The 144,179-nt window shown below is 40.9% G+C and overlaps 3 protein-coding genes and 1 pseudogene across 4 annotated transcripts in view; 1 reads left to right on the forward strand and 3 right to left on the reverse strand.

Annotated features, from left to right (window-relative positions):
• Positions 1-16,087: 16,087 nt before the first annotated feature.
• Iqub (IQ motif and ubiquitin domain containing) lies at positions 16,088-90,280 on the reverse strand. The gene is made up of 12 exons (XM_041675378.1): positions 89,875-90,280; positions 87,950-88,084; positions 84,314-84,475; positions 84,050-84,222; positions 83,233-83,388; positions 66,433-66,643; positions 49,454-49,629; positions 41,442-41,612; positions 34,556-34,732; positions 21,337-21,585; positions 20,613-20,798; positions 16,088-16,270 (listed from the first exon to the last, which is right to left on the reverse strand). The coding sequence occupies exons 1-12, from the start codon at positions 90,278-90,280 to the stop codon at positions 16,088-16,090; spliced, it is 2,385 nt and encodes a 794-aa protein (XP_041531312.1).
• LOC121463241 lies at positions 23,750-33,499 on the reverse strand (annotated as a pseudogene).
• A 10,172-nt stretch (positions 90,281-100,452) lies between the features above and the next one.
• On the reverse strand, positions 100,453-108,524 carry Ndufa5 (NADH:ubiquinone oxidoreductase subunit A5). Its single transcript, XM_041675506.1, has 5 exons — positions 108,413-108,524; positions 108,117-108,161; positions 104,313-104,429; positions 100,984-101,049; positions 100,453-100,615 (listed from the first exon to the last, which is right to left on the reverse strand). The coding sequence occupies exons 1-5, from the start codon at positions 108,434-108,436 to the stop codon at positions 100,514-100,516; spliced, it is 354 nt and encodes a 117-aa protein (XP_041531440.1). The 5' UTR covers positions 108,437-108,524; the 3' UTR covers positions 100,453-100,513.
• The window catches only part of Asb15 (ankyrin repeat and SOCS box containing 15), a 48,520-nt gene continuing 12,477 nt past the window's right edge, over positions 108,137-144,179 (forward strand). The window contains exons 1-5 of one of the 2 annotated variants that reach the window (XM_041675503.1): positions 108,137-108,221; positions 138,710-138,818; positions 140,532-140,584; positions 140,673-140,804; positions 142,397-142,555. In XM_041675503.1, the coding sequence (XP_041531437.1) occupies positions 138,712-138,818; positions 140,532-140,584; positions 140,673-140,804; positions 142,397-142,555 (451 nt within the window). In that variant the 5' untranslated portion in view covers positions 108,137-108,221; positions 138,710-138,711. Of the gene's footprint in view, positions 108,222-125,642; positions 125,672-138,709; positions 138,819-140,531; positions 140,585-140,672; positions 140,805-142,396; positions 142,556-144,179 lie in introns of those variants that run through there. The other variant, XM_041675504.1, reaches the window with a different exon arrangement.

The following is a 144,179-nucleotide window of genomic DNA, read 5'->3' on the forward strand; positions in this document are numbered from 1 at the left end:
ACCTCTTCTTTCCACAGTACTGACCCATCCTTCTGTCATCTGTCACTCAAGGTCACTTGAAGGCGAAGGCATAAGTCAAAAACAATCCCACACCAGTTTAGAATTATGATTAATAAAATGGTTATTTATTTAAAGGGGAAAAAACTTACAGATCACCTTCCCAGACAACAGCCCTCTGCACAATCAGGAAGAGAGTCTAGTCGCCGGAAGCGAGCAGGAAGTAAGAAAGAGCGAGAAGGGAAGTGGCCGCTTTTTTAAAGGGAGAGAGACCACGCCCCTATGGGCTGGTATCTCAGCGGCTATTGGCTGGAGGAGCAGAAGGACCTCCAGCAACAGTCACTGTCACTGCTCTCAAGTGTGTATACATTTGCTTCCTCTTCTAAGTAAAACATTTGTTGTCCTGCTGGGCCAGTCCATAAATTCCATTATTATTGAGACTAAGAACCTGGACAGACTTGCTCAGGCAAACTTCCTGTGTTAGTCAGGGTTCTACAGAGTAACAGAACTGATAGAATGAATCGTGTTCTCCCTCTCTCTCACTCCATATATATATGTATATACATATACAGGATTTATTAGAATAACTTACAGACTGTGGTGTATCTAATCCAACAATGCCTGGCTATGGACAGTAAGTCCAAGAGTCCAGTAGTTGCTCAGCTCACAAGGCTGAATGTCTCAGCTGGCCTGCAGTATACACTTGCATCCCAAAGAAGTAGGCTAAATGCCAATGATGGGTTGGATTTGCTAGCAAGGCAAGACTAGGCAGGCAAAGAACAAAAGCTTCATTCTTCTATGTCTGTATATAGGCTTCTAGTTAGAAGGTGTGTCCCAGATTAGAGGTGGGTTTTCCCAGGTCAAATGATCTGCATTAAAGGCATGTCTTCCTATCTCAAAGATTCAAATTAGAAGTGGATATTCCTACTTCAAATTAAGCAAAAATCCCTCACAGATGTGCCCTCCATTGGGGGTTTTAGTGAATTCCAGATGTTGTCAAACTGACAACCAAGAACATCCATTATACTTTTCTACAACAAACCTATGATTGAAGCCTGTTCAGCCTTCCAAGTAATGATGACACTGGTTCAATGCTGATTTTCCTAACCCTCTGAGATAGTGGTCTGTGCTTGGTGTTTCTGTTCCTACTGATGGCCCCTTCATGCCCATCTTTTACAAAACCCTCCCAGCTTTTACACATCAGCCTGTTCCAAAGCCACTTCCACACCTTTATTTCTCACAATAGATTTCCCACTCTTGGTACCAAACTCTGTATTAATCAAGGTTTTTCCAGAGAAATAAAATCAAAACATATCTCCCCATATAATTATAACTGTACAGAAGAGGGGAGAAGAGAATGTCAAACAGAAGCCATAGTTAAAACAAGTATTTGCAAATAATAAATCTCCAAGAGTTCATACTGGCATGGGGAGATAGAAAGATTAACATCAAACATGCTAACCAGTGCCCCTTCTCGGCGTGACTGAGATGGGGCTGCATTTACTTTCCCGAGGAATACTAGAAAGTAGAAATCCAGACCTCTCACAGTTTATAACTTTGTTTCTGGCTGGAATTGCCTTCTCATGGAGAGAACTGATCTTTCCAATAGGTCTGAACTTTATTGAGGCGTGTTTAGCCTCTCCCACAATGCAATATAAGAACAAGCAGAGAACCAGAGAGAACAGGAAGTGAGAAGGGAAATGACAATGGTCTGGAACATACTGATATGATTTTGAAACATTCCTCAAATAGATTTATAGTTGATTAAACTTCTAAAATAAATCTACTTTGAGTTAACATTTTTATTTGAGTAGTTTTAAAATCTAATAAATTCAGCCAATGATACACATAAATTATTTCAGAGGAAGTCATTTTATGCCAAAAATTAAATTATGCATTACACATATAATTGCATATGAATAAAAATCTGCCTCAAATTTTCCTTTCCAGAAATATGCCTTTAATTCATATTTGAATCTGAGGACCATAATGTGCACAGAGCATATCTAAGGACTCAACTCAAACAATTAAATATGTGTAATTAATCATTTTTTTTATTTTTGAGTTGCTGTACCATTCACCCTGGAAATTTCACATATTTATGCCATTACACTTTATCCTTTTTTCCTAGTTCCCTCTGCCATCACCTCTTGCTAGCCTACTTCCTCTTTCCAACAGAATCGCCACACCTGCCCAGTCACATATAAGTCCCATACAGCATAACTTCTATCTCTTTCCTTTAAGAACTCCTCCCTCTCACAGATTAATGCACCCGCTCACATACACACACTAAAATATACACTTATACAGGTATACACACAAATAAACACACTCATGACACACATTCACATACACACATGCACACACACATACATACATATATACTCACATAAAGACAGTCTCACACACACGTATTCACACACTAAAACATACATGCATACAGAAAAATACACTCACACTCATATTCAGATACACACACATACATACACATTCTCACACATACTCACACACACAAATACATATACTCATACACACACTCACAAGAGGATAGTCTCACACACACTAAAACATACTCAGACACAAAAACATTCACACATACTCAGACATACACATATACACACATTCTCACACATACACAAATACACACATGAACACACACACATACATACACACACATATACACAGAAAAACACATATATATTTACACACATGAACACACACACATACATACACACATATACACAGAAATACACATATATTTACACACATACACAAAGACATATATATACATGCTTACACACATATATACACAGAAATACACACACATCTATACTCACATATACATTCACACATATGCTCACACAGAAAGACACACATCAAGTCTGCTTTATTTCACTTAACATAAAGCTCTCTGATCTGCATCCTTTTCCTTCAAGTTGACATAACTTCACATTTATTATTCATAGTTTATATACTATGTTAGAATTGTTTAAAGCAAGTGTTTTTATAATGTGTCAGACACTTAAAGCTGCTTTCTCTTTCTCCATCCTCGGGTACCTGCTGAAGAAAGTCTGCCAGCCTGGAATTTTAGCTTACTTAATGAATGCTTTTCCTAATAATCACTTAGGACTAAAATACAAAGGATGGTTAGGAAGGCGAATCAAAGGGATTTGAAAGGTGACTCAGAGGGTGAGAGTCTTGCTCTGCAATAACCAGTGCCTGCTTTTCAGTCCTCATCACCCACAGGGGGAAAAAAGCAAAAAAGAAACAAAATGAAAAATCCCATCAGAGTTGATGGTGTCTCTAAGGCAGCATTACAGGGTGGAGGCAGTCAGATCCCAAGAGCTTGCTGGACGGCTTCAGGTTTAGGAGGACCTGAGTCTCAAGGCAGCACTTAGAAAATGGGATCCTGTTCTAGCCTCCTCGTGCAAGCACATGGCATATGCAGCCACGTGCTCATCTGCAGGTACCAGGTGAGCAGGTGCTTACACACGTGCACCCCTACAAAAGCAAATCTAGAGGAAATGGGCGAAATGATGTAGCCGAAACGACGAAAAAGATAACAGACATTAGACTTACTGGAGAGATTGTTAGTATCTCTAGAATTCTCTCCATTAAAGATAACTGCAACACTGTATTGTTAATATAAAATGAATAAAATTTTCTTTAGCAAACAGGAATTCTATATTCTTTATTCAAGGCAAACTATAACAGGTGTTTCTCAACTTACAAATCCATTCCTCGGTATTTATTTGTGCATAATAGAAAGTAAACAGTTTTAGTCAGGTGGTGGTGGCTCATGTCATTATTCCCAGCACTTAGGAGACAGAGGTAGGTGGATCTCTAAGTTCAAGGCCAGCCCAGTCTACAGAGTGAGTTCCAGGACAGCCAAGGCTGCACAGAGAAACCCTGTCTCGAAAACAAAACAAAGCAAAAAAAGAAAAGAAAACAAAAAAGATAAAAAGTAAAGAGTTTCATACAGGGCTGGAGAGATGGCCCAGTGGTTAAGAGCATTGCCTGCTCTTCCAAAGGTCCTGAGTTCAATACCCAGCAACCACATGGTGGCTCACAACCATCTGTAATGAGGTCTGGTGCCCTCTTCTGGCCTGCAGACATACAAACAGACAGAACATTGTATACATAATAAATAAATAAATAAATAAATAAATAAATAAATAAATAAATAAGAGTTTCATACAATAATGAGACAGCTCTAATGGACGAATTCTGTTCATCTTAGAAACAGTCACATAAAAATGGAACTGTATATAATTTTTATTTTGATCACTGATATTTTTAGAATCTATACCTTGCTACAGAATATTTGTGAAATAGTAAAGACTAAGAAAGTTTAAGACTATAGCTCTTTGTTTTGAAAAGAAATCAGTCCCCTGAAGTTTGAAAGAATCACTGGCTTCGCAAATGAGCTAAGAGTGATTAGTGAGTTGTCTCTTAAAATTACCCAGCTGCCTATAATTAGGAAACAATAAATGCAGGTTAGGAAGACCCTTGGGGACTGCCAAATGGATGCATTAGCGGGGAGTCGTGCTGAGGGGGAGGAGAGACCCAACAATCCATTTGGAGATAAAGTTCTGAAGAAGCTGAGGAAGTTTTGACTGGGGAAATGGCATAGAGAGTTCGTAAAAAAAACATGTTAGTGTGTGTAACTATCCTAGCTGCAGAAGATGGGCAGCTGCTCATAGGTAGCTGTTCACCTGGAAACTTCACTTCTACAGAGCATCGTACCGTCTCTTTTCAGCAGTACAAGGAAATAATAAGGACAAGGGAAGACACTTGGGTGGAGTAGGACACAGGGGCTTTGGAGGAAAGTTCCACCATACCATGGTGTTTGTCTGCTGCAGGCAACCACACACACCACTAACTAGGTCACAAACCACTGGAAGAATGAACCAAACATTTCACTTGAGTCTGTAACCCACATGCTGTATATTAAACAATGAAAATAATGTCTGGTGGTGGTTATGTGTGCCTTTAATCCACTCAGGAGGCAGAGACAGTCAGATCTCTTGAGAGTTTGAGGCCAGCCTTGTCTACGGGGTGTGTTCCAGAGCAGTTGCACAAAGAAATCCTGTCTCAAAGCAAACAAAAACAAAAAACAAGAAAACAAAACAATGAGAATTCATATGACACGCATATACTCATTCATTTAACACACATATATGGCCCATGTCCCATATAAATTATGTGTGTGTGTGTGTGTGTGTGTGTGTGTGTGTGTGTGTGTGAATGCTGTAGAAAATCTTACAGCTTGTGGTTACTCGCCTACTGGGGCATGGCCTCTTATACTATATAAGCTGATGCAGAGCCTGCGTCTGCCCTTTCTTCCCCGGCTACTCTTCCAGATTGCTGGATTCAGTCTCTGTTCTCCATTCAAGCAGAGAATTCTGATTTGTGAGTTTACCCCTTAATAAATAAACATCTATTTCTCAATTCTGAGCTAGTGTGGGATTTTTAGAAATATATATATGTATATATGTATATATTTGTGTATATATATATATATGTATATATTTGAAAAAATTTCTGCCTCCTCCCCGCTTCCCATTTCCCTCCCCCCACTCCTCTCCCCCTCCTCCCACTCCTCTCTCCTCCCCCCTCCCCCCTCCTTTCCACATGTGTCTGTGTATGTATACACATGTATGCGTGCATATATGTATTGTGTGTGTATGTTCTCTAACTTTTTAACAATCCTGCTGCTAAAGTATAACCAACCTCATATCACAGATAAGAAAGTATGAAAAGAATGCAAGAGTTTATGTGCTACAGTCTATGTCGTTTTCTTTATCATATGGATAATAGATTACTAGACCTCACAGCCAAGGTATAATTACTATTCCATACTACACATATATAATGTATGTACACTGTAGTTGGTCTATCCTTGACAAACCTATAGGACTAGAATGAGCAGAAGCAAAAGAACATATATCCCAGAACGCTGGATTCATCTTATTGCATCTTGTTATGCTGCGTTATGCTGTGATATTCCTGGGAGGTTTGCTCTTTGTTAAGGGGAAACAGAAAATGAGTGGATCTGGGGAAAAGGGGAAGTAGGGAAGTGGCAGGAGGGGAGGTAGGATAGGGAAAGAGAGAGGAGGCTGTGGTTATGATGTAGTGTATTAGAAAAGAAAAGATGTTTAAAATATAAATAAATAATAAAACAACAACAAAAGGCAATCCCAGAATGCCTCTGATAGCAATGCTATTAGCAGGAACCTCCAACACCAATCTCTTCTCATTAGGTGGGATTGTGTGTAAATCAATTCACAGTCAAACAGTGACATGCAATACGAAATTCCAGCAAACTGTTTCATGCAGAGCCTGGAAAATAGATACTACTGAGCATGAGACTTTCCAGCAGTGCTTGTCTGGTGTTTCTGCATCCCTCATACTCTGGTTCACACCAAGTCAGTCAAGCCATCAATGACTAAACATTTCTGAATTCAGTTTTGATACACTGTTAATTGGTTTTGATATGGTATAGGCATGTCCGCTCTCTAGAATCTTAGAGCATCAATGTTACCATGTGCATGCTAGGATTGTATCGTACTTCTGCTCTGTACATGGGAGTGAGGAAACTCACATTCAACCTTTGTTTCATAAATATTCTAGAACAGTTATTCCCATGCCATGGAAGAGGCTGATCCTGTCACTGTAGTGAACTCTTCCTATCTGAAAGACTTGGCTCACAGTTGAATTTGTGTTTTCCTTTCCTGATTACAAAAATGCATAGTGCTTACAAAAAATTTCCTTCTAATTCATTAAGACTAAAACTTGAGTATCCATATATAATGCTGTCATTAACTGATAATATTTTAGTGTCTTACTTATATGCACATAACATAACAAGTTACTTTTTGTATCTTCAGTGAATTATATTTAGTTGGTAAAAAAAAATATTGTCAAAACTTTCTCTAAGCCAAGATCATTCCATATACTATTTCCTTGGTTGAACTCTTTTTTAACATCTCCTTCTGCAAAAGTAACATATTTGAATATATGTTACTGTTCTGCAAACTATAATATTTTGAAGTCTAAAATGATGGTTTAACATGCCTGTGATATACTGCTGCTTTATTTCCCCTGTACGCTGCTCTTGGAACCAGGGAAGCAGCATACTCTGTTGCCCATAGCACACCATGTAAGTTACCATTTTGCTTTCCCATGAACTCTGATTTATAAAATGATGAGAATAAAATAAGCTGCAGCAAAAAAAAATGAAAACATGTTCTTTTTTCAACCAGATATTAGAAAGTGTCAACCTGTGGAAAATGAAAATTATCACCTACTCTTAGAAAATAGTTGTTACTTAACCAAGTCTCTGAAGAATTATGTGGGGTCTCAAATTCTAATTCAATGAGAATATTGTTGTGTGTGTGTGTGTGTGTGTGTTTAAAGGAAGTTCTGCCCTGAACATTAATACTTTCCAGAGTAGCTAATTCCAAGGTTGATGGGCTGGGCAATGGTAATTCTTCACATGGGATATGTGGCATAATATAGAAAGAGGCCAATCTCAGCTTGAGTCTAACTCCAAGTAATACTGGCTAATCTATCAGGAGATGAGTTTCTGGGCTTGTCTGATAAGGGTTATTTTGATTGAGTTGAAATGGGAAGGCCTACATTTTGGGTGGCACCATTCCCTGGGCTGAGATACTGGACTGAGAGCTAAGGAGAGAGAGAGAGAGAGAGAGAGAGAGAGAGAGAGAGAGAGAGAGAGAGAGATTGGCAATGAGCTACAGGCATTTATCTGCCCCTTGACAGAGGACACAAAGTGACCAAGGGCCTTAAGCTCTTGCTGCTTTGGCTTCCCAACAGCCATGGGACAGAAGTTCCAACTGAGCTGAAAACAAATCCCTTTCCCTTATGTGGTGATTTGAAAGAAAATAGCAGCCCCCAAAGGGAGCAGCACTAATGGGAGATGTGGTCTTGTTGAGGTAGATGTGATGTTTTGCGAGGAAGTGTGTCTCTGTGCAGGTAGGCTTTGAGGTCTCACATATGCTCAAGCCACGCCCAGTGAGTCAGAACACTTCCTGTTGCCTGCAAGTCAAGATGTATTAACTCTCAGTTCCTCCTCCAGCACCATGTCTGCCTGCACATTGCCATGTCCCACCATGACAATAATGAACTGAACCTCTAAACTGTAAGGGAGCCACCACAATTGTTTTCCTTTATAAGAGCTACTGTGATCATGGTGTCTCTTAATGGCAATAGAAACCCTAATTAAGACACCTTATCTTACTTTTGTCAGGGTTTCCTTTTTTATTGCAGCAATAGGCAAAGTAAACAAAGCACATATCTGTGTATTCTGAAGACAGGCTAGAAAACAAGAAGTGGAGAAGCTTTGCCCATTGTGCACTATGTACTGACCCATGGTTGCAGCCATACACGGCCTCCAATGTAAGACTGAACTCCATTGTTGGAATGTTGACAACTAGGTAGAGTGCCATAATTGGGTTTTTATTGGACTATTTTGCTTCATTTGTCAAGACACTTCTGAGAGTAAAATCAGTAATTCTGTGGAAAAAGATATTAGCTAGCAGGTGTGAAGACCCAACCCTAAAGCAGACCTTCTCTTGAAGTATACATACAGGGTATACAGATATTCTGTAAAAACAGCTCATTTTCAAAATGTCACCAAAGGGCTATTGGAAGGCATAACTATTAGTTGAGAAATAAATGGAAACTACAGAAAAAGTATAGTATGCCAAGAGATTCTGAACTACTTTCTTTACACAATTTATCTATCTTTCTGAACTAACAGGGCATCAGTAAATCTATATCTATTTTATACTATCTAATGCATCATCTATCTATCTACGATATACCTGCCAATCAACAATTTACAGATGATACAGAATGGTTTACTAAGTATACTCAGCATGATGATTAGATAACCTGACAACAGTCTCTTATGTTCGTGATGAGTAGTGATGACCAGAGTAATAAGAATGTTTGTTGGCAGCAGAAAGCAAGGGGTGACTCCTATACTCTTGAATCCCATTGTCCTGAATAGAATTTGTCAGAAGCTTCACATAGCCCCTTTCTCTTCTATACAAACACGGCCAATACTATTTCATCTGTTCTGCCAGGTGTCCCAAGTAGTAAGAAAGATTGCATAGCTACAATGCCTTTTCTTTGCTCAAGTGCTGGCCTTAGCTGAGTATGATAGAGCATGCCTAACTGATATCTATGATGTCTTCGTTCCTTAGATTGTTCCTTATTTTCTTTGCCCCCAGCCATCCACAACAGTCAAAATTCTTTACCTGATAGTAGAAATAAAAAGATCTTCATTTCTGAAGAATTGGGTTCCCAATGATCTTGCTTTATTTGGCAACTGCAATTTTCAACTTACTTTTGCCTTGGGATGAGAAGTATTACTCTGCTCATCATACCTCACTCTGAAACAGATACGTAATTTCTACCTAGAAATTGATTTTAATCACTCCAGCCTGTGTGTTGAGCTACTGAACTCCCATGGTTATCTCCCACACTTTGGCATCCTACATTTTACTAAGACTTGAAGGTTCTTTGCTGTTTCAGGATTACTAAAGCCAATATAGCATGTAATATAATAGATCAGCATGATATTTGTGGGATATGAAGGCAATCAAAGTCTCTTTGGTTTAACAGAAGAAATGGTGGAGTTGAAAGAAACCCAAGGTAATGTAATAAAAACTGGCTATATCTCTGCCTCATTGAGGCTAAATGTTTATGATACATTTTTTTTCCTATTGAAAATTGAAAACATTCACTGTTGGAAGATATATGGCAAATAGTGGAGATATTGTGGACTTGTAACTGCAATTTTGTAGTTGACACCATAGCCTGATTGCAGCTATGATACTCTAACTTTCTCTTGAGACCTGAGTAGCATTTACATCTATGTAAAGCCTAGGTTGTAATGAGTCTTTCTCTGTCCTTCCAGCCAGCTGTAAAATAATGACATGGAGACTTATTATTAATGTGAAAGCTTGGCCTTAGCTTAAGCTGTCCTACAATCTCCTATAAGTTAAATTAACCCTATTTATTTTAATCTATATTCTATCACATGGCTCATTGCCCCATCTCTCTGAATTACTCAAATTCTGCTTCTTCAGCATTTGGCTGGTAACTTTGTCTTCTTCTTCCCAGAGTACTCTATATGCCCAGAAGTCCTGCCTATACCTGCTGCCTAGCTATTGACTGTTCAGCTTTTTATTACACCAGTCACAGCAATTCATTTTCACACAGTGTACAAATATTCCACAACATTTCCCTCTTCTTGTCTAAATAAAAAGAAAAGGTTTTAACTCTAACATAGTAAAACTGCATACAATAGGAACGATTATCAAGTAAGAATTACATTCACAATGTTTAGTTCATATGTATTGGGCAACTTCAGAGAAAGGACTGTATTGACTTTCCTATGTTAGTGAGTCCAAAGTTTTACTCCTAAATCATTTTTATCATAACATGTATTACCATCCTAAAAAAGTATCTTTTTAGACTGAAAAACATCTTCTTAGATAAATAATGTAAGCTTTTATATTTCTATATGTCTTATTATATTTTTTTCCTGAATTTGGTAACAAGGAAAATCATACTATCTAGTCTTCATTCCCCATCAAAGACCCAAGAAGAATATAATATTACCTGAGTAAACAGAAAGTGCAAAGCAAGGAGCTCCCAAAATTGTAGAAATGACAGAAACATTTGACTGCCTGGACAGTCACCCAAGTGTCCTCTTGGATGTAGGAGTATCCATCTTCAACCTACAGACCTAGATTTCCTGGGAGATTTTTCTGTAAAGCAGGAAATTTTGAAGCACTGTCCTACCTTGTCTTAGCAAAGGTCAGCAGTCACCTTTTTGTGTCCTACTTGTCCAATTTGGGCAGCATACTGTCAACAGTTGAGGCAAGGACAACTTCTTGCCCAGTGGCTGGCTTTGCCACAATGAAAACAAACTCTATATGGAGGTTCTTTGATAGTTATCTCCATTTTTTGAAGCAAATTTGTGCTGCCAGGAGCAGAGATGTCTTACTGTCATGAAAAGCATTAGGTTCTTTTTTTTTTTTTTTTTTTTTTTTGGTTTTTCGAGACAGGGTTTCTCTGTGGTTTTGGAGCCTGTCCTGGAACTAGCTCTTGTAGACCAGGCTGGTCTCGAACTCACAGAGATCCGCCTGCCTCTGCCTCCCAAGTGCTGGGATTAAAGGCATGCGCCACCACCGCCCAGCTAAGCATTAGGTTCTTAAAACATCTTAAATGACATACACTGTAGGTTTCTAAAGTGTTTAAAGTGTCTGGATATCTAAAATATATCTGTTTGACCTTGAAAACATGCCTAACATTGCCACAATATTGTTAGATGACTACTAATCTGTATTTCTTAATTATTCTAAATAGTTCGTAATAATAACTTCCAAAGACTAGAAATTTACATTACCTTGTTAAATGAGTTGCATAGGTTAAACAAAGGTAGAAACATACACACATACATATGTGTGTATATAACAAAATAATCCTAAATTTATATCAATATAAAATATCTTAAACAAGAATAGAAACTTATGTAGAGTATTTCCTAACAAAAATAATTTTAAATTTTATTTTATCAATATGCAAAAATCCAGACCACTGTAAATATTTGAGACTAGTGGCTGTTTTAAAGTAGACTCAACAATCCACCCTTTTATTCCATCATTTATGTCACCCCTTTGTTACCTTTTTTTCAAAAGGGATTCCTGAACACAACTTTTGCTTAGTTTTCTCCCTGACCATGACTAGTAATAATTTGCAACCAATCCCCCCAAACAATGATAATCTACCAAGTTATCAAAAGTCACCCACCCTACCTCTTTGGAATGTGGCATTATGTTCTCTAGACTGCTTCCTGTTGTCTGTGGGTGACAGCATCTGTAGAACCTGAGGAAACTGAGATAATGGTTAAGTCCTGGGGGATCTAGCTATATTATTTTTGTTTAATCTCTGAATGCTGTGAAAGTGTAGAGCTTATCTGAAACCTTGGTTGGAATAGTTTGTGAGGCTGGATCATCTCAGCCAGTAGCTTTAAAGTTGTTCTAGATGTAGATTTTTGCGGAAACTGTAACAGAGACACCTGGGATTTTTTTGTTTGGTTGGTTTTTGTCTTCATTGGTGTCTGGTCCTTTTGTTCTGAAAACACACAAACTTATAAAGATAACATATGTATCGTCATTGACACAAGTATAGATTGTGCAATGTACAAAAGTTAGCTAAGGATTTCCTGTTTTCTGTTTGAACAGATAAAATGCATCTGTCGACTTTATAAGTCCATTTGGACTGTATAACAAAACCTCTATCCATGGCATGTGAAAGGATGGCGTGTAAGAATAAGTCATGAGGACTCTGTACCCAACAAGATTTATCATGTCGATGAGATTGGATGACAGTCTCAAGGCTGTTCCTATATAGAAGGAACAGTATACATGCCACCTGTCTTATAATGTTTCTTGGTTTCTTTTTTATGTCTGTAGCCAAGATTTTCATGAGATATACCCCCAATCAAATGTGATTTTCATTAATTTTGAAGAGGACCATAACTTTTGAATCCTATGGAAACAAAGGCATAACCTCTCCCCCAATGCAAAATATTATCTGACTTCCATTTCAAAATTAAGACATTTTTAAAAATATATAGGTTGATTTAATTTAGCAACTTCCATAATCCAATGCCTCTGAACAGCTATTATTTTTTGTACATTACCATTTAAAAAATTCAAAGTCAGCAAAGTACCATACAGGATCCAGGCGCCATGTTTGTTTACCATCCTTATGAGGCTTATTTTCATTTTTAAAAATTATTTTATACTTTCTTTAAAGACTTCATTTGATCATTTTAAGTCATTTTTTCTATGACCATTTGTATTTATTTTCTTTCCATTCTTTGGTGTCTAAGCACATTTTTAAACACATATTGTACCTATTTAGAGGTATTTCGTATCTGGGCCTGACTTTATTAATTACCTAAAGCATCCTCTGACCACATGAGACAAATCTTAAACTACCATGTCTGCTGCTATGCTGCTCAGCTTAGCATATGGCACTGGCACATGGCACTGGTGGGTCATATCTCTGTACATCACCAAGCACTACCCTGGCAGAGAGACTATAGGACTAGAAATCCACATCCTCTTGTCCAGAACTTTCCTTAGCTTTCTCTAACCCTATTTTTGGTATTCGAGCATCCACATTGAATGCCATATGTAATGAACCTTTATCCTACCAACCAGCTTCCAAATAATGACACAGACAGAGACTTATTATTAATTAAGAAAACTTGGCCTTAGCTTAGGCTTGTCCGGCTAGCTCTTATAACTTATTAATCTATTTACTTTAATCTATGTTCTGTCAAGTGGTTTGTTACCTCATATTGCCATATTGCTTATGTTGCCTCCATCATGTCAGCTGCTGACTCTATCTTCTTTTCCCCAGAGTTTTTTTTTTTTCTCTGCACAGAAGTACTGCCTATAACCCCTGCCTAGCTATTGGTTGTTCCGGTTTTTGTTACACCAATCACAGCAGTACATTTTCACTCAGTATACAAACATCCAACAACAACCTATGTAATTAGCCACCATATGCTCACAGGGAGTGGCATTATTAGGAGGTGTGGTTTTGTTGGAGTTGGTATGACCTTGGTAGAGGAAATGTATCAATGGAGGGGGTTGGACGTTGAGGTCTCAGATATGCTCAAGCCACACCCTGTGTCTCAGTTTACTTTCTGTTGTTGTTGGGTCAAGATGTAGGACTCTCAGCTCCAGCACCATGTCTGCCTCCAGGCCTTCATAGTCACAGCTGCTTTGCTTCCCACTGTGATGAGGATGGACTGATAAACCTCTAAAATTGTAAGTTACTCCAATGAAACGTTTTCCTTTATGAGCTTCTGTGGTCGTGGTGTCTATTCACAGCAATAGGAACCCTAAAACACACATAGAGATCCACTCCATTCCAACCATTATGGGTAGAGGCCATATTTAGTATAGGGTTCAGTTAAGTACATCTGGTAATATTCATAGCGTCAATACAACACATTAAATCCTGTATCCAAGGCAAGAACGTAAATTGAGCTTGACTTATCTTTCACTTCATATTTTACAGTTATATAATCCTTATAAAATGTACTCTTAAGCATGCTCTTCTCATACTGATAAAAAAAAAAAGGACATGATCTGCAGCTCCTCCAGTGTACAGGCTGATTCATAACAGGTTGCACCTTGATTTTCCTACAAGACCCTTACCTTAGTATCAGCTCTAACATGCCTTCACATTTAATCATCATACTGCTATATAAACTTTACAGAAAGCAACAAGCTGATCTGGGGAAATGAATATCCAAACCTTTAGTTACCAGGCTCTGGGCATTTACTTCCTTCTCTGTTTACTCCTTGTCTTCCATTCCTAGGAGCCAATGTTCTAGCCAATGGCTTCACCTGGGAGTCAAGAAAGCTCATAAAAATCCTTCATTTGACCCTACCTGGCTATTTCAGCCTCCCCACCTTCTCTGTTCTCCTCAGAGATGACAAATTCTCCTGAGCTATGTTGAAAAAATCTGGTTATTCATATTTCTGTGTAAACCTGCCTGTGTCCATGATTGTTGTTCCCATTATATCAATGATTAGCCTTGTTCTAGTCTGGTCTCAACTGGAATTTTTTGTTTAAAAAAATTCTCAGGTTGTCTGGACTATTAATAAAAAGTACTACAAATTAATAAAAAGTATTAACAAAAAGTACTACAGAATTTTCTTCTAAGTGTTTGTTTCCTTAACGGCAATTGACAGGGGCCATGCTCTTGCTGTGTAAGGAAAAGTTGTAGATATGATAGATATCTGTTGCTAAAATAGCAAATGTTTATATGGAACAAACATTTATAATGAATTTATTAATCTCCATACTTGAAAGAACAACATCATTTAGAAAAGATTAGAATACATGTTTTTCTATAATTCTGTGACATAAGAATAAAAAATTATTTTTATCCCCATTTTCAGTTGTTTTCTTCCCCAATGTTTTCTATTTAGTCCCCCATATCTGTTTCACCATTATCTATCCTGTTCTTTACTCTAAAGCCACGTAAACTTTGGTTCTTTGCTTCTTTCGAGATTTTCCCATTGAAGAAGGCAACAGGAGCAAAGCGGAAGTGTGAAACTGAGGGTTTCTTTTCTGGCTCTTGAAGTCATCTTGGAATGATTTCGGTCCTGTCAGTGATTGACTTATCTCCTTTCCGCTCTGTCCAGGCTCCCTAGCTTCTCTCCCCCTCCAAGCACATGGAAGGCTGTAGGATGAATGCAATGTGTGTGGCTCTAGCCCTGGACCTCCATGCTGTTCCTTCTGTTTCTCTGCAGCATGCATGTCTTAGAACAGGTCCTTTGGTCAATAAACCCTTCTTGAACCATGCTATTGGGAGTGTGCTGTCTCTGGATGCATTGCTATTCATCGCACACTCCAGACAGATATGAGTCAAAGTGATTATTGAGTTTATTGAGAAGCGGGCTGACAGTTGATGTGACCAAGTCCATCAAGTTGATACTTCTTACAGAATCCCAACATTTCCAACAAAAAGTCTCCTCCATAACAAACATTTCCACTGTTTTCCTTGCTTCATGGCATGCAATGCAGATTTGGGTTTGTTTACAGTGTTTTCTTGGATTATGCAATTAAAAGGCAAGAGTAGACAATAAAAGTAAAAATAATTCAAATACTTATAGCAAAATACATGTATGTACAGAGAATAATTACATTCATAAAGTATATGTTAAATAAATTATTTTCATTGAAAGTTAAGCCAAGGTTTTGTTTGGCTGTTGTATTTTGACTATAAAGCATTTAGGCTTTTTTTGATTTAACATGAAAATAGATTAAAATATTCTATTTAACTATTAATCTGAAATAAATTACAGATTAATTTAATAAAACCATCCAACAAAGGTTTGTGTGCACAGAACAAAACAAATACTAATGGAATCATAAAAGTGGTTTCCATATTACATGACCTCTGTATTACTCTCTTAAGAGAGAACAAAATGCTCATTACCATTGGTATTCCTGAAACCCCCTAAAGTACAGTCCCTCGGGCTTCTATAACTTTAGGTGGCTTGTCTGTGCAGTATTTACTTCTGATATCTTCTACTTCACTATCTTCAATGATAAGTGAAGCCAACACTGGAATCTGTGAGAAATAGTTTTTAGCCAGGATGTGTTTGTGCTTGATCTTGTGGATAAAAAAGCGTCCATATTCCTGCAAATAAAAGAAAATAAAATTCTATGGAAAGCCATACATCTATATTTTGCCAGATGAATCATGGCCATGTCTTAGAATGGCTTTATTTATTTATTTACTTACTTACTATTTTAGTAGAGCTACATTTATCAGTATATTCAATCTAGAATACCTTTTCTTCTCACTATGTCTCTTTTCTTTCAGAGATTAGTTCTTGTGATGATTCAGTGTAAAGTCTACCAGGGAACTCTCTCTCTTCTCTCTCTCTCTCTCTCTCTCTCTCTCTCTCTCTCTCTCTCTCCCCCTTAGGCCCAGTTAATACTGTTATTAATTCTATACTCTTCCCCCTTCCCCCCTTCCATCTGTATGTATAGTAGTTACCTGATGTAGGGTAGGATGTTTTCAGGTGTCTATGTTTTAGTCCAGTGGCATGTAACAAGTGACAAATTTATATATGTTTACACATGCATACATTTGGACAAATCTGACTTAAAAAAAAGGCATGTTAAGGTGATTTCTTAGAAGGACTCATGTATCAAGCCACCCGATGCTTTTGCCATGCCTGGGCAGGCAGCTATGGCACTGATGAAGCTACCATCGTTCACTGTGACCCCATATGCATGAGGGAGAAAGCCAGAGGGCAGAGGTCACTGAGGGAAAGGCTGGAGGCTGAGTTTCTGAAAACATTTTGGAGACGCCACCCTAGCTGAGAACTGCCACTCCTGGCCTCGTTATGTAAGACAAATTCTGGTTTGATTATACCATGATATATTTTCTCACTGTCTTATTATAGTTGAACCTAAATGCAACTGAAACTATGAAAACTTATGCTCATTCCATTTCTTTGTCTTTCTTTTTCTACTTAGTACTTTACACGATATTTGACACGTGGTAGCATGAGTAATAAACTCAGAGAAAGATATTGGGGTTCAATCTGAAGAGCAGAAAAGCAAAGCAGCCAGCCACTGGCTCTTACCTTGACCTCAGTCTGAAAATGGCGATCCTGCCTCCAGGAAACCTCAGAATGAGACTGACTGAGAGCTGTCTCCTCCCATTTTTAATCCTCTCTAGTTCTGGGATTAAGGACATGTACCACTACCTCCTGGTTTCTATGGCAAACTAATGTGGCTACTGGGATTAAAGGTGTGTGTCATTGCTGCCTGGTCTGTAAGGCTGGCCAGTGTGGCTGTTTTACTTTTCTGATCTTCCGACAAGATTTATTTACTAAAATACAAATGAAATGCCACCAAAGCAATCCAAAGTAAGTTCTGCCTAAATTAATAAGCATCAGCTATTCTTTTCAATGCTCTCAATCAGATGTCTGTTCACGCACTCACAATGCTACCTGTGTCTCCTTTAAATTTATTTTCTGAGAGTAAGGCATTCTGCACTGTAGAACCTTTATAAGGCCAACCAGGAAAGTCAAAGAAAACTCTAAGAACGTGCAGTGGGAATTGCCTGGCTCCCAGTACTTTCAGAGACAGAGTTATTACCCAACATAGCCAATGCCAGACACTAAGTGGAGATCACTAGTGTCTATTCATTTAAAAAAAAAAAAAACTTCACTACAGTGAGACAGCATCATCTCCTTGCTATAGATAAGAAAATGAAAGCATTAAAGCATTAACAGATATGTCCAATCCTACTTCATGAGGTCAGTGTAACTTTTATTCTTTTTGCTAACTCCACATTTTTAAAATTTCACAATGCAGAGAGAGTTAAGTCTTCATGTGCATAGCTTAACAGTGAAGTGACAGAGGAAAGAATCTGGGACATGGTAGATGGCTTTTAGGGAGTCACTGGCCTAACTTCATCCAGTTTGCCAGCTATGAGAGAGTTCCTCACTCAGAAGTCCTTCTTCTCTCTCACTGCAAGGAATGGAGATCACCTTATACTCGGGGGTGGGGGGTTGGGGAGCATTTCTTATGGTGGGGATTGCTGTTGCTGTTTTGTGGTTGCCTTTGTTCGTTTCTTTGCTCTGTTGTTGCTTTGGGGGAAACAGGTATATATATCTTATAAAAGGGATTCTGGAAATGCTTTGATTCGCTGCAGGAACGCTAACTATTCAAAACAAAATGGAGAGGACGGCACAGCCTGGAGGCTGTTGAGAGAGGCAAAGGCTTGACACGAGCACGAGAGCCTCTGCTCCACTTGCAGAATTCAGAATGACTAGCATCCTGAGATTAGAAACACTCCTGAATGGAACATTTAATTTGAGACTTCGGTGATTTGATTAGGTACACAAAGGAGCTGTGTGGATTAATTGAAGAAGAACCGAAATATCAGCTTTGGGAATGAATTTCAGTTTCATCGCGGGGCCCTAGATGAAATGATATTGCTAGTGTTGGCTGTGCTTCTAGTGATTAAATATTTATGAAACAGCTCAGTTTACTAAATATAACATTTAACACAGCTTCAATTTCTTTCTGCCCTTTCTTTCCATCCCTAGAGTGAATTTTTTTTTCACAGCCTGGCTTCTTAGAACCCGAAAATTATTGGAAAAGGCAAAAATTAAAAGAAATTTCCTCTCTTTATGTAATTTCCTCAACTTTCCTTTAAAAAACAAACAGACAAACAAACAGCAGTGAGCGTCTTGGGACAGCACTGTTCAGAATGGCTGCATTTGATATCATCGCTTTATTCTCCTTTAGCTGCATCTTGTGTGTGGCGTTAAAGATACAACAATAAATCGAGAGAGAACTGGGCCAGCTCTTGGAATTGCACTTGCTGAGTGTCAGTGAAGCCCTCCAGGAATGCTTCAAGGGCCCCTAAAGTTTATTCATCAGAACGTGTTACAGATTTCATCTTGTAACTTGCTGAAATTAAGTAGCAGTTAAGTTTGGCAGTCTGTTTTCCACTCCTAGTTCGATGCAAGCAAACGGAGGATGGAATCTCATCAGTATGGCTGCTATTTAGATCACAAAGTCTGAATAGAATTTATTTGACAACTGAATACTTTTTTAGGCAGACTCCTACCGATAAATCAAAGAACAAACTCTAGGTTCCATAATATTTATATATTGATAATAAACATTATTCATTATACAGATACTTACTTATTTGGGGGCTTATGTAGAGTATGATTGGTAAAAACTCAGATACTGGGATTCAACCTGAAGGTCAGAAAAATGAAACATCCAGCCACTGGCTCTTACCTCTCCCTCAGTCTGAATTGGTGATCCTGCCTCCAAGAATCTAAGAACGAGACTGTGTCTGAGAGCTGTCTCCTCCCATTTTATATTCCTCTCTAGGCTGGGATTAAAGGCATGCACTGCCCATTTTCTATGGCAACTAGTGTGACTACTGGGATTAAATAAAGGTGTGTGTCAACACTGCCTAGTCAGTAAGGCTGACCGGTGGAGCTATTTCACTCTCTGGCAAGCTTTATTTATTAAAATACAAATGAAATATCAATACACTTATGTTTTTAAGTTAATGTACAAACCAGTAAGTTTCATCCTGGTATCTTCAGACAAGAATGCCTTACACTTGGCTACTGCTCATCCCACCTCTTTTCTTCTCTTCTTCTCCAGGCACTGCTGAATCCTCCTCTCCCCAAATAGTCCCTCTTCTACTTTTATGTGGTTTTTATTTTCAAATTTTAGCTTTCATATGTAGAAGAAAGCAGATGCTATTTGTCTTTTCACGTCTGACTTACTTTAACACTATGATCTGAATAAAACTCTAATTCACAACACAAGCATATGTATGTCCATTCATCAGTTGGTTGGACCTAGGTTAATTCCATATCTTGTCTGTGGTGAACAGTGCCACAGAAAACTTGTGCACAGGTCTCTCTGTGGTATTCAGTCTTGGATTCCATTAGGCATATACTCAGAAGTATCATAGCTGCATCGTATGGTAGTTCCATTACTAGGATGTAGAGGAATTCCATACCAATTTCCATAGTGGATGCACCAGATAACATTCCACCAGCTGTACTACACAAACACACACACACATAAAATTAAATATTATTTGACAAATATTTATCAAACTTCTGGTCTTCTACAGTCATTAATATAGGTACTAAATGTATAGATACACATAAAAGAACCAAGTCCTTTACAGAATTTGCTGTGAAATGGATATGCTTAAACTTGTTAGACGAAAGCAATATGATGTTAGATACTTACATGTCTAAATCTCTCATCTTTACACACCATATACTTATCATCCTTCTAATTTTCACACCTGAGAAACAAACACACCATCCACATATTTTGCTATTGTCACCCCACATATGAGTCTCTTGATTCAACAGAAACTCTTTAGACTGTCATGGGTATATTAAAGGGCACTCAAAATGCCGGCTATAACCCTATTGGCTGAGTTAAGTTTTCAGAGGGCAGCATCTTACCTGCTCAATATTCTCTAGCTTGAGATGAGCGGCCCCTTCATCCTTGGTGAGAAGAATGCAATTCCAGGGAGACCACTCCACGTTCTTGTCCCACCTGACCATGACCAGGTCGTTGAGATCATCCCAGGCGCTGAGGACGGACTGGGATGACCAGATGTTCTCGGTCAAGTACTTAATATCTTGGAGCTACACGCCAAAATAAATTTGAACAGTAATTTTATTTTCTTCTAAATAAATGGTTTCAATATCATCATATGAATTGGAAAAAATAACTTAAGTCTTGTTGAATGAATTTTTAAAGGGGAATGGTACTCAAAAGACTTTCCTTTCTTGTACCACAGCCCAAAATTTGTTGTCTTTCAACATCACCCACATGAAATCTGCAATGGGACATCTCATTCTCTGACTGTGACTGCCAGTCTCCTAAAGCAAGCATACTCCATCATCCTTGCTGTCACTCTTCTCAAACATCTGCCTTCCTTTCTAAGATGTGACGTCTGATGTACCAGTGAATTTTCAGAGCATAGTATAGAACTTAAACACCAAGGGCACATCTCTGCGTGTCACCCAGGACTGCAGTAGCTGTCTGCTTTGGGAAATCCTATGCAATGTTCCCCAGACAGATCTATATTCAAATGGATCAAACTTCATGTCAGTACAGCCCCTTAGACGACAGCCTCTCTGACCAGCGCGTGTCATGACTGGCACCATTGATCGATCATACCTGCATGAGGAAAGCAATCTGAGAGTCATCCCCATAGTCAGCTTCTGCGAAGTAGAGCCGCTGAAGCAGGCACTTGTACTTCAAAAACGATTCCCGCTTTTGAATCTCGTTCTCCAGGTTCACACAGTGACGGCAGCGGTACACACGATGCGAGGTGGGCGACACAGAAAATTCCACCGACGGCAAATACAGCTGGCAGCTGTGGCAAAAGTAAATCTTATCATAAAACTTCAGTGGGTCTTGAGGGACCTATGTAGAAAAAAAAAAGATGATGATGAAACTCCAAACCACACACTAAACAGAAACACTGAGGACTGTTTAGAATTAACTCTAAAATCGGTGACTTTAAAAAGTCCCGATTTCCTTTTAACTGCCTATTCTGTATAAGATGTAAACTTCAAGCAAGATTCATCTTCCTGACCAAAGTATTTAAACTCCGTGTTACTCTCTAACCCCTGAAGAGATGATGGCAGGGTAATTAGAAAATCAAGTTATCGACTCTTATTATATTTTTTTAAATATTTTATTTTGTCTATTCCTGGGAACAAGGGATGGCTCTCTGCACTCAGTGAGCTCATTCAATATTATACTGAAAGTTGTTTCCTGAGTGGTGAGGAAGGAAACTAAATCGACCGACGTGGAAGAGGCTGAATGTAAGGTTTATCTCGCTGCTGTTGACCTGGGAGCGTGGCAAAGGCCGTGCGGCTGTCTTTCCGTCTACCATCTTTCCGGTGGGGAATCTGTCGCCGTCCTTGCTTTTGTCCTGCTGTGTACCAGCTGCTCTTTCTCCCTGGCCATTGGTGTGGCTTCCTTCGCTCCTTGTACTTCATGCTTCCCTGGCTTGTCTACAGGCTTACTTTTCTTTTTTTTTATTATTTTTTAAATTTATTTATTTATTAAGGATTTCTGCCTCTTCCCCACAACCGCTTCCCATTTCCCTCCCCCTCCCCCGATCAAGTCCCCCTCCCTCATCTGCTCGAAGAGCAATCAGGGTTCCCTGACCTGTGGGAAGCCCAAGGACTGCCCACCTCTATCCAGGTCTCGTAAGGTGAGCATCCAAACTGCCTAGGCTCCCACAAAGCCAGTACGTGCAGTAGGATCAAAAACCCACTGCAATTGTTCTTGAATTCTCAGTATTCCTCATTGTCCGCTATGTTCAGCTAGTCCGGATTTATCCCATGCTTTTTCAGACCTAGGCCAGCTGGCCTTGGTGAGATCCCAATAGAACATCCCCATTGTCTTAGTGTGTGGGTGCACCCCTTGTGGTCCTGAGTTCCTTGCTCGTGCTCCGTCTCCTTCTGCTCCTGATTTGGACCTTGAGATTTCTGTCCGGTGCTCCCGTGTGGGTCTCTGTCTCTGTCTCCTTTCATCGCCTGATGAAGGTTAATATTCCTGAGGATGCCTATGTGTTTGTCTTTGGATTCACCTTATTTAACTTCTCTAGGAACATGAATTATAAGCTCAATGTCCTTTATTTATGGCTAGAAACCAAATATGAGTGAGTACATCCCATGTTCCTCTCTTTGGGTCTGGCTTACCTCACTCAGGATAGTGTTTTCTATTTCCATCCATTTGTATGCAAAATTCAAGAAGTCCTTGTTTTTTACTGCTGAGTAATACTCTAATATGTATATATTCCATACTTTCTTCATCCATTCTTCCGTTGAAGGGCATCTAGGTTGTTTCCAGGTTCTGGCTATTACAAACAATGCTGCCATGAACATAGTTGAGCATTACTTTTCATTCCTATTCAAAATAACGCTAACCATGATTTTGACTCCTCTAGTTTGAGATTCCGGCACATACTAAGGTACCCGAGCTTTGCCCACAATTCGGTGACGCTAATCCTGGTTTTCATTCTGTCTCCATATGTGCCATGGGTTTTATTGTCTTCTAGCTAAGTGATTTTTTCTTTATCAATATCACCAATCTCTACTTGATTTAACATTGTATCATTTTTTCAGCTTAAGTGTGGTAGGTGTCGTTTTCAGAAATTTTATACTGTATCTTCAGTATCTTCACTTAATTTTTGAACATCTGAAAAATTCTTAACAACTGATCAAATGTCTTTTTCAGCTAATTCCAACACATGTCAGTATTAGGCCAACTCTGAATAATGATTTAGATACTTTTTTATTTGTCACATTTTGTATGTTTATAAGTTTTTGGATGATAGACGTGAATTTTACTTTAATTGTGAATATTTCTTATTCTTATCAACAACCTTGTAATTTTTCTAAGGCACAGTTAACTTACTTATAACAGTTTGATCCATTAGTGTCTCGGTTTTAAGTTTGTGGTTTTTTAAGAACGAATAAAGCAACTCTCCATTTGGGAGTAATCATTCTCTGCTACTGCACCAATGCCCTTGGGGACGCCACCGCCAGTTCTCTTCCCTTGTGCTGTATCTCAGTCACTCTTTCCGGGCCAGTGGCGCCGGGTTAGGCTTCCTTTTGTTTTTCTTCTACCGGAAATCACAATCTTTCATCGCCTTATGTCCAGTGTCTTTTTTTTTTTAATTTATTTATTTATTAAAGATTTCTGTCTCTTCCCCGCCACCGCCTCCCATTTCCCTCCCCCTCTCCCAATTAGGTCCCCCCACTCAGCCCGAGAAGCAATCAGGGTTCCCTGTCCTGTGGGAAGTCCTAGATGCCCTTCAATGGAAGAATGGATGAAGAAAGTATGGAATATATACATATTAGAGTACTACTCAGCAATAAAAAACAAGGACTTCTTGAATTTTGCATGCAAATGGATGGAAATAGAAAACACTATCCTGAGTGAGGTAAGCCAGACCCAAAAAGAGGAACATGGGATGTCCAGTGTCTTGAAAAGCACTGTTTACCTCTCTTCGCTGCAAGCAGGGAAGCAACTCCGAGCTAGCCAGTGTTTGCCAGAAACACACAATAGTGAAGTCATATGTGACATAGGCATCATGACAATTCAGTCAAGATTTGGCTTTTTTATAAAACAAAATATGAAAACAGTTGACAAAACTACACAAGAAAATGGCTATGACTACCCTTTGTAGTACAAGAGAAATAACAAAATGTTTCAAAGTCCCAGTTATACAACTTAGAGTGGCAAAATTCTAGGGTAAAACAGAAGGCAGCTCTTGCTCCCTTACATTAGGCTGATTTGTTAAGTACCAAAAAAATATGTATATTATGATCCTTTTTCATTTTTTTATTTTTTTTTACCATTTTTCTTGTTTTAATGTTTCTTCAGAGATGGTGAAAATACTGAAGTAACTGAAGTCCAGACAAGGAACAGTCATAATGTTGTAGTCAATATTATACATATGGAATTACAAATTTAAATTTTTTTGCTTTAAAAAATAAACCTGGCTGCAGGGCTGTCTTTCTTTCGCACGACCCAGCACCCCCAGCACCCCTCCCCAACCCTGCCCCGCTGTATGCTAGGACCAGTGCTCAACTACAGTCTTAAGCTCCTAAACTAAGGCGACCCACCCAGAGCGGTGAGTGCCTGCCAGCCGGGCAGGCCTCAGGGTCCCCTGTAAGGGAGCCGGGCACCTTCAGCTCTGGCACCAGGCTTCCTGCACGCTCCTGGATACCACCCCCCCCCCCACTTGCTCCATTCATCCTGTTGGCCCTGGATCATTGGGCTACCAGCGGCCCTGTTTGGTTGCTGAGGAATCCCATCAGGACGGGTGAGTGTGTGCTACCCAGGGGCGGGCGGACTGTCCCGGAAGAGAGCACAAACCCCCTCCCCCAGCTCCTTCTGCAGGGCTGTCTTTCTTTCGCACGACCCAGTACCCCCAGCACCCCTCCCCAACCCTGCCCCGCTGTATGCTAGGACCAGTGCTCAACTACAGTCTTAAGCTCCTAAACTAAGGCGACCCACCCAGAGCAGTGAGTGCCTGCCAGCCGGGCAGGCCTCAGGGTCCCCTGTAAGGGAGCCTGGCACCTTCAGCTCTGGCACCAGGCTTCCTGCGCGCTCCTGGATACCACCCCCCCCCCCCACACACTCGCTCCATTCATCCTGTTGGCCCTGGATCATTGGGCTACCAGCGGCCCTGTTTAGTTGCTGAGGAATCCCATCAGGACGGTTGTGGAGGAATCCCATCTGGACAGGAACGGTTCCTGCTTCTACACTGAAGAGATATACCCTGAGAGTCAATCACAGCAAAGTCTGGACCAAGAGACCAGGCCTCTCCTGGCTCCATTTGAAGGAAGAGATGGGAAGGCGCCAATACAAGAATTCCTCCAACAATCTGAAAGGCAACATGACACCACCAGAAACCAGGGATCCCGAAATAAGAAGAATTGTACACCCTACTCCTGAAGAAATAGAAGAAATCGACTCAAAAGCGAACTATATGAAAATAATAGAGGACCTTAAACAGGAGGTGAAAAACTGCCATAAACAATTAGAGATTACAAACAAAAAGGTAGAGGAAATGAATAAATCGCTCAAAGACACGCAAGAAAACCAAGAGAAACAAGAAAAAGTAATCAAACAGGTTAGGGAAGCGGTTCAAGACATGAAGAATGAAATGGAAGCAATGAAGAAAGCACAAACCGAGGGAAGAATGGAGATGGAAAATCTGGGTAAACGAACAGGAATGACAGAAACAAGTACTAACAACAGACTACAAGAGATAGAAGAGAGAATATCAGACACTGAAGATAACATAGAAAAAATAAACACAATAAACACACTGATCAAAGAAAACAGCAAAACCAACAAATTCTCATCACAAAACATTCAGGAAATTTGGGACACAATAAAAAGACCAAACCTAAGAATAATTGGAGTAGAAGAAGGAGAAGAAGTGCAGCTCAACGGTACAGAAAATATACTTAATAAAATTATAGAAGAAAACTTTCCCAACCTGAAGAAAGAGGTACCTATGAAGGTTCAAGAAGCATACAGAACACCGAATAGGCTGGATCAAAAAAAAACATCCCCTCGCCATATAATAATCAAAACACAAAATACACAGAATAAAGAAAGAATATTAAGAGCCGCAAAGGAAAAAGGCCAAGTTACTTATAAAGGTAAACCTATCAGACTTACACCTGACTTCTCTATGGAAACCATGAAAGCCAGAAGGTCCTGGATAGATGTACTGCAAAAACTAAGAAATCATGGATGCAAGCCCAGACTACTATATCCAGCCAAGCTTTCGTTCACTATAAATGGAGAAAATAAAATTTTCCAGGATAAAAACAAATTCAAACAATACGTAGCCACAAATCCAGCCTTACAGAAAATTATAGAAGGAAAATCACTACAAAGGAGTCCAACAATGACCACAATAACTCAGTCATCTAGAGACCTTTCACCAGCGCAACTCAAAGAAGGGAAACACACAAACCCTACTACTAAAAAAGTGACCGGAGTTAACAATCACTTAATGTCAATGGGCTCAACTCACCTATAAAAAGGCACAGGCTAAGGGATTGGATACGAAAACAGGATCCAACGTTCTGCTGTCTACAAGAAACACACCTCAACCACAAAGACAGGCACCTACTCAGAGTAAAGGGCTGGGAAAAGGCTTATCAAGCAAATGGTCCTAAGAAACAAGCAGGTGTGGCCATACTAATTTCTAACAAAGTTGACTTCAAACTTAAATCAATCAGAAGAGATGGAGAGGGACATTTTATACTCATAACAGGAACAATTCATCAGGATGAAGTCTCAATCCTGAATATCTATGCCCCGAATATAAAAGCACCCACGTATGTAAAAGAAACATTACTAAAACTCAAGGCAGCCATCAAACCACACACACTAATAGTAGGAGACTTCAACACTCCTCTCTCACCAATGGACAGGTCAATCAAACAGAAACCTAACAGAGAAATTAGAGAATTAATGGAGGTAATGAAGCAAATGGACTTAACAGACATCTATAGATTATTCCACCCGAAGAGGAAAGAATATACCTTCTTCTCTGCAGCTCATGGAACCTTCTCGAAAATTGACCACATACTCGGTAACAAAGCTAACTTACACAGTTACAAAAAAAATTAGTAACCACCTGTGTCTTATCAGATCACCATGGATTAAAGTTAGAATTCAACAACAATGCTACCCCCAGAAAGCCTACAAACTCATGGAAACTGAACAGTCAACTTCTGAACCATACCTGGATTAAGGAAGAAATAAAGAAAGAAATTAAAGTCTTCCTTGAATTCAATGAAAATAAAGAAACAACATACTCGAACTTATGGGACACTATGAAAGCAGTGCTAAGAAGAAAGTTCATCGCACTAAGTGCCCACTTAAAGAAAACAGAGAAAGCACATATTGGAGACTTAACAGCCCACCTGAAAGCTCTAGAAAAAAAAGAAGCAGACTCACCTAGGAGGAGTAGAAGATTGGAAATAATCAAACTGAGGGCTGAAATCAACAAAATAGAAACACAGAAAACAATCCAAAGAATCAATGAAACAAAAAGCTGGTTCCTGGAGAAAATCAACAAGATTGATAAACCCCTAGCCAAACTAATCAAACGGCAGAGAGAGAATACGCAAATTAATAAGATCAGAAATGAAAAGGGGGACATAACCACAGACACAGAGGAAATTCAGAGAATCATCAGATCATATTACAAAAGCCTGTATAACACAAAACTGGAAAATGTAAAAGAAATGGACACTTTTTTAGATAAATACCATATACCAAAGTTACACCAGGACCAGGGGAACAATCTAAACAGACCTGTTGGTCGCGAAGAATTAGAAGCTGTTATCAAAAACCTCCCTACCAAAAAAAGCCCAGGACCAGATGGTTTCAATGCGGAATTCTACCAGAACTTCCAAGAAGAGCTAATACCCATACTCCTTAATGTATTCCACAAAATAGAAACAGAAGGGTCATTACCTAATTCCTTTTATGAAGCTACAGTTACTCTGATACCAAAACCACACAAAGACTCAACCAGGAAAGAGAATTACAGGCCAATCTCACTCATGAACATCGACGCAAAAATCCTCAACAAAATACTGGCAAACCGAATCCAAGAACACATTAGGAAAATTATCCATTATGATCAAGTAGGCTTCATTCCTGAGATGCAGGGCTGGTTCAACATACGAAAATCTATCAATGTAATCCAGCATATAAATAAACTGAAAGAAAATAACCATATGATCATTTCATTAGATGCTGAAAAAGCATTCGACAAAATTCAACATCCATTTATGTTAAAAGTCTTGGAGAGATTAGGGATACAAGGCTCATACCTAAATATAATAAAAGCTATATACAGCAAGCCGACAGCTAACATCAAATTAAACGGAGAGAAACTCAAAGCCATCCCGCTTAACTCAGGAACACGACAAGGATGTCCACTCTCTCCATACCTCTTCAATATAGTACTTGAAGTTCTAGCAATAGCAATAAGACAACATAATGGGATCAAGGGGATTCGAATTGGAAAGGAAGAAGTTAAACTTTCGTTATTCGCAGATGATATGATAGTGTACTTAAGCGACCCCCAAAACTCCACCAAAGAACTTTTACAGCTGATAAACAGCTTTAGTAATGTGGCAGGATACAAGATCAACTCCAAAAAATCAGTCGCCCTCTTATACACAAAGGATAGGGAAGCAGAGAGGGAAATCAGAGAAGCTTCACCATTCACGATAGCCACAAACAGCATTAAATATCTTGGGGTAAATCTAACCAAGGAAGTGAAAGATCTATTTGACAAGAACTTTAAGGCATTGAAGAAAGAAATTGTAGAGGATACCAAAAAATGGATGGATCTACCTTGCTCTTGGATTGGGAGGATCAACATAGTAAAAATGGCAATTCTGCCTAAGGCAATTTATAGATTCAATGCAATCCCCATCAAGATCCCATCAAAATTCTTCACAGATCTGGAGAGGACAATAATCAACTTTATATGGAAAAACAAAAAACCCAGGATAGCCAAAACAATCCTATACAATAAAGGATCTTCTGGAGGCATTACCATCCCTGACTTCAAACTCTATTACAGATCTACAGTAATGAAAACAGTGTGGTACTGGCATAAAAACAGAGAAGTCGACCAATGGAATCGTATAGAAGACCCGGATTTTAACCCACAAACCTATGAACACCTCATTTTTGATAATGGAGCTAAAAGTATACAATGTAAGAAAGAAAGCATCTTCAACAAATGGTGCTGGCACAACTGGATGTCAACCTGTAGAAGAATGAAAATAGACCCACATCTTTCACCGTGCACAAAACTCAAGTCCAAATGGATTAAAGACCTCAATATCAGCCCGAACACACTGAAAAGGATAGAAGAGAAAGTGGGAAATACCCTACAACAGATGGGCACAGGAGATCGCTTCCTATGTATAACCCCAGAAGCACAGACATTAAGAGCAATATTGAATAAATGGGACCTACTAAAACTGAGAAGCTTCTGCAAAGCAAAGGACACTGTCACTAAGACACAAAGGCAACCTACTGACTGGGAGAAGATCTTCACCAACCCCGCAACAGACAAAGGTCTGATCTCCAAAATATATAGAGAACTCAAGAAACTAGACTTTAAAATGCTAATTAACCCAATTAAAAAATGGGGCACTGATCTGAACAGAGAATTCTCAACAGAAGAAGTTCAAATGGCCAAAAGTCACTTAAGGTCATGCTCAACCTCCTTAGCAATCAGGGAAATGCAAATCAAAACAACTTTGAGATATCATCTTACACCTGTGAGAATGGCTAAAGTCAAAAACACCAACGATAACCTTTGCTGGAGAGGTTGTGGAGGAAGGGGTACCCTCATCCATTGCTGGTGGGAATGCAATCTTGTGCAACCACTATGGAAGTCAGTGTTTCGGTTTCTTAGGAAATTCGGGATCAACCTACCCCTGGACCCAGCAATACCACTCTTGGGAATATACCCAAGAAATGCCCTATCATATGACAAAAGCATTTGTTCAACTATGTTCATAGCAGTATTATTTGTAATAGCCAGAACCTGGAAACAACCTAGATGCCCTTCAATGGAAGAATGGATGAAGAAAGTATGGAATATCTACACATTAGAGTACTACTCAGCGGTAAAAAACAATGACTTCTCGAATTTTGCATGCAAATGGATGGAAATAGAAAACACTATCCTGAGTGAGGTATCCCAGACCCAAAAAGATGAACATGGGTTGTACTCACTCATAATTGGTTTCTAGCCATAAATAAGGGTCACGGAGTCTACAATAGGTGAATCTAAAGTAGCTAAGTAAGAAGGGGAACCCAAGGAAAAACATATAGTTATCCTCTTGGCTAAGGGTAGTAGACAAAATTGCCGGGGAGAAAATTGGGATCTTGGGGTGGGGGGGGTTGGGGGTAAGGGGAGATGGGGAGAGAAAAGTTAGAAGGGAAGGAGGTCGGGCCTTGGGAAAGCAGGAGGATTGGGATAAAGGAAGGTTGGACAGGGGAGCACGGAACCACAATTCTTAGTTAAGGGAACCACTTTAGGGTTGGCAACAGACCTGACCCTAGAGGGGCTCCCAGGTGCCCAAGCTGAGGTCCCCAGTTAGTTCCTTGGGCAGTTGAGAATAGGGAACCCGAAATGACCCTATCCTTGAGCAATACTGACGAATATCTTGCATATCATCATAGAACCTTCATCTGGTGATGGATGGAGATAGAGACAGAGACCCACACTGGAGAACTGGACTGAGCTCCCAAAGTCCCAATGAGGAGCAGAAGGAGGGAGAACATGAGCAAAGAAGTCGGGACCACGAGGGACGCACCCACCCACTGAGACAGTGGAGCTGATCTATTGAGAGCTCACCAAGACCAGCTGGACTGTGACTGAAAAAGCATGGGATAAAACTGGACTCTCTGAACATGGCGATCTATGAGGGCTGATGAGACGCAAAGGACAATGGCACGGGGGTTTGATCCTACGTAATGTGATGGCTTAGTGGGAGCCCAGCCAGTTTGGATGTTCACCTTCCTAGATATGGACGGAGGTGGGAGGTCCTAGGTCTTACCACAGGGCAGAAAACCCTGACTGCTCTTTGGACTGGAGAGGGAGGGGGAAAGGAGTGGGGGGAGGGGGAGAAGGGTGGGAGGAGGGGGCGTAGGGGGGGGAGGAGGGGGAGGGAAATGGGAGGCTGGGAGGAGGTGGAAACTTTTTTTTTATCTCTCCTTTTCTCAATAAAAAAAAAATATATAAAAAAAATAATAAACCTGGCCACCAGTGCAGCTTGGTGAGTCTCTATGATCCTGATGGTACTAGTCTTTATTCATTTTCCCAGGTCCTCCATGCTAGTCTCTTCTTCCTCCCACCTGCTCCATCAAAGATCCAGGAGGGCCCCCAGGACCACCTCACCTTCCTCCACCAAAGTCACCTGGGCCCATGTCAAAGGCCCTTCTGAAGCTACCTCTGTCTCCACCTGAGCCACCTCTGAACATTCCTTCAGGACAACCAAGATCCATAAGTCCACCTCTTCCTTCCTGCATGCCACAAGGGCCACCAGGACCTCAGTCACCGCCGAGAGGTGGTGGGAGGGAGCCCTTGGACTTAGGGGCCTTACACTGGCTGCACTGTCTTCTCCAGGTGAAGTTCTGGTTTCCACAGCACAGACTGGGATACTGCCAGTCTCCAGCTCGGTGCTGGACATTTCCTCTTCCAGAGAAGCCCAGGGTCCAGTAGAGGGGAAGCCGCCTCTGTCTCCTTCATGGCCTCCCATGCAGCTCCAGGACCTCTTGAACCAGCAGGACCTCCATGAAGTGGTGTGGCACCCTCTGCCCTCACAAGGTGGCATCTCACCTTACATGTCGTTCACTGGAGACTTATTTTTAGCAAGACAATCTTTAAGTTTGCTAAAAAATATAAAAAAAAATCTTTCCCAGGCTAGAGAGACAGCTCAGCGGTTAAGAGGTCCTGAGATAAATTCCCAGCAAACACATGGTGGCTTACAACCAACTCTAGGGGGATCTGATGCCTCCTTCCGGCATAAAGGCATACATGCAGATAAAGCACTGTGGCATCATCGTTAGGCTTTCTTCTCTCCTTATCCAGGTAGATGTGGGCGTGGGTTACCCAGTTCTCTTGTTCATCTTGACAACCCCACACTGCTTAAGAAGTCTGCCAGGTGATCCAGAGTTGCGTTGTCCTTTTAACACTGTTGTCAGAGTCTTCATCAGGGTCTATAGGAAGGCCTAGATCAAGATCTGGCCCTTCATCTATGGATCTGCCAGGCTTATGGAAGCCACCTCACTCTCCAGCACTGTCCGTTCCGCAGTCCACTCCATTCCTGCCCACCCACCTCTGCTCATACTTCCCCTGCCCCAGTGATCAGGGCACTCATGCTTCAGAGCTCTCCTGTGGTGTTAACCCCCCAGACTCCTGTCCATAAGCACCCATGCTACTGAAATGGTCCTGTAGAAATGAACCCAGCTGCCTGTTGCTGCTGCTCTGTTGGTTGTATTGACTTGGAGCCAGTCTGATGGGGGAGGGGTGTAAGTAGTGGGAAGCTGCTGACCATAGCTGTCTTGTTGACCATAGCTACTCTGCTGTCCATAGCTTCCAAGTTGCCCATTAGCTTTCTGCTGAGAGCAACTGCTCTGATCGTAACTAGTCGGCAGTGAAGAGGAGTAGCTGGTAGACGGATAGGATGATGGTGTGGTAACTGGCTGTGTGGGATAGTTCCCAGGTACCTGAGAATAACTGCAGTTACTCTATCCATATCCTAGACGGGCCTGGTTATAACTCCCTGTGCTAGCTTGAAGCTGACTAGCCTCAGCAGGCTTGTGACCAGCCTGTGGTCTTGTAGGTGTTGGTGGCTGCCGGATACTGGCCATAGTCTGGGTAGGCAGGCTGGGTGCCAGATGCAGACTGAGCTGCATAAGAGGCCTGGGTTGTGGTGACTGGAGCAGTGGTTTGTGTCATGAGCAACAGTGCCTTGTCCTTAGACAGGCTGGCTGTGTGCCTGGTGGGGAGTGGGAGAGGCATAAAGTAGGAGGTGGTCCATTAAGAAGTCACATAGGCAGTCTGCCCATACGTGGCAGTAGTATGAGCCTGGGTATAGCTGGCTGCCCACAGGTTCCATAGTTTTGTTGCCTATATGCCTATATGGGCGGTCTGTGCACATCCTTGAGTCGGCTGGGCGGTGTAAGCACTGTAGCCCTGCTGGGCTGCTGCTCGGTTATAGGAACTGTAAGCTGTGGGTGTCATTTTCTCTCGTTCCTCCTCATGATCCATTTTGAAAAAGGTTAAATGGAGTTTCATCAAAATCAAAGCTTTCTTCATGTTAGACATAATTAGAATGAAAACAGGCCATAAAAGGAAATATTTTCAAGGCACATTTCTGAAAACGTATGCAAAGAATATCTTACAAATTCTCAAAATTTAGCACAGAAAATTTATAATCCATTCAAAACAAAGGGGTGGTAAAAGAGAGAAACACAGGAGTTTCATCAAAAACATGTTCATGTCAAATGAGTATATGAAAGGAGTTGTAGAATTATTAGTTATTAGGAAAATATACACTAAACTATGAGATACCTCTACACATTTGGTGAGAATTTCCTGAATGAAAACTGCTAACACTAAGCATAGATGAGGCTACCAAACAGCTCTCAATCTCTGTTACAGGAAGTGTTCCTGGTGCTGGTCAGATAGGTAAACAGTTCAACAATCTCTGCACGTCTTCATGCATCTAGGCACTGATACTTACACTTTCACGCTAAGTGCTAAAGGAAGACAGACAAGACACGATGGGAGAATTGTAGAGGTAGAAAGGGCAGCTCTCTCTGAGGTCTCGTGTGTGTGTGTGTGTGTGTGTGTGTGTGTGTGTGTGTGTGTGTGAGAGAGAGAGAGAGAGAGAGAGAGACAGAGACACAGACAGAGACAGAGAGACAGACAGAGACAGAGACAGTGAGACAGAGAGAAATTCAGTTTCTGAAAGCGAACAGGAGTTGGTTGGAGCAAACCGAGCACAGCAGGGCAGATGGGATCAAAAACTGGGCCGTGAGAGATCACAGCATCTTCAATCCTGTGCAGCAACTGGAAAATCAATTTGATTCTTAGAAAAGAATTCAAGGCTGAAAATTCCTGTGCAGAAGAGGTTAATGGGAAAGTTTAGTTTATCGGCATCACTAAACCCAAAGGTCTCACCGAGTGGACGGTCTTAGTTAGATTTGTAATAAAGCATAGAAGTGAACCTAGAATGTCTTTCAAATAGCAGTGCAACACCGTGGGGTTTGAAAACGAGTGCAGGAAGAGGAGTACCTTCAGGTATCTTGCCACTTCAGGATTGAACAGGGGGGTTTTGATGTAGTGGAAAAAGAGCGTCGTAATTCTTTTTCTGAGTCCTTCAAGATTATGAGGCTTGACTCCTCTCATCATTAGGTCAACTTCTCTGTCAATCAGTTCTAGGATTTCTTGGGTCAGTTTACATTCATGTTCCTATACAAAACACAGAAGTGCTCAGTATAATTATTTAAATCACTATTTTTGAAATCACCACCTAAACAAACTGGAATCCACATTCCAAAACATTTTTAAAGGTGACGGGAGTAAAATTTGGTACAACCAACTGGGGACCGAATTAACATTAAATAATAGGTGGCTTGATAATGCAGAACTTATAATGCAGCGATTCTTTACGTAGGTGCTTTAGAGAAATGCATCTAAAAAGCTATTGTTCACAGTAGCCAAAGGTTAGAAATACCTAAATATTCATAAGCAAATTGAATATATAAATATATCATAGTTTACCAATATAATGGGCTTTATGGAAATGAGTGAACTATACGATAGCTGTAAATCTTAATGCTTAAACCTTATGAAGTCAGCAAAGTGAACTGGATACAAACTGCTTCTCTCAGTGTAATTTCACTAAAGGTAAAAAGTAAAAACACTGAACCAAATTATTTACGGACTAGACAGAGAAAGCAAAATCATTAAGAAAAATAAAGGAAAAGACACCCATGAAAGTGACTGTCCATTGGTGATTACTTCAAGGACACCAAAAAAAGTCTAAGATGAGGAAAGAAAGGGGTGCAGATGGGCACAGAGGGGTGCAGACGGGCACGGGGGTGCAGACAGGCACAGAGGGGTGCAGACGGGCACAGGGGGTACAGACGAGTACAGGGGGTGCAGACGGGCACAGGGGGTGCAGACGGGCACAGGGGGTACAGACCGGCACAGGGGGTGCAGACAGGCACAGAGGGGTGCAGACAGGTACAGGGGGTGCAGACAGGCACAGAGGGGTGCAGACGGGCACAGGAGGTGCAGACCGGCACAGAGGGGTGCAGACAGGTACAGGGGGTGCAGACGGGCACAGGGGGTGCAGACGGGCACAGGGGGTGCAGACCGGCACAGGGGGTGCAGACCGGCACAGGGGGTGCAGACGGGCACAGGGGGTGCAGACCGGCACAGGGGGTGCAGACAGGCACAGAGGGGTGCAGACAGGCACAGAGGGGTGCAGACGGGCACAGGGGTGCAGACGGGCACAGGGGTGCAGACAGGCACAGGGGGTACAGACCGGCACAGAGGGGTGCAGACGGGCACAGGGGGTGCAGACCGGCACAGAGGGTGCAGACGGGCACAGAGGGGTGCAGACAGGTACAGGGGGTGCAGACCGGCACAGAGGGGTGCAGACGGGCACAGGAGGTGCAGACCGGCACAGGGGGTGCAGACAGGCACAGAGGGGTGCAGACGGGCACAGGAGGTGCAGACCGGCACAGGAGGTGCAGACCGGCACAGGGGTGCAGACAGGCACAGGGGGTACAGACCGGCACAGAGGGGTGCAGACGGGCACAGGGGGTGCAGACGGGCACAGAGGGGTGCAGACGGGCACAGAGGGGTGCAGACGGGCACAGGGGGTGCAGACGGGCACAGAGGGGTGCAGACGGGCACAGAGGGGTGCAGACGGGCACAGGGGGTGCAGACAGGCACAGGAGGTGCAGACCGGCACAGGGGTGCAGACAGGTACAGGGGGTGCAGACGGGTACAGGGGGTGCAGACAGGCACAGAGGGGTGCAGACGGGTACAGGGGGTGCAGACAGGAACAGAGGGGTGCAGACAGGCACAGGGGGTGCAGACGGGTACAGGGGGTGCAGACAGGAACAGAGGGGTGCAGACAGGCACAGGGGGTGCAGACGGGTACAGGGGGTGCAGACGGGTACAGGGGGTGCAGACAGGCACAGAGAGAGGCAAAAGGGCAGAGAGGGACACAAAATACATAGCTTAGCAATTTTGCAATGCTCTGTTCAACGTGGCTAAATAATTTATTTATTTTCCACACACCTATTTTATCATTCAACATTTTTTGGTAAAGTACTGAAACTGAGTAGTTTGAACAGAAACTTCAGGTAAGAGTTAAGGGCTGAGGACTGTATTCATAAGCAGTGAAGCAGAGTTAAGTCCCTTCCACTATCTGGGGGAAAACGGATGGAACACTATCTGCGGGAGACAAAAGGTAAAGAGAGTGATTGTAGAACAATCTCTTTCATACTTATTCTAGATACTTGGCAATATTAATAAATTTAAAAGTCAAAAACAGTGGTGCCTCACCCTAAGAGCATTTTAGATGGGCCTTGGGGAAATCCGAATAGATTTTTGTTAATACTGTTTTCATGCCTAAGGATCTAATTCTGGGTCTCTAAAATGGTATCTAGACCTTATTTTTACATATAGTCACATATTCCCAATTAAGCTGTCTGTCTCTCTTTGTCTCTCTCTGTCTCTGTCTGTCTGTCTGTCTCACTCTCCCCTCTGTGTGTGTCTGTCTCTGTCTCCCTCCCTCCCTTCCCCATCTTTGTGTGTATCCCTGTCTGTTTGTTTCTCTCTCTCTCTTTCTCTGTCCCATTCCCTCACTCCCCTTCTCCTTCTGTGTGTGTGTGTGTGTGTGTGTGTGTGTGTGTGTGTGTGTGTGTGTCTATCTGTCTGTCTATTTGTCTCTGAAACTCTAGGTGATTCTAAAGTATACTCAGGTCTAAAATTCTTTGTTCTTTATATATTTAGTGTATAGTTGAGTGGACAAATATAACTATACATGTTTAAGTAGCTTATTTAAGGTTGTCTTAAGTCGATAGAGTCAGAATTAGTTATGTTTACACCTTTATCTTTCTTCAAAATATAGTTAAATAAATTTCATCCAAATAGTTTAGGTTAAATGAATTCAGACCAAGAGAATCCCTGGTCTCTTTGGTTGACTAGGGACTGGTTCTAATTATCAGGTAAAAGGATTTCCTACATGCACTCTCTTTTTTCCAACCTGGTCTTTACACGACCCTCTAGAAAGATCCTTATTTCTCGCCTCTCACCTTTACTTCTCTCTTGCTATCTAAGGGGGGTTCTGTCAAGGCTGTTTGCAGCACCAACATCTTTGCAAAGGTAGCGCAGAGAAAAGGCAGCATCACCTCTGCTCTCCAAACAGGCAGAGAACACAAAACCTGTGAGCCAATTACCTAATTTTTAGTGTCTGAAGATCATTGTGTGATGGGGTTCTGATTTTACTCAACAGAAGAGTTCTTTGTAGTTAAGGGGCAAAGAACCCAAATGGGGCATCTACAAGTTACGTTGTAAAATTCTCAAGCTTGTCATCAGCGGTTTGGTTGGGTCAAATATAGCCAGTATTTTTCCAGTTGCTATGTTTAGTGAAAACACTGGTTTTTATTGAAGTGTCTATATGTCCTTGCTTGAAACTGTGGGTCACATTAACGACAAAACTGACTGACCGTACAGTTAGTTATTCAATCGTTATTTGTGTCCAAACTTTAATTCATAAAGATGATCACTCATAAACAATTGATGTCACAATTAAGTCACAAAGGGGGAAGCTGCCAAGAACTTATCTTCAAGAACTCAAAACACAACTTAGAAACCAGGTATTGTAGCTAATTCTCTCATTTAATTTCCCATCAACTCCAATGATACATACCCAAGATTACTTTCATTCTGCGCCGTCAAATGCAAGAATCCTATTGGTCCTAGGGATACTGGGATGCCCCCTTTTAGGAATATGGGAAGCATACACCTTGCAGAAAATGGAGTGTGCTTCCCAGACCCTCACGTGTCAGGACTGGGACAGTGCTAGCTGTGGCATGCGGCAGATAAGAATTCTTCACTAATGCGCTCCACCCCTCCCCGTCGGATTGCCCACTTCTGAAACCTGGCTATCTTGGCTGAAGATTAACTACTATATTAGCCCAAACACCAGCCGTGCCCAAAGCCATGGTGTCAGGTGTCACCTCAGGAATATTCTAAATGAAATAATTCATCAATTAGGGAGGGAAAAGCCTGAGGATTTCCAGGTGAATCGGGAGTAAATGCAAATGAAAAGTAGATGGATTTCTGGCCTAGGTCGAGCTCAAAAAAGAGATACAGCAGGATCAGAGAAAGAGTCAAAGTTTGTTCATCTGTTCTGTGGTTATGTACTTGGAATGGAATATGCTGCAGTTAGCACGGCCTCCTTTACTCTTATTGCCTTGAGCTATGAGGTAGTGTAACCAGAAAGACCACGTGGAAGCCTCTGAAAGTATCCTGGGGGTGGGGGGCGGGGACTGTCTCGCTTGCTTCTTGGAGATATTTTACCTCCTGTGCCTTGAACTTTGGGCAATTCAAATTTAGAGGTCCTAATTCCTACATTAAAAAACTGCTTCCGGTAGAGGATACACTGCTCCTTTGAGCTCTGGGAGTTCTGAAGAGGACAGTGTCCACGTCCTTGTAGAGGGAACTGACTCCGATTTCCTAAAGACGTTGGAGGTGTTACAACCTGCTGGGCACAAGGAATCATGTGCTTGGCGCTCAGGTCTGGGCATCTCCTGGTAAACACCTGCATGGTTTTGAGAGAAGAGCGTATCGATCGTCCTGTTGTCCAGAGTTCTTAAACCCCACAGACTGCAAGGTTATCAGTGTTAATCCAGGGCGAGGAAACATTAAAATGAGTACCAGACGGACAACAGGAGAACCTGCTGTGGCCTTGATGCCTATAAGTACAACAGGCTATATACTTTGCTCATTAACCTCTCTACTATATTTTTATTCAGGAAAAAAAACTCTATCCACATCGTAAGAACTGATCGCCAAGCAAGGAATTCAAGCCGCAGCTGCCACCGTCCTGTAGCCGGACTGGAAGCTCTCACTCGCCCCCTCCTGGTGAGTCGTGGGAAGACAACCTCGACTCAGTCATTTGTGAGTGCTGCTTCCAGAGACTTAGTTTGCCAGGGCAAACTCGCACCCTTAATTCAGTGAGATAAGTGAACAGTCTTGCCCCTTGCTCTGACAGCGGGCAAATTTTCACAGCAGGCTCAGCTTCAAGGTGCTGGTGAGGCTGACGCGATTGCGCCGGCTCTTAGTGTCCCAATGATCGATCCGAGCTTTCCTCTTCTGAACACGAACATTATTCCTGTCTACTTTCTGTATGCCAGGGGAAATTCTGAATTCAAATCCTTCTCCGAGTCTATGTCTGAAGGAAACCTGACCCATGAGATCCACTATCTAATTTTTATTTAAAAGTAGAAAATTAATAATGTGGGGAGGGGGAAGCAAACATACTTACTTCATGGCTCAGTGGGTAAGGAATGCGAACATCTATCCAACTCAGATGGAGGAAGGAGAAAACCAATCCTAAAAATTAACCTGTAACCTCTGTGTGCACACTGTGACACACATGCGCAAACACATGCACACAATACAACAGATAAAATAAAATGTGTAGTGACTGGAGACAGCTTTTTATTGAAAACTGCCCAAAATGTAGACCATAATTGCTGCTTTTTCATTCCAGTTTTAAAATCACAGCTTGCCTGGCTTCTATTATTTTTTAAACCATACACCCAAGTGGCTATATAAAGGTGAATTTGCATTTGAATATGCAATGCTTAGATTTTATTATTATGTCATCAAATACATATATAATTTTTGCAAAGCTGCAAATCGGACCCACAACTTTGTGCACAGATTTTGCGTTTTTGTTAAGGATTAATTCATAAGCCATATCCATCCCCAAATTTACCAAAATAATTTAGCAGTTTATACAATTTCACATATGCAAGCATTTGTTAATAACTTTATAATTTCATAATGGAAAGAACTTGTTGATTCCAGTATCCTGCTGACCTTTTTATTGATGTTGACCTTGACTTGACGCCCAAGAGGCACATTCACTTTCACCGTGTGACAGGGGACACACCTTCACCGTGTGACAGTGGACACACCTTCACCGTGTGACAGTGGACACACCTTCACCGTGTGACAGGGGACACACCTTCACCGTGTGACAGTGGACACACCTTCACCGTGTGACAGTGGACACACCTTCACCGTGTGACAGTGGACACACCTTCACAGTGTGACAGTGGACACACCTTCACAGTGTGACAGTGGACACACCTTCACCGTGTGACAGGGGACACACCTTCACCGTGTGACAGTGGACACACCTTCACCGTGTGACAGTGGACACACCTTCACCGTGTGACAGGGGACACAACTTCACCGTGTGACAGGGGACACACCTTCACCGTGTGACAGTGGACACACCTTCACCGTGTGACAGTGGACACAACTTCACCGTGTGACAGTGGACACACCTTCACAGTGTGACAGTGGACACACCTTCACCGTGTGACAGTGGACACACCTTCACCGTGTGACAGTGGACACAACTTCACCGTGTGACAGTGGACACACCTTCACCGTGTGACAGTGGACACACCTTCACCGTGTGACAGTGGACACACCTTCACCGTGTGACAGTGGACACAACTTCACCGTGTGACAGGGGACACACCTTCACCGTGTGACAGTGGACACAACTTCACCGTGTGACAGTGGACACACCTTCACCGTGTGACAGTGGACACAACTTCACCGTGTGACAGTGGACACACCTTCACCGTGTGACAGTGGACACACCTTCACCGTGTGACAGTGGACACACCTTCACCGTGTGACAGTGGACACACCTTCACCGTGTGACAGTGGACACAACTTCACAGTGTGACAGTGGACACAACTTCACCATGTGACAGTGGACACACCTTCACCGTGTGACAGTGGACACAACTTCACCGTGTGACAGTGGACACAACTTCACAGTGTGACAGTGGACACACCTTCACAGTGTGACAGTGGACACACCTTCACCGTGTGACAGTGGACATACCTTCACTGTGTGCTTCAGTGTCAGGAGAATGTCCAGCCTCTCATCCTGAGAAAGGTCTTTCAATATGATACACTTGTAGATGCTTTGCAACTCTCTGGCTCTTATAGTGAACTGTGTGTCCATTTCAATGGTTTGGCCATCAGGTCTTCTCCAGGTCTTTGGAGCTGAACACTTGAAAAGAATATTATTGTTGCAATTACAGTTAATTGAAGACTGAAAATAAGAATTTTGTCCCATCCACTAGAAATCTGTCTTAAGTCATAACTAAAAGCATTACTAAAATCTAAGAAAGACGATTGAAGAATTTGTAGACCATGGAAAAGTAAAATATTTATCTTTTATAAACTGTAGCTTGAACTTAAGGTTTCTTATATGCTAAGTAAGGGCTCTAGGACTGAGGCCTAAACTTCCAGAGCTCTGGATTAAAACCTGGAACTCCAACTATGGGCTGGAGAGAGTGTGTGCTATCTTGTAGAGGACCTGTGCTGTGCTCTGTTCCCAGCACCGTGCCGGGGGGGGGGGGGGGGGGGAACAGATCAAGACAGTGCTGGACACCAATGAGCATATCATGTAAGCAAGTCTGAAAACTCCCTGGGGATGATGAATCCGAGTCTGGTGAATCCTGGAAAGATGGCCTCCTGGTTAGGCACACTTAGGGCTATTACAGAGATCCCAGGTACAAGTAAGGGCCCAGCACCCTCTCTCAATCAACGGTAATTCCAATTTTAGAGGATTCAAATCTTCTGACCTCTACAGGCTCCTGCTCACACATGGTGCACGTTAACACATTGAAAAATCAAATCTTTTAAAAACATTTAAAGTACCTCCTCAGCCCAGAGGCCACCTGTCAGTCTTAGAAAGACATTTGGGGAGGGTAGACATTTGTTCAGTCGGCAGAAGGGAAAACACATCTCCAAGATTGAGAGTTTGGAGCTGGTTTACATTACTTGGCACGATGAGTGGCTATGTCTATATTAGGAACTGTTCATTGACTCCACAGGGAGAACAGCATACAGTTAGCATGTGTAATTTTTATTATCTGTCTAGCTCTATGTTGACTATGTATTCATGTGTCTTGGTCAAGCACCTTACCAATTGAAGACAAAGTTCACTGAGCAGTTGTGGTGGTGATCCTCACTATTTGAAGATCTCCAGATGTCTCAGAAAGGGGCTGTGTGAGGTATGTCTTAGTATCTCACATAGAATAAGTCTGTAACAAGTTTAAAGTGCATAACAGAGCAGGATTCCACAGTGAAACAACTCTAAAGTGTATCTGTGTGTTCTACACCCTCAAATTCAACTAACCACAGATAAAGAAATACTTGAAAAGAATTGTACCCAGCTGAGCATGATGCCATCTTTCTACAATTCCAGCACTTGGGAGGTGGAGGCAGGAAGAACAAGAGTTCAAGACCAGCTTCTAAACAGAGAGTTGGAGACCAACCTCGGCTACATGAAAACTTACTAAAAACCTCAAAAACTGATCTATGCGGAACATATACAGACCTTTTTGTTTCTTGTCATTTCTCCCTACACAAGTCAGTACAACAAAACATTATTTACACCTTATTTACGTTAAATCAGAAGCTGGAAGTCATCTGGAACTGGGGGTGGAGCTCAGTGCTCAGCTGACAAGCATATAGTCTTAATTTCAGTCTCCAGTACTTAACAAAAAAAATCTGGAGATGATTTAAACTACTCAGGGATAGACATATATTATAAGCAAATGCAGTGTCCTTTCATACAAGACTGGAGCAACTGTGGATTTTGGTACCCACTGACTCTGGGAACCAATCTTTTGCACACATGAGGGTCACCTGTCTTAGCAGTACTATAACCACTACTAAGCAAGTGTTGCAAAAAATTCTCACTTTCTATTGACAGATATGACATAGAGCAGCCCATCTTAGGGTGCGTCCTGAACTGAGGGATGGGAGATCAGGTTCCCTTGCCCTAACATTTAACTAAGGATTCCAAAGCTACAAAATCAGAGACACAGCACGGGGTCTGAACTGTTTACTGAATGCAGAACCGGAGTGACTTCTAAGGATGCCCCAAAGGAGACTGATCTGTCTCCTCCTACTAAGGGTTTAAAAGCAGAGGATTCAGCTAGATATCCCTTGGGAGGCACTTGCTATTCGTAAAAGGCTGTTCTGTTTCTTTGCCTGATTATAGTCCTTCAGAAGCAAGCCTGCATTGATCACAATTGCTGGCTTTTTGGATAGTGGATGTTTTTGTAAGCTGACAAGTCATTGCTTTGAAGACCTTGTATCATGATGAATGACATAATTGTAACCATTTACATCTTAGTGTGGTTTAATCTCAATTTAAGTAGAGTTCTCTAAGTGTTGGAGCAAATCAGTGAAAATTCATAGTGATACTAGGTTGCATTTAGAATTGCAGTTTACAGTGAAGTTTTAATTCAATTTTAGTTCAATTAGTTCAACAGTATCAATTTACTTCCATTGTTTGCATGTTAGATTGGGAAATACAAAGTTACCCCTTATAATTATATTTGATATTTCTTCAAAACAACAGTATCCTTATAGCTATAGGCAAACTAAAAGTTGCTCAGAGCTAGTAACCTCCAGTAGAAACTTCAGATTCGTCCTTCAAGTTGTGATCTGGGGAGTGGCAAGCTGTGGCACTATAACTGGTTTATAATGTCACATTCGAAATGGAATCCTAGGTAACGTTAGTTAGACATCTGATGAGCTCCAAATGAGATGGCTGAAGAGCTACAAAAGTAAAATGGAGTAATAGCAAGATACTTTAATTGATGTCACGTAAAAACAACGCAATTTTACAACTGAGAGAGCCTTACGCTGAGTATGGTGCTCAATTATAATGCTTCTTCAAGCTCATTTTTAATGTTTTAAGGAATAATTACGCTAAATTTCATCTGTAATATCCTCAAGTCTAACTAATATCTTAATCTTCATATGCTAATTTCCTCAGCATGACTCTATAAAATATAATTTCCTTTCTACCATTAGGAAGGACAATATCTTTTACTTGGCAGGCTGGCAACTTATTTCATTTGTAATAATCCTTCTAACAACATGTTTCTGAAGTGTCTACTTTATATAAGCTATTGTATGTTGGCAGTTGCTACACCGTTTTATTCTACTTGCAAATGAGTGTTGATCACAATTACTGGCTTTTTATGGCTCTAATGAATACAAGATACTACAACAAGGTCTTGGGCTTTTGCAATATAAATCCAAATCCTCATCTTTTAACTCTGAAGTCAAGCCTTACACTTCCCAAGAAATGTTCTCAAGTACTACAGCTGGAAGCCATAGCATCACTTACATTCGAAATCCTTATACAGTTACACACACACACACACACACAGAGGATCTCTATTTCAGTAACTCATGGCAAAAGGAAATTGGAGCTCAATTGTTCAATAAATATTTTATGATTTTAAAATTTTCCAAAGAGGTTTTAAAAAAGTAAATTTCTCAGGTAATTCTGCATATTTCACAGGGTCCATGGTGGTCATTTATCCATTTAACAAATGCTTATTGTGTCTGCACTAGTTAGTGCACTGGGCACTGAGTAAATAAAATGTGTTCCTGATTCCAACAGCTTTCAGATCTCATGGGATATAAAGGTAAGAAAATAACTAATTAGAGAAAGAACGTGGTTGAGAGCTGCAGATAAACAGACAAGGATGGGCTGTCTGTAAAGCACTTAACTCCTAAGAAAATCATCCTACAAGGAAAGCAAAAGAATAAACAAGACTTTGCCAGATTAAAGAGAACCAAATGATATAATCAGATAATCCTATGTATGAAGTTCCAGTACCCAAGAGCTGGCACAAACAAGATAGATAGATAGATATAAATCTGTTCAGCAAAGCTGTTTTTATCTTTGCCTGTCCTTCTGCCAACACTGATAACTTCATCTTCAAGTACAGGCTTCTTTGATTTCAGGCCTTAAGATTATTTTTTTTACTCTGATGAGGGAAAATGTCAACTTCGCTTATTTCTCTTTCCTAGTTCCTTTTTTCTTTGAATGCTTTGGCTATAATAAGAAATGTACAACAATCATGTTCTTAAATTGCTTCAGAAATAGAAGCATAATAAATTCCACTTAGCTGCCAACAAACGAGACAGCAGAGGCTGGGGAACGGAGCAACAGAAGAACAGCAGGATGGAAGGGGAGGTGGGAAGACCACAAAGGCCTCCAGAGCAGCAGGCCTTCCCGTGAGGAGAGGAAACGGCTGCACTGGGAGAATAGCCCTTTTCTTCCTCCAGAATTAATTCTCAAGTCCCCAAGGGTACAAATTAGCATAAAGTTAAGCCCCCCAAAAGTCACTGGGTGGTGATCAACTTTTCTTTCATACAGCAAAGGAGTTCTATTCACCCACAGTGCCCCCCTGTTATATGCACAGCTCAAAGAGAGGTAGATGAATTTTTCTATCCTATTAGCCATAGGCCACCTGAGCATTTACATAGCATGGTTCACAAAAATTGCAGATATTTAGGTTTGTGACTGTGAGAAATGATGTATAAATCAAGGAAATAAATGGCCTCAACTCTAGAGAGAATCTCTTACAGAAATGCAGATGATCTTTTCACATAGTTTGGTAAAAACACACCCAAAACATTAAAGCTGGAAACCAACTGGTGCCCCTTTGTTTAGACGTCACAATGTGAATTCCCTGACTCAGTCAGTCTGTCAGGTCTTAGTGTCCGACAATCTGCAGAAGTTAATATTTGCTGTAGTAAATTACCCGTTAATTAATGCTTTTAAAATCTTCAGAGTGGGGGCTGGAGAGATGAGATGACTCTAAGAGCACTGGCCGTTCTACCAGTTCCCAGCAACCATGTGGTGGATCACCACTGGAACTGCAAGGTCAGGAGTTCAGACACTGCCACACAGACACATGGGCAGGCAACCACCGATGTACATTAAATTAAATTAAGTTTTTAAAATTCTTTCGAGTGAAATTTTTATTAAGAATGAGAACTATAAGGACCTTTAGTTCAATTTCTTGATTAGATCAATGAAATCATATCAGTCATTATTCAGAGAAATAGTATATTCAGAATAAGACAAACAATAAAATATTATTTTAATAAATCCCACAGTCATTGGACTAAATGGATTTAAACTGAAATCAAATATAAGTGTTTATCCTCTAAAGTTATTTGTAAATCATAAGAAAGTAAAATTTTGCTTTAAATATCTACCTTATACTGCTTTTGATGATAAATATTGCATTGTAACTCTGTTTGCTTGTTACTTTTAATGTCTAAAATAACTGTGACCTTGACTGGCTTCCAGAGTAACTATTAACTGTTCTATCAGCAATCAAAGTGTTGATATTAAGTTGCTTCAGCAATTATGAAATGAATACTGACTCCTCCTCAGTGTTAGAGATAACAACAGGCATGAGATTATAGGGAGTGGACAGACATGGAGAAGAAGAACTATTTCCACGAAAGTCTGCATCATTTTACCTTCTTTTCTAGACATTTGGCATTTGGTACAGCTTCACATACAAAAGCATACCTTAGATGATATTGGATTACAGCAGTCGTCAGCTTGACTGGTTCTGGTCACAAAGCCAGTTGTTTCTCTGCTTTTCTCTGCCCTTAGAACTTTTCACACACACACACACGCACACATGCTTTGATTTAATGTTTTATTTACTTAATAATAAGGTCAAATAATCAATACCCTTACTGCCTTCCAGCTGTCTCTTGAGTCTAATTTCCAGGGCAACATTCAAAATCCAACTCCACCTCCTCGGCATCCCCACCAAACCCCTGTCACAGAGCAGATCTTATTATGTTCAGAGTCCTTCAAGACTTTGGATTCCACCCTTTACAAAATATTTAGAAATCAAAACCAGATCTGCTCCATAGAAATATTTAGAACAATATTTCTCCAGTTTACCTTTATTTAGATGAGATTCATATAAAAAATCTTTGTTGAAGACTGCTTATAGTTCATGAGAAAGGATGACAATAACTCTAGAATCAGTTTCAGATTTGTGCTTTCACACACACACACACACACACACACACACACACACATATAATTTCAAAACCTTCTTAGAGTCAATCCTAGAAATGGGGCTCAAAGCTATGGTAGCAAGGTGTTTAATACATAAACAAGAAGATGCATTGCATAAGAGTTTGAGGCAGAATTTAGCAGAATTACCTTACAAGACATAGAAAGACGTCAGAATAGCACAAAGGGAAAGCCCTGAAGAAGACAAGTTTCAAATAAGAATGCAGTAGTGCTACCTGCCTTTCTTGCCATTGGTACCCAAAAGCCTCCATTTCTCGCAAACACTCAGGCTACACCAGGTCCTTGCCAACAACTCTAGTAAAGATTAAAGGGTGTGTGAAACCACAGTTCCTAGTCAGAAAGTGGGTTCGAGAGAAAGCAACTTGTTCAACCAGTGAATTTAGTTTGAAATATGGTTGTGAGAAATAAAGTCCTGGTCATTGTTCTATTGTTGTGAAGAGACCCCATGACCAGGCAACTCTTAGAAAGGCAAGCATTTAACTGTGGGCTTGCTTACAGTGTCAGCCATTTAGTCTAGCATTATCATAGCAGGCATGGAAGGCAGGATGTTGGAAAAGTAGCTGAGCACTCCCTTCTGATCATCAGGCAGAGAAGCACAGAGACTGGGCCGTGCATGATCATTTTGAGAGCTCAGTTCCCCACTCCCCTCCCCTGTGACACACGTTCTCCAACAAGCCCGCCCTTTATATTCCTTCTAATCTCAAAGAGTTCTAGTCCCTGGTGACTAAGCATTCAAATACATGAGTTTATACAGCCCATTCTTATCCAAACCACCACAAATAAGGATATTACAGTTTTCCGCAACTGCCTTTCCTAGAATGAAGATATTTGAGAATTTTAACAGTAGTGCTGTCTATATGACTTGTTCCTTATTTGGAATATGAAATTCAGGTCATTATTTTCTGCTCATATTTTCCTGTTTAATCCCCACTGTCTTCTGCCTTTGGAGATCCCGACAGTATTACTCAGGGTGATACGATAATCCTGTGTCCCACCATCCCACTGTCCTTTGCCTCCCTCATCTCCATCTGAGTCCTGTCTGTAGAGTTCCTCTAACCTGTCTCTGTATGTGTGTCAACCACTCACTCGCTCCAAATCAGATCTCCAAAGGCAGAAGACAGTGGGGGAATGGGACAATTGGACACATTGTTTAGAAGTTCCTAAGGGTCTGGTCTGGAACCATAACTAAAATTAAAGCCATCGATAATCTGAAGTCAAGGAGAAGGGTGCACAAATGAGCCGACAAGAGGGCATTTAAAGTAATAAAAAATGGGATTATTTTAGGGGAAAAAAAGTTATCAAATAACAAGAAGCACAGAAGTAGAATCACGACAAACAAGTAACTTAGAAAAATGTATCCCTTTCTTCTTCTGTATGGATGGATTGGCTTTTAATTGTCTGGAAAGGTCAGGTTTATAAAACGAAATTTGTTACTATGGAAACGGGCTTTCAACATCAAACAGGCAGTTTGACCACAAAAAGGTAATTACTTTAGTTTTCCCCTTAATTGCGTGATTTCTTGCTTTTCAATAAGTGTGTATCCTGTTGATGAGAAATGTCCAGTCAACGAAGGCTATGGTGAGCCAAGCATGAACACAGGTCTCCAAGTAACTTCCCAAGTTGGTGACCACTGGGTACCCAGATCCAGACATTCTGGGACTTGACTACTTGGCATACTATCAGAGGGTGAAACTCTCCCAATTCAAAAAACCACCCCCTTTTCTCTTATGAGCAGATCCCCTCAGTCAGGCACATAGGAATCTCATGTCATATTCTCTGTCAATCTCTTTGAAAATACAGTTCGAGTACCAACACTGTTAAAAGAGTAAATATATAGGATTTAAAGAAATATCAAAAGGTTAAAACTTTGTGGCAGTTCTGACAGTTTCCGTCTCTCCTTTAGATCACAATTTTGCCCTGGTCAACTTGGGACACCATCAGGCTTAAATGACTCCACTTACCTTATCCAGAAAACTCTGTATGGCTGCCCCCTGGCTCTCCATGTGGGCGATACTTCTGTGTCTCCCGATGGAAGCAATGATCTGTGTTTCCTTCTCCAGGAGTTCGCACAGGGCAGCTTTCCTCTCTGCTTGAGTTAAATATTGGTCAATTTGTGCAGCTTCCTCTTGCCGCCAAACTAGAGGAATGGCAAGATGAAATAGGAAATAACATAAGGGAAGGTTCCTGGGTTGTCAAAATCAACACAACTTTTTTAGAAATATATGTTTTTATTTTAGTTATATTAATGTAACTAATTATATTATTATTAATTTTTAATAATGGCTGTGGGGGGGTGTGAACGTGAGTAGGATGATCTTGGAAGTCAGAGGTGTCAGACCGCTCTGGAGCTGGAGCTGCAGGTGATTGTGAGCCACTTGGTGTGACTGCTGGAGATCACACTCAGGGCCCAGCTCTCCAACACTCAAGATAAAATCATTTTGTAACACTCTTAGCTCAGTGTTCTTAACAGTTCTGGGTCCTCAACAACCAATCCTCTTTCATTTACTTTTTCAGTTTCTACAGGTCTGGAGACTTTCTTTGATTTCCTCTGTCCTTCACCCTTTTCTCCTTTACTTCTTACTCCATCTTAGGGTCTGCTTCCCCGAGGACCCAAGATGTGGTTTAGACACAACAGTTTACATTAGTTATCACCTCCAATCAATCACTTGCTGTTTCTGACAGAACCCTAAGCCACATCATATTAATTGTAGATTAACTGCATTTCGTTATAATAATCCTTAAAGTGTTTTAAAACCCTGGTCAGTATAAATAAAGATGATACTACATAAATATATTCCAAGACCATATAATAAAACTTCAAAGAGAAATAATTTAGTAAACCCGTTATATCTAAATATAGACCTACATCATCACATATGAATTTCTATATGATGTGTCAAACTTAATTCAAAGCTTCTAGACTCAGATATTGTTTTTAATAAAGGTTCTATTCAAATTCTTATGCAAACTAAGTTTGGTGAAGAAAATTCTTTTTCACTTCACACTTCAAAACTGTCAAGCTTATTGTGACAGGAGCATCAGATAGGACATGGCCTTAGAAATTAAATTGCTCGATCCTACATTCGATCACACATCCTCCTCTCAGTGGCTTGGACAGGAATAATTTGACTGCCACAGAACCAATTTCTTGAGCTACATGCCATCCCTCTGGGCAGCTGAAGGTAGCGCCTCGTGTCTCTCTTACATTTTCCCTTCTCAAGACATAAACACTTCCATTTTTAAATTGTACATTATATGACATAATTTCCTCTCACATCCAGATCGACCTTTGTCTGTCTCCTAACATACCGCTCAAAATATGCTGTCAAATTCTGTCAAAACAGAGGCTTAGGCACAACCTGCCACACACTCTCCTGACCGAGGTGACAAAAATATGAAGGACGGAGAAGGAGAAAGACGGAAAGCAGCAACAGAAATAAGAAAAGCATGTGATATGCCTATAGCATGCAGAATTCTCAGGAAGTGTAATGAAGATTTGGGAAAATAAATTAAACATGAATCCTCCCCAAAATATGCAAACACTGTTTCTAAACTACTACAGTACCTATCATCTAGAAAGTGGGTCTCATAGGCAAAGGTGGTAAATCTCAATTTTCTTGACTGGGAATTAGAGAAGGATGGACGTTGAAGCCAGCTGATAGCTACCATGCCTTGACAAAGTCTGACGTGTCTAACATTTTAAACCACAGCTGAAAACAGTGGCAACTATGTTGGTTTGTACAGAAAAGGAATTTTTAAAACAAAGTATAAAGAAAGAGGAATAAAGCAATGGGTAGTAGTAAAATATGAGGTGATTATATTTACATATTAATGTGAAATTATATTACATATTGATAATTTACATACTAATCTGTTGCAGTTTAAAAAGAATAACTGAAGATTTCTTTTATTTATTTATTTATTTATTTTCTTTATTTTTTTTTCTTTCTTTTTTTTGAAACAGGGGTTCTCTGTGTAGCTCTGACTGTCCTGAAACTCACTCTGCAGACCAGGCTGGCTTCAAACTCACAGAGATCCATTTGCCTCTGCCTCCCTGATGCTGAGAATAAAGGCGTGTGCCACCACTGCTCAGCAACTTTGAAGATTTCTAATAGTTATCTTTATTTATGAGTGTGTGTGTGTGTGTGTGTGCGTGTGTGTGTGTGTTGTGTGTGTATGCCATGCGTGTCCACAACAGCCAGAAGAGGGCGAAAGATCCCCTAGAGCTGGAGTTACAGATGGGTCAACTGACAGAGATGAGAGCCAAATGTGAGTCCTCTGGAAAAGCAGCAAGGACCCTTCGTCACTGAGCCATGTTTCAAACACCCAAAATAGAGGAACTTTATATGATTGCAATGTCATGATATTCTCAAGAGGCATGTGAAACAAAGTAACACCAAAATGGCCATGGAAAGTTGGCCGAGATAAGCAAAATGAAAGCAGAATCTGTGTCATTCCTGTAAGAAACAGGATGGGAGAACTCAAACCCAGAACCTGACATGAGAGATCATTTCATGACCTGATCACTGTGAATGTTTATGCCAGAAATCATGTGGCCATGTCCCATCATCCACACACAAACATAGCTGTAGCAGAACAGAGTATAAATGGTTCATAAGCATTCCACACAAAGAAGCCTGCTGAACCTCCCACAAGTCAATGCAACAAGTGATGTCATCTCGCGTCTTAGTGAAATGGGACCTGCCCAAGGACACACAGCTCGGGACTGGTGATGTCACGACCCAAGCTCAGGCAGTCCTGCTGTGTGGGGGATACACTCTTCCTTTAAAGCCAAAACCACGAAAGCCTTTCTTTTGAACACGAGAGTTACCGGTTGGCTCACTACCAAAGCTTCACTTAATCCAGTGGTCATCTAAGTCTTCCCTCTGCGTGGAAAGAGCGTGGAAGTACAGCGTTAGGAGGATGTTTCTAAGGAAGCTCCCGGAACCTGTTCTGCTCACACAATCAAACCTCTCTTTACTCGGGACTATAAGAAGCCCTTTCACTTGAATGGCAGTTATACCTGCCAAGGTCCTACCACATCTTCACTCATTCAGAACACTCACCAATGTGTTGATGGTTGCATAAAAAGAGCTTTAAAGATGCTAGGGCACATAAAGTGAGACGGCCTTGCCTTCTTCAAGGAATTAACACTTTTCCTAGCCTCTCTCCCATTAGATGGTGGTGAAAAACAGAGTTTCTGCTTCTCTTTCCATTTGTCAGCATGCCATGCCCAGCATTTTCCACCACTGGGTTTTGAGACTTTGTTTGAATTGATGCATCCTGACGTGAGAGTCCATGTCCTGTTCTACAGACATGATTCGAGCAGATGTAAATTCCCTCCTCTACTGTTGGTTACAGGTATGGTTACCTTCTTACAGGGCTGCAGGAATATTTCAAAATGTACTTCACTTATATGAACTTTCATAGTTAGAAAGTGTTTGCTTTCTATTAAAACTTCAGATTTACTTTAATCATCACTAGGAATTATAAACATCTAGAGCCTGAGCGTGGGTCTTGGCTTCTCTTTGTAGCCACTACCTTTTATAATACTGTGCTTTTCAATTTTATCAGGATATTTCTTTGTCCTCTCATAGTTCCAATTGAAACCACCCAAATCAGGTCCAGGATTGCCAGTTCTGTTTTTTGCTAGAACCTGCTCTGTCCTTTACATAGATGCATTATTCAAATACCGCCCAGCTTGATCTATCCAGCAAGAGCATTTTGAAATGCAAAACCTAAATTATCTTCATCAAAGATTGTGAAATTTGAGAGCTAAATTATATTATGGAAATCCAGGAAATCTGTGATGGATGAGTTTGTTATTTAAAAGTAGCTTTACCAATCAGAATAAGAAATATGACAAACCCCAAATACCAAAAGGCAGATGATGAATAAAGGAGAATTGTTTGCTTCTAGAAATAATAACTGAGAATATTTATCTCACAGGATTACAAAGTTGCTCCCAAGAAGCAAATAAAAGCTGACTGACATTAGCGAGCCTATTTTATTTGTCATCTTTACCTCAGAAACATCCAGAGCCTGAAGTAAGTTTAGACTGTGATGTTATTATCCAAACTGGTCTGGACACTTCAAAGAGGATGGATTATTCTCCTAGATCAATACTTAAGACTTGCTGAAATCTAGAAACGTTCATGTAGACTGAAGTTTCACATTTTTTAGCTTATTACTATGACATTTAAAGCATAACCTATAGGGCTAACTAAAAATAAAACCCAGTGAGTCTTTATTTTAATTTAAAAAAAACCTCTCCATTAGATAAAGATAAATAATGTCCCAGCCACCAAAGAGGAGTAGAAGTCACAGGGCAGAGACATCTGAACCACTCCCAGGAGGTACAGTGTGTGGAAACCAGGAGGGAAGCTTCCTGGGGACAAAAGAGAGAACAATCAGGAGCTCTAAGATGCAGTGTGGTTTCCTAGGGCTTCCGTCACAGAGTACACACAACGCTTGATGCATTAAGGAACAAAATCTCTTCTCATGACCGTTCTGGAGGCCATAATCCAAGATTAAGACACTTTCTGGGTCATTTGCTCCGAGGGTCTCTCTTCTGGGGCCATTTCCTCCTAGATCTCTGCCAATACTCCACCTACGCATCAACCAAATATTTCTAGAGGACACCAGTCCTTACTGTGTTAACACATGCTCATATACCTATTTATTTTGTATTGCCTTTTTAAAAACACACACACATCACCAAATACAACCACACTTGAGGTACAAAGAATTCAGACGTCAATATAAGAATTTTGAGGGAACCCAATTTCAACTAATAAAGAAGCCAGTAGCTACAAATAATTTTGAGGCAAAATATATCAAAGAAATTGGCTAAGTGGAAATAGTAAAGGTAATCTAGCCCTTAAACTTATATTCTTAGACAAATTAGGGCTGCTATCTATATTCCATATTCACTCTGAAACATATTATTTGAACTTGTTATCTCTACGCAAGAAATCTCAGCAGCTACCGCAGTTTGTCTTCCATGGCCCACCACGGGCATCCATATTATAAAATTCACATCACAAACTGAAAGCCGAATGACCTGAAAAGAGTCAACATACACCTATCAAAACTGCCAAATGAGAAGCGAGAAGGAAAAAGGGATAAAAGTTGTAGATAAAAGTAATCAAATTTAATCACATAAGAGTAAACAGTAGCAAAGATCTACAAAGAAAAAAATCTTTAAACAACGTACTTCTAAATAATCTGTCAGTCGAGAACAAATGATAAAGGTGTGATGTTAAGTTGGGAGCATCACCCCAGTCCCTGGCATCCATCCCAGGCCCCTAACCTGGGAGTTGCATTGGTCTGGATCCAAATCCCAGCATGCCAGATCCAGACCCCACCCCGGGGGGAGGGTCAGGACCACTCCCACAGAGAATTTAAGTGAGCACCCAGAGGAAGAACACATATATGGTCCAGGGTTTTGCAAGTGCTCCTTGGTTTTTTGGGTTTTTTTTGTTTTGTTTTTGTTTTTTGGTTTGTTTTTTTTTTTTTTTTTTTTGTCTCTCCTGCCACACACTCGGTCACCCGAGAGTGCTGTATTTATTAAAACATGAGCACTTTAATTCAGTTTGATTTGACCTGATTGGATTTCTGTGCGCCGGCGGAGAGAATGTTTCTTAACAAAAGGTAATTATTTCAAAAAGTATTTTGAAAAGAGAAAATCAAACTCAACATGTCATGAAGTTGGGAAGCAGCAAGGCAGGAGTAGTTGAACCCAGAGCACAGAACAATGATCTTTGCTTTCACCATATGAAAATATAGAAGTAGATATATCTATCAAAGACATCACATTTAAAATCTCCAGCTTTCCTACAAAGAAAATTCAAGGCCTTGGTGACCTTATTGATAAATTAGAAACATTTTAAGAACAAAATTTTAATTCTATACAAAGTCGAAAAAGGGGAAGAAAAAAGAATACAACATTATCCATACATCAAAATTAAACAATAACATAACAAGGAAAAAGAAATAGAATCTACAGAAGAATGTTCCTTAGGAACCTATACAAAAGTCTTAACCAAATTTTGACAGTATATAAAAGGTAATACAGTGGTTCTTGACCTGTCGGTTGTGACCCCTGTAAGGGGTTGCATGATCCTTTCACAGGGGTCACATGTCAGATATACTGCATATCATATATTTACATTACGATTCATAACAGTATCAAAATTACAACAGAAATAATGTTATGGTTTGGGGTCACCACAGCATGAGGAGCTGTATTGAAGGAATATAGCATTAAGAAGGTTGAGAACCACTGAGATAATACATCATAAATAAATGGAGTTTATCACAAGAATGCAAGGCAGGTTTAACAAATGAAAAAAATCAATTGATATAAATGAACTACAAAGAAGGCTGTAAAATTCTTTGAATACGGAAAAAGCAGGAGACAAAATGCAGCATTTATCCCTACCCCCGACTCTGAGGAAAGGCTTCTCAGACGCGTATGGAAAATGAGGAATTGTCTTCAGTCAAACAAAAGACATCACTAAACACCTAAGCTATGGTAAAACAATGCCCCCTGTGAAAAGCTGGGTGTACTCTCCCTAACATCGCATTGGTCCATTCGATGTGGAAAAGATGAGGCCACCCACTAAATTCAAACTCCTGGCAGACTCTTTTGTAAAAGTTTACAAACGTGTACTAAACATTACTTTTCTCAAGACAGGGTTTCTCTGTGTAGCCCTGGCTGTCCTGGAACTCACTCTGGAGACCAGGCTGGCCTCGAACTCGCAGAGCTGCCTCCTGAGTGCTGGGATTAAAGGTGTGAGCCACCACCTCCCGGCAAAAAAGCAAATGATTTAAAATAGTCAAGCCTACTTTGAAAAAAAAAAAAAAAAGCTGAGCCAAACAAAATACTCAGCCCATCTTTTCAAGAATCATGAAACTGCAGTCCTTGAGACTGTGGGATATTGGTACAATGTCACAAATAAGTCAATAGAACAGGATAAAGCTCTAGATATTTCTAGATAGACCCACAAATAGATAGTTAAGGTGGAAAACTAATTCAATGGAGAAAAGGTATTCAGTAAAATATAAAATAAAATTGCTAAAAGCAAATTATGGTAAAACAAACTGATTTCCACACATATAACAGGAAAACCAATTTTATACAGTTAAAAAGTAAAATGTCCATTTCTCATTCTTATTCCTATCAGAAGCCCTAACTAGTTCAGCCAGGAAAACTTTTAAAGTCATACTTCCTAGGGGAAAAACTGCCTTTATTTCACAGTTAGCATTTCTTATCCATATAAAGAATTAGAAAGAATTCAAAATTAATTAATACATGAGCTTAGCAAAGTCTGAGGACATAAGATTAATGTATATAGGTCAATTGTGTTTCTATATACCGAAAACAAACACCTGGAATTTTATTTAAAAATTATTTTTCCAGTGCTAGGAATTTAACCCAGGAAAACACTCTACCACTAAACTGCATCCTCACTCCTGGAATTTGTTTAAATAATATCAAAATCATTCGGTATAGAGGAAAAATTAATAAAACACGAAGGATGTATATGTTGAAAGACAAAACTCTGATAAAGACTGGAACAAATGGAAAGATATGCAGTGTCTATAGACTCTACGGTTAAGATGTCAGTTACCCCAGTTTATCTGGAGATCAATCACAATTCCACTCAAACTCCCAACAAAGGTTTTTGCTGTTGCTGTTTTCAAGACAGGTTTTCACTGTGTTTCCCTTGCCTGTCCTTGAATACACTCTGTTAACTGTGCTGGCCTTGAACTCACAGAGATCCTCCTGCCTCTGCCTCACGAGTGCTGAGATTAAAGGTGTGGTTTTTTTATTAATTATTTATTAAAGATTTCTGCCTCCTCCCCGCCACCGCCTCCCATTTCCCTCCCCCTCCCCCAATCAAGTTCCCCTCCCTCCTCAGCCCAAAGAGCAATCAGGGTTCCCTGCCCTGTAGGAAGTCCAAGGACCACCCACCTCCATCCAGGTCTAGTAAGGTGAGCATCCAAACTGCCTAGGCTCCCACAAAGCCAGTAGGTGCAGTAGGATCAGAAACCCATTGCCATTGTTCTTGAGTTCTCAGTAGTCCTCATTGATCGCTATGTTCAGCGAGTCCGGTTTTATCCCAGGCTTTTTCAGACCCGGGCCAGCTGGCCTTGGTGAGTTCCTGATAGAACATCCCCATTGTCTCAGTGTGTGGGTGCACCCCTCGCCGTCCTGAGTTCCTTGCTGAAATCTCAAGGTCCAAATCAGGAGCAGATAGAGAGAGAGCACGAGCAAGGAACCAAAGGTGTACTTTTGTATATGTGTTTTGCCTGCTTGTCTGTCTGCAGCACTTGTGTGCCTGGGGCCTTAGGAGGACAGAGGAGGTCACAGTACTTAGGCAGATGTAAGCCTGTAATGCCATGTGAGTGCTGGGAATTGAACCCAGGTCTTCTGCAAGGACAGCCAATGCCCTTAACCTCTGAGCCATCTCTCCATTTTCAGTAAAGGTTTTTTTGAATGGAATAACACTGATTGTAAAACCTGAGTGTAAAGACAGGAGACAGAATAGAGGAGCAATGGGAAGACTTGCATCACTCAGTTTCAAGACCAACTATAAAGACCCAGAATCAACACATTGCAGTGCTGGTGGGAGAGAAGGGGAGTCAGCCAAGAAACTGATCGATACAGGCACAGTCACGTAATTGATTATTGCTGTTGTCTGAATATGTGTGTGCTGCAAAGTTCACGTGTGACCTGCTATCCTCAAGACCTTATCTTAGCTTGGGCTTCTGAGAAATGACTGGGTCCTGGTAGTGAAACTCTCAGTAAGAAGATTAACCCCTTACGAAACAGGCCCAAGCGAGCACTGCCCCCTTGAATGGGCATCATGTATAAGGCACGCAACCTGCAGTACCTTGTGTGGGAGCCTCTAAAGAATAAGGAACCGATGAAGATGTGAGGACAATTGAGTGGAGATGAGGCTGGATCTTTAACAATGGAGACAGAATAACTGGATGCTCAAAACAAAAGCATTTAAAAATTAACTTCAACTTACATTTTATACCTCATATGATTTCTTTCAAGTTGGATTATATATCTAAATGCAAAACATAGAACTAGAAAATTTCAGAAGAAATTAGACAGGAGAAAATCTACATGAGCCTACATTTGAAGAACTTTTAGATATAACAGTAAGTATATAATCTATATACTGTCCCTCTCCTTCCAGCCTGACAGGTGGCTCATGCCTCCTCTCCTGGGTACTTGAGCTGAACCTCCCATCCTCCAACTCTGCTGGTCCTGAGAGACGTCTAAACTGCGGGTGCAGCACACACTTTTGCTGCTTCACAACTTTCCTTCTGCTTTATCCCGCGGATCTTACTAAGCGGCCCATGGGCCAATGCAAGTTCTCAATTTATTTCTTCTATAAATCCCTTATGAGGGGGACAGAATGTCTTACACTGACTCTGATATCCTGATATCTAACCTCTTATGCTCCCAGTAAAAAAATAACTCAGAGTGATAGTGCTGCCCATCCTCCAGGGAGAGCAAACTGACGACAGAAGAGCCTGAGAAGAGACAGGGTGGTGTAGTAATTAGCGTTTATACTTTCCACAACAGGTACAGATTTGTTTTACCTCTGAATGGCTGCCCATCGGTGCACTAAAGCTGAAAATGAACCCTGTGAACTAGAACCTGCATTCCTAAGTCTGACACCCTAAAGACATGCACACTTCTGTTCTTCAACAAAGGGAACTTCTTAGATTTTAAAAAACAGAATCTAGGTACAAATCCACAATAAAATGGATGAGATAATTGTGATCCTTTTCTGCAGTGGGATAGTCTACAGAAATGATATTGAAAAGCTGAACTACATATGATAACATAGACAGAATTCACAGTGTGAAACTGAAGTTTAAAAGACAGACATAACCTTTAATCCCAGCACTCGGGAGGCAGAGACAGGCGGATCTCTGTGAGTTTGAGACCAGCCTGGTCTACAGAGGGAGTTCCAGGACAGGCTCCAAAGCCACAGAGAAACCCTGTCTCGAAAAACCAAAAAAAAAAAAAAAAAAGACAGACATAAGAAATCCATTATGAGGCGGCGGCCAGACGCAGCGGAGCAACACCGCATACAGGAAGAGGCTTTTGGGGACCGGCGCAGCAGCAGACCCAAGTGGCGGGGACAGGCATGCAATAAGGAGAGCAGATCGCCCTACTACAATTGAATCAAAGAGGTAGGCTTTTGGTTGGCCAGGTCACTGGCACAAGGGGAGCCTGGTCCTGTCCTGAAGATCCTTCGGAGGGGTGAGAGGGTTCTTGGCCTGCAGCAGGAACCACAAAAGAGAGTGAGGGCATTTTGTAAGCGGAGCCCTTGGCCAGCAGGGAAACCTGATCCGGTTTTTAAAGGACCCATTGGATAGGATCAATAGGAGGAGATGGGCAGGCGCCAAGGCAAGAATTCACCCAATAATCCGAAAAACAACATGAAAACATCAGAACCCAATGATCTTACAACAGAAGTATTTGAACAACCTAACACAGAAGAAGTGGAAAAAATCGACTTTATGAAGATAATAGAGTCCCTTAAACAACATGTAAAAAATGCCCTTATAGAAATGGATGAGAAGTATAACAAAAAGTTTGAAGAAATGAGTAAATACGTACATGATACCCTGGGAAACCAAGAAAAAACCATCAAACAGGTAATGGAAACAGTTCAAGAATTGAAAACTGAAATGAAGGCAAAGAAGAAAATACAAACTGAGGACCAGCTGGATATGGAAAATCTAGGCCAACGGGCAGAGTCTACAGAAACAAGCATAATCAATAGAATACAAGAGCTAGAAGAAAGACTCTCAGATGCTGAGGACACCATAGAGAAAATAAACGAACAGATCAAAGAAAACAGCAAAGCCAACAAATTCTCAACACAAAACATTCAGGAACTATGGGACACAATAAAAAAACCAAACCTAAGAATAATAGGAATAGAAGAAGGAGAAGAGTCACAGCTCAAAGGCCCAGAAAATATTTTCAACAAAATTATGGAAGAAAACTTTCCCAACTTAAAGAAAGATATTCATTTAAATATTCAAGAAGCATACAGAACACCAAACAGACTGGATCAAAGAAAAACATCTCCTCGCCATATAATAATCAAAACACAAAATATACAGGTTAAAGAAAGAATATTAAGAGCTGCAAAAGAAAAAGGGCAAGTAACTTACAAAGGTAAACCGATCAGACTTACACCTGACTTCTCAATGGAAACTATGAAAGCCAGAAGGTCCTGGATAGAGGTTCTGCAGAAGCTAAGAGACCATGGATGCAAACCCAAACTACTATACCCAGCCAAGCTATTGTTCATTATCAATGGAGAAAACAAGACATTCCAGGATAAGAACAAATTTAAACAATACGTAGCCACAAATCCAGCCCTACAGAAAGTAATAGAAGGAAAATCGCAACCCAAGGAATCCAACACTGCCAACACTGCCTACAATAACCCAGGCATCTAATGACCCTTCACGAGCACATCTCAAAGAAGGGAGACACACAATCTCTACTACCAAAAGCAATAAGAATAACCGGAGTAAACAACCACTGGTCATTAATATCACTTAATATTAATGGGCTCAATTCACCTATAAAAAGGCACAGGCTAAAAGATTGGATACGAAAACAGGATCCAACATTCTGCTGTTTGCAAGAAACACATCTCAACCACAAAGACAGGCACCTACTCAGAGTAAAGGGTTGGGAAAAGGTCTTTCAAGCAAATGGTCCTAAGAAAAAAGCAGGTGTGGCCATACTAATTTCTAACAAAACTGACTTCAAACTAAAATCAATCAGAAGAGACCAAGACGGTCACTTTATACTCATAACAGGAACAATTCATCAGGAGGACGTCTCAATCCTGAATATATATGCCCCCAATATAAAAGCACCTACTTATGTAAAAGAAATATTACTAGAACTCAAGGCAGACATCAAACCACACACACTAGTAGTAGGAGACTTCAACACACCTCTCTCTCCAAGGGACAGGTCAATCAGACAGAAACCTAATAGAGAATTAAGAGAATTATTGGAGGCAATGAAGCAAATGAACATAACAGACATCTATAGAACATTCCACCCAAATAGGAAAGAATATACCTTCTTCTCTGCAGCTCATGGAACCTTCTCAAAAATTGACCACATACTTGGTAACAAAGGAAACCTCCACAGATACAAAAAAATATCAGTGTCCACCTGTGTCTTATCAGATCATCACGGATTAAAGTTAGAAGGCAACAACCACGCTGCCCCCAAAAAACCGACAAACTCATGGAAACTGAACAGTCAACTACTGAACCACACCTGGGTCAAGGAAGAAATCAAGAGAGAAATTAAAGTCTTCCTTGAATTTAATGAAAATAAAGGGACAACATACTCAAACCTATGGGACACAATGAAAGCAGTGCTAAGAGGAAAGTTCATAGCACTAAGTGCCCACTTAAAGAAAACGGAGAATGCATACATTGGGGACTTAAAAACACACCTGAAAGCTCTAGAAAAAAAAGAAGCAGACGCGCCCAGGAGAAGTAGAAGACTGGAAATAATAAAACTGAGGGCTGAAATCAACAAAATAGAAACACAGAAAACAGTCCAAAGAATCAATGAAACAAAAAGCTGGTTCTTGGAGAAAAATCAACAAGATCGACAAACCCCTATCCAAACTAATTAAACGACAGAGAGAGAACACGCAAATAAATAAGATCAGAAATGAAAAGGGGGACATAACCACAGACACAGAGGAAATTCAGAGAATCATTAGATCTTCCTACAAAAGCCTGTATGCCACAAAACTGGAAAATACAAAAGAAATGGACATTTTTTTAAATAAGTATCATATACCAAAGCTAAACCAAGACCAGGTGAATGATCTAAATAGACCGGTTTCTCGCGAAGAATTAGAAATGGTTATCAAAAATCTCCCTTCGAAAAAAAGCCCAGGACCAGATGGTTTCAATGCAGAATTCTACCAGAACTTCCAAGAAGAACTAATACCTATACTCCTTAATGTATTTCACAATATAGAATCAGAAGAGTCATTGCCAAATTCCTTTTATGAAGCTACAGTTACCCTGATACCAAAACCACAAAAAGACCCAACCAAGAAAGAGAATTACAGACCGATCTCACTCATGAACATCGACGCAAAAATTTTCAATAAAATACTGGCAAACCGAATCCAAGAACACATAAGAAAAATTATCCATTATGATCAAGTAGCCTTCATCCCAGAGATGCAGGGCTGGTTCAACATACGCAAATCTATCAATGTAATCCACCATATAAATAAACTGAAAGAAAAAAACCATATGATCATTTCACTAGATGCTGAAAAAGCATTAGACAAAATTCAACACCCCTTTATGATAAAGGTCTTGGAGAGAATAGGGATACAAGGGTCCTACCTAAATATAATAAAAGCTATTTACAGCAAGCCAACAGCTAACATTAAATTAAACGGAGAAAAACTCAAAGCCATTCCACTAAAATCAGGAACACGACAAGGATGTCCACTCTCTCAATACCTCTTCAATATAGTGCTTGAAATTCTAGCAATACCAATAAGACAACATAAGGAGATCAAGGGGATTCGTATTGGAAAGGAAGAAGTTAAGCTTTCGTTATTTGCAGATGATATGATAGTGTACATAAGCGACCCCAAAAATTCTACCAAAGAACTCCTACAGCTGATAAACAGCTTTAGTAATGTGGCAGGATACAAGATCAACTCCAAAAAATCAGTTGCCTTCCTATACACCAAGGATAAGGAAGCAGAGAGGGAAATCAGAGAAGCATCACCTTTCACGATAGCCACAAATAGCATAAAATACCTTGGGGTAACCCTGACCAAGGAAGTGAAAGATCTACTTGACAAGAACTATAAGTCTTTGAAGAAAGAAATTGAAGAAGACACCAGAAAATGGAAAGACCTCCCTTGCTCTTGGATTGGGAGGATCAACATAGTAAAAATGGCAATTCTACCAAAAGCAATCTATAGATTTAATGCAATCCCCATCAAAATCCCATCAAAATTCTTCACAGATCTGGAGAAGACAATAATCAACTTTATATGGAAAAACAAAAAACCCAGGATAGCCAAAACAATCTTATACAATAAAGGATTGTCTGGAGGCATTACCATCCCTGACTTCAAACTCTATTACAGAGCTACAGTATTGAAAACAGCTTGGTATTGGCATAAAAACAGAGAAGTCGACTAATGGAATCGAATAGAAGACCCTGACATTAACCCACAAACCTATGAACACCTGATCTTCGACAAAGGAGCTAAAAGTATACAATGGAAAAAAGAGAGCATCTTCAACAAATGGTGCTGGCAAAACTGGATGTCAGTCTGTAGAAGAATGAAAATAGATCCATATCTATCACCATGCACAAAACTCAAATCCAAATGGATTAAAGACCTCAATATCAGTCCGAACACACTGAACCTGATAGAAGAGAAAGTGGGAAGTACTCTACAGCACATGGGCACAGGAGACCACTTCCTATGTATAACCCCAGCAGCACAGACACTAAGGGCATCATTGAATAAATGGGACTTCCTGAGGCTGAGAAGCTTCTGTAAAGCAAAGGACACTGTCACTAAGACAAAAAGACAACCCACTGACTGGGAGAAGATCTTCACCAACCCTGCAACTGACAAAGGTTTGCTCTCCAAAATATATAAAGAACTCAAGAAACTAGACCGTAAAATGCTAATCAACCCAATTATAAAATGGGGCACTGATCTGAACAGAGAATTCTCAACAGAAGAAGTTCAAATGGCCAAAAGATACTCAAGTTAAGGTCATGCTCAACTTCCTTAGCGATCAGGGAAATGCAAATCAAGACAACTTTAAGATACCACCTTACACCTGTCAGAATGGCTAAAATAAAAAACACCAATGATAGCCTTTGCTGGAGAAGTTGTGGAGAAAGGGGTACACTCACCCATTGCTGGTGGGAATGCAAACTTGTGCAACCACTCTGGAAAGCAGTGTTTCGGTTTCTCAGGAAATTCGGGATCAACCTACCCCTGGATCCAGCAATACCACTCTTGGGAATATACCCAAGAGAGGCCCTATCATACAACAAAAGTATATGCTCAACTATGTTCATGGCAGCATTGTTTGTAATAGCCAGAACCTGGAAACAACCTAGATGCCCTTCAACGGAAGAATGGATGAAGAAAGTATGGAATATATACATATTAGAGTATTACTCAGCAGTAAAAAACAAGGACTTCTTGAATTTTGCATACAAATGGATGGAAATAGAAAACACTATCCTGAGTGAGGTAAGCCAGACCCAAAAAGAGGAACATGGGATGTACTCACTCATATTTGGTTTCTAGCCATAAATAAAGGACATTGAGCTTATAATTCATGTTCCTAGAGAAGCTAAATAAGGTGAATCCAAAGACAAACACATAGGCATCCTCAGGAATATTAACCTTCATCAGGCGATGAAAGGAGACAGAGACAGAGACCCACACGGGAGCACCGGACAGAAATCTCAAGGTCCAAATCAGGAGCAGAAGGAGACGGAGCACGAGCAAGGAACTCAGGACCACAAGGGGTGCACCCACACACTAAGACAATGGGGATGTTCTATTGGGATCTCACCAAGGCCAGCTGGCCTAGGTCTGAAAAAGCATGGGATAAATCCGGACTAGCTGAACATAGCGGACAATGAGGAATACTGAGAATTCAAGAACAATTGCAGTGGGTTTTTGATGCTACTGCACGTACTGGCTTTGTGGGAGCCTAGGCAGTTTGGATGCTCACCTTATGAGACCTGGATAGAGGTGGGCAGTCCTTGGGCTTCCCACAGGTCAGGGAACCCTGATTGCTCTTCGAGCAGATGAGGGAGGGGGACTTGATCTGGGGAGGGGGAGGGAAATGGGAAGCGGTTGTGGGGACGAGGCAGAAATCCTTAATAAATAAATAAATTTAAAAATAAAAAAAAAGAAATCCATTATGAATAATTTTGCTTACATAAAAATTGAAAACAAGGAATACAAGCCCAATTACTCCTTAGAATACAGGTACTCAAACCAACATTCTTCAGCTAAGGGCATTCCTGGAAATTCTGGGAAGCCCTACCATTCTGCTCTGAAAAGAATGACATGGCATCACGTATACAATCCTGCCTGATGTACCTTAGACGGTAATGTTTATCTTCTTAAATAAGAATCACTCTGTCTTATTACTAAGGAAAGAATGCCTTTTAAAAAAAAATAGCAGTTTTGGATTATGAATTGTAGTTCAAGCCATACAGTTGTCACTCTGAGCCACAAGAGGGCAGCAATTACAAGGCACAGTTGGGAAGATGGAATGAAAGCCTAGTATTAAATAGAGGAGTGGCAAAACACACTGATCTTATAAACAGAGCATCCCCTCCAAAAATAAAGAATTTTAAAATCATTCCAACTTTTTAATTCATAATTTTAAATATAAAAAGTGAAATAAATGTCCCATGTCAGAAACTTCTATGTATTTTCCTTCCGCCGTAATAATTTACAAGTTGCCCAAAGCATCACACAATCAGATGAGCTGTCATTTTTAACTTATGTGGCTGAAGCATCCATGCCACAATACACTAAAACTCCATAGTTCTCACAGCCATATACCCTTTTGTTGTTATTTAAAACACTTGCAATTTTATTTAACTACATCACATTTGCTGGATATAGTAGAGCACATATTTAATCCCAGCAGGGAGACAGATGGATCTCAGAGGCCAGTCTACTCTACAGAGTGAGTTGCAGGGCACCCAGGGATAAATGTATTTCCTAACCTACATTCCTAAGACAACCCCCACAACAACAGTGTCTGTCTTTTGTCCTCACCAAGCCTATCTGTCCTGTAAAGCTCTTCCAGGACTTACGCTCTAGAGCATTGTAAAGAAGCTCAAAGTCTTCATTCGTCTTAGGGTTGTGCCTGCGGTAGTAATCCATCTGCAGCCACTCTTCCTTCTCTCTGATCTTCTTGAGCTCTTGCTCTGCTTCCCACTCCAACCTCTTTTTCTTTTGTTGTCTTAAGATGTCCACATAGCACTTAGCATGCCATTGCCGGAAGCGTGTCTGTATCACTATCACCTGTGTTTAAAACAAAAGGAAATAAAGTGTCATTGGCTGGTTAACCAGACATAGAAAAAAGGCAACAACCATTGTTTCCATTCAAATTCTACAACAAAACAATACTGGTAGTCTGGTTTTAATTCTCGCTGAGACATTATTAGGCAAAACATTGTAAAATCTATTAATAATGTGCCATTATTTTTATATGTACCACTTTGGGGTATGTGCCCAAAGGATTCTCAACTGTGCCACAAGGACATGTGCTCAACTATGTTCATAGCAGCACAATTTGTCATAGTCAGAACCTGAAAAGAAGCTAAATGCTCCTCAACCAAACAATGGATAAAGAAGATGAGACATTTACACAATGGAGTATACACAGCAGAAAAAAAAACAATGACATCTTGAAATTTGCAGGCAAATGGATGAATCTAGGAAACATCATATTGAGTGAGGTAAGCCAGACTGAGAAAAACAAATGTAATATGTAATCACTCATAAGTGGCCTTTAGACATAAAGCAAAGAAAACCCAGCCTACAATTCACAATCCCAGAGAACATCGAAAACAAAGAGTATCCTAAAAGAGACATACATAGATCTAATCTACATGGGGAATAGAAAAACACAAAATCTCCTGAGTAAATTTGGAGAGTGGAAATCCTGTGAGAAGTTAGAAGGGGAGGTTGGAGAAAGGGAGGAGAGTGGAGAAAAATATATAGCACAATAAAAATTATAAAAATAATAAAAACCCCTTGCCACATAATAATCAAAACACTAAACATACAGAACAAAGAAAGAATATTAAAAGCTGCAAAGGAAAAAGACCAAGTAACATATAAAGGAAGACCTATCAGAATTGTAGCTGGCTTCTCAATGGAGACTCTAAAAACCAGAAGAGACTGAACAGACCTTCTGCAAACTTTAAGATACCATGAATGCTAGCAAAAGTTTCAATCACCATAGAGGTAGGAAACAAGATATTTTATGCCAAAGTCAAATTTAATTAATGTTTATCCATACACTAAGGTCTATAGAAGGTACCAGAAGGAAAAACCCAACTCAAAGAAGTTAACCGCATTCCACACAAGAAGTTAACTGCATTTCCACACAAGAAGTTAACTGCATTCCACACAAGAAGTTAACTGCATTCCACACAAGAATGGAACACACAGAAAGAGGCACAACAACAACAATAACAGGAATTAACAATCACCAGTTATCAAAATCTCTCAGTATCGGAGCGTGAGTCTGGGACCTCTGAGGGAGTAAGCCTGAGCCAGGTCCTCTGTGGTTCTGGGCACACCAGAGCCTGGGAACTCCAAGGCAGTAGACAGGAGCCAGAGACCTTTGCAGGACCAACTCCAAGTCAGGGACTTCTGCAGGTGTGGAACCAGACCAGGATTTACAGAAACAGATCAAAGCGAGTAACCTAAACTAAAGTAGGCCTGAGGCAACGAATTCCACCTTGAGCCAGAGCAGGATTGAAGCAACAAATTCCACAGACGTAGGACTAAACCGGCTACCTAGGCTGGAGTGGTCCTAAGGAAGCAAGCTCCATGGGAGTGGAAGCTGGGAGCCAATCTAATCCAGGGACACTCGCAGACAAGGATTGAGTCAGAGACCTGGTCCAGAAATAGCAAACTCCACCACAACAGGTACAGGGGAGTAACCACAGAGTGAGTGAGCCAGAGCCAGAGACTACTGAGGGTCTGAACATGAATCTGGGACCTTCAAGGGAATAGACCTAAGCAAGAACCCCTGTGGGTTTGAGCATGAGTCTAGGATCTCCCATGAACTAGGCCTGAGCCAGGATCTCTGTGGGTCCAGGCATTGGATTGGGACATCAAAGGGAATAGGCAGGAACCTGGAACCTCTGCAGGTCCGAGCATGAGTCTGGGACCTCTGAGGGAGTAAGCCTGAGCCAGGTCCTTTGCGGTTCTGGGAGCACCTGAGTCTGGGAACTCCAAGGCAGTAGACCAGAGCCAGAAACCTTTGCAGGACCAACTCCAAGCCAGGGACTTCTGCAGGGGGGAATCCAGACCAGGATTTACATAAACAGGGCAAAGTTGGTAACCTAGGCCAAAGTAGGCCTGAGACAGCAAACTTGAAAGGAGCAGAGCAAAGCCCAGGAGCACTGAGCTATCTCCAGGAACACCGAGTAACCAATGGGGTAACTAGAACTGTGACACTGACTGTACCACGAGGAACAACCATCTGAGCTTTGGATTTACAGGCACCTAGAAGATTAATCAGCAGAATCTCAAACAGCCCCAAGGAGAAAAAGATGAGTAAAAAACGTCAGAACACACACAACACCATGGAGAGCAACACAACACCAGTAAAACCTAAACACTCTACAACAGCAAGACTTGAACAACCAAATATAGATGAAGCAGAAGGAAATGACCTAAAAAATCACTTCAAGAGAAAGTTTGAAACTCTTAAAGGTGAAATGAGAAATTCCCTCAAAGAAATGGAGGAAAAGACAAACAAAAAATTGGACGACATCAGCAAATCCCTTAGCGAAAACCAAGAAAAAGCAATCAAACATATGAAAGAAACTATTCAAGACTTGAAAACTGAAATAGAGACAATAAAGAAAACACAAGCAGAGGGAATTATAGAAAGAGAAATCATGAGAAAATGATCAAGAACCACAAACTCAAGCATGAACAGCAGAATACAAGAGATGGAAGAGAGACTCTCAAGTGCTAAAGATATAATAGAGGAAATAGACTCATCAGTTAAAGAAAACATTAAATCTAAGAAAATCTTAACACAAAATATACAGGAAATATGGGACACCCTGAAAAAGCCAAATCTTAGAATAGTAGGTATAGAAGAAGGAGAAGAAGTTCAACTCAAAAGCACAGAAAATACATTTAACAAAATCATAGAAGAAAACTTTCCTTGCCTGTGAAGATACAAGAAGCTTACAGAACACCAAATAGACTGGATCCAAAGAAAATTCCTCTCGGCACATAATAATCAAAACACTAAATATACAAAGTAAAGAAAGAATATTAAGAGCTGCAAAGGAAAAAGGCCAAGTAACATATAAAGGTAGACCTATCAGAATTACACCTGACTTCTAATTAGAGACAATGAAAGCCAGAAGGTCATGGTCAAGCATTATGCACACATTAAGAGACTATGAATGCCAGCCCAGACTACTATACCCAACAAAACTTTCAATCATCACAGAAGGACATAACAAGATATTCCATGACAAAACTAGATCTCACCAGTACCTAGCCACAAACCCAGTCCTATACAAAATGCTAGAAGGAGAACTCCAACCCAAGGCTACAACCAACTGGCTACATCAACAAAAACACAGACAATTGATGGTCTCATAGCAGCAAATGCCAAAAGAAGGGAAAATGCACAAATTAACACCAACAATGAAAACTAAATTAACAGGAGATAGCAATTGCTGGTCATTAATATCTCTTAATGTACATGGACTCAATTCACCTATAAAAAGCCAAAAGCTAACAGATTGGATATGAAAACAAAATCTATCCTTCTTCTGTATACAAGAAACACATCTCAACCTCAAAGACAGACATCATCTCAGAGTAAAGGGTTGGGAAAAATATTCCAATCAAATGGACCTAAAAAACAAGTGGGTGTAGCTATCCTAATATCTAACAAAATAGACTTCAAGCTAAAATCAATCAAAAGAGACAAAGAAGGTCATTTCATATTAGTCACAGGAAAAATCCATCAAAAGGGAATCTCAATACTGAACATCTATGCCCCAAATACACGGGCACCCTCATCTGTAAAAGAAACACTTCTAAAGCTTAAATCATGCATTAAACCCCACACACTAATAGTGGAAGACTTCAACACTCCTCTCTCACCACTGGACAGGTCAGTCAGACAAAAAAAAATGAACAGAGAAATAAGAGAACTAACAGATGTTATGACTCAAATGGACTTAACAGACATAGACATCTATAGAATATTCCAGCCAAACGGAAAAGAATATACCTTCTTCTCAGCACCTCATGGAACCTTCTCAAAAATTGACCACATACTCAGTAACAAAACAAACCTCAACAAATACAGAAAAATTGAAATAACCTAATGTACCTTATCAGATTACCATACTTTAAAACTAGAAGTTAACAGCAATACTAATTCCAGCAAACCCATGGACACATAGAAATTAAACAATGCTCACATGGATCATTAATGGGTCAAGAAAGGAATAAAGGGAGAAATTAAAGACTTCCTAAAATTCAATGAAAATGACCACAAAAAGTACCCAAATTTATGGGACACAATGAAAGCAGTGTTAAGAGGAAAGCTCATACCACTAAATGCCTACATAAAGAAGCAGGGAAAATCCCACACTAGTGAGTTATTAAAACATTTGAGAACTTTAGAACAAAAAAAAGAGAAAATTCACCTAAAAGAACTAGATGACAGGAAATATTCAAATTGAGAGCTGAAATTAACAAAATAAAAACAAAGAAAACAATACAAAGAATCAATGAGACAAAGAGTTGGTTCTTCGAGAAAATCAACAAAATAGACAAACCTTTATCCAAAAAAAAAAAGGCAAAGAGAGAATAACAAATTAACAAGAATCAGAAATGAAAAGGGGAACATAACAGGAGACATGGAGGAAATACAGAAAATCATCAGGTCATATTTCAAAAACCTGTACTTCACAAAATTGGAAAACTTAAAGGAAATGGACAACTTTTTGGACAAATATCACTTACCAAAATTAAATCAAGATCAGATATGCAAATTAAACAGACCTATAACTACTGAAGAAATAGAAACAGTCATCAAAAGTCTCCCAACGAAAAAAAGCCCCGGACCAAATGGTTTCAACTCAGAATTCTACAAGACTTTCAAAGGAGAACTAATACCAATACTCCTCTAATTATTCCACACAATAGAAATGGAAGGAACATTGGCAAACTCTTTTTATAAGACTACAATTATCATGATACCCAAACCACAGAAAGACATTACTAAGAAAGAGAATTACAGACCAATCTCACTCATGAACATTGATGCAAAAGTACTAAATAAAATACTGCAAATCTAATCCAAGAACACATCAGAACCATCATCCACCATGATCAAGTCAGCTTCATCCCAGAGAAGCAGGGATGGTTCAACATACAAAAATCTGTCAATGGAATTCATGTATACATAAACTGAAAAATAAAAACCACATGATGATTTCATTAGATGGCAAAAAAAGCTTTTGACAAAATACAACATCCCTTCATGATAAAGATCTTGGAGAGAGCAGGGATACTAGGAACATAACTAAGCATAATAAAGGCAATATACAGCAAGCCAACAGCCAACATCAAACTAAATAGAGAAAAACTCCCAGTGATTCCACTGAAATCAGAAACAAGACAAAGTTGTCCACTCTTTCCATATCAATTCAATATAGTTCTTGAGGTCCTAGCTAGAGCAATAAGACACCAAAAGGAGATCGAGGGGATACAAATTGAAAAAGAAATCAAATTCTCACTGTTTGCTGATAATATGATAATTTACATAAGTGATCCCAAAAAATTTTACCAAGGAACTTCTACGACTCATAACCACTTTCAGGAATGTAGCAGGATACAAGATTAACTCATAAAATCAGTAGCCCTCCTGTACACAGATGATAAAAGGGCTAGGAAAGAAATCAGAGAAACAACACCCTTCACAATAGCCTCAAATAGCATAAAATATCTTGGAGTAACTCTAACCAAACAAGTGGAAGACTTGTATGACAAGAACTTTAAATCTTTGAAGAAAAAAAATTGAAGAAGACATCAGAAAGTAGAAATATCTCCCATGCTCTTGGGTAGGCATAATTAACATAGTAAAAAATGGCAATCTTGCCAAAAGCAATCTACAGATTCAATGCAATGCCCATTAAAAATCCCAGCAAAATTCTTCACAGAACTTGAAAGAACAGTACTCAACTTCATATGGAAAAGTAAAAAGTTCAGGATAGCCAAAACACTCCTGTACAATAGACAAAACAAAACAAAACAAAAAAAAAACTTCTGGAGGCATCACAACCCCTGACTTCAAACTCTGCTACACAGTTACAGTACTGAAAACAGTCTGGTATTGGCATAAGAACAGACAGGATTACCAATGGAACCAAATCGAAGACCTGATTTTTGACAAAGAAGCAAAAAATATCAAATGGAAAAAAAGAAGGCATATTTAACAAATGATGCTTGAATAACTGGATATCAACATGTAAAAGAATGAAAATAGACCCATATCTATCACCATGCACAAAACTCAAGTCCAAATGGATTAAAGACCAGCCATACTGAACCTTATAGAAGAGAAAATGGAAAGTACACTTGAACGCATTGGCACAGGAGACTACTTCCTAAATATAACCCCTGCAGCACAGACACTGAGAGAAACAATTAATAAATAGGACCTCCTGAAACTGAAAAGCTTCTGTAAAACAAAGGACATGGTCAACAAGACAAAATGACAGCCTACAGAATGGGAAAATATCTTCACCAACCCCACATCAGACAAAGGTCTGATCTCCAAAATATACAAAGAACTCAAGAAATTGGTCATCAAAAGAACAAATAATCCAATTAAAAAAATGGAGTACAGACCTAAACAGAGAACTCTCAACAAAGAAATCTAAAATGGGTGAAAGACACTTAAGGAAATGTTCAACATTCTTAGTCATCAGAGAAATGCAAATCAAAACAACTCTTGAGATTCCATCTTGTAAGAATGGCCAAGATCAAAAACACTGATGACAACTTATGCTGGAAAGGTTGTAGGGAAAAGAGAATACTTCTGCATTGCTGGTAGGAATGCAAGCTGGTACAGCCCCTTTGGATGTCAGTGTGGTGATTTTTTCAGAAAATTATAAAACAACCCTCCTCAAGACCCAGTAATATCACTTTTGGGTATATATACAAAGGATGCTCAATCGTGCCACAAGGACATGTGCTCAACTATGTTCATTGCAGCTTTGTTTGTCATAGCCAGAACCTGGAAACAACCTAAATGCCCCTTTGACTGAAGAATAGATAAGAAAAATGTGGTTCATTTACATAATAGAATACTACACAGCAGAAAAAAATAACGACATCTTGAATTTTGCAGTAAAATGGATGGAGCTAGAAACATTATTTTGAGTGAGGTAACCCAGACACAGAAAGACAATTATCACATGTACTCACTCATAGGTGGTTTTTAAACATAAAGCAAAGAAAACCAGCCTACAAACCACAATCCCAGAGAACTTAGACAAAGATGAGGACCCTAAGAGAGACATACATAGATCTAATCTACATGGGAAGTAGAAAAAGACAAGATCTCCTGAGTAAATTGGGAGCATGAGGACCTTGCAGGAGGGTCGAAGCGGGAGGAGAGAGGCAGGGAGGGGAGCAGAGAGAAATGTAGAGGAAAAATGAAAATTAAAAAAAGAGAAATCTCTCAATATCAATGGACTCAATCTGCCAATAAAAAGATAAAGAGTAACAGAATGGACATGAAAACAGGATCCATCCTTCTGCTGTATACAAGAAACACACCTCAGTTCCAGGAGATGCTCCAAAGCCACAGAGAAACCCTGTCTCGAAAAAACAAAACAAAAAAAAAAAAAAAAGAAAGAAAGAAAGAAACACACCTCAGCCTCAAAGACAGACATTACCTCAGAATAAAGGGTTTGAAAAAGATTTTCCAATCAAATAGACCTAAGAAGCAAGATGGTGTGGCTATCCTAATGTCTTACATATAGACTTCAACACAAAATTAATCAAAAGAAATGGAGAAGGATGTTTGATATTCATCAAAGGAAAAATCTTCCAAGATGGTATCTCAGTTCTGAACATCTAGACACCAAATACAAGGGCACCCACAAAACTAAAGCTAAAATCACTATCAAGCCCCACACATTAATTGTGGAAGACTTCAACACCCCACTCACACCAATGGACATGTCTGCTAGATAGAAATTTAAAGAGAAATAAAGGAGATAACAGTTATGACACAAATGGACATAACAGTTATTTATAGGACATTTCACCCAAATACCAAACCATATACCTTCTCAGAACCTCGTGGAACTTTCTCCAGAATTGACCACATATTCTGTCACAAAGCAAGTCTTAACAGGTAACAAAAAATGGAATAACCGCCGGACGGTGGTGGCGCACGCCTTTAATCCCAGCCCTCAGGAGGCAGAGGCAGGCGGATCTCTGTGAGTTCGAGACCAGCCTGGTCTACAAGAGCTAGTTCCGGGATCGGCACCAAAGCTACAGAGAAACCCTGTCTCGAAAAACCAAAAAAAAAAAAAAAATGGAATAACCCCTATATATTATCAGATCACCAGGATTAAAGTTGGAGTTCAACAATAACACACGCTACAGAAAGCCTACCAACACATGGAAACTGAACAACTCAACTGGATTACCACTGAGTCAAAAAAAGAAATAATGAAATTAAAGACTTTCTAGAATTCAATGAAAATGAATACACACATACCCAAACTAATTAGACACAATGAGAACGGTGCTAAAAGGAAAGTTCATAGCACTAAGTGCCTTCATAAAAAATTCGGAAAAATTTCATACTAGCTAACAGAACACCTAAAAGCTCTAGGACGAAAAGAAACAAACACAGCCAAGAGTAGTAGATGGCAGAAAATAATCAATCTGAGGGTTAAAAAAATCAGTAAAATAAAAACAAAGAGAACAATACAAATAATCAAAAAATAGACAAACCCTTATCCAAACTAACTAAAAGACACAGAGAGAATATCCAAATTAACAAAATCAGAAATGAAAGGGGGAACATAATAGCACACACTAAGGAAATTCAGATAATCACTAGATCATACTTCAAAAGCTTGTACTCCACAAAATTGGAAAATCTAAAAGAAATGGACAAATTTCTTGATAGATACCACAGAACAAAATTAAACCAAGATCAGATGAACTATTTAAACAGACCGCTAACCTCTAGGGAAATAGAAGCAGTCATTAAATGTCTCCCAACCAAAATTAACCTAGGGCCAGATGATTTCAGTGCAAAATTCTACCAGACTTTCAAAAAAAGAGCTAATATCTAAAATTATTCCCAAATTAGTCTACTTCTCAAATTATTCCACAAAATAGAAACAGAAGGAACACTGACAAATTCATTCTATGAGGCCTGACACCCAAACCACACAAGGACTCAACAAAGATAGAGAATTGCAGACCAATTTCCCTCATGAACTTTAATGCAAAAATACTCAATAAAACACTGGCAAACGAAATGCAAGAACACATCAAAAAGATCATCTACCGTGATTAAGTGGGCTTCATTCCAGAGATGCAGAGATGGTTCAACATATGAAAATCTGTCATTGAAATCTACCATATTAACAAACTGAAAGAAAGAAAACACAAGATCATCCCCTTAGATGCTGAAAAAGCCTTTGACAAAATCCAACATCTCTTCATGATAAAAAGTCTTGGAGAGATCAGGAATGCAAGGAACATATTTAAATACAATAAAAGCAATATACAGCAAGATTACAGCCAATATCAAATTAAATGAAGAGAAACTCAAAGCGATTCCACTAAAATCAGGAACAAGACAAAGCTGTCCACTCTCTCCATATCTATTCAATATAGTACTTGAGGTTCTAGCTAGAGCAATAAGACAACAAAAGAAGATCAAGGGGATACAAATTGAAAAGAAGTCAAATTTCCACTATTTGCCCGTGATATGATAGTATGTATAAGTGAACCCAAAAATTCTACCAAGGAACTCCTATATCTCCTAAACACCTTTAGTGTGGCTGAATATAAGATTAACTCAATACCCAAATGATAAAAGGGCTGAGAAAAAATCAGAGAAACAAAATCCTTCCCAATAGCCACAGTCAATATAAAATATCTTGGGGGTAACTCTAACCAAGCAAGTGAAGGGCCTGTTAGACAAGAACTTCAAGTCTTCAAAGAAAGAAATTGGGTAAAATATCACAAGATGCAAAGATCCCCTATGCACATGGAACACTAGAATTAACATAGTAAAAATGGCCATCTTACCAAAAGCAATCCCTATCTAAATTCCAACACAATTCTTTACAGAGCTTGAAAGAACAATACTCAACTTCATATGGAAAAACAAAAAAATCCAGCCTAGCTAAAACTAACCTGTACAATAAAAGAACTGCTGGAAGTATCCCCATCCTTGATCTCAAGCACTACTACAGGGTTATAGTGATAAAAACACAGGGTAACAGCATAAAACAGACACGCTGGTAAGTGGAATCACATCAAAGATTCAGACATAAATCCACACTCCTATAGACACTTGATTTTTGACAGAAAACAAGCCAGAATACTATCCAATGTAAAAAAAGAGAGAGCATCTTCAACAAATGGTAGTCGCATAACTGAATGTAGGCATGTAGAGGAATGCAAATTGATTCATATTTATCATTCTGCACAAAACTCAAGAGTCCAAATGGACCAAAGACCCCAACATAAATCCAGTTACACTGAAATTGATCAAAGAGAAAGCAAGTAATAACCTTGAACACATTGGGACAGGAGACAACTTCCACCAATAGCACAGATACTAAGATTGAAAATTAATAAATGGGACCTCCAGGTTCTGGCTATTACAAACAATGCTGCTATGAACATAGTAGAGCATATACTTTTGTTGGATGATAAGACCTCTCTTGGGTATATTCCCAAAAGTGGTATTGCTGGGTCCAGGGGTAGGTTGATCCCGAATTTCCTGAGAAACCGCCACACTGCTTTCGAAAGTGGTTGCACAAGTTTGCATTCCCACCAGCAATGGATGAGTGTACCCATTTCTCCACAACCTCTCCAGCAAAGGCTATCATTGGTGTTTCTGATTTTAGCCATTCTGACAGGTGTAAGATGGTGTCTTAAAGTTGTCTTGATTTGCATTTCCCTGATCGCTAAGGAAGTTGAGCATGACCTTAAGTGTCAGCATTGTTTGTAATAGCCAGAACCTGGAAACAACCAAGATGCCCTTCAACGGAAGAATGGATGAAGAAAGTATGGAATATATACATATTAGAGTACTATTCAGCAGTAAAAAACAAGGACTTCTTGAATTTTGCATGCAAATGGATGGAAATAGAAAACACTATCCTGAGTGAGGTAAGCCAGACCCAAAAGATGAACATGGGATATACTCACTCATATTTGGTTTCTAGCCATAAATAAAGGACATTGAGCCTATAATTCGTGATCCTAGAGAAGCTAAATAAGAAGGAGAACCCAAAGAAAAGCATATAGGCATCCTCCTGAATATTAACCTTCATCAGGTGATGAAAGGAGACAGAGACAGAGACCCACATTGGAGCACCGGACTGAACTCTCAAGGTCCAAATCAGGAGCAGAAGGAGAGAGAGCAGGAGCAAGGAACTCAGGACCGCGAGGGGTGCACCCACACACTGAGACAATGGGGATGTTCTATTGGGAACTCACCAAGGCCAGCTGGCCTGGGTCTTAAAAAGCCTGGGATAAAACCGGACTTGCTGAACATAGCGGACAATGAGGACTACTGAGAACTCAAGAACAATGGCAATGGGTTTCTGATCCTACTGCACGTACTGGCTTTGTGGGAGCCTAGGCAGTTTGGATGCTCACCTTACTAGACCTGGATGGAGGTGGGTGGTCCTTGGACTTCCCACAGGGCAGGGAACCCTGATTGCTCTTTGGGCTGATGAGAAAGGGGGACTTGATTGGGGGAGGGGGAGGGAAATGGGAGGCGGTGGCAGGGAAGAGACAGAAATCTTTAATAAATAAATAAATTTAAAAAAGAGGGATCATCAATTTGGGAGGGAGACAGAGGATGTTAAGATAAAATGGGATAAGATAAGATAAGGTGAGGTAAAATGGATGAGATGAGATAAGATGAGAGGGCTTAGAGGGAGGGACCATGAGAAATGTTGGAGAGGGATAGCAATGTAATTATATTTTAGTTAAAGATAATATTTAAACATAAAAAAATAAATGGGACCTCATAAAACTGAAACACTTTTCTAAAGCAAAAAACACTGTCAGTGGGACAAAATGGCAACCTACAGAATAGAAAAAGATCTTCACCAACCTCACATCCAATAGAGGACTGATCTCCAATATATATGAAGAACTCAAGAAACTAGACATCAACAAACCAAATAAGCTAATTTTAAAAATGAGGTACTGACCTAAGCAGAGAATTCTCAACAGGAGAATCTCAAATGGCAGAGAAACACTTAAAGAAATTTTCATCATACTTAGCCAATAGGGAAATGCAAATCAAAATGACTCTGAGATTGAATCTTACTTGTCAGAATATCTAAGATTTAAAAAAAAAAAACAGATGACAGTTCTTGCCGGTGAAAATGCAGAGCAAGAGAAATACTCATCCATTTCTGGTGGAAATGGTGGCAAACTTGTACAGCCACCTTCGAAAGCAATATGGCAGTTTCTCAGAAAATTGGGAACTGGTCTACCTCAAGACCCAGATATACCACTCCTGGGCATATACTCAAAGGATGTTCAATCACACCACAAAGTCAATTGCTCAACTATGTTCAGAACAGTTTGGTTTTAATAGTCCGAACCTGGAAACAGCCTAAATGTCCCTCAAATGAGGAATGGATAAAGGAAATGTGGTACATTTTGTACATTTGTAAAATAGGGTATTACTTAGCTGTTAAGCACAATAATATCAGGATATTTGAAATCAAATGGGTGGAATTAGAAAGAAGAAAAACATCTTGAGTGAGGTAACCCATACCCAGAGAGACAAATATGGTATGCCCTCACTTACAAGTGGATATTAGCCGTAAAGTAAAAGACATTCATGCTACAATCCACAGACCAGAGAGGCTAGGTAACAAGGAGGGCCCATTGGGGGATGCATGGATCTCCAAAGGAAAGGGAAATAGAGGAGATCTCCTAGCAGGATTGGGGGCAGGCAGGCATGGGATCCTGAGGGATCAGGTTGAGGATGGGTGAAACGGGAGAGTGCTGAGAACGATGACTGGAAAGGTGGGCTTTGTTTATGGTGTTGGGTAGAAGTCTGATGTAAGGGAAACTCCCACAAATCTACAAAGATGGCCTCAGCTAAGACTCCTGACAGCAGTGGACACATAGCCTGAACTGGCTATCCCCTGGGATCAGATTGGTGACTACCCTCATTGTCAGTGGAGAGCCTTCATCCAGTGACTGATGGAGGCAGATTAAGAGATCCATGATCAAACACGGGGCTGAGCTCAGGGAGTCGTGCTGAGGAGAGTAAGAAGGGATTGTAGGAACCAGGGAATCAGGGACAGAGAAGGAAAACCCTTATACATAGATAACCACTCTTGTGGAAGCTCACAGTATCTGGATCAACAACGGGGAGACTGTCATGGCCCCCTTTATGTATGTGGCAGTTGTGTAACTTGGTCTACTTGTGGAACTCCTAGCAAAAAGAGCAGGGCTGTCTTGATACTTTGGCTGGCTCTTGGGAACCTGTTCCTCATGCTGAATTGCCTTGCCCAGTGTGAATACAAGGGGAGGTGCTCGGTCTTGTAGCATCTTGATTTGCCACACTTTGCTGATGCTCATGGGAGGCCTGCCCTTTCCTGAGAGAATAAGAAGGGTTGTGGATTGGGGTGGGAGCAAAGGGACAGTAGAGGAGGAAGAGGGAGGAGAGAGAGGAGAGGAGGGAGAGAAGGCTGCAGTCGGGATGTAAAATAAATAATTGATTTTTAAAAAGAGCACAGACTCTAGAAAGTAATTGTAAATCTTCCTTCTGCTATTTCCTTGCTGTCTGCCGTTAAGCAATTAACCATTCTTTATACAATAGCAGTAGGTATAGGAAGTACTTAGCCAAAGACTATTTCAATAAACATTACAGCATTACATTACAGCAGTTTAAGAAAAAAACTAATTGTCCCTAGCGTAAAGAGTGGCTACCAGTTCATACATATATTTACAACAAAATTCTATTTTCTGAATATATAGCAAAGAAGTACATGTGTATATAATGAAAAACAGATTAGAGCTAATGGTTCTCAACCTCTTGGGTCACGTATCAGACATTTACACTATTATTCAAAACAGCAGCAAAATTACAGTTATAAAGTAGCAATGAAATAATTTTATGGTGGGGGTAACCACAACATGAGGAGCTGTATTAAAAGGTCACACCATTAGGAAGGTTGAAAAGCACTGGGCAGGACCATTATTGTATCTGGAAGCACAGAGGAGAATTTTTCACTGTGTAGACCTTCATGTAGACTTGCACTAGATAATGTCTACCCAGTGAAGCCTCCATGGCCTTCCTGAACATGAGCACAGGTGATTCCCCACAGCTAAGGACACTGTGAAATTAATTGTCCCCTGGAATAATTAACCTTGGAAAGCAAGGAGAAAAATATTCTTTTATTCTCTGTTTTGATCTGTCTGGCCACATCCAAATTTCTTTTGAGTATATGCCAAAGAATAATTGCCCATTTTTAAAAAGCCCCCCCCAAAAAAGCTAGAAGGCCTCTCATGGAACAACAAAAACAATGTACTTTTGTGTAGAGAATCACTTGTAAAAACAGTTAACAGAGTAGTGCTCAGACTAACAGCGTTTGTGGTTTCTGGAAATTTCCACCAGCATGCATTCCTAGGTGCCACCCGTGAGCTGGTGAGGAACATAGGTCCAACACAGCAACATGCCCTTCATTGGATTCCAAAGCTAGAGTTTCTGAACCTTTTCACTAACATAAACACAATAACAATAAGATGACACTAGACATAATATCTTCAGAGTAAAGGGAAAGATGCCAGTCTAAAAGAGTCTACATTAAAAGAAAGTACATTTTGAAATTAAAAATAAATAAGTAGGATATATATTAGTAAGGGCTGCTTTTGAACTTGTTAAACTCACGAAGGCTCCAAAAGAAGCTTTTAAAATAATATAAAAACTTTCCCCTCTTACGTAAAAAAACAGGCAACATCAGTAGGGAATCTCTTGGACAGCCTTGGCCAGCAACAACTCAACAGAGGGCTTCTCCTGTCTCATACTGGGTGGGGGTTGTTCAGTGGTCTTTGGCTCTTAGATGGAGCACCATCAGTCCAGATGAGAAAAATTCATGAAAACTATATACTTATATTTATACAGAGAATGGCATGCATTATAGTATTTTTAAAGGCAAATGGTTAATAAGACAATCCCTTGTGGCTTTTTCAGACGTTCATATTGTTATTTTAGCCATTTCTTTCCTCCTGTTTTACCTCACCACACCTAGGGAGCCTCCTCTTTCCCTTCTTCCCTTATCAGATCACTTGCATCTGTATATTCCTCTTTAGCCTCCTCCTACCTCCTTCAGTATTTACCTCTCATCCCCCTCCACAGGATCCCCCCTTTCCCATTTCCCTGATCAGAAAAGCTGTACCCTGGTATGCCCCTCTCTATTGTTCTCCATTCCCATTGCACTGCCAACAGTCCCCATTTACTCTCTGTAGTCACTGCAGGCAATGTACTCACACCTGAAGGCTAGGAGTTTCCAATGAAAGAGAACATACGTTTGTCTTTCTGGATGTGAATTACCTAACTCAATATGATCTTTTCAGGTTGCTATTGCCCTTGGTTGCCACCCAGAGGTGTACAGTACGCCCCTATTGCTGAAGACACTATACACTTCAGAAACGAGAACCAAAGACCCCTGAGCTGGGACTGACCTGAATGCTCTCTCCCTGAAGCCTACCTTTTATGGTACCAAAAGGCATCATACAAGCTTCCAAAGAAGAGAAATAAGTAACAATCCTACCCAGATATGCCTATGAATCACGGCAATGAGAAACATGCTATGATAAACCTGAGTGCAATAACAGCACACATAAATTGGTAGCAACCAAGAGCCTTCTAATTGGATTTAAGACTTGCCCAACAAGAGACAGACCATGCCTTGTACTGGAAAAATAGATGGATAGATAGATACATAGATAGATAGATACATAGATAGATAGATACATAGATAATAGAGAGATAGAAAGATAGATGATAGATAGATAGATAGATAGATAGATAGATAGATACATAGATAGATAGATACATAGATAGATAGATACATAGATAGATAGATACATAGATAGATAGATACATAGATACATAGATAATAGAGAGATAGAGAGATAGATAGATGATAGATACATAGATACATAGATAATAGAGATAGAGAGATAGATAGATGATAGATAGATATATAGATACATAGATAGATAATAAAGATAGAGAGATAGAGAGATGATAGATAGATAGATAGATAGATAGATAGATAGATAGATAGATATTTTGCTCATACCCAAATGATGATAGATACTTTTCTAAGTTATCTATAAGAGATCAATTAGGCTGGAAGTTAAATGTGAAAAAAAGATAAATCATGCAAACACTAAAATACTGGAGAGATTACATAAGTATTGGAGAAGTCAAACTGCCATGTCATGCATGACTTCAATTTGTCATAGAAACCCCCATTTGACTGTACTGGCATAAGGGGAACCAGTAAGGGACAGAGAAGAACAGGCTTATCCATCTAATTTTCCGCGTTAGACCCCAGTGAACACTATATTACCGCATTCAGCCGGCGAGCGTGTAACTCTGCTGCTGTAAAGTATCTTCCCGGCTTGAGAAGTTTATCGGTCATGTTTGATACATACACCCCAATTTTATTCATCTGAGTGGATGTTGTATTTGCAGTCTGCTGCATCTTTTTCCTCTGAAAAACTGTCTAAAATAAAAGCATTCAAAATAAGCACCTACTACATAACTCCAATTGTAAAGAAAATCTTACAGATATCTGTAAGTGAAAAGGGTGTTTCTACATGTTTACATTACTCTTTCTTTGTTACATTAGTTGTCATACAAATAGTGATGCAGGCGTGGATAAAGTCCTGAGTGAGGATGTATTGTACATGAGCATAGCATGCCAAGGACCCAAGGCCTCAGACCCATGGAAATGACAAAACCTTCCCCAGGGCAGACTTGGTCAAATTAATGATTTGTACAGCGTGGGCATAAAACATCAACCACAGCTTCCTCTTCCCAGGTGACTGCAGCCTGACACTGCTTCCCAGGAGACCCCTACAGACTAGCTGACTCCTTCTTCAGCCGTATATAATAAATAACATCCTCCTTCCACAGTAGATTCCACGGTCCATGGTATACAGTAAAGGACCAAGTTTCCAGGCAGCTGGTGAATCTCCATCAGAGCGTATGATGCACCACCAGAACCCCACTTTCCTGTCTTTTCTTCATTACCTGTCACCCCAGTAAGGTCGATCCCAAAGTTGTTCAGGTTGTGACACAATTAGAAAATTTGGAGGGAGTCATACAGTATACAGTTCTTGATTATATAATGTCACCCACACAAACAGGACAAAACAAATTACCTGGGTGTCCCTACTAAAGAGAGAGGGTTTCTCAGGAATCTTTTTGGGTACAGTTTGTGTTCCGGCATTGTGGTATTCTACTCCTGTTATTTTATGTCTAAATCCACCAAGAAATGGTTTGTGGAAGTCAGATTTTACTATCTCAACAGCTACCTCCTCGTAGCGATCGGTGCCTGAGGAGAAGAGATGAAAACCAAGACTGACCGGAAAGTTCGACCTAAGGATGCTCTGAAATACTGTCTGCAAAGACACCAGAGGACTCACCTGTCTGGACGGTGACAGTGATGATCTGGGAGCCCTCACTCAAGCCTTCCACTCTTCTGATTGGATATTGATCAGGATGTGTGGAAAATATCTCCAACTGGACAATTTCTCGTGGTTTAATTCCATATTGTATTAGACTCTCATTATTCCCAACAACTACTCCTGAGAAAATGGAAGTGTTGAGATGGTTTCTGGCAAAGAAATGGTCGTTCCTGTCCCTACTTACTTTAAATGCTTAAGTTGTACCACATGATATTTCAATCAACGTGTGCCCAGCCTATGAAATGGTTAAATCTAGTGAATGAATCCAATACCTCACACACATATTTTACTGTCCTAGTGATTTTCAAGTACATAATACCTGCTGTTAACGATAGTCACCGAAATAGACAGCAATCAGTCAGGCACTCCTACTTTAAGGAAATGGAAAATATCAAAGATGCTAGTAGGAAGACATGTCAGTAAATTACTAGATGCAGTACTAGTGATTCCGACCTCATGCTATAATGTTAGTACAGAAAAGTCCACAAAACAGTGACTGTAGTTCAAAACAATTTAATATTTTGTATAGGTAACTAGAAAAGAAATAAAGAGATGGAAATTTTGATTGTCTTGCTCTAATTGGTTCATATTTTACATCTTGTTGAAGCATCGTGCCAATACGCCATAAACATGGATGTGATTATATGTCAATGAGAAATGAATCCAGTCCTGATGGCCCATGGTTGTAATCTTAGCAAGGGAGAGGCTGAGGCAGAGGAATCACCAACCAAAGAGTTCAAGTACAACCTAAGCTAAAGAGTGACTTCTAGGCTGGGCTGCAGTGTGAGACTCTGGCTAGGAGATGGAGATACGAAGTGCGCGATTAACTGCGCAGTGTTGGTGCACCCCATAATCATTCTGTGTCCCATAGGTAGGTATAAATAAAATGAAAAGAAGCAAAACTCCATAATAGGGACAGTTAGTGGATTGATTAAGAAGTAATGCAGTATTATAAATAGAGCTACTTGCCAATCCTTCGAAATAAATAAACATAAAATATAAATATTTAAATAGATAATAACCATGTAACTCTATAAACGCTTGAAAATAAAAGCATCCTCTAGTATGAGCAGAATCACGTACCATTTTCTGTTTACAGAAAAGACTACACAGGCCATGTCCAAATGGGCGCGGCGTGGTCTGTGACTCCAGGAACTGGAATAGCAAGCAAGCAGATCCCCGCACTAGCCAATCCACCCTCCAGTGTAGAAAAGCATGGGCTCAGAATTCCAAGGAATCATTCACTTCCTTCCTCTTCCAACAGAGTCATACGCAATGGATGTCAGATGGAGTCAGGCTTTACTAGACATCACTCCTGATAAGATTGCTTCAACTCGTCTCTCATTCCTCCCTGCTTGGCACTAACACTGGTGTACTCAGGTAAGCAGCTAATAATTTCCTGGTTTGTGGGATATAAAAATACAACAAAGGACTGAGATCGGTCCAGCTGGTAACGTGCTTACTGCACAGCCTGAGGATTTGGCTTCACGTCCTCAAAATGCACTCGCATCTGTAAGCTGGCAGTGGCGAGGAGGATTCTGGGTCTTGCTCCCTAGGTGGTCTAGTCAAATCAGCGGACTCCTGGTTGAGTGAATCTACTTGTGACAGGTTGAACAGTGGCATCAAGAAAAGCCCACGTCCTCATCCTTAGGACCTCATCTTACAGAGCCACAATGACTGTAGACTTGAGCAAGGGCTTGAAACGGAGAGCTAATCCTCACTGTGCAGCTGTGCCCTGCAGCACATATGCCCTTGTTAGAGAATGGGAAAGAAAGACTTGACTCAGGGGAAAGGCGATGTGATAGGAGCTGAGTGAGATCTGTCTAAATGTGCGTGCCTTTGGAGATGAATGAACGACTAAGGAGACACTGAACGCCAGGCCTGCAGCTCTGCACCCCTAGAAGCAGGAACGTCAGGCAAGTAGATTTCCCTCCTGATACCCCAGCTAGAGAGCACCCCACAGACACCTTAACTTGGTCCCACTGAAAATAACACGGGACCTCTACCCTCTGGAACTGTAAAGGAAGTTTACTTTGTAACTCTAAATTATATTAATCATTACAGCAGCCATGGAAAACTAGCACAGGTTCCCTGAGCAATCTTTGTTCCTATGTTCTTTTCTAGAGTGGGTGCAAACCCTTCAGGCTTGGGCTGCATTTCTTGTGCTGAAAGAAAGCACCCGTTTTGCATTTGAGTTAATATCCTGCAGTTTAAACTTCCCTCTTTGGTATCGTACATTTCAAACTCAGCCACTTATTAGCACACCGACTTTATAGGAGTTCACTGAGTTTACTTTCCAAATAGTTAGTAGTAATATATAGCTCCCTCAAAGAGTTGCTGTGTAAATTAAACGACGAAATAAGCAGAATACTTTATAGAAGTACTAACACATGCTAAGGACTCAGACATTGTGATCGTCATCATTGTTTTTGTTGGTAATCACTCTAGGCTTTTAAACTTTAATTTAGAACTAAATTTATTCTCTGGAAACTTGTTGTAACATCTTTATAAGTCAATACAAAAAAACATTTTAGTGAAAACAGGATTTGTTTATATGTGTCCAATATAAACATATCAGCTATGCTAACCTGGTAGACTATCCAGTCACAAAGAATTTATCTAATTACCACGTGAGGCTGAATAACTTAAGTAGAGAGTCTCGACAACATCCACAAAATGTATGTAAATTTTAAATTGCGAAAATTCCCTTAATGTTCAGAAACTATATTTGTGCTGTCTTCTTCACCGCCCATTTTCATCCAGTCTCATTTCCCCTCCACTCGCTCAAAAGCTCACCAAGTGTCCCCATCCATTTGGAACTCATTGCTCAATTGACTGAAACATCCTATAGCCGCCCAGGTTCCTTCTTCTGTAATATTCAAGTCTGAGTGAATAAGACCCTGAGAACATCTCTGTGGCACGAGGTAACCACCCCCGTGCAATCCTTCCCTGCTGGTCTATAAATGACTTGAGGGCACAAACCGTGCTTCATGATTCTAAAGATGTACAGTTTTATCCAAAGGTTGTAGACTAAAACATTTACAGAAATGTGTTGAATGAACTAATGTATAACCACATTGTAATACTGAAATAGTAAATACTTAGGATAGTTTTTTGTTGTTTTGTTTTGTTTTGTTTTTATTGAGCTCTACATTTTTCTCTACTCCCCTTCCTGCCTCTCTCCTCCCCTTCAGCCCTCTCCCAAGGTCCCCATGCTCCCAATTTACTCAGGAGATCTTGTCTTTTTCTACTTCTCATGTAGATTAGACCAATGTATGTCTCTCTTAGGGTCCTCATGGTTGTCTAGGTTCTCTGGGATTGTGATTTGTGGACTGGTTTTCTTTGCTTTATGTTTAAAAACCACTTATAAGTGAGTACATGTGATAATTGTCTTTCTGGGTCTGGGTTACCTTACTCAAAATAATGTTTTCTAGCTCCATCCATTTTCCTGCAAAATTCAAACTGTCGTTATTTTTTTCTGCTGTGTAGTACTCCATTGTGTAAATGTAAGATAGTTTTAAAATCAAAGGTCTTCGGTAATTTCCGTGTTAAAACCAGCAGAGTCTTGGTAAATGTATTAGCCTTCACACTTACCTGCGTGAGTTATTTGCAGTACATAATATGGGATACGTAATAGACGTGCAAAGTGCTCCTTGAGGAATCTAAATGGAACATCAACTCTAAAAGGCATTATGATCTCCTGGGCTGCAGAAACAAGTACGATTTTTACTGTAAGCAAAAAGAGAAAAAGAATGACCATAGTCAAACAGCAGGGATCAGCGACCTGTCTCTAGAGAAGGGGAAAGCAGGACACGGTTTGGTTTGGCTTTAATCACTATGCATGTGGTATAAGTTACAACATCAGGAATTACTGAAATATCCAGAATGGCACCAAAATATTCACATGGAGTAACTAATTTGAGAGCTGCTGGGTTCTGTCTGGTGAGAAGGGCTCACTTTATGGTCTCGGCCTGCTCCTTGCCGTTTCCACCATGCAGGCCCAGCATGCAGCCGCATCTGAGCTGCCTCTTCTGAGCCCTAGAGCTGCATTTAACCCAAGTCAGCTGCTGCTGTTCAGGTAGGCTACAAAGGCAGCGGAAGTGCAGGGGCATGAGATGGAAAAGGAGCCCCTTGCCTCTCAGCTGTCTGCCTCTTGCTGGGTGAGAAGCAAGGATTCCAGTACAATTGAAACTGCCTACAGCCTTTCTGCCTGCCCGCCCAGCTCCAAGCCTAGGAATCTCGCGAGAAAACCCGTATGTAGAGAAAGGTCACACACTGAATGAACCCCTTTACACAATCCTACTGGCTAGTGGTTCTTTTTTATCAGACTATAATTCCACCCAATATATCTCTGAAGCCATCCTATAATCTCACTTAAAAAGAGAGAGAAGAGGAAATAAGTGTTCCTTGGCAGCCTTTTGAAGTGCAACTTGAAAGCCACAAAAAAATGGTATATGTGGCAAACGGTAAGACAGTGAGGATTCTGCTCCCGAGTCTGTGCCCATGCTGGCAGACATAGCTAATTTTACCCCCGAGCACCTCTCTTTGCCCTGGCCTTCATGCTTAAAGCCGTCAGGGAAATATCTTTAAGAAAGTCCCCAACTCTGAACCATCTTGGCTTGTTCTGAAATTCCTTCTGTGTTGAAGTTATGGATCCTGGTTTGCCTTAAGTTGATTGAGGTCCTTAAAAGATTGCGGGAGCCGGGCAGTGGTGGCGCATGCCTTTAATCCCAGCACTCGGGAGGCAGAGGCAGGCAGATCTCTGGGAGTTCGAGGCCAGCCTGGTCTACAAAGCTAGTTCCAGGACAGGAACCAAAAAACTACGGAGAAACTCTGTCTCGAAAAATCCAAAAAAAAAAAAAAAGATTGCGGAAGCTCTTTGAACACTGAGGAAGACGGTAGGAGCTGTCTCTGCCCCTCATTGCTGTTACTGCTGTTAAATCAGATCCCATGTTGTTTTCGCTATGGGAGGAAATTCTCCAAATGCACTGGTAAAGAGGAAGCAGAGCAGTGAGCAGTGACGTAATCATTGTGTTGCTTCCCCCAGCTCTGTTACCAAGTACTGACAACACCTGAATGACGTCCACGTTGTTCTACGTATGCCATTAAAGCTGACCTACAAAAAAAGTCGAAATGTCTTTTCCTGGACTGTATATAAGGTTTGTACCAGCCAAAAAACAAACAAACATGTAAAAGCCGTGTGGTATGTAAGGGAATACCCCATGCAAATGAGGATCTGAATTCCACGTTCATACTATCCCTTGCTAGCTATGAGCAACAATTAACTCCAAATCTTCAAGCCAAACAAAAATACAATAAATTTACTCAGAACCTGTTCCCATTTTTCGAGGTTCCTAAATATATTGAATACTTATTCTATTTGAAATACACACACACACACACACACACACACACACACACAAATTTTAAACTGAACATTTAAACCTTTCAATTGAAGCTAAACAAAAATTACCCTTTGAAATCAAGTAATAAAATGGCTGGTCTCCTACAGCTACTACCTGTTGCTAAAGATTCTCTTATTGTTGCCTGCAGAGTCTCCTTGATAGATTTTATTTCATTCAGAAACAGCAGGGGTTCCTCTTCTGGACTCTGACTCTCTGGAAGTTCCCGTTCTTCTTCCCAAGATTGTGGCATGATTTCAGCGGACACGACCTCTTCCCTGGGTTTGGCCTCAGACGACTTTGCAGTAGAGATGCTGCGCTCACTCCTTGCCTCTGTGGTTCCCTCGCTCTCAGTAGTTAAGGCCTCGGTTTCAGACTCATGCTCGACAGAAATATCTGACTCTTCAGCTTCTTCTGAAGGCCGAGGGATGCTGATGACCTCGGCAGTCGGTTCACTGTCTGGCGTGGAGGCTGTGGAGGCTGCCACATTCTGAGGCTCGACCTGCTCCTCTGGGTCAGACATTTTCCTGAATTAAGACAAATAGTTAAAGTTACTACGCATAGTAACTTCTCGCGGCACCTGGACAGATGGCTCTGTGGTTAAAGGCACTCGCTGATCGTGCAGAGGACCTGGGTTTGGCTCCCCAGCACCACAGGGTGGTTCTCAGGGGTCTGAAACTTCAGCTGCGGGGGATCTGATACCTTCTTCTGGCATCCACGAATACCAGACACACATGCGGTGCACATACCTAGACGCAGACAAAGCTCTCAGACGCCTGAAATTCTGATCCTTATATTTTAAGGTTTATTTTCTTACTAGTGAGAGGGACCAGCTTAAGGCACATATGGGCTTTTAATTTTAAAATTACTGAAATTTAAAAAGAACAGAGAACCTTAAAATAGAATTTGGAATATGGTATTCTCAGAACATTTAGGGGAAAACCTTATTTCTTTCTTATCAATGAAACATGCCTCTTTAAGAAAGGACCTGGTTGGTTTTGGTTTGGGGCTTTTTTTTTTTTTTTCAGAATATAAAACTAGTGTGGCATTAGTGCTTCTAGCAATTGAGGAGATTAAAATTTTCAAAGAGCTAGATAATGTACCCTGGATTAACAAAACACACTGCATGAGCTCCACTCTCACAAATAGAAGCAGAGGCCTCAATGACCTCGGATTCCGAAAAAGATATCAAATGTAGGATGTGCTGCAGGGCAATTGGAGTCAAAGATGCAGTGACCTAGAGCTTAAACTTGAAACTCCAGGGGGCAGTGGGTTGCAAGTTTGTTTAAATGACGGAACCTAGTCTCCAGGACACCGGGGTCTCCCTTCAGAAGGTGTTGAGGTGGTTATGCTAGAATCCTGAGATTAATGTTTTCAGAATGAAACGTGGTTTGTTTCACTCACAGTCCTGAAGCGTGAAAGTCTAAGCAAGATGGTGCCAAATCTGGCGAGGGAACCTCTCTGTCTGTACCACCTCCGGTCAGATGGCACCATGGTAGCAGGAAAGGTCGTGGGACTGCCGGTGCCATTCATGTGAGCCAGCTAAGATTTGGGGAAAGATCTGGCCCACTGTGTGCTAGATGATAAACAGTAATTTCACAGAGACTGTCCTGTATTTGCAAGTCAAAACGTGGCAACGATTTTGACTGGGGTAGAGAGTACACATTCAGCAGGGTATCTATCGTCTTCGCTCAGCTAGGATAAGCTGCTAATTAAATATCCACTCCTATCACTCCCCATACGCCTGTCAACATACATAAATACAGAAACATAAACCTGTTTAAACACTCAGTGCAGCACATATAACGTGTCAAGGACCAGGCATGCACGTCACAGGATGAGCTGGGAAGGGCTCTGAAGCTCCAGCCGGAGGAGGTAACTATGCATCCCAGCTCCAGTTTGGAAAGATTTTAAAATAATTTTCAAACTTTCTAAGTTTTGTTATAATTTCATAACACAAGTTATGAAAGAGAATATAAAGATAACTCCTTCCTAATTCTACTTTTTGTCACGGACTATTTTGGGTTTGGTGGTAAACAAGTCCATAAAATGTATTTGATATTTAAAGTGTAAAATAGAATGTAAATTCCACATCTTTCATCTCAATTGCCTATTCTAGCTATATAAAAGTTCATTGAGTTGTATAAACTTTGGATCTGGTTAATTTGGACCTATGGTGTTTTGAATTACACGTTTTTAAATTAATGTTACAAAATTATTATCAAGTAAATTTAATTTTAAAATTATAATACTCTTAAAAGAAAAAAATAAAGCTACTAGAACAGAAAGAAATAAAACAAACAGTAAAAGAAAACTTTTATTGTTAATACTTTAATTTTATTTCTCAGTGTCAAGCAACCTAGTTTCACAAATTGTTCATGGGTGAATTTATAATTAGAAGCATATATCTTTAAATATATAAACGTTTGCATATTTTAAACATTGATACAGTTTTATTTGTTTTTCACTCTATACATCTTTAACAGATATTTATTTATGTGTTTGCTTGTTTGTTTATTTATTTGTTTGGTTGGTTTTTAGTTTCTTTGAAACAGAATTTCTCTGTATAACAACCCTGACAGTTGCCGGGCGGTGGTGGCGCACGCCTTTAATCCCAGCACTCGGGAGGCAGAGGCAGGCAGATCTCTGTGAGTTCGAGGCCAGCCTGGTCTACAAGAGCTAGTTCCAGGACAGGAACCAAAAGCTATGGAGAAACCCTGTCTCGAAAAATCCAAAAAACAAAAACAAAAAAACAAAAAACAAAACAAACAAACAAACAAAAAAAAAAAACCTTGACAGTCCTGGCCAGGCTGGCCTTGAACTCACAGAGATCCATGTGCTCCACGTGCTGGAGCTCCTGATTGCTGAGTGCTGGGGTTAAAGGTGTGCAATCTAGCCTATACTTAACATTTTTGAATGTTAATTTCTACCTCATTTTTCTCAACAATTGTGTAGTAACTTCACTGCAGAGCTAAGAAAAACACATTATATTCCATTTCTTGCTCTACTGAAGAACATTTCAACTGTCTCCAATTTCATACAAGTAAAAAGTAGGGATGTAGCAAAGGTACATCATCTTCATTTACAAGTTAAACACTCTATAAAAGAAGTTCCCATAATTAGGGGAAAATGTCAAAATACATACAGATCTCCATTAAGTTCCATCAAATGATTTTCTTAAAATTAAGTATCATATTGCTGCCCCACTGATATTTCTTTTCATCTTTGTATTTAAATATCCCTTTGTTGTATGTTATAATTGTATTACCAATTGTGAACTTGATGTTATACCATCTTTTTTTTTTTCCACACAGGGTTTCTCTGTAACTTTGGAACCTGTCTTGAAACTAGCTCTTGTAGGCCAGGCTGGCCTCAAACTCATAAAGATCCTCCTGCCTCTGCCTCCCGAGTGCTGGGATTAAAGGTGTGCGCCACCACTGCCCTGCTGTTATACTTTCTTTTACTAGACTTAAGTTTTGGATTCTTTGGTAGTGAAATTTGTGAATCTTTTTGTTTATGAGTTATCAAGTTTCATGATGTGCTTAGAAACCCTACCTCGCACAAAGCATCACACCTATATGCATCCACACAAATGTATGAAACATATTTCAGAGTGGGAAATACCTATGGGAAGCTATCCCGAGATATGCTGTATTTACACAGACCGGTGTGCACTCGTGTGCCTATGGGAAGCTGTTCTGAGGTCTACTGTGTGTGCACAGACCAGTGTGATCTCATGTCACCTTCACCTACATGGCACATATACCTTGAACACATCTGGAATATGAATGGGTGGAGAGGAGGGAAACAGGGAGGTGAAAGATGTTTGTGATCCAATTTTTCATTGTTAGATCATGTGGAGACTTGAATAAGAATGACCCCTATAGGCTCACATACTCGAAAACTTAGTCATCAGGGAGTGAATCTCTGATAGAATTAAAAGGATTGCAAGGTGTGGCCTTGTTAGAGAAAGTGTGTCACGGGAGGTGGGCTTTGAGGTGTCAAAAGTTCATGCCAGGTTCTCCTCTCTCTCTCTCTCTCTCTCTCTCTCTCTCTCTCTCCCTCTCTCTCTTCTCTCTCTTCTCTCTCTCTCTCTCTCTCTCTCTCTCCCTCTCTCTCTTCTCTCTCTCTCTCTCTCTCCTCTCTCTCTCTCTCTCTCCCTCTCTCTCTTCTCTCTCTCTCTCTCCTCTCTCTCTCTCTCTCTCTCTCTCTCTCTCTCTCTCTCTCTCTCAATCAGGATGTAGATCTCAGCTACTGCTTCAGCACCTGCCTGCATGCCACCATGCTCCCTGCCATGGTGATAATGGACTAACCTCTGAAACTGTAAGCAAGCCCCCAATTAAATGCTTTCTTTTTATAAGAGTTGTCACGGTCATGGGCTCTCTTCCCAATAGTAGAACAGGGAATAACACAGGCTGTCACACTGCTTGGTGGGGGTGCAGACCTCTTGACACAGCATAGCATTATGGAATGATGGCTGGCCGTAAACTTGCCATCCCTTGCTTCATCTCTCCAGTGCTAAGAGGCACGCACCCTCCAGAATAAGAAGTCTCCTGATTTTTATATATTATCTACTCAAAAAGGTTTTAGCCTGATGTTAAAAATAAAACACAGAGCCGGATGGCGGTGATGCACGCCTTTAATCCCAGCACTCAGAGAGACAGAGGCAGGCGTATCTCTGTGAGTTCGAGGCCAGCCTAGTCTACAAGAGCTAGTTCCAGGACAGGTTCCAAAGCTACAGAGAATCCCTGTCTTGAAAAACCAAAAATAAATAAATAAATAAATACACATAGATAAATAAATACATACATAATAGTTATTAAAATTGCATATTTAAAAAAACTCCACCTCTTTCACCTCTAGTGATTTCAGTTCTTGCCATTTAAACCTGCTGCATCTGGACTGCTAGTAAGGCCGAGGTCCTGTCTCACCTTCTATGCAATAGGCCTACTGAACTTTCACTGGGAGGTGAGATGACGAGGTGAGAGGGAGTGAGGAAAGCAGTGTGCCTGGTGAGGGAAGTCTAAAGGCCCTGAATGCCTTGCAAACCAGAAATGGCCTCCCTAGAAGGCCACTGAGGCATCTTCTTCTCCTCTAGCATGACCATGGTCACCATGATCGGAACCAGGAGGAAGGATGATGTACACCTCCCATCTTGTCCCTGTTGACTGAAGATATCAAATCAGGAGCAAGGGGAGAGAGGAAGTAGCTAGAGAAGGGGCAAAAAGAAGTGTGATGCTTTGTAAGGTTTTTGTTCTTCAGTTGAGAAATGTTATCTCCTGACCAGACAGTCCTGGTGCCCAAGGGAGATTGGCACCCCCGGAAGGTCCATTATACCAGAGTCACCCCCACTTAGAACTAGCAGTCATCTAGAAGAGGGACGCCAAATGTATCCCCTTACCTGCTCAAGAAACACAGCTATTACAGACCAAGAGGCTTCTCCTGTCCTCAGAAGCAGCCTTTCCTGCTTAGGTGTTCTGTTGCTGGCGGCGTATCCTAGCAACGGGCAGCTTCCTCCGCCAGGGCACCGCTTTCCCTCCCACCCCTACTCAGTAGCAAAGCCAGCAAGAGCAAAAGGGGAGAAGACGAAAGTAAACACTGTTAGCTGTCAGAAACCTAGACCTTAAGATGATCCGAAGTTAACCTTTCTCCTCCGGGAGCGCTTACAGTTTGAAAAGGCAGTCCGTAGCCATCTGAACCCACAGGTGATTTTCTTTTTAAAATGAAATATACGAACACTGAAAGACAGGGATGATGAGAGAACCCAGATTCACAATGGTGAGTGCCTATTTTCTTTTGTCCAATTTCGACCCTTGCTGTAGCTTCCTGGCAGCCAGAGAGAACAGGAAAAGGAGAACTATTAAATACTCTTTATGAGTCAGGAGAAGCTGAGCTTTTGTTTTTTCTGTCTTCAAGTTCTTTAAAGTTTTAAAAGCACCGTTTTGGAGAAAAGATCAAACATGTTCCCCGCAGAAGCTTCCTGTGGTTATCTCCTAACAGCAGGCAATGTTTAGCAAGTGTTGTCCTTAAGCACCGTGTCTGTATGCCCAGGAGTCCAGGCAAGGACTCTATTGAGGCACTATTAGCACTATTGTGCTACTGAGAAAAATAAAACACACAAAGATTTAATGAGAGGCAGGATTAAACACAGCCCAGACTTTAAGTCCCTATTATGTGCTACTGTGTTTAACATCCTTTGATATCTAAAGAGATAAATAAAACTAAAAACTTTGTATACAGTCCTTTCCCTCAATCACACTGGCCATTGTCTTCACGTCTTTATAACTTGTTGCTACAACCCCACTTTTTGGTTTTGGTTTGTTTTGGTTTTTTTGTTGTTGTTGTTGTTTTAATTTATTAGATTTAAAAAGAAAATACCAGTCCAAGTTCCCACTCCCTCCCCTCCTCCCATTCCCTCCACACACCCTCCCACCCAACCCTGTAGTGTCCTCCTGGTAGGGGCAGTAATGAAAACAATATGGTTAGGAACAGAGGTCGGAAATGGGGCAAAAAGCAGGCAGCAGAAAGATTCATGTTCTTTCCATTGTTAAGTGTAGCCTGATACTCACTACCCGTTCTAATAACATATTGATAACGCATTATGACCTTAACTTTATGTGCTCAATTTTACAATAGCTTTTCTTAGAGTGTACTTTTCTTTCTTTTTTTTTTTATTTTTTTATTTTTTTTGGTTTTTCGAGACAGGGTTTCTCTGTGGTTTTGGAGCCTGTCCTGGAACTAGCTCTTGTAGACCAGGCTGGTCTCGAACTCACAGAGATCCTCCTGCCTCTGCCTCCCGAGTGCTGGGATTAAAGGCGTGCGCCACCACCGCCCGGCTCTAGAGTGTACTTTTCTTAGGTGGTCTATGTAGCTTGAATCGCGGACAAACATCAGGAACAAACACTCACTCTCTCACAAATACACGAAGGTGTTTGGCTAAGGGTCAATAGCCCCTATCTGAAAATAGTGATAGGAAAATACTATCGGTTACAAAATGAAAATAGTGCCGTACAAAAGCTTTGGATTTTACTTTTCATCCTAAATCTGTGCACTTGCTCAGGTTTTGCTGTCCAAAATGACTCATCTCCCTCCAGTCATCTTTCTCCCAATGTGCTCCCACTTTTACAAAGATGCCACCTGGTGGCCTGATGAAATCAAGCATTTTGAAGTAACCTCATAAGGAAATGTGTCTTGATAAAAATGGCTAAGTATGAAAAATACTAGAATAATTATTTACAACACTAAGGACCTGAAAATTGTTTGGGGAATTATCTCTGGATTAAATTTGCGTCCTTTGCGAACGTGCGAAGGGCTATCATCACTTTCCTGAAACGTTTGAAGTACATGTCAGATATTCAAGATTTCACTGAATTACGGAAGGTAATGTGGGTGCAGAGTGTGTATTGAGCAATACATCTTCAATCCCAAATCAAATACATTGATACATTTATTTACTATGTATCTGTGACAGAAAATGTTTATTCATATTAAAATGGAATATAGACCAGAAATAACCTTGTATCAAGTTAGGTTTTTTTTATAAATGAGCTATGGGAAAACTTTCTATTTCATTGATTTAAAAAAAACAAACTTAAAGGATTTGTGGGCCTGTTTTACCCTGAAGAAAAGGAATCCATACTCAGAGAGTAAAATGTGACATTCTGTAACAAGGTAGCAAAATTTACCTCTAAGAAAGGTACAGGAGCCACACCCGGGGGGGGGGGGGGGGGGGGGAGTGATATCATGAAATCCAGTAATGTATCTCACAATTTAGTCATAAATAGAAATAAATATATATCAATTACAAAATTACATATCTAAAAGATATACCACCAAAAGACTGTGTGCTACTGTGAAGGGACAAAGACTTCCTTAAAAATTAATTAGCAGTGTGGCAAACACAATCTGTAAGTTCCCCGGCACTTTCAGCACATACTCTTTGTCTTTATTCATGTGCTGTTCCAGTTCCTTACAGCCATGTTCATGGATAGACGTTCTGGTAGCATCAGCTTAGTCTGTGTCCCTCCCTGGTGGCACTCTTAGGAGCAGCCTTTGTCAAGTCTCCTTGCACGTGTACTAGGAATAAACCAGGACTTCACACTAGGCACCTGGGAGAGAAGCAGTCTGTAGAATGCTTGATTTGTTAGAACTTAAGTTCTACTCCCCAAACCCATGTTTACAAAACAAAGGAAGCCAGGATGGATGACACATGCTTGTAATCCCAATGCCGGGAGCCTTTCCAGGTCAATGAGAGCGTCTGTCCAAAAAGAACAGTAAAATGAAAAATTTTTTAAAGAGGTGAATGGTACTTGGGGAATCACACCACAGCTTGTCATGTGGCTCCCAAGCACACACAAACGCATGCATGCACACACGCGGTTCCCAAGCACACACCAACGCATGCATGCACACACACAGTTCCCAAGCACACACCAACGCATGCATGCACACACACATGGTTCCCAAGCACACACCAACGCATGCATGCACACACATGGTTCCCAAGCACACACAAACGCATGCATGCACACACACATGGTTCCCAAGCACACAAACTCATGCATGTGCATACACACATGGTTCCCAAGCACACAAACTCATGCATGTGCATACACAGTTCCCAAGCACACACAAACACATGCATGCGCACACACATGGTTCCCAAGCACAAGCACATGTATTCACACACACACACATGGTTCCCAAAGCACACACACACAAACGCATTCATGCGCACACAGATAGCCTGTACTAAATCAGTTCTTTTTTTTTTTTTTTTTTTGAATTTTCGAGACAGGCTTTCTCCGTAGCTTTTTGGTTCCTGTCCTGGAACTAGCTCTTGTAGACCAGGCTGTCCTCGAACTCACAGAGATCCACCTGCCTCTGCCTCCCAAGTGCTGGGATTAAAGGCATGCGCCACCACCGCCCGGCCTAAATCAGTTCTTTACACTACTTCTTTTCACTAACTAGTTATAGCTGACTACCTTCAAAGATACTTCCAAATATATTTCTGTAATTCCCATCACTTAACTTCAATCTGAACGTACAATTTAGGATCTCACTGTACAAGTTTTTATGGGAAATTGAACTTACTGAACAAACAAAAACGTGTGATTTTTAGCAATTTGGCATTTATCACTATGGCCCAGCACATGCCTATATAGCGACGTAACTTGTGTAACCACCGAGTCCCAAGAATAAGCTGAGACCAGCTGTTATGAATTGCCACCGATTTTGACTTTCATCATTTCGAAGAGACACTCAAATGCACTCCACTGCCTGTCCCTTAAGAAAGGGAGAAAGCAAAAGACAAATTTGTTCTTCTATCCTGCAGATCTGAAAGGAGAGGGGAGTCTAAGACTAAAGGGCATAATGAAAACTGCCTCTTGGCGGCAGCACACTCAACAGAGCGAGGCCTCCTGTAAGCGGCAGTTCCCAGAGCCTTCATCTAGTAGATACCGCATGCTGTTTGTCCAAATAGTACCAGTATATTCCTGCCATCCTTATGAAGTTGTTATACATCCATTCAAACAATCATTCCAAGGCGAATACATCTTTGGTTATGCTAGGTAAATGCCCTTTTCATTCAAAAACAGACTGTCCACTAACTGAAATATTCAGCATTAAGTCCAGATGGGCAGAGCAAGGGCAGGGGACACGAAACTTAAAGATCATTTTCTTGTCTGCACAGTCAAATAGGCTTTTCTGTGGAAGTACCTGTGATGTGGTAAGAATTTGAAGAAGAGTTATCAGAAGGCTACTGAGAGGCTTGAAGTAAGTCACTATAAAAAAAACTACTCAACTTAGTCTAGAAGACAGTCAGCAACATTAAAAATCTTGGACAAACAGAATCTTCTGTGAAATCAGGACACTTAACCTGGATGTTTATAAATCAAATGGGAAAGAATTGAAGGACTGAAAGCAAGCGTAAGGTTGTGCGGGTCACAGAACGACAACGTGCAAACGGGTAGATTAAGACACAGTAGCTTGCAGACAGCCACTCTTATGATCATTGTCTATGCCCAATATAAAGATCTGGGTACACGATTTCCAGTGACGTCAGCTTGGGTACATTGACAAACAAGAAAGGAGGATCTTGGTATGTTTGGAACAACTATATTGTACAGGCTGGTGTGACTACGGAATCCAAGTGTATTAGACGATACCTGTTCTAGAGGTGCAGTGCTTATGTTACCCCAAGTGTTACAGTCATGGCCATAGTTCCTCCAACACATCATGCTTTGCAGGGTCACACCACACTGCTGGTTTTCTTACCAGCAGCAGAAATAAACTACGGCACGCTATTCTGATGTCACATGATTTAGTTAAGTACTGAGAAGAGTGGGTGCCATTCCCATTCAAGAATATTACTATGTGAAGAGAACAGTACTATCACATTTACATAGTAATCACCAGAAATTCTTACGCAAACACCAATAAAGTCTGCTCCACTAAACAAAGCACTGTTGGTGAAATGTCCAAGACGCTCAAATATAACAGGAGAAAGTCAATGAAAGATGACATAGGCACAGCAAACCCTTTGTGTGACCTCAGAAATAGAAGCCGGAAAGTCAGCGTGAAAGGATTCATAGGACCCCGTTACCATAACCAATGATGTCTCCTAAATATGTCTTGGAAATAAGATACATACTATACTACTCTTCTTAATTCTAAGACGTCAATAATAAGGGCACATTTTAGCATAACAGAACATTTAATTGCACATTTAACTGGCATCAGCCATCAGACACTGTAATCACATCGGCCACTTCCACTGGTTGGCAGGAGGCTCTTCCACCAGAGGCTCCCATGGCTTCCACTGCAGCATCTTCCTTGCCAGACTTAGTTCATTTTCAGCCTATTAATAACAGAAAATTTGAAAATAAGATTATTTGATGAATTATTCAGAGGAATACCTGAACGCTAACTACTAGAGCGCGCACATCCGCGGTCAGTATTCTAAAGTCCTGATGTAGTCTACCATCAAATACTGAGTATTAGGAAAGCAAAGTTTCAGAGCCACTCGGTCATCACTAAGAAAGGTCACCTCTGACTTCGGAGAATGAAATCTGCAGGAATTAGTGCTGACAAGCTCATAAGACGTAAAACCCATCCCTCATCTACAACAGTGGCTTTCAAATTTCACCCAGCTTCTCACTTAGCCATCAGGTGCAAGTCAAGACCAGCACAAGATGCCTAAACACTAAATGATCAGTGTTTCCTTACCTGAAGAATCACCTCTTCTACTTCACCACCCTGAAGCAAGTTTTCTAATTTTTTAACATCTGGTTCCTACAATTTTAAGGAAAAAGAAAAAAAAGAAAATTATACACAGAAGCATAATCTCTGAGTATTTCAATATCCTACATGTTAAAAAGCCATATACAAAAGCCCTTCCAACAAGCAGTTTTTCTCTCACCATGCTCTTATTTTTTTTACCAAAAATTTGATGGAAATCCATTTATTTCATTTCTCTACTACTCAATTAGTTTTGTTTTAATATTAACAACTATTAAATACTGACATACTTAGCAAAGTAAGACATATGATATATAATTTAGTCTTTCTAAATTAGGTTTTCAAGTATCTTATTTTTGTAAATATTTTCTATACCACCTGTAAATGAATAAACAATAAATGCTATATGACCAAAAAACTCCTCTTCTGGGTATATACCAAGCAATGCATAATAAATAAATTATATGTTCAAAAATGTCACAGAAGCCACAAATTACAGTCCCCAACTAGAAATAACCTAAATGACCAGCACCAATAGAATTGATCTGTTATTATGGTTCTGAGATATAGTAGGATACTATATGGCAACGGTGAGGGACAAATTACAACTATATGATTCCCTCAAATATACTATTAAGTAGGAAAAAACAGATTTCAATGAGCATATGAAAATTATTCCATTCCTACAGAGTTGAGAAATAGGCAAAATGAATCTATTATAAATCTATTATATTAAAAAAAAAATAAGGTAGTAACTAGGAGTAAGTGACTTGGTGATATGGAACAACACTTTTTTGTCTGGTATTAATTAGAATGTGTTTATTCTGAAAAATCCATCAAGCCCTACACTTAACGATTTCTATATATTTTTAATGTACATTATTCTTTACTTTAAAAAATTGCTAATATGGTACCTAGACTACCTAAAGAAAAAAACCTCTTTTCTAATAGACCGAGCTTTTTAGTCATTATCCAGGTGGAGTTTATCCCATAAATGAAATAAAGAGTGTTAATGATAGCAACTTTGCACTTTGTATGGTATGGGAAAGCAGAAGCAGTCCCTCCCACATGTGAGGCAATGTTCCACTGCTGAGCTACACGCCCAGCAACACCTCCATCTTGGAGCAGACATATTCAAACCAGATAAAATAAGGGGAATTCAAAAGATAAAATAAAGTGACCACAAAAGTAAAACTGCATGGAATCCACAGAAGCACCAGCAGGTTAGCGCTGCGAAGAAAATGACATGCTGGACTAAGAAGACAAATAAAAGCTAGACTTCAGCAGACCTTACAGATCATGTCAGAATTAACCTGCAACCACGACTCTATCTCCAAAGCTGCGTCTCATATGCCCAGGTCAGGAAGAAGCTTAAAACTCAGCCTTTCAAACACACGACACAGAAAACCACTGGAAGATTTTTAACAGGAAAAAGATGTAAGATTTAGATACTGAGAATGCAGTCTATTGTTTGCAGAATTAGACACAAAGTAAGTAAGATGGGACTACAAGTTAACAATTAGTTTGAAGGCAGCTGAGGCAGCAGAGCAAAGGTTTTAGGTTCCTAGTGAAGAGGGGATGGCCGTGTACTCTGACATTGACACATAGTGAAAAAATACTGAAAGACATTTTTCCTTGATATACATCATATAGGAACCAACTAAATATCTCAGACTATTGCAAACAGTGACGAAATGGAAGAGGGAAAACCAGAGAACAACAGGATAAACAAAGGTCACTGAGAGTGAAGTTGAGGAAGAATCAAAGGCACAGTGCAGCAGGTTCACTTATGAAAAGCAGGGACATTCTTAGTCTGAGAGAAGGAAAAAGACATCAGTTCATCTGCCTCAAACAAATCAAGCTACCTTTAGCCTCCTTCAAAGACTGTTTTTAAGTTACTTCCAGACTTGGCAAGCTAAGAATCAAAGTTACACTTTGGTAATCTAATAATACATTTGTTATCACTTGTGCCCGGATGAACAGTTTTTGAGTTCTACAAAGTCTGTGAAACAACCTCGGGGTGGAAACTCAGTTCTTTCACTGTCTCCCTGCCAGCACTGGGACTGAAAGCTGTAGGCTCCATTTGGTTGGCCCTGTAACAAAATACATAGACTGGCTGGATTAAACACTAGAAATCTCAGCTGAGCCTCCTGACACAGATGTGTAACTTCACCTAGTCTAGGTACTGAGGCAGGAGGACTACCAATTCTAGGCATGCCTGAACCATATAGAGTTAAGTTCAAATCCGTCTTCAGCAGTTTAATGAAACCCTGTGTCAAAACAGAAGTTAAAGGAGGAGGTTGGGTACATACTGCTGCCTCACTTGTGTGAGGTCCCAGGTTCAATCCCTAGCACCATGATGTACACAGAAAACCAGACTTTTCTTATAGTTGTAGAGAGCAGATGTCTAAAGTGAAGGTTGGGTCTAGTGAGGGTTTGTTTTTTCCCCTGAAGTCACACAATGGCACCTTGCTATGTGCTCCCACATCCTTCACGCGCTGGCACTCATGGGCAAGGAGCAAGCCCTGACTGTCTAGTGTCTATACGTACACTATCCTTACAGGGTCAGAGTCCCACCCCTGTGAGTTTATGTGGCTTCAATTATTTGCAGGGACAATTTATTTCTAAATAAAGTAATACCATATATTACAGATTTCTAGAAACAAAGTATTCAGTTTCAGTGTTCAGTGTAGCTTGAAGAAAACCAAGCACCCTTCTTTGTTGTACATCCTGTGTGTTTATGGGATTAGCCCTTAAACCTAGAGCTTGTAAACGCTAAGAGTTCTACCACCGAGTCACACCTTTTTATTTTGAAACAAAGTCTAATAAATAAAGTTACCAGTCAGGCCAGCTCTGAGCTTCCTCTGTATCCCAAGGTGACAAGAATTTGTGATCTCCCTGCTTCAGTTTCCCTAGAAGCTGGGGATTACAGGCCTGCATGACTAAGCCCTGGACAGCCTACTGTCTCAAGTAGTCATTACGGCAGCTTTCTGTACGTCACCACGACACAATTCTCCTGGCTTTTGTTCCTCTCTGCTGTGGTTAGAAGTCAAGAGGAATGTCTCTACAGTCAGAGGTGAAAGGTCACCGACAACTAGGCCGGAAGGGTGGCATAAAGGAACCTGCAATGTCACCTTGGGGCATGGATTCAATCTTATTCTTGTCCTCCAACAGTGCTTTACACATGGAAATCAGTCAAAGCACAGGTGTTTGCTGAATGCAGAAGGAAAAATATGGAGGAATTGCACTGAAAGAAAGACAGTACAAACTGAGAGCTAAAACGAGCACCTGAAATATTCCTTAAATGTCTTACTTACCGCCTTGACCATATCCAGCTTCTCATTGGTGATTTGTTCTGTGTATTTTCTATAGGCTGCATGTTTAGGGAACTGCTTCAGAATATCAAGAATCTTTGTATACAATATTGTTAGCCTCTGGAAAGACAAACCACACACATTTCAGTAAGTCAAAATGCCACCACAGACAGAATGCATTTAAGTACTCACAGGAATAACTAAAAGAGAATTCACAATTTTAAACTGTGTTTACTAAAATTCATGTCTATGTTCAATCTCTTTACAACCTAAGAAAAAATGGAATACAAGCATGGAAATTCTTCCTACTGTGGTATATATATATATGTTGAGGGTACATATATAAGAGGTATAATAATAAGCTAAATTAAAACCAACTTGTAGCTAGCTAATGGCCTTCTCTGGAAAGCAAATCACTTATTAAAGCTGAATTCCTCACCTTGAGGTAATGAGTATTACAAATTGCACACTGAGATGTCAACTCTGGGAAGGCCACTCAGGACAGCAGCAGGTGTGGAAGGCGCAGCCTGAGCCTTGCAGACGAGCTGTTGGCACTGCGGATGGCAGAGCCTGAGAAGTGGGTCTACTCCAAGCTCGTTGGTTCCCAGAAGATCCAGAGCGCATCCCAGATGTCAGACACTAAGTTACTTACACTGTTGGGTTTTAGTTTTGATCTGATCTGGTTCTAACTGTGCTCTGTTCTTCCCTCTGGGAATAAGGAAGTATGTAACTTGGTTTTGATTTATAGGAACCTATAATTAGGAGACTTCGGATAATACATGTATGCAGTATACATGCATATGTATTATTCTGGAAACATCTTAATCCTTATCCTCTCAAATTTATTAATATAATGCATATATTCATTTTAATACAGTATTTTAATAAGTCAATCTGATTCAAATTTTGAGATTTTTAAAAAGACTGGGGGGCGGTAACTAGAGAGATGGGTCAGTGGCTAAGTGGCTGCTCTTCTAGAAGACCTGGGTTCTATTCCCAGCATCCACACAGCAGCTTATAAGGATCTGCAACCCTAGTCGTAGAGGATGTGCTACGCTCTTCACTGGTACCAGGCACACAAGTGGTACACAGCCACACATGCAGGCATACACACAAGTATCAAATAAATTGCAAACTATTGTTCTCATCTCTTAGGGTAAAATAGAATGCATCTAGTCTTACAAAAATTCAGATGGGAATCAGAATGATCAGTGTAGGACAATGCAAAGAAAAAAGTGTCTGTGTAATGTAGTATCCAAACTGGGACACTTCTCCCAGTAAAAGCAGACTGTACTCATCATTGTGCCAAAACACAGATGCAAACCTGAGCAGCCTCCCAACAAGGGACACGAGACCGACACCTGAGCATTTCAGTAATCACAAGCAATCAACACTTCTAAAGAACACTCTTCTTTTTTCAGTAAGAATGTACCCCGTGTTGTTTGGATATAAAGACAGACTGGACATGGGTCAAACTCGTTCTATAGAGAAGAGAGTGGTGGAAAATATGATAAGCACGATAAAACACAAAATCCATTCATGGTGGGCTGTGGGATAAGATACAGAGCGGGAGGCAGTAAAAACAACACCGAGCACTGATTGTTGGCACGCACACAGCTCCACTGCCTAGCTGCCTGGACAAGCTGTTTCGACCTAGTTGCCCTCATTCCTCATCCGTAAAAAGTAGAGAACGTATAGGATGTTGGGTCAGGGAAGTCCCAGCCATCTATTGTCTCAGTCTCAGCATCCTATGAAGGAAGAATCACTTCAGCAAAACGCAGAGGAGCTCAACAAGAAGAAAATGTATCTGAGACACCTTTGAGGGATGAAGGGAGTTGAAAACCTGAAGGTGTTGGAAGAAGCAATTTACGTACAAATTAGAACAGCACCAGACTAACAAAAGACACCAAAGCCATAAAGGAAGTAGATACAACTCTGCAGCTGTGCTGTGTAGTAAGCAGCTGCTCATCAAATACAGCTGTGGCGTACTTAACATGTAGCTAACTAGACGGAGATATGGTGTAGGAGAATAAAAAAGGCTGCAGACCAGCATTGAATTTCATACTGAATATACACTACAATGATAGAATGTCAGATGTTAGGTTAAATAGTAAAAGTAATTTAAACAACCAAACAAATCTTTCTGCTCCCTTTGGAGCAGGGCCCTACTCTATAGCTCGTGCTGCCCTCAAACTTAGATCCCCACATCCTGGCCTCCCAAGGGCTAGGAAGACAGTCATAAACTACTTTTACTTTTCTATACTAAAAAAAAAAAATTTCTAGAAAACTTCATATTGCATTAAGACAGCTTACAAGTTTGTGCTCATGTTTATTTAGGAAGCACTTGACTGGAAGTAGGTACATAACAGAAACAGGAGACACGGAGGAGAAAAGTTAAGACTGCATGTAGTTTTACATACCACGGTACAGCAGTTGGACCCTTGGGGAGGACTAAAAGACTTAAGAAAAGGGTGCAGTGGAGCCTATATTTTAGGAAAATTAAGCTGGCGGTCACGAGCTAAAGGAAAGAAAGAGTCATGAAGGCCAGCAATTAAGCTGTTGTAAGCACTTCCACAAGAGCAAGGGGTTAAGCTGCACTGAAGACTAGAGGAAGATTAATGAGGTCGAACCAGACTGGTAGATGTAGGTGAACTGTTCTTCCCCACCTGCCAGATCCCAAATAACTGACACGGAGACTCAGTATTAATTACAGATGCTCAGCCAATAGTTCACACTTGTTACTAGCTAATTCGCACATTTTAAATTAACTATAATTCTTATCTACACTCCACCACCTGGCAGCGCCTTCCTTCAACACAGAATGCTCATCTTACTTCTTTCTGTGTCTCTCTGGACCCCCATGACTCCACCCTTCTTCCTGGTGTCCTTAGTTTGGTTCTCCCACCTAAGTTTATTCTGTCCAGCTATTGGTCAGTCAGCATTTTTATTAAACCAATCACAGCAACAAATCTTCAGTGTACAAAGGGATTATACCACAGCAGTTAGAGGAAAAAAAAATTAGGCACAATCCATTACTGGAATAAATATGAAAGTTGGATATGAACCAACTCCACGGAACTGTTTTCTGAACTACACACACACTGGCACACACACAAATAGATAAATGTAATAAAAGTATTTTCACTGGTACTCCTGGGACAATGAAGAGAAATGTGAACCGACAAGATTTAGCATCACTGCTATCACGGGAAATACTGAAAAGGGGCGTTCTGGCCAGGTCTGGCTGAAGTATATTGAAGAGGTGATGAGAAGCTGGAGACAGTAAATACTGATGACTCGAGTTATGTACGTATATAGGGAAGGAGAGAAGCAGTGTAACTGCTGAAAAAAGGAGAAATGACAAGATTTTTGTTTAGGTTTGTTTGTATGTTTTCCAATAGACACTGAAGGAGGCAACTGTTAGGGTGGTGGGATAAGCCAATGTGTGAAATCCAGAGCAGAAACGTATGAAAATGCGATGCGCAGGGCGCCGAGGACAGTCCCTACAACCGAAGGTGCGAAAATGCCAAGAAAGGGTCAAGAAGAAAAGTGTCTTAATGAAGAGGCCACGGCAAAGGCAACATCAAAAAGGGTGACGTGGGATCAGAGAAGCCTAGGGTGCCATTGTGTCAAGAGTTCTCGGGGATGCGGAGGGGTGGGAGGAGAGGCGTGGGTGGGGTGGGGTGGGTTCCTGTCCGGTTAACACTGCAAGATCAAGGTTGCGGTGCGCGCGCGCGCGCGCACACACACACCCGTTAACCTTTGAAGACCAAGGTCACGCGCGCGCGCGCCCACGCACGAACTTACCTCGTGTGGAGTGTCGCACACAGCCAATCCCACCAGGCCGGTGGTCTGTTCGGAAACAAAACACAGCCGCGCTGTTTACCGTCATCCCACGAGTCACCGCGCACAGTAAGCCAACCCGTCCCTCCCGGGACTTCCCTGCCCGGCCCGCGTCCCCAAGCCGCCCGCAGAGCAGCCGACCGTCCGGTTGTCCCCTCCCAGGGCAGCGGACCCTCCCCAACCCCGTCGGTTTAGCGTCTCCACCCACGGGTGAGGGAGACGCGGCGGCCGCAGCACAACGGTGACCTCCATCCGCTCACCTTCTTCAACGCACCCGCCGCCATGACAGCACCCGAGGTCAGGAGCGCGCAGCCCTCTGGGAGCCTCTCCCAGGCCTGCTCAATCGAGCGTCGGCGCCGCTGCTCTGTCACCTAGGAAACCATCGGGCTCCGGCGCTCGAGCAGGAGGGTGTGGGTGGCTGTTACTCCCGCCCACCTGGAAGGGATTTGCGCATGTGCGACTCACGCGCAAAGTTCTGCAGGCTTTGGGTGGGTGTAACGGAGACTGACTCCGTGGTTAGGGTTAAACGTTAAGGGAAACTCTACGAAAAACCTCAAATGTAGTCACTACAGGAGCTATAATTTTGCTTAACCTTTGATTGACGTCCTCAGTTTTTGGAAATGAGGGTGAGAACCGGCCTGAGCATCATGAAAAATGCTCTCCTGCGCATGTATGAATACATTCTCATAAATGGAAGCTGTAAAGTGGAATTAACCGTATGATGCATCCGTTTGCGCTTGAGGAAACTGATGAATGGAAGGTTATGAGGTCATAGTCTTTGTTTCAGTGGAAGTTTATGAGGTCATAGTCTCTGCTCCCTCTGCCTCCAGATGCTAAGAATGTCTGTGGTTGTTGGGTGTGTTCTAGAATGTGGAATCATAGCTTTATAAAAAGATGCATGTGTTCCTTGTGACTTTGGATTCAGGCATCTCTGTGCGGTATTTGCTAAAGACACCGAGGGGAGACAGACCTGACTGATCCTGCCTAAGGTACTACAAAACTGATCACTTCCGTGTAATACAAAAAATAAGTAGGTTTCAGAACCAACCCTTTGTGGAGGGACACACTGCGAAGGAAGGCTTGCTAGTGGTATTCTAAGCTAGAGACGGTAGAATTCGCTATAAAGGGACACATCCCATGGTATCTGTGATATCAGAGGGAATCTAGGAATGTCTTAACAAACAGTGTAAGAGGATAGAATGTTCTGGATTCTCGGGTACTAGAGGTGCACTGTATGACCCACTGGAGTAAATGTTCCAATCCCTGGAAAGATGGACGTTAGGAAATTCTGTAAATGCTTGAGAAAAATTAGAGTCGGGAGGGTTAAGCCAAACTTTGACCCTGCATCTTACAGAATTTACACCGGACCCTCTAGCCTGTCCAAAGAGAGCCGGAGCCTCCAGTTCTGCTTCTCAGTGATAGAAGTGTGTGTGTGGGGGGGGGGGGGGGGGGTTGGTCTTATCAAGATTAGGTGATCAAACTGTCTCCTTGAAACCCAGGCCTCTGGTTCTACTGAGGGAAATATTAGGAAAACAACTGGAAGAGAGAGTCCTGGTTCTGAGGAACGGTGGGCCTCCTCCTGAAGCTGCCCAAGGGGACAGCTCCTTCCTTTGACATCTGTCTCTTATTATTTATAAACAGGTAGAAAAGGTGAAAATAATGCCAAACCAGAAAACTTGCATCCCCCTCCAAAAGCTAGAGGAAAAAAAGAGAGAGAAAGACCCATGTAAGTGAATCATTAAAGTAGGAAAACAACTAAACCCCAGACATTTGGAGATTATCTACCCTTTGTGCCATTTGTCCAAAAACAGGTTTGTTTCCAATTATTTACACTTTTCCCAGAGTTTTCTATCTTAGTATGGACACCCCTAGAAACTGTGAAGATGGTGACATCTAATACTCCAGTCTGGATTGAAATTAAGTTAAATATTGAGATTAAATACCTTTTTTGTTGAAAATATAGAGAGAAAAGCCAATGGGGCCCCAAGTAAAAAAGATTTGTGGCTACCTCCCCCTGTTCTGAAAAGTGTGTCTCTCCACTTCTGCACACTTTTTTCTTTCTTTAAAAGTCAAGAAATAAAACTATAAAAGGAAAGGGAAAAGGAAGATTAAAAAAAATTGTATGGTATCAAGATATATGAGCATAGTCAATGTAAATGATAAGAATATATTAATAGATAAAAATCCATGTTTTAAAAAATATTTTAACACTTATAAAGTGATAAAATTATTTATGAAAAAAATTTTAAATATGGCAAAAAAATAAAAATATTTCCTACATGTTAACACTTTGCTTTGCTAATCTCATTCAACATAAAATGGCAAATTAAGTGAATTAAGACTAGCTGGATACAGGATGACTAATATACAGAAGCACTTCACAAATGAGCTGAAATGTAATGACGTAGAACAAGGCTGAAATAATCATTCTCTAAGCTGTTGTACTGATGGTTTATTCTTTGACAGCCAGAGGTGTGGGGACAGTAGTGCTCTGATGGGAAGGAGAGAGTAGGGTCTCAGTTCCCAACAAACTTTGTCGTGGCTAGACAAAAAAAAAAAAAGTTAATAAGTAAAGTCATATACCGTGACCATCTCCAACGAGAACGATCAGTGTGCAGCATCAGGGCACGGAAGCCTCTCTGACAGGGGTTATTTATGTGGAGACATGAAGGTAAAGAACTCTTGTCACATAGAACTAGCTTAAGGATGCTGCAGCCAGAGGGAACAGTCAGAACAGAAGTACTGAGGATGGAAAGTCCTGTTGCCCTGGGCAGCTTCAAGACCAGCATCATTTAACCACGGTGCCTTCTGATGAATGCGGAACCCTCAGCTGTCAGATTGCTCTAACGGAACTCTCGAACCTTTCACCTTAGCCAAGTCTACTTCTTCGGAAAATTTCCACTAGAAAGAAGCAAGCAATAACAAAATGTCATGTTTCCCGATAGGACCTGTCAAAGCATGTAGAGATTAGTAAAATGGGGTAAAAATGGGATGAATTTAAAGTCTGATGCCAGCTTTAGGAACGGACAGGGAAGTGGACAGCATCTGCATTGACAACTGGGGAAAAGAAAACTTTGACAACTTCCCAAGTTCTAAATAAAATTATGAAAGCTTTTGCAAAGCACAGGTGGGATTTTCGTACTAATTTGCATGTTTTGAAAGCCTTGGTAAATATTTTAATCGTAGCCTGCCCCCCCCCCCCGCGCCTTAAAATTTCACTGTCAGTGTGGCTTTGGGGCCTAAGAGTGTCCTTGTTTGTAATATAAGATATTACATAATACAGAATGTGTAACTCATAATGCAGTAAGAAATAGTCTTAAGAGTCTTTATATCTAAACATTTGCCCGTTCTGTGCTTCTGGGGAATCCTGTAAGGCAGAAATAATTGAACCGTCCCAAGCGCCTCCATGGGACATACAGCTTTTGGCCAGAAGGTGGTGGTAAAAGCTAATAACAAGCTTGCATCTTGGATGATTTTTGCTTTTTGCTTCTTGTTTTTTTTTTTTTTTTATGTTTGGTGTGTGTGTGTTCTTTTACATATTCTGGAAGACTCATTTGAGATGAAATATAATTAGTAAACTCAAACAGCAATACCCGCCATTCAAAACAGTCATAGATAATAACAGTAAATAACTTTGAGAAGCCCCAGCCATGTAGCCTTATGTGATATTAAAGCGCGTTACATCACCTGCATTTTTAATAGAGGCTTCATGAGACTAACTAACGGGGCTGGAGAAACAAGGGAGTAAAGCAGTCAGTATGTTGTCAGTGCCTAGGAAGAGACTGGGCTGATCAAAGCGGTATATGCGGTTACAGTGAAGTTCCGCTGAGCAAGAGGAGGGACAGGAATGTTCACAGCAGCTGGACACCAAAGAATGAGGTGGAAGAAGAAAATTACTTCCTGTCTTAAGAGCACAGCTGCGGTTGCAGTTGGGGAGCTGGGGAAGAGACTCTTAGGAGACTCCGGGAGGAAAGCAGACCAAACAAAACCTGTTGCCTGGGAAGTTACAAAAAAAAAAAAAAAAAAAAAAAGGATGCGGAGGGGAAGCAGAGCCTGGTGAAAAAGGCTTCAGTGAGTGATTTACACTCTAAGAAATAACAATTGCTCTGGCTGTTTCTGTTCAAGGGCATTGTGTCATGATGGAGTATGGTTAAATCCTTGCCAGTCATACTTCAGGCTTACTCACACTTCCCAGCTCTTAGGTATAGAAGGCGGTTCCCTCTTTCCGACCATGTTAGCCCTTCTGGTGGGTCTCATTCTGTCCATTCACAGTAGACTGCTAGAGCTACTCTTATTACTGGACCCATATGAACCCTCCTGGACTTGCCTCTCTTCGGTCATCTTGTCCTCTCTTTATGGGCTGTTTAAGATATACCCAGGTAAAACTGAATATACTCGGAGACTGCCTTCAAGTCTCCCCGTTTCCTCTAGCAGGTGTGCTTGCTTACCTCTCCCTCTCCCCCTAAGTTTGAAATTACTTTTAGCATGGTTATGTCTTACTAATTTAACAAAGCAGCAGAAAACTGTCATTATTTTGTTCGGGGATGGGTAAAAGGGAAGAGGATTGTGAACGTAACCGTATTATTTTGACTTAATTTCATTTGGTAATCACTTTTATCTACCTTTGATGATGACAGATGAAACGATATTTTGAAATTCCATGGAAAAATGAAACCCATCTATTTCCAGCGATGCTCAGTTCGGCATTCAGTCTTTTCCTTTGCTCATATTCTTTTCCCAAAATGTCCCTTGGGGTCCCTTCTTTTGTATCTTTTATGTAAAATTGGCTACCAGATCCCATTCTTTTTGTGATTTTCTATCTGAGTACTTGTACCTACACTGTTCTAGTTTCTCAATTCTTTAATACTGCTTCTGAGTAACTCACAAACCCACAACTTCCAAAACATTGCTTCTCCAGCCTTGGAGGGCACCAGCATCATCTAAAGGTTTATTAAAACAGAGACTATTGGACGTCAACCAACACCTGCTCCAAACTGCTCCCAAATCCTAGTTCTGATGCTTAGCAGAGTCTTGAAGTCTAGGGTCAGAACTAAATCTGAATTTCTAATGAATTCCCCGCTGATATTTGGTGGTGTGGAAGTGAAGTGTGGACCACACTCCAGAAACACTGCTTCGCCTTGTTGCTGGCACTGTCCTGCTCAGTGGACTCAGCTGTAGCTCCCCATTGCCAGGACCATCATCCCTACCTGCCCACGTTTAAGGACTTCCCACGTGGTGTCTCATCCTATCTACCGATTTCATTGCTCCTGTCTCTCCCACAATCTTACAGTTCTACAGCTATCTTCCCAATACTCTGTGCTTTGTACAAAAGATTTTGTATCACGTAGCATATTTTTGAGAAATAAATTCACTCCTGACCCAGCAGCCAACAGTTCACCCAATGTGGATGTGGTTCCTGTCTCATTTTCCTTGATGCATTCTTATTTCTTTTTCTACTTTCCTCTTCCAGCCTTTAATTCTTTATTGGATTTATATTAATCTTGTTAATTCCCAGACCCTTTAGAGTCTAAGACACAGAAGAGAGAAAATATGGAGAAAGGTAAAAATCCAATGTGTATATGTTACTCTTTTTCTCAGTTAATGAGATTTATTTACATTTTAGTCTGATAAATAAAACTGCACTCTGGTTATTTTAAAAATGTTTTCCTATATATCCGATTTTTTAGTTCATTATTTGTAGTTCATTAAATATTTAGGAGGACTGGTGCTTTTAATTTAGTGGGTGACTAATATATGATGCCCTTGATGTTCCATTTTGTTCTATAGCACCTATTAGTGAAAAAAAATATATCATATCCTTTCTCCTGTCTCCTCTCCTCTGCTATTGGTTTTAAGAAAAACTTGTGTTTCTTAGCATTTGCTTTCACGTAAATACATTTGAGCTTCCAGTATTTGCTTCATCATTCAGGATATCTCCTTTCACCTTCGTTACTCCTGCTGAGACACCCGATAGCACTTGACTTCTCCCTTGCCTCCCAAGTGTATTAATAGACTCACTTCTAATTTCAGGGCATAGGACATCAGCATTCTGCATGGTAATCCCAGGCCCTGGGTTTATTTAATCATTGATCCTATAATGGTACATTTCCATGGTCTTCACTAATCCATTTCTCATACTTATTTGTCTTTATTATTTGGTTGAAGTCAGTCTTTAGTAATTTTCTAAGAAGGTCTTGTGGGACTCTTCCTCTTACTAGATGAAAAACAGCCTCAAGTGTTACAAGTCTGAGGATTTGGAAGCCATAACTTTAGAGGCATGTTGCATGGAGCGAGCTGTGTTTCCTCTTATAAGTAATTAAAAAAAGCCCTGAACTCATATTTTCTTCAAAATCCACTGGCGTTACTATTTCACGTCTCTGTGCTGATGACAGCTTCTGTGGCTTTTTCTTGGCATTCGTAGCTTGTCTTTTGTTTCCATTAAAACCTTAATACTCCAGAAATATTTCCTTAATGTATGTCTCAATTCTTGATTACTATTTCCAATCTTTCGTCTTTATGGTCTCCAGCTATGAAGGCCTTCTTCAGCTGTTTGAAATGTATATGATATAACCATGTAGATATATGTGTGTGTTAGACACTGTGCTAACTTTCCCAAAATACTGTCTTGGCTTGCATAGTGTTTCCCTTAACTCTTTAAAAGTTTATCTGGGAGTACCTTAGGTAAATATTTCCTTTACCTAAGACTGTTATTAAAGTAGCACTCATAAAATCTCTGTGTTGCTGTATACGCACTTGTATTGGTCACAGGTTTGTGTCCAAATTCTTTGCCATTACCCATTTGTTCTTAGGCAAAATTCACTGTGAATACGCTCAGAAATACCTGAGTGGGTTTTCCATGTTTCCCCTTGACTTAATCTTTGCCTGACTCTTGTTTGATGACTTAGAAGATAACTGTAGTCAGAATGAAAGTTAAAAATTAACTGAGATCGAATTTGCAATCTACCTGGTACTAAGAAATTTACAAATCTATAAAAAAAGTCCTTTAGCTTCTGGGAACTAAGTTAATTATTGAAAAATCACACAAATCAATTATTCACTAGGTTCTTATTTAAAAACAAGTTGACTTTGCTGTGGAATGCATTATGAATTTAGCTTAAAACACCAATTTATGTTTTCCTATATTATAAAAATCCTATTTAGATATTGGTTGAAGTCAAACACACAAAAAAACACATGGTGAAGTTGGAGGGTCCCCCTGCCATTGCCCATGGCCTTCAGGTAATTCACTTTGTCAATTGTCCACGCTGTGAAAAGCACTGTGTCATTCTGTCAGACCTCGACTATTAACATTCAAACCCGGTATCTATGGTTATAAATAATTCCTCTTGAAGACAAGTTAAACATGGTATGGAAATGAAGGACAGAAGAGAAAAATTAGGAGAAGTTCATGGGAAAAGTGAGAGAAGGCTTAATTAATCTGAGTCTTTGTGGTGTTTTGTGTGAGAATGACCCCATTGGTTCATATATTTGAATGCTTAGTCATGAGAGGGCACTATTTGAGAAGGATTAGGAAGTGTGGCTTTGTGGAGGTAGGTGTGGCCTTGGAGGAAGTGCATCTCTGGGAATTGCAAATACCCATACCAGGGCAGTGTGCTTGCTCTGCCTCCCTGCCTGTGGATCAGGATGTAACTCTCAGCTACTGCTCTATCGCCATGTGTGCCACCCTGCGTCCCCCATGATAATAATGGATTAAGCTTCTGAAACTGTAAGCAAGCCCCCAGTTAAATGCTTTCTCTTACATTCGTAGCCTTGGTCATGGTTTCTCTTCACAGCAATAGAACAGCGACTAAGACCATCTTAAAGGGACAGAAAGATGTGTAGGAATAGTGGAGTGACAAGAAGTGTCTGTGACCCAAGAAACAGATGAGCGGAAAGAAGTTCAAGCTGAGGAAGTGAGCTGAGCATGAGGACTCTTGTGGGTCTCAGTGAGATCAGTATCTTAACCTACTCTGAAGAAAACAGTTTCAGGGTGTCTTAGCTACTTTTTTATTACTGTGAAGAGACACCATGACCACAGCAATTTATAGAAGAAAGAATTTATTTGAGGCTTATGGTTTCAGAGGTGGTCTATGACCACTGTGGCAGGGAGCATGGCATCAGGGAGCAGGCATGGGGCTGGAGCAGTAGCTGACATCTCTCCCACAAGCATGAGACAGACAGAGAGAGAGCCCAAATGACTTAGGCATTTGAAACCTCAAAGCCCTCCCCAAGAGGCAAACCTCTTCCAACAAGATCACACATCCTAGTCCTTCCCAAACTGTCTCATCACCTGGGGACCAAATATTCAGATGCATGAACCTATGAGGGCCATTTTCATTTAAAATGACCACACAGGGTGAGTCAGTGTGATACAAAGTTTGTTTGTTAAAGAAAGTAATAACACTTACTTTAAATGTAAGTACTGGCCACCATTAAGCTAGAGGTAGACCTGTCTTAACATCTATAACGAAGAGCCAGGTGTGGTGGTACACACCTTTGATCCCAGCACTTGGGAGGTAGGGGCAGGTGGATCTCTGTGAGTTTGAGGCCAGCCTTGTGTGCAAAGTGAGTTATGGGGCAGCCAGGATTGTTACACAGAGAAATCCTATCTCAAAACAAACAAACAAACAAAAAACTATAATCAAGACTAAATAAGGTTTTAAAATTAGGTAAATCTTAAAATTAGGTTAAGAATATAAGCTGGCTTGTTGGTTTCTCTTAAGGAATTTCCCCTTGCAAATGAAACTGCATGGCAGCTTGTGAGGCGCAGCGTTCAGACGCAGGAATGAGAGAGGATGCTATCAAGGTTAAACTCAAAGAGAGCAGGCTTTGGCTTTAGGCCCGATCATTTACCATTTTAACAGTTTTGTTCATGATGTTTCTCCAAAAAGAGATTGCTGTTATTATATAGTCTTTCTTCACAGCAGTATTGAGTTCATGGGCTGTGTAGAAAATTGTTGACTTTCACTCAACAAGAAATGAAAAAAACAGATCCCTGGGGGTGAGGAGTCATACCAATGGGCCCCTGAAATTTACCCATCTTTCCTTCCTGCTCAGGACTCTTGTACACCTGCCCATTCAGAGACAGGAATGTTTACCTAAGGCCACAGGTGGCTTCCTAAGGTGTGTTACATATATGTCCAGGGTCTCTACTGCAGGGCCTGATACATTCTCAGCTCAGCTCCTTCAGTGGCTGGAGTCACTGAGAGAAAAAAACCATGACAGTCAAACTCGCTAGGCATGGGACAGCTCTGAGTGTGCCCTTGCCTCCTCTCATCTGAGCAACCACTCATCCATCCGGATGGGAAGACACACACAGTGTCTCTGGCTCTGCCGGGAGCAGAAGGGCTGTGGTAATGCCAAGGAAGTGTCTGTTCCGAAATACATTCGCACTTCTGAGAACATCTAGCACAATGCTTATCTCTGCCTGCGTTAAAATCCTATCTGGTCCTCTCATTAGCTAAACGACTCTGCAGGAGTTTCATTAACCCTTTAATTTTTTCCTTCCTCCCTGGAAAATGGTCACAGTGTTGGGCCATGTCACCAACCTTTCAGGAAGGCTGTGGTGATTAAATGGGATTGTTTATAGAGGACAAGAACTGCTTTGTGCAGGTTGGAAATTCTGAAATTTCTTGGTGGAGGCAATGCTTCACTAATGCACCACATAGGGGTCTGGGGATGGAAGTGAATTTCATCTTTTTGATCCTTCACTCAAGTGCCTTTGTACAGATCATAAGCTGTATACCTGCACAGAAGCCCCAAGCACAAGACTTGGAATAATGCTTAGTTATAACAAAAACTCACTAACTACTACCTAACCCTGTGATTATTAAGGGACAAGCCACTCCAAAGCAACAGTGCTGGAGTACCGTAAGAGACCACATGATTATGTGTGTTATGAAAGGAGACCAATATTTACAATACACAGCTCTATCCTGGAAGAGTTCAAAATACATAATTGGGAAGTGGGCTGATCAGAAACCTGTGATCATGTGCTCATCTTCCATTATGTAGTCTTGGCTGTATGGTGGGCACAGCATCAGCTGTAGTGAACTGTAGCAGACCTCACTTCCCTTTAACGTCATCTTCTATTTCTGATAACGCAATAGCCACATGATAACTCTCTCCCCAAGGCTTCCATCAGCTCTCTGTCATGGCAGACATGTCACGTCTCTCACAGAGAGTGAATGCTGCACCACAGTCTTAAACACAGCCAGTGGAGGACTATGGGTCTGCAGCTGTGGAGAAACTCTCTAACCTCCCAACCACTCAGCAGTTGAAAACAAAGTATCATCAATAATTCATTTATGACATAACACTTTCAGTTTGCTCTTGTGCTCATTGGTAATTGAGTTGAGGAGAGGTGGGATATAACCATTTAGTTATGCAATTATTTTTTAAAAGATTCAGGCTACAGAAGAGAATCCTCCTCAGCAAAAAAAAAAAAAATATCTTCATCTAACTCTTGATTTATTTATTTATTTAATTTAATTTAATTAATATCTGCCTGCATGCCAGAAGAGGGCACCAGACCTCATTACAGATGGTTGTGAGCCACCATGTGGTTGCTGGGAATTGAACTCAGGACCTTTGGAAGAGCAGGCAATGCTCCTAACCGCTGAGCCATCCCTCCAGCCCCCCTAACTCTTGATTTTTGGCTTCTAAAAATGTTTGTGACAATCACTATGTGATAGGCAAGTTTCTAAATGTCCTTTTAGAAAATCATGTGTCTGCGTGTTGGGAGAGGGTGGCAAGAGCTCAACACTGGGTGCCTTCTTCCATAGATATCTGTGTTATTCTTTTTAAGACAGCATCTCTCACTGATCCTGAAGTTCATTGACTGGCCAAAAATCTGGCTCTCTCCACACCCTGCCTCCTGATGCCAGGATTGCAGATACACCTCACCTTGCTAGCTTTTGTATAGGGGCTGAAGCTCAGAGCTCAGGTCTCCATGCTTCATGGCAGGCACTGAACCGACTAAGCCATCTCTCCAGCCCTCTGTGTTCTTTGATTGGAGAACTTGTCTTTGTGTCTGGCACATGGTAATCAGTAAAGGCATGCTTGGAAGATAACTGGACACCTTGTATACAGGCAGGGGATGCATCTTACTTAGGTGTCCAGAGGTGAAGAGAGGGCTGGAAGGATGAAAGAAATCACAGTAAATCTTGCTTAAGAAATCATTCGCCTCTGATTCAAAATATAAGTCATATAAAAGGATCAGACAGGAGAAAGACCACAGGAATATTTTAGCAAAATCCCAAGTAGTAAAATAGGGAGTTCTTAGCAGGTAGAACTTCAAACCACAACATTCTAGATCCTGAAGTTAAAAAGAAATCAAAGCTCATCAAACTCCAAGCCCAAGAAAAGGCCAAACATTTCACGTGAAAGAAAGACATTGGCCAAGGAAGACAGTGCCTGGGCATTCTGTTCTGATGATCCAGGAGCTGATGTTAGGAGGTGGGGACCCTTCTTTCTTCGCTCAGCCATCAGGTTCGGTTCTGCAGTGCCTCCTATGCTTGTGCTCACTTTATGAGCTTTTCAGCAGGCATCCAGGGGTTACATACTAATTTCTTGCTCAAAAGTTTTAGTAGAATCTATCCTCTCCCTTACTCCAACACATATATCCAACCTTTCAGCATCCGTAATGTTGACACTACACACAGAGAGAAGCTAAGAAAAAAATCACTCTGGAATCATGAAACCAGATAAGAGCTCCGAAGAGCAACTGAGACAAAGTTAACACACCAAAGTTAGCTTCCACTACATCAAACCCAGGATTTCAAGTAGATTAGAGACAGGCAATTCTACTCACAAGGCAATAAAAATTATAAAATACTAATGAATAAGTACGTAAGTACTGCTCACTATCTCATTAAGAATCTTTGAAACTTTACCAAAGTAAAAATTTAAATAAATTGGGGAGAAGAGTCAATATTTTGCACAGATCAATTTTCCTCAGATCAATCTATTCTTGGAGTACTTTTAGTAGCAATTTCATTTTTCTTACTGAAAATTATTCTGAAAATCATGTGTAAGAAACAACCCGTGACATAAAGAATTTTGAAATAAAAAAATAAAGGTCTGCTCTCCCAAATGTCACATCATTCTGTGCTGCTGCAATAATTAAAATACGTGGGACAAGCACAGGGAATACACGGGCAAAAGAATGTGTTAGATTCCCTTAATAGTTCTTCAGTGGGATGTAATTAACTGAACAAAGAAATCCAATAACCTTGCATTGAGTTGTATACATTCCTCCTCTTACAGAGACTCTGTTGTAGACTAACAGTTCTAAAAAATAAGCTGTTTAGTCTTGTTAGATGTTGATGCAACAAGCTTATTCACACAAGAGAGAATATTCCTTCCCCCTTTGCCCTAAAGAACACTTTAGGAATCACTAGTATAGACCTGTTACAGGTAAGATTTGATGTATAATACAACCAGACTAACATTTGTACTGTCTGACCTGGGTTTCAATCTTATCACTGATTTTACTTTTAAAAGATTTCCAACTTAATAACTCCACTGCGCTTCAATTGATAGCAGTGCAACCCAGTGGTCACACTGATGTCCATGGTTAAACTAAATATATCCCAAAATTAAATCAAAAGTCATAAAACTAGGGCTGGAGAGATGGCTCAGCGTTTAAGAGCATTGCCTGCTCTTCCAAAGGTCCTGAGTTCAATTCCCAGCAACCACATGGTGGCTCACAACCATCTGTAATGAGGTCTGGTGCCCTCTTTCTAGCCTGCAGACATACACGCAGACAAAATATTGTATACATAATAAATAAATAATTTTTTAAAAAATGTCATAAAACTAGAAAAGGCATGTGTAGTGGTGTCAGGGGCTACGGGGGCCATAGGGGAGAGATAAAAGTGGGGAGAGTGTTCAGAAAGCCTTGTATACATGTATGAAATTGTCAAATAACAGCACCGAGCATGGGAAATGGGCACAAAGTCTCACCCTGACCAAGAAGCTCTTTGCAATTGATACCTAAAGGGAGAGGAAAAAGGCATTTTCTTCAGTGGGTCTTCAACTGCACTTTAGGGTCGACATCATGCTTAGGAGTAGTTGACCAATACAGGATGAACTCCATGGTATTATGTAGTTGTGGTGGTGGTGGTTGTGTGTGTGTGTGTGTGTGTGTGTGTGTGTGTGCGTGTGCGTGTGTGTGTGTGTGTGTGTGTGTGTGTGTATTTATTAACTTTGTTTTGATTTTTAAGAGAGGGAAAGGATATGTAGTTGTCTGGGTAGGGAAGTGAGGAGGATCTGGGAGCATTTGGAGAAGGAAAAAGAACATTGTCAAAATATTTATTGTATGAATATTTTTAAATTAATTTTTAAAAAGAAAAAACTAGTTTTATTAAGGTCCCATGAACAAATGAAATTTGTGTAAACTTAAAGTACATAATGTGGTGGTTTGGTAAATGTAGATAAATAACAACCAAACTAATTAATATAGCTATCACTGGGATAATTAGCACTGTATCTGATGAGAACATTGAAGATCTGCTATTTTAACATGTTTAAAATGTAAGTGCTATGAGCATATAACATATTATCATGTTATACATTAGAACTCTCAAACTTATTCATTTATAACTAAAATTTTGTACTTTTTTTGGCCCACCCTTTTAACCCTAGAAAACACTATTGTACGCTGTTTCTGTGAATTCTGATTTTTGTTTTCACGAATAAGTGATATCATACAATGTCTGTCGTCTAAGGCTCATCCATCTTACTGCAAATGGCAGGATTCTTTCTTTTGTAAGGTGGATAACCTTCCATTATAATATTTACTGGCCATCTACTGCTGGATATTTGACATGGTTGCATATTTTGGCTACTCTGAATTGTGCTACAGTGAACACGGGTGGGCACATATCTCTTAGAGATGTTGGTTTTTATTTCCAGTGGCCGTGTGCTCAGAAATAAAATGATGGATGTTGACTTTTCAACTGACCTGTGAGATCTTGTCTGCTGTATGTGGGATCTGGGGACCGGAAAGGGTGGGGCAGACCACAGTCTAATGCTGTAGACAGCCTGACTTCAGTTCTAGTGTGCTTTACACACAGATGTAACAAAGAAAGCAGTGATCCAAGGAAGGCTGTTTGAGTTCAGAAAAAAAGAAAACATGTAAACAAAGATCAGTAATCACACACTAAATATCAACAGAACTCTCTCAGGACAGACCAAACACAAAGCCTGACACATACTATAGATTCTATCAAGGGAAGCAAGAAAGCAAGGCAGAAAAACATATCCAGATTTAGGGTATACTGACCAGATCGAGTTCTCTAGATGTATTGCAACATCCAACAAAAACAAACATGTCTTATAAATTAAACGTAAATGTCGTAGGAGCCCTGACATGGTATCCAGGAACAAGCCAGGGAACAAAATACGCCTGGAGTAAAGGTCCTTCCCTTATTCCTGGAGCCGCTCCCACAGTTCCCCAAGGCGTTGTTCACCACGGGTTGTTCCATTGACAGGGTTCTGACACTGGATCATATTAATTAAAAAAAAAAATGTTCTGAGAAATTTCCTTAAAACTGCTCTCCTGCATTTGAGTGTGTGACTCTGCCTGTCAGTGCCTAGAATGAGGGCAGCCGTGGGGATTCTCGCACAGGTGTGTGACGTCAGCACTCCTGGCGGAGTTTGTGCTAAAGCGTTTGACTCGGTGTCAGTTCCTTGGTTTTCCGCCTGAAAAAACAAGGCCATGGTCCAAGCACTCGACACCGAGCTGGACGAGCTGAAAACTGATGACTTCCTTTTCTTACATGTCTACTTTGTTCTGAATGGGATACATGCAGGTATTGCTTACTGTCGACGCAATGCTAGGATAACATAGAGTGCCCCCCCCCACGTTTTTTTTTCCAGAAGAGAGACCTTAGTGTGCGCTTCCTATAGGGCTTTATAAAAATGAACTGATCTAGTGGGAGCTTGATAAATGGCTCTGAGAGACAGTGCGTGGATTATGTGTAATGATAGCAAGAGATGTATTTCATTTCATGATGACAAGCCTGCAGCCTTTACACCTGTTTTCAGGGACACAGAGTACCTGCGGTAAAGTGGGGCTGTCAGGGCCAGCAGGTGCCTTAAACACAGACACAGAGATGCTCCTGTGTTCCTTCGGAGTTCCCATCCAATACCACCCAAACCCCCTTATTCCCTAAATAGAACCGGGCGAGTCCAAGGGCAGCCTCGAACAGTACATCTCAGCCATTCTAACCTCAGATTCTCCATGTCCTTTGCTATAAATATCATCTTGGACCAGGACATGCATGTGTTCCTAAATATAGCAGAAGGGGGTGTCTCTGGGTGTCAGTCTCATTGCGTGTATCCTCATGGGAACGGTACTATTAAATAATCCCTCGCTGTTCAGTCATGCCTCTCCTGAATCTCAGACTCCGCTAGCCACACGAAGGCCTGGTTCAAAAAACACTTTTCTACAATTTCACAGGTGCATTGTTTGAAATCAGAAAAAAATGACACTTTAAAACAAGACAAATGTGAAGGTGATTATTAATACCCTAGAAGATCACTCTTTACTCAAGGGTTTTATGACGTATGTGTATGGATGATTGACTTGAGGGATAGGCCTTATAAACTCAGTGGGTGACTTGGTCACTTTAGTGTTGCTGTTTCCGTAATGGGGAGGAATACATTGCGTTTCAGAATTTTTTTGCTCTCTGAGAAAGGGTCTTAGTCTATAGCCAAGACGGCCTTGAGCAAATGGTCCCTTGCCTTTGCCTCCCCAGGCATCTGCCACTACACATGACTCGGAACTTTAAAGCAAATCCCAGCTGTCAGAGACCATGAGGGAAAGCAATATTTATTTGTATGTCTGTTACTCAGTCGCTTGTGCCATTCACTTAACCGCAAAGTCTCTCATTTTTGTCCTTTTCCTGAACCACTTTGAACACTGTATTGAACGTGATTTGGATGCAGTCTACAGTAACTATTCTACACATATGTCAGCACAAAGTAATTTAAGAGCAAGCACCTCCCTGCAACGCACCGAACCACATTTGAAAACATTGAGTTCACATTTTCCCATAAATTCCATTAAACCCTGAAGATTTGTTTGAATTTTTAACATGAGCGTTAAAGCAGTGTTGTATGAAAATTGAAGTATTGAGCATCTCTTGTGCCTTTTATAATAATTTTTACGGAAAAGTTCCATCAGGTTAATAATAAATCAGGTTAATAACTTAGAAAATGCCCATGACTTTTTCATCCCCCACCGTTACTCTTTCGGCGTTCAGTTAACAGTTATATAAATGTGAACTGTTTTTCAAAGTTTTGCCCCCAGGATGAGAGAAGCACGCCTTGTTTATTACAGCTAAAGAAGGTGCAGGTGTTTTTCTGGAGTTTCAGAACAATGGCAGATTGGTTATAGTATTCATATTTACCTACTGACCCCAAAGATAAAGGTGAAAAGAAAAAGAAAATCAAGTCTAGCATGCTTCTGCACTCAGAATCCTGCAGGAGAAAATGCCGGAAGATCAAAGCCACTGAATCCGACTTGGAACTCTGAGATAGAATGAGGAGTGTCACTCAGCCCCAGAAGCCAGGAGACCAATCCTGGGGCAGGGTTGTGTCAGTGGGGGAGGGGAGAGGGAGAGACAGAAGCCAGATGGCTTTGTGAATGTTGACAGTGGCCTGGGTAACTCAAAGATAGCCCTGTCAAAAAACAAACAAAAAACCACAAGGCAGGTTTTTTTCCACATCAGGAAATGGTAAGAGGGCAGATTTTATTGGTTGCAATATTTCCTTCTTTCTGATTTTGTAGTCCTTTAGGAAAAGGGCCCTCAAACTAAAACCTCTTTGTTGTTGTTGTTGTTGCTTGCTTTACATCTACAGTGATTAATTTATCATTTGTTTGTTTGTTTTACTATTCCATATCCTCGCTTGTCGGCCTGTGCATTTTGGGTCAGCATGGATACACTGAGAGCTCTATGCCTATCTTGAGTCACAGTGACAGTTTCCAAGAGCAAATCACAGTGAGGACAGCAAATTGGTATAAGATGATCTTGTCCAATGCTGTTAGATTTGGATCTAAAACTTGAAGCACGGAAGTAATAGTGAGCATTGAAACCTGCCCAGAGCAGGGGGATCTGCTGACACACAATGTACCTTCTGAATTCCTACAACAGTGTGCTTTGACTTGTGTGGGTGGGAGGCTTTTTCCTTCCGCAAGAAGCCTCCCTACAGCTGAGTTGGGAGCTCGTCTTTTTCTATAAACTCTTTGAACCAACCAGAACACAGCAAACCTTATTATTCTTCTACGAGCTTGCATTTCTTTTGACGAGAGTCAGCAGCCATCGCGGGCAATTCTTTCCTGTGTGCCAGGGAACACTTGTGCTTCTGCTGTCCAAGGTCAGATCTTAATTTAAACACCGACTGGATACTTAATTTTAGATACACTGAGGAACACATTAGCTCCAAGGCACTTCCTCTGGTTTAGGAAGGCAAGGCCCTGGATAAGAATAACGAGACGAACATTCCGAAAGGTGAGATTATGAAATATTTGATCTGTACCTTGCCAGCGCGCTTATGGAATATCAGCATTGGAAATATTCGGAGCAGATGGACACACAGGGTGCGGCGAAAGCTTGTCCTTTGAAATCTGACTGATCACCTATGGGCTCACCTATCTAATTATAGCATAAAACAGGGACAGATTCATTGATTCATAGAGCAGCAACTCAGCAATTATTATGCATTACAGACCATATCGTAAGAAAAATAAAGTAGGAATATACTATCAAGGGACACCCATGTGAATAGCATAGAATCCCAAAGGGCCTTATCTGTTCTCATGGTTTGCGATGGGGTGGAAGTGACTTTTTTGAGGACTTAATATAAATTTCTATGGAGGCTTATTTTTATCATTAACTGCAAAAAAAATTAGATGTTTGTGCTCAGATTTTTTTTAAAAAAAAATCCTTTAAGATGTAAAGGGAAAAAAGAACAGAACTCAGTAGATGTGGAAATTTACTACTGCAGATGAGACCAGAGAACAGCAAGGCTGCCAGACCTTCAAAGGCAGGCGCTGCCAAGGCTCATTGGTTCTTAACTGAAGAATTTCTGGGGAATTGTCTGTGTAGAAAATGGTTTTACAGCCACAAAATACCTGTCGCAGCTTCATAGTGAAAGGATTATGAACATAGTTTTATACTTTGTTCTTATGACAATATCTAATAATTTCACATGAATTTGTGCCTAATTTATTTTAACCTGGAGCTGATTCGTTTGTGAATTGTGAAACTGCAGATTGTGAAAGAAATTTCTTTACCAAACTCTTTCTGAAGCCTGTGAGTTTACAGGTTATAAAACGAGACCTGTGCTTCATGAATCCTTTCGCTGTAGTGAGTCAGCTAAACCTGTGTGTCTGTTAGAGAGGACCAGACCTGCACCCCCATCTCCACCCTCCCTCTGGTAGGTGAGCTTGAGCAGGCTGCCCGACCAACTCTGCAACAAACTGCAGAAGTGTGCTGTGAACATGGAATACTCAACCCATTCGGCGTGCACAGTATAGGAAGCCTCAGTAGACAGTACTAAGGCAATTATTAAACTCATTAAATGTATGCTTCTTGAGAAGCTACTGCGTGTTTGCCTCAGGCCTAACACTGAACGAGAGAAGAAAGAATGCGGACGGTGTCTACCAAGCATTGCTTTCTAAAGGTTTGATTTATTTATTTAAATAACTCTCCTTTGCCTTTATTTATATGTGTGTGTGTATACACCTCGTGACACACTTGTGCAGTTCAGAAGGAACTTTCAGGAGTGGGTTCTCTCCTTCCATCACATGGAAACCAAGGACTGAGCTCAGATCAGATTTGGCAGCAAGCAACATTACCTACTAGCCTGTTTTGATAGTCCAAGTTGATTATTTTTATTTGCCCATGCACATGTGTGTTTGTGTATAGATCCGTGTCCATCTGGAGGCCCGAGGTCAGCACTGGGTATCTCCGACTGCCACCCTCCACCTTGTCTTTTGAGACACGATCTTTAGTTGAACCTGGAGAATGAGCTGCAGGAGCCCACTAGTCTCTGCTTCCCTAGTGGTAGGGTTACAGACACAGGTGACCCTGTGGGGAGTTTTGTTTGTTTGGGTTTGTTTGTTTTCATGTGGGGGCTGGGGATCCTAACTCTGGTCTTCATACTTGTATGCGGTGGGTGCTCTGCTGGTTAGGCAATCCCCCAGCACCTAGAACACAGTCTCTAAAAGTAAGAAACTGATGATGTTGATATTGTATGAGTGGGTGGGGCCTGGGGGGCCTGGAACCTCAAACACAGTTGGCATTGGATGTGTATTTTTGAATGATAGGTAGAATCGCCTGACTCCCCTTGGGAAGATAACAGCTGAGAACCCATAGGCCTTGGTGTCTTTGTCCATCAGTGGCAGAAGGTTGTCCGTATTCTGCATCTGTCTTTCAACAAGGTTTTGGACGTGAGAATCCTAAAAAGGAGACATGGAAGGAGTGTCTTTAACAGGATTTGTAAGTGGATAAACAGCTTTTCTCAAGGGTGCTAAGTAACAGACCCGGGCCAGCCTGGAGGCCTCTGTCCTATGCTAACTTCTGGCCCACATTTGTCCTTCTCAACAGAGCACGAGACCATCAAGAACTTATTAAGTAGGGAGGGTAGAGATGTGGTCAGTCTCAGCAGATGGGAACAAAGGTCAACCTTTAACAAGGTGAAAGACAGCAGGGATAAACACAGAGTGACTTGGAGCACGGCTCAGCAAGCATGTGAAAAACACAGCCTGTAGAACTGGGGGCAGGAGAGGTTCAAATGCATTGTGTAGCAGGATAGCCTCCACGCTTCTCTGGCCTGGCCTAAGTTAGTAGATGTGCAATGTGTAAGGAGCGAGAGGTGAGCCTGCCTCCTTGGTGGTAGGCTGTTCTTTAAAAAAAAATAAAAATAGATTTATTTATTCTGTGTACAGCATTCTGCCTGCAGGCCAGAAGAGGGTAGCAGATCTCATTACAGATGGTTGTGAGTCATCATGTGGTTGCCAGGAATTGAACTCAGGACCTTAAAAAGAGCAAGCAGTACTCTTCACCACTGAGCCATCTCTCCAGCCCTAGATGGTGTGCTGTTCTGCCTGCACCTGTTGGGCTGCACTCACCTGCGGTTCAGAACCTCATAGAAAACAATGGGTGTGTGAGTGTGTTCTCAGGAAAGCTTTTAGGAAGGCAAGGGAAGTTCAGTCATGTCACAGTGAAAGAAGGTGTGCAACCTTCAAAAGAGAAGGTTTGGTGGAGTCCTGACAGCCTGTAAGGAGGTATTTGAAGGGCTCCAGAGAGTCACAGTCTCTTAGCACAGTTCTGAAGAACAGAGAACTGAGCCTATTGAATTTCAGTTTCAAGGTAGACATAGCTCCTTCCTACCCACAAACCTAGAGAAGGCATCAAGGACTCATTTGGAGATAAGGAAGCTCCCTGCCATTGTACCCAAGCTGAAGTTAGCTAGACGTGCATTGGGCATGCTGGAAATGGGACTTTGGTGGGCTACCTGGTGAGTTTCAACTCTGCAGGTGGCTGGTCCCAAGGGAAAGCAAGGAGAATAAAACATCAGGGATACTAGAGGACCTGCCCATGGATGAATCAAAATTGCTCAAACATGATAGGCTCCTACTTCCTCATTCTAGAGAAGTCAAGCCAGTCAATAATGACAGTGTCTACTGACGGCCAGACAGATGATGTGGGCAGGCCAGGACTGGAGCAGAGGGTCAGCCTCCAGCGGGAGGAAATTAATGACTTGTGCATAGTCTTAGCATATGATATTAAGTTATACAACAGCTTGGTATTGCTTGAATGAGTCTGGAATAGATGTGAGTACTACACTGGAATTTTTGCGTCCAGCAAAATGAGCCATGCCTAGGGAAAAAATATTTTAAGAAGATGTGTATATATCCATATATGTATGTGTGTATGCGTATATGAATAAGAATAATAGGAGGTTAGGAAATGGCCCAATGTATCCAGTTCTTGCCACACAGACATGAAGACTAGAGTTCAGATTCCCAGCCCTGTAGAGGCGGAAGAGGGATTCCCCAGAACAAGCTAACTAGCTAAGCTAGCTAAATCATCCAACTCCAGGTTCAGAAAGATACTCTGCCTCAGCAAACAAAGTAAAAGACTATTAAGGAAAACACTCCAGCCTCCACGCAATACATACCCCTACACACACACACACACGCACGCACGCACGCACGCTCGCACGCACGCACGCTCGCACGCACACACACACACATGCATGCATGCACATGATACTCTTTAAGAGGTGTTTCTGTGATTATAACTCATTTATGCACTCACCTTTCCCAACTGTGTAAGCCGAAGATGCTTTTTACAATATTTAAAATTGTATCATCTCCCTTGGGAACTACCTCTTGTTATCAAAATATAAAAATTTCACCTCTATCCAGGTCTCGTAAGGTGAGCATTCAAACTGCCTAGGCTCCCACAAAGCCAGTACGTGCAGTAGGATCAAAGGTGGGCAGTCCTTGGGCTTCCCACAGGTCAGGGAACCCTGACTGCTCTTTGAGCAGATGAGGGGGGGGGACTTGATTGGGGGAGGGGGAGGGAAATGGGAAGCGGTTGTGGGGACGAGGCAGAAATCCTTAATAAATAAATAAATTAAAAAATAAATAAATAAATAAATAAATAAATAAAAATAAAAAAAATATATAAAAATTTCTCCTTATGTGAACAGATATAATGCTTTAGGTAATGACATCTATGCTTGAGCAAGACACGTAAGTGGATGAATCTGTCAGATGCCTGTTGCTTACCAAGCCAAGAAATGGCCCCACTGGGTTTCACCCGCTTTCCTGAAATGCAGGTGATCATTCCTCTCGGGTTCAGCTGCTGCCCCAGAGGCACGTGCAGAGAGCTTCCATAGAGGGCTTGAAATCTTTGACTCCAAAATGTTCATCTTAGTTCCTCTTACTATTGATGATTTAAAAATCACCTCTGCTCTGCCCTCACACATTTCAAGTGTAGGATTTTGTGTTGTTAGCTGTAGACTCATTGCCGTGTGTTAGATGCTCGAATTTCTTCATTTTGCGTAACTGAAACTTTATGCCCTTTGAAAGACATCTCCCTAAATGCCCACTTCAAAGCCCCTGGCTACTGTCATCCAGTTCTGTTTCTGTGAATCCATTTTTGGGTTCCACATTTTGAGATCTTGCAATGTCTTTCCTCTGGTGTGTTATTCATTTTATGGAATATAATGCTCAACAATTTTATTCTGCTTGTCACAGATGACATCATTCCACTCTTTTCAGGACAGTATAACATTCCACGGGAGATAGACAGCGCGTTTTCTTTATCCATCCCCCTGGATACTTAGCCCAATTCCACCTTTGGTTGTTGTGAATAATGAAGTAATGCCACAGTGGGCACGGGAGTGCAGACCTCGGTTCCTGTGGAAATTTCTAGAAATGAACTAGATCATTTATCTCTATGTTTTAAGCTTCTGAGGAACCCCATACTGTTTTTCCCCCCAGTGGTCGTTCCAAAAATAAAAATAGCTATGTAAGATGGCATTTTCAAATTAGCTATATTGTGGTGACTGTTTTGCAATACATATGCATATTGAATTTTCATGTTCTGTACCTATGGCGATTTGATGAAATGCTCCTTATATCCACAGGCATTTGAATACTTGGTTCAGACTGTGGCTCTCTGGGAAGGAGGTGTAGCCTTATTAAAGGAGGTGTGTCACTGGGGCCTGGCTTTGAAAATTTAAAAGCCTAGGGCCATTTCAAGCTACTTACTGTTTGTGGTTTGTGATACGAATTCTCAGATGTTCCTGCTGCCATGTCTCATGCCTGCTGCTACGCTTCCGTGCCATGATGGTAATGGATTCTTGTGCCACTGGAACGAGAAGCCCCAAATCAACCCCTCTCTTTTCAGGAGTTACTTTGTCATAGTGTTTTATCCAACAGTAAAAAAGAAGTACAGCGCCCTAAGGTTACCGCATTTCTACAGCCAAGGCTTGTTGTCCTTTGTCTTGGTAAAACAGAAGGACTAAAAGTCAATCTCATTGCTATAAAAGCCTCTGATTATATCTGGTTAAATGATTATCATATATTAGTTTTGACAGCTGTATTGTATTCCATTGATTATGTATCAATGTCCCATACTCATCATTGATCACTGGAGTTTTTTCAAAGATTTTCGCTGTTTAAAATCAGATAAACATTCTCATATATGAATCTTTGCCTACATCCCGACCATTTTTATAAGATAGATGTCTAAATGGAGAGTTATACAGAAGAAAAGATTTTTTTTTTTAACTGTGATACTTTCACTTGTAACGGGAGCTCGTGGCCTGACTCGTATCAGTCGTCCTTAGCGCAGGGTTCTTCCCTCTCCCGTGTCCTTGTTTTCCTCCGGAAGTCCCTGTGTGTAGGAATGTAGACCTCCTTCCTACACCCGGAGTCATTTCCAAAGCCAGCATGCTTCCTCCTACCTTTCTTTCGTAAATGAATTGACTTAGAAATTAATAGTAGAGAGAGAAATGCCAACATTTGCAATATGAAGCTGAAGATAAACGCAGCTGGTGTAACAGGTCCTATTGATAGAGAATTTACACAAAAATAAATATTAATCGGTGCAGGCCCAAAATTGGAAGTGAATTTGGCAAAAAAAAGTTATGTATAATGTAAAGAAAAATAAGATATATCTACTTCCAAGCTCATCTTAAGAGCAGTGTATATCAGCTTATTATCCATTCATTTAGCCAGTTCTTACTAAATTCTCACCACGTATCAGCTGTCACCCTAAGATTCATTGCCACATCTGCCTTTTTATCTCTTTTTCCCAAAATATCAAGTTATGTATCTTTGAGGCAACATTAAAATGATATTTGTTTTCTGGACTAAGGTCTGTGTGTGTCTGTGCATGTGTGTGTGTCTGCTTGTGTGTCTGTGCATGTGTGTGTGTGTGTGTGTGTGTGTGTGTCAAATGCTCCAGAAGGTACCTTGTGTCGTTAAGAAAGACACTATTTGATTGCATCTATTTCTTCCTATCATTTTTAGTCTTTTTTTCATAGGAAAAGCAAATGTCATAAAAAAGAATTATTGGACTGTTAGTTATAAACAAGAGTCACGTGACTGTGAGGTAGAGCCCAGTTCTGACAGGTATATGTCTCCTGGAAACTCTTCTGGGCTAGTGAACTCTGTTGCTCAAATCAGCGATTAAAACCATGTATCTGATTTGCTACTCAGTAAGAAAGCACACGGAGTGAAGGCTACCAGGCCTTCCCTTCTCCCCAGTTCCCTCTGCCTGGCTAAAAACCATTAGATTACATTCCTGAAGCTAGTCACCAAGGTCTAGTCCCCTATTTGGTCACTTCCTCCTCCTGAGACTGACTATCGAGATCCAGCTATCAAAGTATTGAATTCCAATATAATCAACTGGCTTAATAAAAATTAAATACCTCAGCCAAACACAGGTTTCCCCTTTGTCACGAAAGACTGCTGTTTGCCTATGGGCCACATCTGTCCCTGCTCTAACCAGAGGCAGTCCTTTGCTCCTCTGGAACAAATATCTCTGCCCTCTCTCTTTGTTCCCTTCCCCTTCTCCTCAACTATGTTCTGTCTTTGTGCCTTATACCAACCCTCTGTCCCTCTGGGGCAAATAAATCTGCTTTGTGCTGAGAACTTGGTCTTGGGGATCCTTAGCCAAGACTGATCCTTTCACTGAGAAAATAAGTGTGTATGACCAGCAATAAGTATCAAGGTCATAAAAAGTATTTAATTTACAAAACTGGCTAGGTTTTAAAAATTATAACTACAAATGGCATAATGCAGATAAATAAAAATAAACATCATTTAATATAACTGTTTTCTTACCAAATCCAAAAAACTGGAAATATTCCTACTAAACTCTTGCCTTTCCTCTGGTAACGTAAATGCACAAATTCCTCTCAGAGATGCCAGGAGACCAGCTCACTGATCAGGAATCACAACACTTCCAAGGTAGAGAGAAATCCTTCTGTGATCTAGGCTCAGCCTTCCACACAGCAGACACATACACTTCTTTTGGAAACCCAGTCTAAGTATGAGATACACTTGCATAAAGAAGGAAGAAACCCTAGTTTTTCAGGGTTGTCCTTGTATGAGTCCATTTTCACTTCCCACCGTACGTACTCCAGCCTGGGACCCTCTGCCATCTTGCCACCCATTTGCCATTTCTCAAACTCTTTCTAGAAATCCTGGCTCTACAGTGGGGACCAGCCTGGTGCCACAAGCATTTCGCTCTTTGCTTTGTTTGTGTTTGTTTTGAAATGATTTCTGCTGTGTAGTGAGTTCAGGCTGACTTCAGGCTCTCCTGCCTCTCGGTCATTCATATCCTCCTTAGGATTAGAGCACTGTGCTACAATGCCCAACCGCTACTGGCATTTTCAGGAAGGATACAGGAAGAGAGGACAGTGTGCCCCTAAAGGACAAAATCTCTCAGTAACGTGGCAGAATGATATTGACAGTCGCCGAGGGCAGTGTATTTATGGACACAGAGTCCTTGCACCATGGAAGCAACTGTCCACTCAGCTGATTCCCACATCACCCTTGTTATTGACTGACAGAGAAGGTTTTTGTTTTGTTGTACACGAGACAGAGTCATGACAGGTGGCGCAACAGACTCGGATGTCATCAGGAGTGAGCCTACACAATAATTCATGAAAAATGTGATTGTTTTTATCTTTTTTATAGGAAAGGGGAGAACAATGATTTCGTGACACGAGACCTAGTAGAATCCGAGGAATGCTCGGAGGGGTGTCGCAACCACCTTGTCAGTAAGACATCGGTGTAGAAGATGCAGAACGGGAGGCTCTAAACCCTGGTGCCCTCTACTGCTTTGTGCCTTGCGACGCCATTCCAATCTCGTCACCACTTCAGTCAGGCACCAACTGGCAGGCTGATCCTTTTAATTTTTTTTTTTTTTCAGACAGTGATATTTAGACTCCAATACAAAAAGTTCGGAATGAAGACAAGCGTAGGAAACCTCAGACCACCCTGTGCAACACAAAACCTCCCTGCACAGAGCCAAAGCACAAAGATTTATGTGCCTTTGAGAACTGGTATTTATTTTTGGAAGTTATTGTCACCAAACACCGACTGTCAAGAACAGGATCAAAGTGTTTTCTGACAAAGACAGCAGACTGTGGCTTCTGAAGGCCTTGAAGAGTATGTTCTCTTTGCGCTGCTCAGGCCCCGTTACCCACTGTGCGAGTTTAAGTGATTAAGGCTCAACTTCCACTTCTCTGCGATGATCCATACTTGCTTACAACATATTTTATGTGTATTGATGTTTGCCCACATGTATGACACCCATCTGTGTGAGGGTGTCGGATCCCCTGGAACTAGAGTTAGAGACAGTTGTGAGCTGCCCATGTGGGTGCTGGGAATTGAACACTGGTCCTCTGGAAATGTAGCCAGTGCTCTTAACCGCAAGCCACCTTTCAGCCCCATACTCGGTTCTTGAAACAAAGCCAGACCTCAATGGTTTATGGCCTACGGTACTCTCACCACCCCTATCCTTTCCAAACATATTCTACAATTCTCACAGTCGCCAAACTTTCCTTTCTTCCACATCTAAGAGGAATTTAACGGAGCTCATCTGTAAAACAAATGAAGAACCACTTAAATCTTGACTAAACATTTGGGACTCATCACTTAGAACCCTGGAATTGAGCTGGTTTTGTTTTGTTTTGTTTTTTAACTATCTAAAACATAAAAGAGCTTCAGAGTGTTCGTGGGTTAACCTCTTAAAAGTTGGTATGTCCCTTCAGAGAGAGTCCGTAATTTGCCTCTAAATGCATTTCTCCCTTAGTAAGCTTAACCAGTGCTGTAAATGAAATGAATTTACATAAAATTTCCTAAACATTGGGGCTGGGAAATTGATTAGTAGGCTCAGTGTCTGCTGAGCAAATGTAAGCTACAATTCACAATTCCAGAGAACCAAAACAGCAAAGAGAACCCTAAGAGAGATGTTCATGGATCTAATCTATATGGGAAGTAGAAAAAGACAAGATCTCTTGAGTAAATTGAGAGCATGGGAGAAGGTAGAAGGGTGTGGGGAAGGAAGGGAGGAGAAGGAAGAAAAATATATAGCTCAAGAAAAACAATTTTAAAAAAAGAAAACAGAGAATGTGAGGATCTCTCACAAAAATAATTTGAGAGCCATAGAGGAGGATACAAAACTTTGATTGCTGGTCTACATACACACACACACACACACACACACATATACACACTCACACATATACACTTACACACACACCACACACACACTCACACACATACATTCTCACACACACACATACACATTCACACATATACACTTACACACACACCACACATACACACTCACACACATACATTCTCACACACATACACACACACACCACACATACACACACCACACACACAAACACACATCCACACAAGAGGGAGGATTCCTTCCATCATTTTCTAAGCCAGTTACTAGTGGAAAGCAGACGTTCTCACTACTGGTTCCTCCGGAACAATATTAAGTGCCCTAAGACACGTTGTTCTGAAGAGAGGGCCAAGTAGTTTCTCTGCGACGGAGAAGTGAGAGGCTTGATGACAAAATGCTGTCTGGCCTTTCTTCAAACGCTCAAGCAGCACTTTCTTTAGTAATTTCCAATTGATCTGCCATCCTCATCATTTCCAATTTTCAATACAGTTCAATCACTCTGGACCTGACTTTCTCACTGTGTCTTAATACCTCCAGGCTATCCCAATAACACCCTTTATGATCATTCTCACACCTGACTGCACCTATACAGAACTAACCCTCATCTAAACTGTCGGTTCTGTGGGAGACAGCCTGTAGGTTGGAGCTGTTCTGTCATGGTTTCCCCATAATTTTACCAGGTTTTTACAATAGTATAAAAGAGCTAAGAACACTGATAACATTCTCCACCCTCCTTTTTGTTTGTTTGTTTGTTTTGTTTTGTTTTTCAAGGTAAGTTTTCTCTGTGTAGCCCTGGCTGGCCTAGAACTGACTCTGTAGACCAGGCTGGCCTCCAAATCACAAAGATCCTCCTACCTATGCTTCCAGAGTTCTGGGCCTGGCTGAAAACATTCCTCACGATGATAGAGTTAAAAAGACGATTGGAAAATGTTAGGAAGCCACTTCGCAGACCAACTCCAGCCTCTAAGGAGCATGCAGTGTTTCATGTACTGGTTGCCCACATTTCCATCAGGGTTAGACTGAAACTGGGCATTTGAAGAGGTGAGAGACTCTCCATCCTGTTCTCCATCCTGTCTTACTCCTGTAACCGTGCAAGCCCCATCTCTGAGCAGTGACATCAGCAAGAAAGGCAGCAGTGTTTAAGGCTTAACTGCGTCATCTACTTGTCTTATCTGAAGAACTCGGTGCATACTCGATGGAAATGAGTCAAGAACCTTTCCTGTCCCCTCTGAGAAGTCATTTGCCACTTTGGAGAGCAGATAAATTAGGGGTGGGAATATCGAAGAACACTCTACAATAAAGAAAGAGCATGGCCCAGGGGTGTAGTTCAGTGCTGGGACCACCCTGGGTCCCCAGCACTGCAAGAAAGAAATGACTTTGTCCCCTCTCCCCAGAAAGCAATAGTCCAGGAAGAACAAAAACACGGATATTTGAAGAATTTGCAGAGCAGAAATGGAATGCATGTTAATCCAAACGGCAGGGAAACGTTACGTAAGAAGAAACATTCCCAGAAAGAGGGCGAGGGGAAGTAGAGAATCCCAGCAAGGGCTGCTGGAGGAGGAAGCCTCCTGTGCCAGGCTGGAGGCAGTGGGGACCAGGACGAACAGCAGCTGGGACAGCGTTGTGAAGAAAGAAACAGATGGAGACACACAAACTAGAGGGAAACGAAGCCAGCTACGGAGTCAGCAGTCAGTCTGTTCAGCTGGAAGGAAAACTGCATTCCTGAGAGAAACGGTCCGTTGTCAGAACACGGAAGACCTTGGTGACTCGGCGTTCATCTATGCGCTCCGCCATTTATTCCTTCAAGGCACGTGCCAAGACCCCGGACCATGCAGAGGTGGTCTGTATACGCTGAGGTTGCCCCTAGTTCTCTGATCTCGTGTAGTTACAGTCTGCGGACAAGAGACAATGGACCAATTTATAATAAATAAATAAATACCTTCTGAATCTATTTGGCCAGAAGATCTCAGATATGCACGTAGACAAACAGGGAGACAGTGACGGCCGTGTTAGGGAGCATGCTCAGTGGAAACACATTCGTTCTCACACAATCACTGTTTACCTCTCTGTTCTAAAACAGCTGCAAGGCTGCCTGCTACTTACACAGAACAATGTGTTGTTGTTGCTTTATTTGACATTTTGAGACAAGATCTCATTACTGCAGCTTAGAATGGACAGAAACTTGTGATTCTTCTGTCTCTGCCTCCTGAGTGCTGGGGCTGCAGAGGATGGACTACCAGACAAGGCTCTGCCCAGAAAAATGAAGCACGAAATCCTCACAAAGTTAGAGTTTCTGTGCAGTCTGTCCAGAGGCTGGGGACCTTGACTATCAGCACAGCGAAAGCTGTCTTTCAAGATTATCTGACCTTGAAAACGGAGAAGACACAAGGCCTCTGTCAACTGCGTCTGGAAATTGCTGGCAGACTTTGTTTTTGTTTCTCCCCTTCAAAAGGCACAGTACCATGTCAACAGTCAGAAGGAATGCATTGGGCTTGGGAATTCTGCTAATGAGCGAGAATTTCATATTGCTTACTCACACCACTCGGGGGCTATTTTCGGCTTCTATATTTACTAAACTTTCTGCCTATAACCAAAGGAGCTGACTTAACATTAAAAATAGATATTTAAAAAAAAATAAAATAAAATAAAAAAAAAATAAAAAAAAATAAAAATAGATATTTACTCTTCTAATGTAATAATAAACCAGTGAGCCTTCTCGGTTTTTTTTCTTCATTTTTACCTATTATTCTCAGGAGAGACAGAGTGGTCAAAAGCACTGGCTTGTGACAAATGAACAGAAATGATCAGAGGACTAACTGGGGCGTCTTCAGAAGCTCTAGGCCCTGGGTCAATAGCTGACGTTAAGATGATCCTCAGCTCAAATGTGCAAATGATCTGAGAGCAGCAGACCCGATATCTGAGGGCTCTAGAGAATATGAAAGGACCACCGTGGACTGATCGCTTCTCTTCCATTTCAGTTCCGAGTTTCTAATGTGCTGTGTAAAATGATGGGCCCGAGTTAGTATCCATTAGAAGTTTGACTAAAGGCAACAAGCCTGTCTGTAGACGGTGCTGGAAAGTCAAAGCCACAGGCATTCAAAGGGCAGGTGATTAGAAGTTTCAGCAGACCATCTGAAGTTAATAAAACGGAGTTTACGTGTACGCGGATTAAGTTCTTAGCTATGTGTGTGTAGTTGCCAAGGAGAGGCGAATGTATTCTGCTTTTCGTTTTGCGTTGTTATGTTAATTACACCAATTGTTCTGGATCCCTTGTTGAGTATAAGAAATTACCTCTTTCAAAATTATTTGCAGATATGGATATTAATGATGACCCTAATGAAGACCATCTTGCAAGTTACGACGTTCAACTCTGCATTCAGGAATCCATTGAAGCAAGCCAGGCTGTATTCCATCCTGAAAGGTAGCCTTCCAAGCAATTGCCCTCAGCAGATTTCTTCATGGCAGTCATTTAGCTGCGAGACTCACTCCTCCTCTATAAAAATGCTTGCTTACCCCCCACGGCACACATGCTTTTTTTTCTGGTATGAAGCATAACATCTTTAAAATATCAACTTTGCACGTTTTAATGATCTGATCTACAAATACGCATCTCATGTAGAAAGTGGAAATTTTTTTCAAGTGGGAAATTCCTAGCTGGATTTATTTAGAGATTGCCTATATTCTAAATTATTGTGATGCTAAAAAGGATAATGCGTAGAGTCTGAACAAATTTATATGTAAGCAGGTTTGTACGCAACACATTCTGCCATCTTGCCAGCTAACCTTTGTGAGTAAACACATTAAAATAGACATGGAATTGATGTTACAAACATAGTAACACCAGAATCGTAAACCGCTAACATGAATACCTGTCATACATGATACATAATGAAAAACGTAGACCTTAGTTACCTTTATGTTCTGTTTTCATGCTTAGGATTTTATAGTCTGGAACTTAGCAGTGCTTGTGGGTGTGTTCATTGCTATGCAATTACTGCCTTTGAGCTGTGTGTGCAGTATACTCGTGTGTGTGTGTGTGTGTGCATACATGTGCACATGTGTTCATTTATGGTCTCACGTGAGCACAGTGCACACCCCCCTGGGGAGGCCAGAGATGGAAATTGAGTGGCTTCCTCTTGCCTTTCTGTTTAAAAGAGGATCTGTCACGGAACAGGAGTTCAGCTAGACTCTGCCTAGCTGGGCAAGTCCCAGGCATCCTCCTGTCTCCGCCCCCAGTGCTGGGATTACAGACATTTGCTGGTGATCTGAACTCAGGCCCTTATGCCTATATAGGAAGCACTTGGCCAGCTAACTCAGCCTGCAGTCTTCTGCTCTTGAACTTTTGAAAGGGAACATGTAATAACACTCTGGTTTCTCTTCAGATTGTATAAATCTTTTAACTTTGAAAAGTGTGCATGTTACAGAACATTTCTGGTCTTTGACTTTTTCATAGTACTGAATCCTCCAACAGAATTTAAAACCCCAGAGCTCCCCACAAGGCATTCAGAACCCTACAATGTTAGCAGATGTTTCTGTTTAATAAAGCTAACACCGTTGTTATGAGGCTTTTGTTTCCACTTTAAAAGTACATGTGTCAGACAATTGCCTTGTAAGCCTAACTCATGACCCGCTGGGCCGCTGACAGGGCATAAGTTCAGTAACTGTTCTACCTACTAATCAATTGATTAAATACTTCTAACATGTGTGTGTGTCATAAACTCCCAAATGCCTCTCAGCAATTACAAAGAGCCAAGTAACTTTTACTGAGCACATAGTGTTGGAAGTTTGAGAAGTCTCAGCGATCTTCCTATGTAACCCTATCCAGATGAAGAGCTGATAGACTTTCCCAAGGCCACAGAGTCAGGCCTGTACCGAGCCCTTGCCTCTAGCTCCAGCCATTTCTATTATCTAGGGAGACCTCCCAACCCCTCTTACTGGTGTTTTGCTCTCTTCACTATTACCCTCTCTGCCTGACTCCTGGTAAATTTAAAGTGGAATAAATCAGCTATATGATTTTCTTACAAATTTTGATGATCGCAGATATTTACAAAACCTCATTTTTATTGTTAAGATCCTTAAAATACATCACTAGTACAAATATGGCTTGTTTTTTTTTTTCTTTTTTCTCTGCTAGATTTGTACCACTCAGTGACCAAAACAGAAAGCTTGTAGAGGCCATAAGGCAAGGTGAGTGGGCATGCGGTCTACAGCGAGGCAGAACCGGAAGTTCACCTTGTCAGGGCCAGTGTGTAATGGGTCCGTACATTTCCTGTAGGTCACATTTTTGAGCTCCAGGAGTATGTGCAATGTAAATACGCTCTGGATGAAGCTGACGAGAAAGGATGGTTTCCATTGCATGAAGCCGTCGTTCAACCCATTCAGCAGATACTTGAGACTGTTCTGGATGGTAAGAATACAGGACTTTTGTTTAAAGCTAGAGAAGAAATGTGTACATCGTGGGAGTTCCAAAGGAACCTAACAAGCAAAGATAAAATAGCAGAACAAAAGACTAGCACAATTTGTGGCATCTGCAACTCAGTCTTTGTATCCATTCACCTAAGAATGTGGTACAGGACGGTGGAAAGGTAGCGCTGCCACTCATGACTGATCAAAGTGTTTCACAGGTTACAAATTAGTTGATTAACATTGGAAGTTACTTTTCTTTTAAAAGTACATTTGAGGGACTAGAGAGATGGTTCAGCAGTTAAGAGCACCTGCTACTCTTTCAGATGACCTGAGTTTTTTCCCAGTGTTCGCATCTGGCAGCTCACAACCACCTGGAACTCCAGCTCTAGGGGATCTGAGCCCCCTTCTGGCCTGAGCAGGCACATGCACACATAGACACACACACATACACCTGAATAGAGAAATAAAAAAAACAAACTATTTCTAAGAGTTAATTAAAATTTTTTCATCTTCAACTATTCCTGATCTAGTTTCCACAAAAGGATATATTTATATATTATAACAAATAATACAATTGTCCTCGCATTACATTAATCTTTTCGTAATGTAAACATTACCGTGATACGAGGCGACAGGAATCTTTTAGATGTCATTTTTCACACTTTGAACAGAGTCTCACTGTAGACTAGTCTGACTTTGATTCTGCAGTAAAACTCCTGCTCACCTCTCATGACTGTTATCATGATTATAGGCATGAGCCACCACATCTGACTTCTACAGTAATCTTACGGGACTGTCATTAAATACGCAGTCTGTCATCACCCAAAACATCACAATGTGATCAAGACTATATTTAACAAAACAGTTGAAGATTCTAAATCAGTTTCTCTCATTCGAAACTTGGTTGATATCTTTCAGGCTTTGGAAGAATATTTGCATCTGCACACAGCTCAGGCGCAATAAATGTTCTCTGGAAATAGACTAAGGTTAAAAAAAATCACTGTGATAAATTAACACATTATAGTTTAAGTGTTTTTACACACATCAGCATTTTATAGAACATATAAAATGTCTCATTATTTAATCTTCAGTGTTGCTTCCGAGTTTTGTAGTTTGAGGGATGAGAAGTATTTGATAATTAGTTAGCCAATTAGAGAATTTAATGACCAAACTAATAAATATAGATGGCATTTGTGATATTTCTTCTGTAACACAGTGAGATGTTCATTCAAATGTATTTCTCATTTACATTCTCCATTTGAAAAACCAATTTCATTTTTATTTACATATTTAACAGGATTGGAGAACTGATTGACAGTGTATTCAGAAATGAGAATTAGTAATCTATTTTAAGGAAAAACTTGTTGAAGCATAGGTATTAGTTTCCTAGTTGTCAACTGGATTAACAAGTCTATGTGTCTGCTAAGCCTCTCTGGCCTTTGATAATCTTTTTATTGTATATTCTCTTATCCTTCAATATTCCAATGTCTTTGCTCAATATTAAGTGTATAGTATTAGGTGATTATGATTTACATAAAATCACATAAATAGATATGTTTCTTAACTTCTCAACAAAATGCTTTCACATCTCAGCATCCTATAAGACAGTTTGGGAATTCAAGACTTGCGATGGAGAAACACCCTTGACTCTGGCAGTCAAAGCTGGCCTGGTGGAAAATGTCAAGACATTGCTAGAAAAAGGGATCTGGCCCAACACCAAAAATGACAAAGGAGAGACTCCTCTTCTGATCGGTAAATTGTTTTTTCTAGAATTTTTATAATTTGAATTTATAATTTGAAACAAATGTAAGTGTTCCTTAGAAGTCATGGTACACTGGCTATAATCTGTTGCCTGAATACCTTCCCTGGTGCAACGCCTCCATGCTCCCAGGCCTGTTTCACCTGCCCATGAATTTCATTATCCTGTCCCACAAAGAGTATCATGAAAGATGGCACAGACTTTAACTCTGAAATATAGAGCACAGATAGCCAGAGGAAGCTAAATTAGTTCAGTGGCAAGGCATCATCAAGTCTAAAGGAATACCCTCCAGGTCAGGTAGAATTGAAAGGGAGGGTTGTGTGTGTGATATGCTCTCAGAAGAAGGGTGTGACCAACAGTGGACACCCGTTCCACATCAGAGCAGTCAAACCAGACTGAAGGAAAGAGGAGATTCTGAGCGAGGCACTGAGCCTGCCCGGAAGGGTTTGCAGCGGTGACACTGGGCAGGAAGGGTGGCAATCAAACCTTGCCATGCATCAGCTTCTCTGGCTCATGTCCTCTGCTAATCGCTGAACGAGATCCACTGACTGAAGAAGAAAGAGGTTAGACTGACTGTGTATATGTGACCCAGGATAACATTGCCGTTTCTTGGAGGCACGAGAATGGAATAGGAATTTGGGCTTTGGTACTTGAGATCTGTGGATCTATATTTGCTGGGAGACTATAATAATGGGCATCACACATGCTCACATATGATGGTTGCACAGGGAAAGAGATGTCATACTAAAGCCAGATGCTCTGCTAGACATCCTGGATATAAAGATATTGATTAAACTTTTGCTTAAAATGTAAGAGGAAAAGTTAATGTAAATGCTACAATGAAGGTGCACACTTAGAGTAAATTAAGAGAGTAAAACATCATCGCATCTGCAGAAACTCTACAGGGACTTATTTCTCTGAACTGTCTTTAGTAATATGGAGATGTCATCAACAGGACTTTTAAGTTTTACAAGAAATGGATCATCCACGTCAGTGAGCAGTTTTGCTTTGGGGCTACTTTGAAATTTGCTTCTCATGGCTCACTAACTTGCAAAGGAGAGATAAGAGGGCCAGTGTTCCTTGTTCCATGGAATTCCATTTTTAATATTTTTCTTGACTTAATTCTTCGCCTTTGTATCTATTCACCAAGTATGCTCAGATGGCAAAAACAAAATAGCTTAGCTCTACTGAGGGCTGCTCCTCACACCCAGCCATCTGGCGCTGACCTGCAATGCTTTCTTTATACATCACCATCATGTTACTTGTTGAGTGGTAGGTATCAGATTTGTGGTGATCTGACACTTATTAGGGTTTTTCTGCTCTTGGATGGACTCTGCTCATCCGAGGGCTATGGTATCACCTTTCTTCTGCTTAGTAGTCTTGCTTACCCAGGCCTGGGAGGGGAAGAAGCTCTGGGAACTGTTTCCATGGGTTCTCGGATCTACTGACCTCCACCCTCCACGACTTTCCACATCCACACAGCACTTCATGTCACTTCTTTCTCAAGGTGTGAGTTCCTTTCTCTCAAATTTAAGCACACCCTCCTCGGCTGTTTCCTCTTTTACTTTCCCAGTCCGTACCCAGATGTCTCGGAACTCCTTTCTCTGCGCGCTTTAT

The sequence above is a fragment of the Microtus oregoni genome, unplaced genomic scaffold (genome assembly GCF_018167655.1).
Source record: "Microtus oregoni isolate MIOR12 unplaced genomic scaffold, Mior012 000026F_ref0000081, whole genome shotgun sequence".
Classification (NCBI taxonomy): Eukaryota; Metazoa; Chordata; class Mammalia; order Rodentia; family Cricetidae; genus Microtus; species Microtus oregoni.

Excerpts from the sequence above, each read along its gene's own strand:
- Iqub (XM_041675378.1), bottom strand. The coding sequence starts at position 90,280 with ATGTCTGACCCAGAGGAGCAGGTCGAGCCTCAGAATGTGGCAGCCTCC. Across the intron at positions 66,644-83,232 it reads ACGCTCGCCGGCTGAATGCG|GTGATAGTGATACAGACACG; the intron begins GTAATATAGTGT and ends TTTTAAACACAG. Across the intron at positions 49,630-66,432 it reads TCTTTACAATGCTCTAGAGC|TTTGGCGGCAAGAGGAAGCT; the intron begins GTAAGTCCTGGA and ends CCATTCCTCTAG.
- Ndufa5 (XM_041675506.1), bottom strand. The coding sequence starts at position 108,436 with ATGGCGGCGGGTGCGTTGAAGAAG. Across the intron at positions 108,162-108,412 it reads CGGCGGGTGCGTTGAAGAAG|ACCACCGGCCTGGTGGGATT; the intron begins GTGAGCGGATGG and ends GTTTCCGAACAG. Across the intron at positions 104,430-108,116 it reads TGTGCGACACTCCACACGAG|AGGCTAACAATATTGTATAC; the intron begins GTAAGTTCGTGC and ends TTGTCTTTCCAG.